Genomic DNA, 101,503 nt, shown 5'->3' on the forward strand with positions numbered 1-101,503 from the left:
AGGAGATGCGTGGGCGACTGGGCGCACATTGCCGTCTTTTCTTCTTTGGCAAGACCTGTTTATAAAAAAATACCCGCCGCAACCCGCAACTGATAAAAATGAGTTATAAATCTATGTGTTGCGGCTAAAATCATTCTGTTACTTTTTCTGGTGGTTTGCAACTAGTTTTTAAGGCGTATTGTAAAATGTGTTACAAGGTTGGCTTAATGGGAGTAAACAACGTTTAATTTATTTTTTAACGCAAAATGTGAGGCTGGTACAAATTGTTCATTTGGTGAACATCAACGCGTAAACATCATCCATAAGCCGTTTTCCGCAATAACTTTAAACAGCATTCATCAAGAATATGTGTTAATCCCAAAACAAAAATCTTGCTCGTTTTCGTAATGTTTGTAAATGCAACAAACATTGCAAAAGACGCGAAGAGAAAAAGTTAAAAGCTATAATCTTCTCAAATCAGCCATGACTTCGCACTTTGAGATTGTTATCGACTTAGTGGTTGCCTGGGGCAGTTTCGGCCACATTCTGTCTCACAGCACGACATTTCCGAACCCACAGACAAGGTCATTTGACTTCAACAAGGCAATTGTGGAGTTTTGGGTAAACCACGGGGCAATTATTTGCATTTGCAGCAAGGGAGGAAACATGTTGCTAAAGGTCACATACTGTAGAGCTTTGCATTAAGGACCTATGTAACATAAAATATGAAAATTAAATTGATATTGTTTAATATTATAATATTGCACTTATTTCACAGCATTACCACAAAAGACTGAACAAAAATTTGAATGGTATCGCTTCATGAACCTATTAGACCTGGTAGTTTACCTATTTGTGAATAATAATAAAAAATTATACCTTATTTGTTTTAACCACTCTGCGGTTTATGCAAGACAAACAGCGGCTTAAAACCGACAAGATGTCGCATTGCCATGATTAACTCCCTAGTGTTAATTAATTTGTAGTTGTCTGCAACACAGCCAATGCCGAACCATACCGTGAGCAGAAGCAAACTGCGCCCACGGCACCTTTATCCCACCATATCTATACTTATACCTAGGTGCCGGGCCTGCGGGCGCTTGTTGGTTATAAAAACCTGTTTGCTCGTCGCAGAGTAGCAGTGATCAGCATTTGCTCCCACGCATTAAAAAACGACGGAGTTTTTGGATTGCTGCTTTCAAAAGTTCAAGAAAAAAGTTGATGTATATATCTGTGGGCGAAAAAAAGTTTGATCAGAGTTGATTGGAGCGGTGTATGATTGACTAGCACTTGACTGAAAAATTACAAATAGTTTGCTGATATATTTGTTCAAATTTTTCCAGGGTCCATAAAGATGTTAGAAAACTACTGGAAATGTGGGTTTGTTGCGGTGCTGATTTTTATCGCCCGAGTCGAAGCCCAAAGTGATGATGGTAAACTGTTGTCCTAAATTAGCCATAGTAGTAACAAAAACTCTTACCGTAAATTAATATTGTGCGGCATTGTCTTTGAAAAATATTTCTGGAGGCGTAAAAAAATGTTACAAACAAAAGCTTTAAACGTTAATACTAATTGTTTACTAACAGATAGGTTTAGCAAACTAAAGTATTTTATTGGTTATTTTGTACTGATGAACTAAAAATGCGCCCTAAACGTTTGGGTAAAATCGAATATTTGGCCAATTCTGACCTGCCCTAAAGCAACATACCCTACAAATGCTTTACAAGACATGTTTGACACATTTGTATGTCTCCAACAAAGTGTGCTGTGACGTTTAGAAACACCTTTGAAAATATGAGATGCATGAAAGGTAAAGCATTTTGCAGCCAATTTTAGGGCATTTGTGGGAACCCAAAATAGTTACAGGGTTACTTATTAGTAATTGTAACAGAAAAAAACAAATGTTTTTTTTTTGTTTTTGTTTTGTTTAAACTTGACTGAAACCCTTCACGTAAAATCAAGTAAATCCCATTGCTCAATGCATCACTAAAATATTGCATTGTTTGCGATCGAATAAATTCCAGGTTATATGCCATATGAATTAAAACAATATTTGGCGGTAGAAACTGGCACAATATTTTTTGTGTTGAAAACATATCTTGGCTTCAATAACAATTAAAATCTGCTGGTGAAAATCTAACGGTAAAAGTTTTTCGTAACTTACATTGCAACTTGCAAACAAATTATCGCTTTTAGAATTTAAAATGTTGAATATGTTAAACTCGTTTTTCACCTTCTCAAGTGACTTTTCTGGTGCCTGAATGTATTTTTCACCAACAAAATTTCCATATCGTGCACATTTCCACTGCAATTTGAAGTTAAAAACTTGAAATCGCTATTTTGTGGCGAAGTATGATAATATAATCTGTCGTCGTGCGCCTGGGGGAACCTGTTACCTTTCACGATGTATTTACATACGTACCTCACCATGAAATAAAAAAACATGTCAAATTTCTCAAGTTTAACGATTGTTTTATCGCTTGTATTTTATTGCATACAGACTCGTTTGACATTGATGACGCTATGGCTTCGATTGTTACAAGTGCGGATGAGATTTCAGCTCAGATTGCAAACTTTCACAACTATTCATACGATGATCCAATGAACATGATGATATACGATAGTGGCTCGGGAATGTACGTAAAAGGAAACGAGGTAAATCCTTCTCTTGTACCATTATCTTCGCTTCGTTTTAATAACCAAAGCAATCGGACGTACAAGCTATCACTTAGGTATTGAGATATACTTGTTTACTAATAAATTGAACACACTTCTTGCGTGAAGAATTTGATGTTGCAAAACGGTATCAAAGAGTTCGCCGAAATAATTAAACCATTTTGTCATGTTAAAAAATGTTTATGTACAAAAATATTTCAGATTAAACTATTGGTGAACGGCAGCACAACGGAGAAAGTCATGTATGGACAAACTTACAGGTAGATGCCATGGTACGATGTTGTGAGACAGCTTGTAAGTTTAGACAAAAATAAATATATTTTAGGGACAAAAATTCCGTTTTCTCATCGGTCGCTATACACCCCTTTGTCGCCCTCTGGAGGATAGAAAAAAGTTACAACAGCAAATATATTATCCAGGTAAGTTGGTAATATTGTTTCCCCGTCCTTTATGTGTAATACGATTAATAGTTCTGCACATGGTATTGAATGTTTTCGTTGTCTAAGATGTAGCTTTATGGTATTGAGACAAGGCAAAGCTTTGAATATTCGCCTTGTCTAAAGTAATTGCTGGTAACAGGACGTAATTTGACTACATTTATAAAAAGATAAACTATCTTGTGCCGGAGGAAACTTGGGTAACCTGTTTGGCGCAAAAACTCTCCATTAATTGAAAATATTTTTATATTGTACGCAACGCAGAATTAATAAAATGTAAAAAATAATCAGATGTTACTCATTGGGAAATCGAATACACGAAGTTACTTGACTTGACATGCAAATTGAACGTAACTCGGGCGAGTCGTGCTAAACATTTTGCTCGAATGAAGAAAGCAGTTTCGTCGTGTAATGTTGCGCTTTATCTTCAGGTCGTTTCAGAATTCGGTTCAGACGACTCTACGAAAAACGACAGATTTTACGACACTTTGGAGATTGGTGATTCACTTGTTGATCTTGTTGGATTTCAATTATTACACGCAAACTACGCACCATCAGTTTGTGAAGTGTTTTTTCTAGTGAGAAATCTTACGACAGAAGTAAGAGTGACGTTTTACATAAAATCTAATCGAGTAAAGCTTACTTCAAACACCCATTTAAACACAACAGTTGCCTGCTGGTAGTGGTCCAAGTCTAACCTCATCAGAATACTCAGAAGAGTTTTCACCAAAGTCTGTCGTCCATCAAGGGATTGTGTATGGAGAAGTTTTGGAGCGAATTTTGTTGGGTTACACGCTGTTGTCAAAGTCAGTAAAATCTGTTTTACAGAAACGTAAGCTCTTGAGGTAAATTTTTGACAACGTTATTTTTTTACAGAAAAGACGGAGTTGAAGTTACAAAGTTGGAAATAAGAAACACGATCAACAAACTACTAGGAAGTTTTTTGACCAAACAACAGAAACGTAAGTGCTTTCTAGGGTAGGCTACTATTAAATCCATACTTTACTATATAGTGTACAACATTAAATTATGTAAACACTGACTTTATAAGTTGTGACGTATTTGCCGAAGACCAGCAACCTGCAACAAAACTCTCTTTTACAGCAACATCTGAGATCACACCGACGAAAGAAATAACTGAAACTACTTCCGATCCACCAACTTCAGCTACAAAAACGACGGAAGCATCAACTGAAACTACTTCCGATCCACCAACCTCAGCTACAACAACGACGGAAGCAACAACTGAAACTACTTCCGATCCACCAACTTCAGCTACAACAACGACGGAAGCAACAACTGAAACTACTTCCGATCCATCCACTTCACCTACGACAACGACGGAAGCAACAACTGAAACTACATCCGATCCACCAACTTCGGCTACAACAACGACAGAAGCAACAATTGAAACTACATCTAATCCACCAACTTCAGCTACAACAACGACGGAAGCAACAACTGAAACTACATCCAACCCACCAACTTCAGCAACAACAACGACGGAAGCTACAACTGAAACTACATCCGATCGACCAACTTCAGCTGCAACCACGACAGAAGCAACAACTGAAACTACTTCCGATCCACCAACTTCAGCTACAACAACGACAGAAGCAACAACTGAAACTACTTCCGATCCACCAACTTCAGCTACAACAACGACGGAAGCTACAACTGAAACTACTTCCGATCCACCAACTTCAGCTACAACAACGACGGAAGCTACAACTGAAACTACTTCCGATCCACCAACTTCAGCTACAACAACGACGGAAGCTACAACTGAAACTACTTCCGATCCACCAACTTCGGCTACAACAACGACGGAAGCAACAATTGAAACTACATCCAACCCACCAACTTCAGCTACAACGACGACGGAAGCAACAACTGAAACTACATCCGATCGACCAACTTCAGCTGCAACCACGACAGAAGCAACAACTGAAACTACTTCCGATCCACCAACTTCAGCTACAACAACGACAGAAGCAACAACTGAAACTACTTCCGATCCACCAACTTCAGCTACAACAACGACAGAAGCAACAACTGAAACTACTTCCGATCCACCAACTTCAGCTACAACAACGACAGAAGCAACAACTGAAACTACTTCCGATCCACCAACTTCAGCTACAACAACGACGGAAGCAACAACTGAAACTACTTCCGATCCATCCACTTCACCTACAACAACGACGGAAGCAACAACTGAAACTACATCCGATCCACCAACTTCGGCTACAACAACGACGGAAGCAACAATTGAAACTACATCTAATCCACCAACTTCAGCTACAACAACGACGGAAGCAACAACTGAAACTACATCCAATCCACCAACTTCAGCTACAACAACGACGGAAGCAACAACTGAAACTACATCCAACCCACCAACTTCAGCAACAACAACGACGGAAGCTACAACTCAATCTACGTCCAACCAACCAACTTCAGCTACAACAGCGACGGAAGCAACAACTGAAACTACATCCGATCGACCAACTTCAGCTACAACAACGACGGAAGCTACAACTCAATCTACGTCCAACCAACCAACTTCAGCTACAACAGCGACGGAAGCTACAACTGAAACATTAACATCAGGCACAACAAGGACAGGCGTGGCATCTACCACTACATCAAATCCACCTGTAACAACCACGACAAGGATGGAAGCAACAACTGATACTTTGTCAAAAACACCAGGTACAACACCGAGCAGTAAAAACTACATACACAATCAAAATATGAAAAAAAAATATTTTTTTTTGCTTTGAATCAATTTCTTAAATTGTTACACATTTCCTTAATTTTAAAAAAAAAATTTAACCAAATTTTCAATCAACTTTTAGCTGCGATAAGAATGGATGAAATCCGGCAATTGTTGCAGTCAACTAGTTTTACCAACATCGTGGATGGATTTTTTCCTTATTCTTACGACAATTCTGACTCAAACATGATTCAAGATGGTGGAAATGACATGTACGATGATGGAAACAAGGTTTGTAGGATTGCATAGGTTAGAAATCAAATGAATTAATTTTTATCTGAATTTGGCAGGTTTATTTCACCGTAAATGGAAACCAAACCAGGGCGAAGTATGACCAAACTTACAAGTAAGTAACTATTATGTCACGTTTTGATTTTGCAACAAACAGTTTGCCTGCAAAGTATTTTGAGTCATCAACTTTCATTTGATACTTTCCTGTCCTTTTTTACACAGTTGGCCAAAATCTTCTTTTTCGACAATCGCAAGTCACCCATTTTTTGCAATCTTTACCATTGACAATAATATGGAAGGCGCTGAACCGAGAAACTTCTCCATACAAGTGGGTATACTGTCCAGATGTCATTGATAAGATCGACGCCAGTTTCATCTATAGGATCCGTGAATGCTTTTCCAAAATATAGAAGTGCTTTGACTTTTGCAGGTTGTGTCCAACCTCGGAGCGGATGGAAATGGAGAGTATTCTAACGAAACTGGTTTAATTACTAGCAACAATTTCACATTGTCTTACCACGTAGCTCAGGTGTACGGAACCCAAGATCCCAGTGTCTGCGAAGTGTATTTTCACGTTTACAAGGTAAAATTTGACAAAAACACTTATACTTGTTTGATGTGTAAAAATATTGCCTGAAGAGCGAAGATTAACAATTACAATGTTGAAATGTTTGTTTTTTACTTTCCACTAAACCACAAATATTTAGATTCCAAGCGGAGAGTTGTCCTTTACGTCACCCCAACAAGATAGTGAGGGAATGGCCAACTTTGTAAACCTCACGGATATCACTGATAGTGCATATCTGGGATATACGTTGTTATCCAAGTAAGTCTCATCTAAAAATTGCTGGGCATAATTTGTAGCAGCGTGATTGTTTATAACTTACTAACTATTCAAATATTTTAAATTTTCAGACCGCTTGGAGTCAAATTGTCTTCAACCGAAATACTAGAAACTATGGAACTATTGTTGGAAACAGTCACGATCAGAAAAATTAATACAGAAGGTCAGATTGATTTATTACTCTCTCTTATTACTCTCAAGTCGGTTTAATATGGATTAACCAGCAATCATGAGAGACAAACGACTTTTGTTTGTACAGTTTTTCTACAAACTGAAGCCATGCTGGATAGACTTGGGGCAGTTAATTTGACAAGCCATTTGCCAGACTTTCACAAATATTTTTATGATGATACCACTGACCCTGTTAACTCGATTGTGGATGGAGACAGTGATATGTATGATGAAGGCAATAAGGTACACTCGGTCACTGATGTGTAAAGTGAATCATTTTTTTCTTTTTCTTGAAATCAATTTGAAACATTGAAAAACTAGCTTACCTGTTTAATTAACTTTTTTAATTTTAGGTTATTTATAGTTTATTGCTTTAAATTAGCTTTGTATTTTAGGTTTATTTTGGTTTAAATGGAAAGAAGTTGTTTGCCGAATACAACAAAACTTACAAGTATGTTTTCTTTGTAAAACGCAAGGCCATAGGTAACGTTCAAAATGTTTATTCAGGCGAGCGGACTTCTCCTTTTCCACACTTGCTACTCACCCCTTCATAGCATTTTTCAACATAGATGCCGCAGAACAAACCAACAGAAACTATTCTATAGAGGTATAAATATCATTTAGGACAGCGGTTCTCAAACTTTTTGTCATAATGGCCCCTTCGCATTTTTTTCGAGAACCCACAGTGTAAGCTAAGTATATTCATAAAATTTAAAATACCTTGGCAAAGTAAAACTGTCGAGTTACCAACCTAAAATTTTATTCCTTCCGTCCGAAAGCATTCCCAAAACAAAATACAGAATGAATTTAGTTTAGTTTCGTTAGAACACTTTGCGTGGGAATGTTTTAACGGCAATTTATTGCGTCACAATCAAGACCAAAACAATATAAACATAGTGCGCGAACAATCGCCTCTGATCGCTACTTTAAAATGAAGTAAAGAACCACTTCTTGTCATTCGTTTGACACTTGACACTCGTTTGTCTATCTCATTTTTGCTCACACACTCGCAAGATCTCATTTTACATAAGATTGTAGAAATACTTTAGGCTCCTCGCGGTCCTTCTGAAATCGCGTGGAGGACTCTGAATGGACCGCGGACCCCAGTTTGAGAACCGCTGAATTGTTATGGTGTGATTGGGAAATGTTTTGTATCTCAACGCGAATTAGACTGAGTTTACTGTAACCTAACTGGATTTTTTTTATAAAAGCATGAATTGTTCAGGTAACTTCAAATCTTGGAGCTGATGGATTCGGATTTATTCAGAATTTTTCTGGATCTGTGTTCAACGGCGGATACAGTCTTTTTTTCGAAGGTATCCAGGTTTACGAAGCCCTTGATGCAAGCGTGTGTGAAGTGTTTTTCTATATCTCTCAGGTAAGTTTTCGCCAGTTTGGTCTTACAGCTTAAAGTAACAAATAACTGAAAAAAATGTTTTTTCAATGAATAACTGCATACATGTTTGATCTTACAATTGCAAAACTGTGTAGTATTTTTTTAGTTTACACACAATAAACTTGCAGAATCAAACTGGAAAAGAGTTTACCTTTTCTTCTCCGTTGCGCGGACGGCGCAGTCTCCGCAGTGAAGCTTTCTTAAGTGGAAGAATCGACAGTGCTGTGTTTGGTTACATGCTGCTTTCGACGTAAGATTGGCAAATTGTAAATTTTTGCAAATAACAAGTAATCCCCTGCTGATGAACTTGAACAAAATAGTTTTTTTCATGAATTTATGAGCGAAATTTATTTGTACAGCAATGCTCCTGGTCGTCAAATAACGCAAGCGGAACTTGAAACAACAATGTTGAAAACACTTGCTGTGATAACAGACACTGGTAAGGGTAAAGCGTTTTCCAGTCTTAAAAACCTTAAACCTTGTACAAACAACAAAATGTCTTTAGATTTACCCATTGATCAAAACGTCAATTCAGCAACCACCACCAAAACTGATGACACAACAACAGCTACCCCAAGTTTGACGTCACCTACTAGTCAATCAAGTATGTCATCGTTTCGTTTACCACACATAATTACGTCAGAAATTTTTTAATTGTTTTACATTTTTGTTGTTAGTCGGTATAACCGTCACAACTACTTTAAGCACTGCCGATCAAACCAGCACCACAGGTAAAAACTTATATTGTTTAGTGGGTATTGCCTTTGCAAGTCTTTGACACATTCAAACAAAGATAGCATTTTCAATTCCATTTTTGAGTTACTGATAAGTAAAAAGGGCCTCATATATATAATCCAAGTATTAAACTAGTGTCAGAAAAAACTACGCCGTTACAGGTACAACCAATGTGACATTGATGACTGGAACTTCTTAAGCGTTGTTTATTGGTATATTTTTTCGACTTGTTTGCAACTCGATTATGGATAATCTAAAATGTTAAATAGATTTGGTTTCTTTGTAGCTGTCGAAACAGTAGCCCAATCTTCTATTTAATCTTCCTTCAACATAAAATTATGTAAACGCTGACTTTATAAGTTATGACGTATTTGCATTTATAGAAGCAACCTGCAACAAACATATCTTTTACAGCAACATCCGAGATCACGCCGACGGAAGCAATAACTGCGGTTACATCCGGTCCAACGACTTTAGCTACAACAACGACGGAAGCAACAAGTGAAACTACATCCGATCCACCAACTTCAGCTACAACAACGACGGAAGCTATAACTGAAACTACATCCAACCCACCAACTTCAGCTACAACAACGACGGAAGCAACAACTGAAACTACATCCAACCCACCAACTTCAGCTACAACAACGACAGAAGCAACAACTGAAACTACATCCAACCCACCAACTTCAGACACAACAACGAAGGAAGCAACAACTGAAACTACATCCAACCCACCAGCTTCAGCTACAACAACGACGGAAGCAACAACTGAAACTATATCTGATCCACCAACTTCAGCTACAACAACGACGGAAGCAACAACTGAAACCACATCCAGTCCACCAATTTCAGCTACAACGACGACGGAAGCAACAAGTGAAACTACATCCAACCCACCAACTTCATCTACAACAACGACGGAAGCAACAACTGAAACTACTTCCGACCCACCAACCTCAGCTACAACAACGACGGAAGCAACAACTGAAACTACATATGATCCACCAACTTTAGCTACAACAACTGAAACAACACCGAGTACATCAACTCCAGATACAACAACGACGGAAGCTACAACTGAGGCAACATCAAATCAATTAACACCAGGTACAACAAGGGCCGGAGTGGCGTCTAGCAATATATCAAATCCACCTATAACAACCACAACTGATACTTAAAAACAGTTGTCAAAAACACCAACTATAAGTACAACATCGAGCAAAGTCCATGTCCACATACAGATTCAATATAGTAAAAAATAAATTTGTGTTTATGGACCAAGTTTTGTATAATATCAATTTCACTATCTATACAAAAACCTTTAGCTGCTATAAGAATGGACGAAATCCGGCAATTGTTGCAGTCAACTAGTTTTACCAACATCGTGGATGGATTTTTTCCTTATTCTTACGACGATTCTGACTCAAACATGATTCGAGATGGTGGAAATGACATGTACGATGATGGAAACAAGGTTTGTAGGATTGCATAGGTTAGAAATCAAATGAATTAATTTTTATCTGAATTTGGCAGGTTTATTTCACCGTAAACGGAAACCAAACCAGGGCGAAGTATGACCAAACTTACAAGTAAGTAACTATTGTGCCACATTAACTTTGCAACATACAGATTTGATATGAAAATATTTTATGTCATCAACTTTTATTTAATACGTTCCTGCCCTGTTTTATGCAGTGGGCCAAAATCTTCTTTTTCGACAATTGCTGGTCACCCATTTTTTGCAATCTTTACCATTGACAATAATATGGAAGGCGCTGAACCGAGAAACTTCTCCATACAAGTGGGTATACTGTCCAGATGTCATTGATAAGATCGACGCCAGTTTCATCTATGGATCCGTGAATGCTTTTCCAAAATATAGAAGTGCTTTGACTTTTGCAGGTTGTGTCCAACCTCGGAGCTGACGGAAATGGGGAGTATTCTAACGAAACTGGTTCAATTACTAGCAACAACTCGACATTGTCTTACCACGTAGCTCAAGTGTATGGAACCCTAGATCCCAGTGTCTGCGAAGTGTATTTTCACGTTTCCAAGGTAAAATTTGATGAAAAGATTTTTACTTGTTTGGGTGTAAAAATATAGCTTTAAGAGCGACGATTAACAATTATACAACGTTAATATGTTTTGTTTTTTACTTTCCATTATACCACAAACATTTAGATTCCAAACGGAAAATTGTCCTTTACGTCACCCCAACAAGATAGTGAGGGAATGGCCAACTTTGTAAACCTTACAGAAAGCACTGATAGTGCATACCTGGGATATACATTGTTGTCCAAGTAAGTCTCATCTAAAAATTGCTGGGCATAATTTGTAGCAGCGTGATTGTTTATAACTTAATAACTATTCAAATATTTTAAATGTTTAGACCACTTGGAGTCAAATTGTCTTCAACCGAAATAAGAGAAACTATGGAACTATTGTTGGAAACAGTCACAATCAGGAAAATTAATACAGAAGGTCAGATTGATTTATTACTCTCTCTTATTACTCTCAAGTCGGTTTAATATGGATTAACCAGCAATCGTGAAAGACAAACGACTTTTGTTTGTACAGTTTTTCTACAAACTGAAGCCATGCTGGATAGACTTGGGGCAGTTAATCTGACAAGCCATTTGCCAGACTTTCACAAATATTTTTATGATGATACCACTGACCCTGTTAACTCGATTGTGGATGGAGACAGTGATATGTATGATGAAGGCAATAAGGTACACTCGGTCACTGATGTGTAAAGTGAATAATTTTTTTCTTTTTGTTGAAATCAATTTGAAACATTGAAAAACTAGCTTACCTGTTTAATTAACTTTTTTAATTTTAAGTTATTTATAATTTATTGCTTTAAATTAGCTTTGTATTTTAGGTTTATTTTGGTTTAAATGGAAAGAAGTTGTTTGCCGAATACAACAAAACTTACAAGTATGTTTTCTTTGTAAAACGCAAGGCCATAGGTAACGTTCAAAATGTTTATTCAGGCGAGCGGACTTCTCCTTTTCCACACTTGCTACTCACCCCTTTATAGCATTTTTCAACATAGATGCCGCAGAACAAACCAACAGAAACTATTCTATAGAGGTATAAATATCATTTAGGACAGCGGTTCTCAAACTTTTTTAACTTTTTGTCATAATGGCCCCTTCGCATTTTTTTCGAGAACCCGCAGTGTAAGCTAAGTATATTCATAAAATTTAAAATACCTTGGCAAAGTAAAACTGTCGAGTTACCAACCTAAAATTTTATTCCTTCCGTCCGAAAGCATTCCCAAAACAAAATACAGAATGAATTTAGTTTAGTTTCGTTAGATCACTTTGCGTGGGAATGTTTTAACTGCAATTTATTGCGTCACAATCAAGACCAAAACAATATAAACATAGTGCGCGAACAATCGCCTCTGATCGCTACTTTAAAATGAAGTAAAGAACCACTTCTTGTCATTCGTTTGACACTTGACACTCGTTTGTCTATCTCATTTTTGCTCACACACTCGCAAGATCTCATTTTACATAAGATTGTAGAAATACTTTAGGCTCCCCGCGGTCCTTCTGAAATCGCGTGGAGGACTCTGAATGGACCGCGGACCCCAGTTTGAGAACCGCTGAATTGTTATGGTTTGATTGGGAAATGTTTTGTATCTCAACGCGAATTAGACTGAGTTTACTGTAACCTAACTGGATTTTTTTTATAAAAGCATGAATTGTTCAGGTAACCTCAAATCTTGGAGCTGATGGATTCGGATTTATTCAGAATTTTTCTGGATCTGTGTTCAACGGCGGATACAGTCTTTTTTTCGAAGGTATCCAGGTTTACGAAGCCCTTGATGCAAGCGTGTGTGAAGTGTTTTTCTATATCTCTCAGGTAAGTTTTCGCCAGTTTGGTCTTACAGCTTAAAGTAAAAAATAACTGAAAAAAATGTTTTTTCAATGAATAACTGCATACATGTTTGATCTTACAATTGCAAAACTGTGTAGTATTTTTTTAGTTTACACACAATAAACTTTGCAGAATCAAACTGGAAAAGAGTTTACCTTTTCTTCTCCGTTGCGCGGACGGCGCAGTCTCCGCAGTGAAGCTTTCTTAAGTGGAAGAATCGACAGTGCTGTGTTTGGTTACATGCTGCTTTCGACGTAAGATTGGCAAATTGTATTTTTTTGCAAATAACAAGTAATCCCCTGCTGATGAACTTGAACAAAATAGTTTTTTTCATGAATTTATGAGCGAAATTTATTTGTACAGCAATGCTCCTGGTCGTCAAATAACGCAAGCGGAACTTGAAACAACAATGTTGAAAACACTTGCTGTGATAACAGACACTGGTAAGGGTAAAGCGTTTTCCAGTCTTAAAAACCTTAAACCTTGTACAAACAACAACATGTCTTTAGATTTACCCATTGATCAAAACGTCAATTCAGCAACCACCACCAAAACTGATGACACAACAACAGCTACCCCAAGTATGACGTCACCTACTGGTCAATCAAGTACATTATTATTTCGTTTACCATCCATAATTACGTCAGAAAAATTCTAATTGATTCACATTTTTGTTGTTCGTAGGTACAACCGTCACAACTACTTTAAGCACTACCGTTCAAACCAGCACCACAGGTAAAAACTTATATTGTTTAGTGGATGTTGCCTTTGCAAACCTTTGACACATTCGAACAAAGATGGCATTTTCAATTCCACTTTTGAGTTACTGATAAGTAGCCTAAAAAGGGTCTTGGATTTACAAATAAAGTTTTTGACCAGTACCAGAAAAAAACTACGCCGTTACAGGTACAACCAATGTACCATTGATGACTGTAAAAGCGTTGTTTTTTTAGTATTTTTTTTCGATTAGTTTGCAACTCGATTATGGGTAATCTAAAATGTTAAATAGATTTATTTTCTTTGTAGCTGCCGAAACAGTAGCCCAATCTTCCATCCAATCAACCTTCTTCGACATTCCAAGTAAGCTTTGCCTAAACTGTGTTTGCAAATTAAACTAATTTGCTGTTTTTAACAACACAAAGATTTAAAGTTCATGAGTGCAATTGTTTAGCATAAAATAATTACGTTTCTGTATGACAACGTTAAATATGGTTCATCATTATCTGAAATTGGTTTTACTTGGTAGTACCACGTACCAAGTTGGTACCATTACAATATGTATATTTGGTTTAACTGACAGTTGTATGGAGGGGCGACTACCTGTTGGAATGGTTTCGAACAGGCAACCTCACTGACCATATTTTCCGATACCGTGACTATCTATACGACAGTTCGGACTTGTTAAAGATAACAGATGGAGGAAATGACATGTTTGATGATGGTAACATGGTACGTATCAAATAAAGAAAATCTAACGCCAGGAATTCGCGCTGGCGTCACACTATGAGTCCAATGGCTGGAAACGCGTGAATTTTATACATTCACGTCAATCATGTGGCTTACGTTAACACGGTTTTCTGCGAAGAAAACATACACTCAAAATGGGAAACAGAAAATAATTTTATGCCGGCAAAAGAAAAGCTTACTAGAGTTTTGGGGTTATCACAGATATACTTAGTTTGATATCATCAGAAAGCATTCTACAAATATAAAAACGTATATTTCAAATGTAAGGCAAATTGAACAGCTATACTGCAAAATCAAGCTCACCTTGTAAAAGCAACATTATTTCTTTCGTCACAGTTATAAATTTAGCATTACGATCTATTAATGACAAACAAATATTATTTAGCCTAGGTACCTTCGATTGCCTTATCTAAAGTTCGCAAATTCAAGTCATCAAGTAACGAACTATACACCTGGTCTAAACCAATGCTCTTCAACCTCTTTTGGTTTGGTGAACCCTTAAAGTTGTTGTGACAAACTCATGCACCCTGCATTTTTGATAAAAAACGTTTGACGTAGTTAACGTCAATCCGCACTCTGCGCAAAACGTCTTTTGACGTAGATATACGTCAACCGGACGGAAAGTCTTAGACATCAGCGTTTAAAAAAAATACAGAGGTTCATTCATACATCAGTTGAAACCTACATCTTTTTTATAATATCCCGAAAGTCAAATATTGATAGTCCATTATTTAAAAGTTTCTGATGCACCCATATGTACCTTTTCGTACCGGTGCACCGTGCACACCGGTTGAAGAGGACTGCAATCTAAACTAAACTCATATTAAATGGCCAAATGCACATCAGAGAAAAAGAAACTACAAGGGTATTGTTACGTCATAGGGGATTCTAGCATTGTGGTGCAACCACGCCATAAGAGATGTGACGTATATATACGGTTGAGTGATTTACGATGTTGCAATATATATATGTATGAGCTGATCGTTTGAAAGTTCTTGGTTAAATTTTTCTTGTTTTTAGGTGTACTTTACCGTGAACGACAACCGAACGTTAGCAAAGTACAACACCGAATATGTGTAAGTTGGTTTATAATCTAGAAGTAGATTTTTCCACTGTCCTTGTAAGCGTTTTGTTCATAAAAAAATTAATTGCCAAACAAGATAGTTATGTTTTTGTGCTTTTCGCTGGTTTGCAGGCATCTTTAACCAGTGGTGGGACTAAATTTTTTGTCAGCCGGTTCTACAAATAACCTTTTATATCAAAGTATTATATTCAACAACAATAAAAGTAATAGTATCATTTAAAAAAACACTTTTTTTCTACAGCGGTTCGAGTTACACGTTTACATCGACTGCAGTTCAACCCTTTATTGCAGTTTTTAACTTGGACAAAATCGACGAAAACTCAGAACCGATGAACTACTCGATTCAGGTGTTAAAATAAATAAGTTTAAACACTCTAATTTCCATGTTTAGTAATGCAATTCTACCAAAATGGAAGATTATCTTGCTGTCTTTGACTCTAGACGTAAAAACTATTACAGTCACATGTTTGATTTTTGTGTTTCGTTGATAAAAATGTTGAGCAATATGTGGAAACCTGATGACATGTTAGACAATAATTACCAACTCTCAACAATGTTGTGTCTACACAGCGAAACAGCAAAATCCGCAGACAAGTTTATGATATCTTATGTTAACAGGTGTTGTCTGCACTTGGATCAGATGGCAGAGGAAACTTTGCTAGCGACTCGGGAACGATAACTAATGGCAACAAAACATTGTCGTACTACTCCGCTCAAGTGTATGGAGCCGGTGACCCGAGCATATGCGAAGTATACTTCCACATATACCAGGTAGAAAATGGGCTAAAATTTTAGTATTACTAAAATTTTAGGTTCTCGACTTGTTTCAGCCCATGGACCACCAGCCTAATGAAATATATATCGGGGACCAGTCATGGGCGCCGCCACGTAGGGGCAAGAGGGGGCACTTGCCCCCCTTGGAATTTCAGTGTACCTCAATTTAACATATTTAGCAGCAAACCTAATTAAAGTAGCAGCGCGGGGAGTCGTGACATGGTTTAATGCTTTAACTTTTAGGCAACTCAATTGTGAAGTACACGATTTATGGCTTCATATGTAACAAATTCTTGATGCGGTAAAGGATCAGCCAAAATTTGCCCCCTCTTGCAAAATTTTCTGCCGGCGCCCATGGGACCAGTCCATTGTTAAATAAGGATAAAAAAAGCATTCACAACAAGCATGGAGGCTTGATATATATTCTTTCAATACAGAATTTAATGTTAGGGGAGATAACAGATAACAACAAATTATCAATAACTTGGGTAGGGTTTTTTCGTAATATGCAATAATAGCCTATTTCCAACTAAATACAAAATATAATTAATGTCCTGTGGACCATCCAAAAAGTAATCATGGACCACTAGTGGTTCATGGACTACCAATTGAGAACCACTGACTTATACCGCCTTAATTTGCTACTGAACTGATATCTAAATAATGTTTTTACTTGGTGTATTAAACGTCGTTTTTTCGCTAATAATTATGGGTCCCCTTCCCTGAAGGGGACACATATTGGTTTTACTCGAATTGTTTTGTTTTTTTTGTTTTTTTTTCTTGTTTTTTCTTCCTTTTTTTTCTTCCCAAAGTTTGTCAGATTCGTTCTTCCATCAAATGTTTGATGGATTTGGCTGAAATTTACACAGATGGTAGATATAGTTATGTAGATGTGCATCCCACTTTGTTTTTGTTGATAACCCCAGTATTTACCCCGCTAGCCCCCTAAAATGGGTATTTTCCCCCCGAAGTTTGTCCGACTCGTTTTTCCATCAAATGTTTGATGGATTTGGCTGAAATTTACACAGATGGTAGATATAGTTATGTAGATGTGCATCCCACTTTGTTTCTGTTGATAGCCCCAGTATTTACCCCGCTAGACCCCTAAAATGGGTGAGTTTTTAAACAGTGTCAGAATTGGCTGAAATTTAGATTTCTTGTATGCCATTTATAGGTGTCGATTGTTGTGTTGAACCCTGTAGTCCTAACATTTACCCCACAAGCCCCTAAAGTGTAAAACGTATTTGTATGTTACTGGGCACCACAAACGAAAGATTTCTTTCGGGCAATAGTGTTACAAGGGCAACCAGTTGTATGTTGCTCGTTGGTGGGTTGCTTGGTGGTCGTTTTTGCGCCATGGCAGTTAGGGGCTTGTTCACAGCCCTATGAAGTCAGAAACATTAACGGTTGTTGCTTAAAACACCTCTAGTGGTTGAAATTTTAAACATTGGCGGATTGGGCTAAAATTTTGCAATACTATTGATTGAGTCATTGTGGTTTTTATATATTTTTTAATTTGTGTGTCGAACCCAATTAGTTGCCCTACTAGCCCCCTAAAATGGGCCAGTTTTTTAAAAGGTTAAATAGGACATACTTCAAACAATATCTGGGGTGAATCTAATTTTATAGTTTGTATTCTACATAGTATTATTATTTAAGCCCAGTGCCGATCACTGTGTTTTACCTTACAACACCCGACTTTCTGATGGTTATCTCTTGAATTGCATTATTTTCAACTTTGCATGTGTGGGGACCAATGAGTTTTTGCCTGCAGAAACGACTAAAGTTATAAAAGACGATGGCTAATATAGGACCCAATACAAAATAAGCATAGAAAGTATATTTATGTTTTAAAATAGGTTATAGTGTATATGCAAGGGCAATATGTGCTAGTCCACCCTTCTAGTTTTAGAAAGATTTTTTTGATTTATTCGGTTTGTTGTTGTTTTAATTGTTTTGCTTACCCAATATATAAATATATATAATTTTGTCGCCAGGAACCGAGTGGTGAGTTTAGTTTTGCAACTCCGAAGCAAGATCAACACAACATGCATAACTACGTAAATCTAACTGGAAGTAGAGAAACCGCCATTTTAGGATACTTGCTCCTGTCAAAGTAGGCTTCACTTAATCAACGTTTATGATGTGTGGTGAAAAGAAGTTTGTAGAGCCTTTCTTCCAAATGTAATAGCTTATATATGTGGTGAAATGGTTTACGATAATTTGTGTGCATTTTAAAGTAATGCTTTTGAAACGACAGTTTTATGACAGCTATTGTTTTATTCTGCGCCCTGTACTGTTTGCTTTGAATGTAATTAAAAACGAAAGCCGCGTTAAATCAAAGCCTTTGATTTGACAAAAATTAAAACTGGTATAACATAGACTCGTTGCTCTTAAAGTTTACCGATAAACTGTTAGATGGTATAACTATAAATTACCTGTACAAATTGTATTGTTTCTTTAGAGAAGCTGGCCTCCAAGTATCCTCAATCGAAATTCGAAAAACCATGGAAGAGTTGTTGAGGAATGAATTGGTTCCTATTAACCTCGCAGGTTAGTTTCTCGGCTTATGAAACTTTTGCCTCTTCGACTTAAATGCGTATTTTGTATGTTTGCTTTTTGACTTTAAGTTTGCGTGACAGGCATAATTATATTATAAAAGTTTTTTAGTGGCCTAGATTTTTATTTGGCCTTTTCGTTTACAAAATCTTATTTGTGTTGCTTAATTAGCGTTTAAAGCAACCGATATCATACAAAACCGTATTCGCCGGGCGAATTTGACAAAACACTTGACGGATTTTCATCCATATGCTTATGACGATAGAACTTTTCCGGTAAACTCGATACAGGATGGTGGAAATGACATGTATGATTATGGAAACCGGGTGAGTTTTTAAATAAATCCTAATTTGTTTTACTGTTTTATGTGTTTAATCTGTTTTGCATGCCTAAAAATTGTTAACTATTCGGTTTTATTCTCTTTAGATATATTTTGCGGCGGATGGTATCGATACTTTTGCTGAATATAACCACACCTACAGGTTTGTACAGGAGTACAATGTCACCTAATATCAATTACAATAGTGATAAACTTTTCCTAATTGTTTTAAAGACGAGCTGACCATTCGTTTTCCGTGCTAGCAAGTCATCCATTTGTCGCCTTCTTTTTTATTAACTCCACTCAGAAAACCAATAGAACATTTTCGATACAAGTAAGAGGAAAGAAATCTAATCTTCGACAAGAAACCTTTGTAAACAATTGTACATCCTCTGTGTCAACTAACAGGTTGTTTCGAACCTTGGCGCCGATGGAACTGGATCGTTCGCAAACTTCTCTGGATCTGTATCTCTTGGGGATTACGAATTAACATTTAAAGGAGTTCAGGTTTATGAAGCACGAAGTGACGCGAGCGTTTGTGAAGTGTTTTTCTACTTGTCAAAGGTAAAGTGTACAATTTTACTGTTCGCCTCGTATTTAGGTTGCATTGTACATCAATATCGCCGAGCAAACCGTTAAAACGTAAACTTTTGACATCCCTATTGTGAAAATTGAAAATAATTGTGAGAATTACTGTAGGTTAAGATTCTATAGACGTTAAAATGTCGGACATATTAGCAGTGCTTTTAAAGATTTTTCGGACACAGATTTTATGCCGAAATTCCAAACATGTCCCAGCCCTGTCATCCTGCCCATTTAAAGACGCGTATTCCTCTTTTTTATTTTAACAGATTCGGCTCTACTAGTTCTTTTCTTTTCGTCATGCATAAAATACCTTCCGCGTAAACTTTTGTTTTTTTTGTGATCCTCATTCGGAAATGAAAATTTAGCTCATACTTTTTTATCAAAACAACCCACAGAATCAAACCGGGGAGACATTTTCATTGTCCTCACCGGACCAGAGTCGAGGTAATATAGCAAGTAAAGCCGAATTAAAAGGAGAAGTCGACAATGCTATCTTCGGCTACATGCTGTTATCAACGTAAGTCGAGTTTACATCTAAAGATATAGCTTATTAGACTATATATCGAGTAAATACATTTAAGCTATTCTTCAGTTCATTTTGCCATCATAAAATACAAACTCGCAAAAGTAGTTTTACTTGCTTTGAGAAGAAAGGCATACCAATAATACAAAACGATTGATTATTTTCATTGTCTTTGGCGTTCATTCGATTTAGTTGTAATTTATTAAGATACGCATGTTCATACAAAAAAAACGTGCGTTTATTTTTGCGGAATGGCACAACTTCTGAGGCTTAATAGTTTTTTAAATTGTACCCACAATTGTATCCATTTTATTACAACTATTTTTCCAAATAAAGTATCTATTTGCTTAGAAAATCTCCTGGTCGACAAATTTTGCAAGATGAGTTAGAAGCCACAATGCTAACTACGCTGAGTGTGATGACAAACCAGGGTAAGAAAAGCTTCATCTTATACGTTTTGTGTAATGCGTGAAAAAGTCTTAATCCTGAAACAAACCATGTTTATGATGGCTTTACATTTTTACACAAATACATCCACTATTTAGTAGAAATTCAGAAAAAAAACGTAAGTTGTTTAATTTATTCACTAAGAACAAAATTGCCAGCGTTGTAAAATAAAACGTAGACATTTTATTGGTCAAACGTTTAAAACTACCTTTCGAATCTGGGTCTTTGTGTACTTATGTTTAGTTTATGTTTTGACAGAAGTACCACAGGTTTCCACATCGGAACCGACTGTAACTACGCTAGAAGATACAACCACGACTTTAACTACACCAGGTATTTTGAAATTCACTTACCTTGAAAAACACAAATACTGAAGATGACCTTGAACCTTTATTTTTGTAGTAGTGACGACTACAGTTATAACTACCACAACTTTGGTTCCCGACGGTAAGAAACATTACGTTCGGTAAAAAATGTTGATTGTATGATATTACGGTAAATGATGCTAACAATAAAAAACTCTTTTGATTGATTTCGTTTTTACAGAAATTTTTTAAACAGCACGTTTAAACTAAAAAAAGTCAAAAAAGTCAAAAACATTTATTTACATTGTCACTTTATCCAATTATCATTGATAAACAGTTTCGTAAAAAAGCAAGGACACCGAAAAAACTATTGGTTTGGTTAAAACTTAAAATTTTCTTTTACGATAGCGGCGGCGGAGGCTATGAAAGTATTGAAAACGTTGCAATCTGCCCCTTTAATACAACATATAAGGGGGTTTTATTATTATAAATACGATGATTCAAATCTCAAGATGATTGATGACGGCGGAAAAGACATGTATGACGAAGGAAATAAGGTTTGTCGACTTGTAAAATTTGTAATATTTTTCTGCACTAATATGAATGTCAATGACTTAATTTGACCAGTGTGGTTTGAACAGGTTAATTGACCCGTTTGTTGCTTCGGCAGGTTTTTTTCACTGTAAACGGAAATGAAACGCAAGCAAAGTATAACCGGTCATACAGGTAAGGGATATTAATGTTACAGAAAAAAACACATTAAGTTTGTTGTTCCGGACTATTTGTTTTTTACTAATTTACTCTACTTTACTCAGTGGTCCCACATATGCTTTTACCTTAAATCTTGGTCACCCGTTTATTGCGTTCTTTTCTATTGGAAAAATCCAGGACGATGCAGAACCAATGAACTATTCCATTCAAGTTAGTTGCGTTTTTAGATCTAAGAATTAAATATTTTTATTGTTTTGTGTGATTAGGCAACTATTGTCAGAACGCATTTCACAAAAGTTGCTCACACAAGGGTATGTATCACAATTCGGGAACAATTTTATTGGAAAAAAAATTAAGAAAAAACTGTACATTATAAAACCGCAGCGATTATTCTATTCCTCAAATGTTGTGAAAACGCATGCTCAGTAGAGCTTCAACAACTGGCATGTGGTATTTAATGCTGGGCCCAACAATGGTAGTTCTATTAATAGCGTAAACACGTCAATGAATTTTGCAAATTTAAGGTGAAGTCAAATCTTGGAACTGATGGAATTGGGATTTATCGTAATGAATCTGGTACAATAACAAGAGGCAACTTCACACTAAAATACTACGCCGCACAAGTGTATGGTACCAATGACCCGAGCATATGTGAAGTGTATTTCCACATATTCCAGGTAAAACTCAGAAACCGCACAAAGATTTTTACACTTTGTTTTTCGGTATACCTAAGTTATATTTTGTTGGCGAAACCTTTACGGCACCTTTTATAACATGTTTGCGAAATCCGCCATTCAAAATACGTTGACTTGTCTAGTCGTGGCCTCTTATAATCCAGTCGCTTAACTTAAAAGTAATGATTTTTCTCACCCATTGCAGGAGCCCAGTGGAAAGTTAAGTTTCTTCTCACCAAATCAGGATTTCCAAACCATGGAAAACTTTGTAAACTTAACGGCAAATAGAGGATTCGCTGGCCTGGGATACTTATTACTTTCAAGGTAACTGAGCGAAAATTAATAAATTTAGGTAAACTATCAAGTGGATATGATTTTAAAACACGAGTCTATAAAATGGTTATTTGAGTATAAGGGTCGTTTGTTTATTTCGCTACCACTGCAAATCTATCTTTGATAATAGTTCGCTACCAACACGATGTATTGTTTTGTTCTAGGGATGTTGGAATGCAAGTTTCATCATATGACATACGTTTTACATTGGAACAAGTGTTGGGGACGCACTTTCCAGGTATCGTCGCTCTTGATGGTAAGTAAACTTGGTTTGGATGTACGCACAAAACTGATCAAGATTGTGAAATAGAGGTGCTCCGAAAAAATTGTTTACTGTAACATTATCTTATTTGGAATATTTTTGGCAGAAACAAACATGTTGATACAACGACTTCAATCAACAAACTTGACACAACACGTGATCAATTCTAATCGGTACACGTATGACGATACGTCTTATCCTATTAATTTTATTAATGATGGAGAAGGTGATATGTACGACGGTGGAAATCGGGTAAATTTGTCTTTATTTTTTCCTGAAAGTTTGTGATTTTGACTTTTTCGTGCATTTTATCGTTTTCATATGCTTCCACATACAAAAACTGTTTTAATTTAGGTGTTTTTCATCGTTGACGGACTCGAGCAACAAGCTCAATACAACGAGACATACCGGTACATAAATTAGGTAATTACTGGAAAATGATTAGTTACTTTAAGTCGATATGATTATTTAGACGCGACAACTTTACTTTTGTCACTCTTGCTACCCAACCTTTCATTGCATTTTTCAACATCGACGACCCACAACAAGTTGAGGGCAACTATTCAATAAAGGTATGGGCTGATTTAACCTGAACACCGTGCATTTGGATTTTAGAAGAAAAACAACGTAAATAATTTCTTACTTGAAATAAATTTGTTCCCGCAACAACATAGGTGACTTCGGATATCGGAGCGGATGGAAATGGAATATTCGAGAACTTCTCAGGTTCAGTGTCTCAGGATGATTACGACTTGTTCTTTGAAGGAAGTCAGGTTTTTGGCGCTAATGATCCAAGTGTATGTGAGGTGTATTTCTACATTGCACAGGTAAAAAAATTTTTGGTAAATTACATTGTGGTTAGTAATGTCATATTTAATTCAGTGAACATTGTGACTAAGGATATATAAACCATTGTGACCAAGGACTAGGGATTTATCCAAATAACTTAAAATGTAGTTTTATGTGCATTATTATTAAAAAACTTGTTTTGTAGAATTCAAGTAACCTCAAATTCACATTTTCTTCGCCAATTCGCGACCGAAGTAACTTGCGAAATCAAGCCAGCTTACAGGGAAAATTTGGCAAAGCCATTTTGGGTTTTATCCTGCTATCAACGTAAGTTTAGATTGTTAACGTTTTGACAGGCACTATATGTGGGTGTGAATCAAGTATTTATATTTCCGCAGTAAAACTCCCGGACGTAGAATCAGTCAAGAGGAACTGGAGGCGACAATGCTTACAACACTTGGTGTTTTTATCGACCAAGGTAAACACTGGAAAATAACGAAATATCGTAAAAATAAAATTTTCTGAGAACGCTACTTGCAACATTAAAACGATCGCTGTTTGTCCGCAACAGCTTGTGATCACTACATACAAACTCTTTAACAGTAACGATTGGAATAAACTACTAACTTATATAAGCAGGGTTCAGTGTTCTTTTACAACTAAGTTGTGGTGATTAATATAAGGCTGATAAAGTTTACGACTCGCCTATTTATTGTGACAAATAAAGCTAACCATAACGATTTGTACGTAATTGAACCTAAATATTTTGTTTTCAGTGTTGCTTTGAAATAAACTCTTATAAAAAAAAACTTATCAAAGTTGTAAATTAAACGCAAACTTCGCAAAAAAATTAACTACACATCGAAACACATTGTATAAAATTTTAAAACTAACTTATCAATTAAATACCCAATTTTTCATCAATCAACAGAAATTCCAAACAATTCTACCGTGCCACCAATAACAACGTCAACAAGTAAAGCAACGACAGCAATATCTACAACTTTTGCAACAGGTATGCTACAAACGACACAGTTTATGGAGTGTGGTTGGTTGTTTTCAAAATTTTATGGTTGAAAAACATTCTTGTTTAAAAAAAATTTAAAAAGTTCAGTAAGTCAAATTTTGTTTGCTGTAATTTACAATAATTAGTGTTTATCCAAACCTTTTTATAGTTCCATCAAACACAATATTATCACAAACAACACGCAAACTTTTACATAATATGTGATAAAGTGGACTTATTCATGCAATTTCGTTGAAGACATTAAAAATGTTTTTTTCTTACATTAGTAAACACAACAGTTGCCACGACCTCCCAACTTGAAACTGTAACCGCTACTGCAGGTTGGTATTTGCAAATATTTGTGTTCTGCGTTCTCCGCTCTTCGCAAGTTGGCAATTACTAGTAACCTTTAAATTCCATCTGAACAACTCTCATTGTCAACTTAGTGCCTGACGTGGAGTTGTCTGAAGTGCTACGGTCCGCTTCTTTGAGAGGTCACATAAACAAATTTTATTTTTATCGATACGATAATCCAAATCTTATTACCATCCGCGACGGAGGAAGGGACATGTATGATGGAGGAAATTCGGTTGGTGGAGTTGTATTTCGGAAGTTTTACTCGCAAACTGATTAACCTTTGACTTTTGCAGGTATTTTTTACGGTGAACGGATATGAAACTCGAGCGGTTTATAACGAAACCTACAAGTAAGTTTCGGTTGAAAACTGTTCCGAAAACTTTATAGTTGCTTTGTCACGGCCAGTATTTATTTTTTATCTTGCATAGTGATGAAACCTACTCCTTCTCTTCAATTATTGGTCATCCCTTTATCGCGTTTTTTACAATCAAAAAAGTCCTGGGCGATGCACAGCCAATGAACTACTCCATCCAGGTGTGTAGAATGTTTTGCACGTGAGGCGCACTTTTAATTTGACTGACTTTCATGTGATTTGGAAATCAAACTAAATTTATAAAATAAAAATCAGTCAAATGAAAAGTCAAGTCACTTAGCTCTCAACTTTTAAACCTTCTATATTTTAGGTGAAGTCAAACCTCGGAGCTGACGGATCTGGAAGTTATCGTAACGAATCTGGAACGATATCTCGGGGCAATTATACATTGAATTACTACGCCGCACAAGTGTATGATGCCCCAGACCCGAGCGTTTGTGAAGTGTATTTTCACATATTTCAGGTAAAATTATGAAATACTGTTAGGCCATACTTGTCCCTCCCGAATTGATTTGCTTGTCTAATCAATTGTAGATAATCAATTGTTTCATTAAAGCCCAATTGACGTTCTATTAAGAGTCTTTGCCTTTACCAAGAGTCGAACTCCTACTGACTTGACTTGACTTGACTTGAGGCTCGACTAATAGGACTCGTTACCCAACCCTGCCAAGAACTGTTGCATTTGTATTACTTCTATTGCAGAAACCCAGCGGAGTATTAAATTTCACCTCGCCAAAGCAAAATCGCGAAAGCATGGAAAACTTTGTAAACTTGACAAATAGTAGGGAGTCTGCTACCCTGGGTTACCTGTTACTATCACAGTAAGTTTTTTTCCGATAAATTAGTTACCGCAAATATATGTGCTATTTAAAACGAAAAGCAAGGTTACCAAAAAACGTCCACTTAAGTCAAATAGTAATATTTTAGATCACTGCTTATTCGGTTTGTTTTTAGTTTTAAAATTACTTAAAAAAATAGATAACCATAGTAAGTGTAAGTTTTTTTACAGGTTTCCTAATAATCGAGTGTCATCAGATGACATTCGAGTTTCAATGGAAAGACTTTTGGAAGCTAAGATTTCAAACACCATAACACCTGATGGCAAGTTTACATACAATAAACCTCTAATTTTTGTAAGATACATAATCGGATATTTGGTTTGCTTTGGCAGAAACGACCGTATTGTTGGATCGACTTCGATCGGCAAACTTGACAAAATATGTGATTAATTCTTATCAGTACGTCTATGACGATCGTTCCGATCCAATTGACTCAATTCAAGATGGAGGTAACGATATGTACGATACAGGAAACCAGGTTTTTGAATTCATTGCATTTTTATTTTCATTCACCGTTTGAGTTGCAATTGTAACGTTACCTCACATTTCTTAAGGTTGACTTCAGGGTAGATGGCTTTAAAAGACGTGCTCAATATAACCAGACCTATAAGTAAGCATAGTTGTTTGTCAATTAAGGCACAATATAACAAATTGAGACTGTTTGATTTATACTTATTCAGATTCGACGATTTTACTTTTGCCACACTTGCTGTTCATCCTTTCATCGCTCTTTTCAATATAAACGCTTCTGCGCCAATAAACAGAAGCTATTCAATAGAGGTATGGAGTAAATCATCTTAGATCTTGACATTCAGTAAATTTCACAATTTCATTTAACCTACTTTTCGGTCGTAATATTAACACAGGTGTTGTCAAATCTTGGAGCCGACGGAAGAGGAAACTTTCAAAACTTCTCTGGATCTGTGTCTCTGGATGATTTTTATTTGTTCTTCGAAGGAAATCAAGTTTATGAAGCCAATGACCCGAGCGTGTGCGAAGTGTATTTCTACATTGCAAAGGTAAAATCACGTTATATTTCTATTTGTATTTTAATCAACAAGTTGAGTGAATTAATGATATTTTTTTACATTACTCTCAGATCTAATTAATTAGTTGAAACTTTAAAATGTTTTATTTTTATCATTGCATAAGTTTCCATCGATTGTTGAATTGTTGTAATAAAACTGTGCTATATAGAATGAAACTGACATCAATTTCTCGTTTTCTGCTGCAACTCGTGATCGAACGGGCTTACAAAATCTAGCTACTATACAAGGAAATTTCACAAAAGCGGTGTTCGGTTTTATCCTTCTATCGACGTAAGTGTAGTTAAATAATGCTGTTTTAAAACACTGTGTTTTCTGCTATAATTACCACGTACATGTTGTGAAAAGTACAATAACAAGACAACATGCATGTGTGTAAACCAACTGTTTCTATTTTTGTAGCAAAACTCCCGGACGTAGAATCAGTCAAGCGGAACTGGATGCCACGATGCTTGCCACACTTGGTGTGATTACAGATAAAGGTAAAAATCGATATTATACCTAGTTCCAAACACTAAAGAAAAAAGTTGATTGAAAAACGAATTCCAGATCTTCTATGGCTTGCAACAAATGCGTGTTATGACATAAAGCTGTTTCTCAAAACTACAAATTAAAACAATGTGTATCCATATTTGCAAATGACGCGACTGGTATAATATTTGAATTTACATCAATCAACAGAAATTCCGGAAATATCTACAGTTATACCAATGACAACATTACCAGTTAATACAACAACCACAACCGTCACAAAAGGTAACATGAAGAATTTAATTTGTAATTTTCAAAACTAAATTGCATGGAGTCAATTGTTTGCATAAAAGGGCATACTAATTAAATACCATTAAAATCTCATTTTCAAAACTAGAAACACCTGGAGTATCTCCAACAGTGCAAAACACAACATCACCAACTACAGCAACAACGATAACGTCGACAATAGGTATGATAACTGCAGGCTTTTTTTATCCAATTTTATGTACGAGGTTAAAAAATTGTCTTCATACACGCCAGTACATCTTACAGAAGCGCAGATCGGCAATCTGAACTGTAACTTCGATTACTGGCAATCATACTTTGCTGTGAACATTTGCTTTGATGCAGCGGAATAAGATCGGATTATTTTCTTGTTTTAGTGCCTGAAACGAAATCGGGTTTGTTAGATGCCACGCAGGCCAATCTTCTAATAAGTCACATAAACGGGTTTTATTCATATCGATATGATAACCCAAATCGTCTCGCTATTCGCGATGGTGGAAGTGACATGTATGATGGAGGAAATCAGGTCTGTAAACGTTTTTATGATGTGGCCACTTTTCCTTTTTATAGATTCACAAATACTGTTTTGCTTTGCAGGTTTATTTTACTGTAAACGGAAATAGAAGCCAAGCGAGATATAATCAAACTTACAGGTAAGTTTTTGCGCAAACTTTAGTAGCCTGTCGTTTCAATGCCTTGTCCAAGGATGGCAAACTCTAAACAAGCTGCCTCACTACAACCAGCTTATTCGAAATGAAAGGTGCAGCGACAATGTATAATTTTCAACAGCATGTTTCTTAAAATCATTGCTGCGAAAGAGACAACAACACTAGCTCGCTGTTTCAACTAACTTGAGAATCAATTACAAATCTCTGTTCTTGACATGTGGGCATTTTAATAATAGGCCTGCCCTACAGTGCGTGTAACCCTCCTTTTGCATAGGGGTCAGCCCGCAAGCACTAAATATTTAGCAGTGACGTCACAAACTTTTTTGAGCACTATTTTGGTACAGGGACATTGTGATGAAATCATATAATAAATAACTTAAATTCCAGTTTTAGAAAATTTTGATATTATCTGCAAATGGTAACGATGCAAAAATGACCGTTTAATAAACATTTATTATGCGTACCAGTACGGTGATACGGTACGCTTTTGGTACGGTGGTACGCTCTATAGTGAAGAACCGTACCCGTACCTCAGCTTTCTTTGCGTACCGAACCTACGTACCGTACTTTTTGATGAAATTAGCTGCCTTGTGAAGGTTTCGTTATTATTTTTTTCTGCTTCTATGCAGTGATGCAACCTACTCTTTCACTACCATTGCTGTTCATCCATTCATCGCATTTTTCACTATTGAAAAAATCCTGGACGATGCAGAACCAATGAATTATTCTATAGAGGTGCTTTGACATAACTGCATTTTGCATGTTAATAAATGACAAACATTAATGAAGACATTGTATCAACAACAAAAATTGAAAAAAAACAGTCATTTGCTAACAATAGTATACGGTTGTTAGGTGTCTTTTGTTTGAAACGTTACTTGTAATTTAGGTGAAGTCGAACCTCGGAGCTGACGGATCTGGAAGTTATCGTGATGAATCTGGAACGATATCTCGGGGCATTTATACATTGAATTACTATGCCGCACAAGTGTACGATGCCTCAGACCCGAGCGTGTGTGAAGTGTATTTTCACATATTCCAGGTTAAAAGCAATCCTTTTTCAAACTTTAACAAGAAGATAAATTGAGATGTTGTCGAAACCATATATTGACATTATTTAATAAACAGCTGAGTAAATTTGACCCTGTAAAAATTTGCTACGTTTTTGTACAAACTACTAATGCGCTATACTACTACTCGCAGGAACCTAGCGGAGAGTTAGTTTTCTCTTCGCCAAAGCAAAACCGCCAGTCAATGGAAAATAATGTAAACTTAACGGGAAGTAGAGATGCCGCTTTTCTGGGATACCTCTTGCTTTCAAGGTAAGTTCACCCAATTGTTTTTCAATGGCAATTTGTAAATCGCGTTATTTTGCCAGATCTTCCGGTGACCGAGTGTCATCTGATGATATACGTATTTCAATGAAAAGGCTGTTAGAGACTAAATTTCCCGACATTATCAAGCCTGATGGTAAGTTTGAGTTGTTGAGAATTGAATTATAAGCTGAATGTAAACGAAAGCTCGTATAGCTACATTTCATAACCTACGTATTTATTATGAATATGTGACATTACAGGAACAAGTATATTGTTGGATCGACTGCTAGCGGCAAATTTGACAAAACATTTAGTTGATTCACATCAATATTGGTATGACGATTTTTCTGATCCAATTGATTCAATTAAGGATGGTGGTCGCGATATGTATGACACCGGAAACCAGGTGTGGCTAGGCAAGATGGTCGTTGTTTGATTGCCGTTTCCGTTTTCATCATTACGGTTTATGTTTACATTTTGTCAGGTTAATTTCGCCGTGAATGGTCAGGGAAGGCGTGTTGAATACAACAAGACGTACAGGTAAACCGAGTTTTCTTTTTATTCTCTTTACTTGGGCTTCAGTCATTAAAATCGATTCATACTTTTTTAGATTCGACGATTTCACGTTTACCACACTTGCTGTTCAACCTTTCATCGCTCTTTTTAATATAAACGCATCGGGATCAACGAATAGAAACTTTTCAATAAAGGTATGAAGTAAACCACACCTATAACTTTCGCATGAATCGATGTCATTGTTTTGACCGTAACACAGGTGACGTCAAACCTCGGAGCAGATTCAAGTGGGAGTTTCCAGAACTTTTCCGGTTCCGTGTCTCTGGGTGATCATGATTTGATCTTTGAAGGAGCTCAAGTTTATGGGGCCAACGATCCAAGCGTGTGCGAAGTGTATTTCTACATTACGAAGGTAAATCTCTGTCTTATTTGATTAAGTTGACTGCTAAACTGATGCTTTTTTGCCGTCTATTTGTGGAAAATTTTGCGTGTTTTTACGTCTTAAATACGTACAAAATAAAACTCACATATATTTGTTCCCACGTGTGACTGCTGTGGTAGTTTTATCGATTTAACTGTTTTGTACAGAATAAAATTGATGTAGAGTTCTCCTTTTCTGCGCCGCTTCGCGACCGATCGGGCTTACAGAATACAGCCTCTCTGAGTGGAAATGTCAGCAAGGCTGTTTTTGGTTTTGTTCTTCTATCGACGTAAGTGTGGGTTATTGTTGAAAATGTTAACAAAAGTACTGTTTGTGACATTTTTTGAAAAAAACAAACAAACAATAAATGCGATTTTAACTATTTTTTATTTACTACTATTTAGAAAAAGCCCTGGACGTAGAATCAGCCAAACAGAACTGGAGGCGACAATGCTTACCACACTTGGTGTGATTGTGGGCAAAGGTGAATACGTTTTTTTCTCACAAATACCACCTTTGGAGCTTTAAGACAAACTTACGTTGTCCCCTGAACTATTTTGGATTTGTTTGTTTGGAGTTAAGAGAGACTTTCAGCATATTAGAGCCATGCATTTGGCTGGTATTTGACACATTTAGGCTATACTATCTTACCCAAATATTTAAAAATTCCAGAAGTGATTCCAACATCACCAAACGCAACATCACCAAAAACAACAACACCTACTGTCACAATAGGTATGTTAAATACTTGTATGTGGTTTCGTTTAGTCCAGTGGTTCCCAACTGGTAAGAAATTCCTTCAAAGGGAGGAATTTTAAAACTTTAGGGAAGAAAGTTACTTTTTAAAATTTGGCTCATAAATATAGTTTTGGTTTATAAACAGATACTTAAGCTCTGGGCCTTTTTGAAATCGTTTGTAGCAAAACAATTTATTTCTCCTGAAGCTTCATTGCCGTGGCAGTTGCGCATTTTCTCGTTCCATTTTGTAGTGTTTTATGAGAAACAACAGAATTTACAAAATTTTACTTCGATATATTTCCTTGTGTGAATATTTTGATGTTTTTTTTTTATTTTAGCAAGCACGACAGTTGCAACAACAACCACCCCGGATCAAACTTCGCTTGCAGGTAACAGTAAGCACAATTTGCCTGTCACTTTAATAATTCTTTTCTTACATTTGTTTATTTGCACCAGAAATTCGGGACAGCGTCCGGTCGTCAAATTTAACTCAACACATGCAGGACTACCATCCATACCAATATTATGATGATAGTAATAAGGTAAATACATTTTTACTTGTTGTTGTATGTTTAATATAATTTAATATCACCTGTCAACTCGTTTGCAACAAAGGTCTACTTTACTGCCTATGGAGATCGGAGTTTTGCTCCATACAACAAAACTTATTAGTAAGTTACAAAGAATTTTTTGAGTAAACTGTTTTCCTCTTTCTCAGTTCTCTTAAAAAATAATGCTATTTTTTGTTTTTTTGACACAGCGGAGCAAGTTATTCCTTTTCGACACTTGCTGTTCAACCATATACAGCACTATTTTTGATTAATGCGAAGCGATTTATATTACGACCGTTTACCATCGAGGTATATGGATTTCAATTTAACACAAGTTTGGTAAAACGCTTTTTAATACTCCCTAAATCATTCATTTTTGTCCAGGCCACTTCAAATGTAAATGCTTCAAATGGAACGTACATTGATTTTGCCGGTTCTGTGAAGTCAGGTAATTACGTTATCAATTACAGCGGAGTTCAAATGTTCGGATCGGGAAGCGCATCAATGTGCAAAGTTTTTTTCTACCTCAAGCAACAGGTGGGTTTCAACATAAAAAAACAACTTTGTAGATGTTTGTGAAGTGTCCAGTTTAATTCTATTCTACGCTTAATTTTACCAGCGTACGAAGTAGGCTACTTGCTGTATTATTTCTGTTAGTCGTTAAGTGCATGCTAGAAATAATAATAGCCTATATTTTGACAAGAACTGTCAGTCACACGCTATCAAGCAAAAAGAAAGTCAACAAACTTTTTTTAACCATTGCTCTTTTTGTTACTTATAGATTTTTGTATGGTGCTTTGCTTTTCAGAATATGACTGGTGGTATGTTTTTCTCTCACATTACACCAATAAGAAATGCCACACATTTTAGAAGCATTGCAAGAATGAATGGAAATATGAGAAATGCAGTACTGGGTTATACTTTGCTATCTACGTAAGTTAATGCAAATGCTCTTCACTAAATGATACATAAACGATAAATAGTTCTCAACTTGAGATTTTAATACAATTTTAGTTTCAAACGTTTTATTTTGGTATGACACACATGTTCTTAGCTAAAAGTTGCACACTAAAGTTAATAATAAGTTGCTGGTCCTCCCTCTCCTGTTTTAAACACTTTCCACTTCCGCTTTAAATACGTGTTTTTAGAAAAGCCAATTGCAACAAAATATATAGTTTTTGTAATAAATTTGAAATGGCATTTGAGTTAAACGGGGTTTGGTAAATCAGGTTCGATACAGTGAAGAATTTAAGTTTAAAATGATTATATTTTCACCAGTGGTTCTTAAACTCGGTTTTCGGGGCCGCATGCGGCTCCCAACTACTTATTTTGCGGCTCGCACCAGACCTCAGAAAACCACCAAATATTGCTATTTTAGATTTTAAAGTCATAATCTTTAGTGATTTTCTCAAGGTTTCGTTTTTTTGCGGCTCCCAACACACTTAAAAAAATACCATTTGGCCCCGACAATAAAAAAGTTTGAGAACCACTGATTTTAACTCTCAATGGAAAACAAATGTGTTTCAGCGTTGCTCCGGGTCGTCAAATAACAAAGGATGAGATTGACGCAACTATGTTGAATATGCTATGGGCAATAACATCTGCATGGCAGAAAAATCAGGGTAAGACAAATTTAAAGAAGTTTACTTTTGTTTGCTTTTTGCACTGCACATTTACATGTATCAGCCCTATTGTTATTTTTTTTAAGTTGACACAACACAACTACCAATACCGATCCCATCTACAACATTCACACCAATTTCGACTACAGGTATTACAATCAACCGGACAGTTTGGTATTACTTAGTAACTGTTTAAAGATTATATTTCTACATTAAAAAGTATATTGAACAGGTTATTGCAGTTCTGTTTCTGGTGTTATTTTAAGATAATTTTAAGTTTCAACAAGCATTTTCTAAAAAGTACCAAATATTTTCAGTAGCGGAAAATATTTCGACTACAATCGACTGCAGGTATTGCAATCAATCGGCCAATTTGTTCGACGTATTATTAAATGACTGTTTTTAAAGATCATTTTTAATTTAATAAAATTATAATAACCAGGTTATTGGAGTTTGTTTAGTTATTTTGTAGTATTTCACAAGCATTTTTTTAATTTAAATTTTACGCCATGTCAGTAGCAAAAAGCACAGTTCTGCAAATAGCGTTCAAATATTTGCGCTAAAAAAAGTCGATCTGTTCGGGTTTATTGATTTTCTCCAAGCGAAATGAAAAGGTTGATTATTTTGCTTCTCATCTCAAAAGTGTAAACGCGCAGTTTTTTGAGTCAATAATCAGTTAACAACTTAAGTATGCTTAGATCTTCCCTTCCTACCTTCATGCTCTGCAAAAACGGCGGTCCAATCCATTTTTAGATGTGAAGCGGTTTTCCGCAAACCAGCGAAAAGATACACCGGGGCTGAAGTTTGCAGGCAAGTGTTGCAGTTATGAAGGGTTGTGGCATCAAACCTGAAACAAACCTTTCATTTCTGTTTAGGTCGGTTATGGACCGCCTGTTTAGCTGTGTATCATTCCAAATGTACCAGTGCCTTCAGGGAACAGGAGAGAATCGTTTTGACAGCTTAGTGCCCTTAGGCTACAAATCAAAGGTTACTTTACGGCTTGTTATATAAGTATCTCGTTTGACTATTTTTTACGTAAAAATCCTATTGTAACTTAAAGTAGCGGTTTACAAACTGGGGCCCGCGGCCCTTTAGGGGTCAGTGAGGCAAATTTGGGGGGACCGCGAAAAGGTTAAAGTAATTCTATAATCTTATTTGGCATCAGCAGTTTGTGGCATTGAATAAAGTAGAATTGAGAATCGACTATCTTCATTGCTAGCCTTTATTGCATGGCAACTAACAAAAATATAATTGTTCGGCCACAATCGTAATGTTTTTTTGTCTTGTCTGTGATGTCAGATGCTGTCTTTGGATCACAGTTATGTGCAATTTTGCATAACTAGCTAAAATCCTACAATCAACTTTCGTTTTTTTGACATACACATTCTGGCTTAAGGACCGCGAGCCCTCAAATAATGGCGAAGGGACCGTTGTGAAAAAATAATGAAAACGTTTGAGAGCCACTGACTTAAATAAACTTTCGTGTATTTATTTTAAACTACTGGTCGACATTGTTTAACTTATTTTTTTGACATATAGGCGATCATAAACTACTTGAGAAACCTTCGGAACGTGCGACGTCACGACAGAAACAACTTCGTCGACACGTTATGTTACCACAGCGCAAATAAAATGAAATACCCGTTCGAGCTACCCAGTTTGCGTGGCGTATGTGATGAGAAGGTGCTCCACCAACTTGTGTCGGAAGTTCAACAGTTTCTGTACAAATATTTGTGGTCCAGGGACTCGACCGACGTTTGCCCGTAAGTTTATTAATCCTGGTTTGTTAACAAAATATTATATGAACACTACCCAACTTTTCGTATTTTAAATACATAGGCTTTTACTTGCATCATATGTTAGCAAAGCGAGTTTTGGATCCAATAGGTACACTTTAAAAAAATCCTGAAAGAATTTCAGAACTCTTTATAAGTTGATTCTGGGAATCATTTCCTATTCTGTTACCATTGTTGTAACGATTTCTAACTTTCATGCTTTCAGTTGAGGGCTGGTCGTGTTTGAGATAGTTTAATACTTTAAGATGTATTGTCTATTTTTAATCCCTTTTATGTTGCATTGTCAGACACTGAAGATTCTTGCATAAGAAAAAAAATTATATGTGTTCTTTATACTTAAGCTAACTGATTTCAGCCTTGAAACAAATATTTTCAAACTTATGATACTTTTTTTCAGAACCTTTGAAAGATTACGTTCTTGGTTTGTAAACACAACCAGAAGCCGCTGTAGCTTTGATTTGTCACGTCTCGTTCGTAACAAAGCAACAAGCGATTATCTTGAGCAGCTTGCCAACGTGGTCATCTCAAGCTTAGATGAAATACGTACCTCCATCTGTACATGTACGTTCGAAATGTGTACCAAATTGATAATGGATTTCGTATGTTTTACATTGGTTAACATTTTGCAGATTACGACGACCCTCGACGACTGGTCATACCAGAGTTTGAAGAAGCATTGATGGGTGGAAGTAATAAGTATGTGCTTTAATTTTTCGGGATGATTTTCAATGTTTTTTCTTTACTTTGTTGTTCAATTTAAACTCGCTTGTTTGTGTTAAAGTATCTGTGTTACACCTTTCCTACTTCTGGCCACGTATTGTTGATTATTTTGATGTAAACCCCTTCCACTGTTTGTTTAGAAAGAAGGAGTGTGATTCACCGAAGAAACAGCTGGGCATGAATTCTACAGATGTTTCCAGTTGGTGAACAAAAGCATAAAATGCGCAGCGCATATCAGCAGTTTATCATTGCATATTTTTTGACATGCTTTCGTGGATAAATGTACGAATTAAAATTATACATGTGTAACCTACATGTAAACAAATTAATTACCATTTCCTGTAAATATCCTAACAAACATGCTGCAAGATTTTTTGTACATAAATGAAAATATACTACAAAGTTGCCAGGATATTATTTGTGATGCGATTCGAAAATTATGGTTTTGTCAATTTGATCAACGATATTAAATTTTACGAAGCAACATTGTGTGAGCATTGAAACTAAACCCAATACTGTTAAAAGATTTAACGGAAGTATTATTCTGAGACAAGACACAATGTTAATAACAAGCTTCTTTTTAAACGGACACATTCAGTTCTAAAAGATTTCAAAACGTTATGATTTTAGACCGAAGCTGTCCAGTTATGAAGCAGAAACGGCAAGCAATATTACCTTTCAAGGTTTTAAATTCTACTGTTTTCAACTGGATCTAGCCGGTTTAGGCCTCCTACCAAACTTACAAACAGTTTCAAACACGATTTGGATGTAAAAAATATAACTCGATTTGAAAAAAGGCGTTGGTCTTTCCCTTGTTTGGATTTTGCGGGTAAAACAACCAAAAAATGTCCGGCTTCGCGTAGGTTTTCGTCTGAATATTCCTGTGTCAAACTGGTTCTAGCCGGTTTGGCCCTTCCACCGAATCTCCAAACCAGTTTAAACCAAAATTGAGAACTTGTTTTAACCCAATATGCGAAACAACACAAGGCCAATAGCCTTTCCGTTTTTACGTTCTCGGGAATCCAAAAAGTAAATAAAAAAACAGATTTTAGTAGGTTTTTGGCAGGATATTCTAGTTTCAAACTGGTTTGGACCGGTTTCTGCCTCCTACCGAACTTCCGAACCGGTTTAAACCGGAATCGGAGAGACAAAATTTTGACTCGATTTTTGAAAAAACCTTAAAGCCTTTCCGTTTTTCGGGGGTCAAAAATTAAAAAAAATCCGGTTTTGGGTGGGTTTTTGCCGGAATATTCCAGTTTCAAACTGGTTTAGACCGGTTTCTGCCTCCTACCAACACTCCATACCGGTTTAAACCGAAATCGGAGAGACCAAAAATGGGCCCGATTTTTGAAAACCCTTACGGCTACGGCCTTTCCGTTTTTTCGATTTTCGGGGGTCAAAAATTCAAGAAAATCCGGTTTATTGTGGGTTTTTACCGAAATCATCCAGTTTCAAATTGGTTTAGACCGGTTTCTGCCTCCTACCGAACCTCAACCCTAGTTTAAAGCGGAATCGGAGGGACAAAATTCTGACCTCCAAACCGGTTTAAACCGTATCGCAGAGACCAGAAACGGGCCCGTTTTTTGAAAACCCTTACGGCAAATTTTGACTCGATTTTTGAAAAAACCCTAAGGCTATAGTCTTTCCATTTTTCGATTTTCGGGGGTCAAAAATTCAAGAAAAATCCGGTTTGGAATCGGAGAGACAAAATGTCGACTCGATTTTTGAAAAAAAAACGCTAAAACTATAGCCTTTCCGTTTTTCGATTTTCGGGCGTCAAAAAATTCAAGAAAAATCCGGTTTTGACCGGGTTTTCGCCGGAATATTCCAGTTTCAAACTGGTTAAGACCGCTTTCTGCCTCCTACCGAAACTCCAAACCGGATTTACCCGAATCGGAGAGACAAAAATTTGACTCGGATTTTTGATAAAACCCCAAGGCTATAGCCTTTCCGTTTTTTCGATTTTCAGAGGTCAAAAAATTCAAAAAAAATCCGGTTTTGGGTGGGTTTTCGCCGGAATATTCCAGTTTCAAACTGTTTTAGCCCGGTTTCTGCCTCCTACCGAACCACCAGACCGGTTTAAACCGGAATCGGAGAGACAAATTTGTGACTCGAGTTTTGAAAAAAACGTTTTTTTTATACGATTCTCTGCTGGGGTCAAAAAATTCAAGAAAAATCCGGTTTTGGGTGGGTTTTCGCCGGATTCCAGTTTCAAACTGGTTTAGACCGGTTTCGGCCTCCGACCGAACCTCCAAATCGGTTCAAACCGGAATCGGAGAGACAAAATTTTGACTCGAAAACCCTAACAAATTCAAGAAAAATCCGGTTTTAGGTGGGTTTTTGACCCCCGAAAATCGAAAGAGCTAAACCCTATCCCTAAAACGCTGAAAACCCTTTTTCAAAAATTGTGTCAATTTTTTTGTCTCTCCGATTCCGGTTTGAACCGGTTTGGAGGTTCGAGAGGTGGCTGAAACCGGTCTAAACCAGTTTTAGTGGATGTGCATTTAAATATTCTGGTTACAAACTGACTCTTGCCTGATTTTGCGTGTTACCGAAGATCACAATCAGTATCAAGTGAAAGTTAACGTTATTTTTTATGTTTTCCATCTTCGGAACTTTCAAACCATTATAGGCAAACTGTTTTTGATCTACGGTTTATTCTCTGCGTACGCCTGTTATAATTTTTGTTTTCAATAAAGGTTACAAAGCTCGCTCTATTTAAACTCGTTTTAAAACATACGGACAAATTACTATCTTTCTATTCATACTGTTTGATTTATGTACGCTAGCATAATGCGTGATATAACACATCATAGAAAATGGTTTAACTAACGCAGAGTTAACGTTTGATAATAATTCAAAGCTTCATCAAGTAGAGGTTTCATCCAAGATCATAACGGTAAAGCGTTTTTTTCTGGGTAGCATATTTTGACCTGTTAAAACAAGCAAAGAATTCATTAGAGGGAATAATGCACAAAATTTTTTATGGAAGAAAGTATAGTTGTTACAATCCGAATGTCCTAAACCAGTCACTTTTATCCTTTTTTATTTTAGTCACCACTCTGCCCGAAAGTTAATCAGTACAAATACAGTTATATCAGAACAAGAAGATGATAAATGAAGCTATATTACTTTGATCAACTGATTGCACTTTAATACTTATAACTACACGGTTTGTAGGATGAACCCAATCTTTTTGAAAACAAATTCTTCACTTGCTAATACAAAATCCCCCCTAGTAGGACCACCCTCTCGTAAATTCTCTTGTCTTAAACTAACTTATATTTTTCTCTGCAACAGGGTAAAATATCTCATTGATTTCAAGTAGCATGTTTAAAAAATGGTCTTCACCTTGTATTGCTGGATCAGTTTTTACGTTGGCTTTTACGTCTTTTTGATGAAGAGCCATCCTGCTTTTTCGGTTGACTGAAAAATATAAAAGCTCAGATTAGTTTTGTAATGTCTCAAATGCTAGGAACTTTTCAACACATAAACAGTACCTTGGTTTTCCACCGAACATGAGATCCTCGAAGTCCTTGATAACCAATCTCTTCGGTTGAGTGTTAACTGTCAAAATATAGGCAAAAACAAGTTTCATTTATGTTTTTATGTGCATTTCTTTGTACATGACTCGACATATAGTTATATATTTTTTATCAACGAATATGTACCACGGTCAAAAGTTTTTTTTTTTGGCGGTATTGTTTACTCACTTGTGCAGATGGAAGATTGCATTTCATCTACAGCAGCAATAACAAGTTGGACAAGCCGGTTGAGGTATTGTCTTGTTTGTCTTGCCTGAAAACGTCCAGAGAAATCAAACGAACAGCGGTTTCTTGTGGTGTTAACAAACCAAGACCGCAAGGTTTGGAAAGCTCTGCAACAACAAATTTAATTGATCTGATATTTATGTTTTTACCTTGTCTTAGATTTATGTTTTAAATCGGTTTTAAGGTTCAGTAGGACACGAAAAAAGTTTCAAACGAAATATTCAGATGATAACTCACTTAAAACTGGAGTGTTTTGAATATTTTTTTCCCGAACAAAAAAACAAAAAAGGGTTATGAAGTCGTTGAAATGTTTAAAAAATCGGGTAAAAATTATTGCAGAATTTAACTGTAAGTTCAAAAAATAATATCGTGTACTTACGGACAAACGTCAGTGGCATTTCTGGACCACAAGTAAATATACATGAACTTTCCAGCTTCCTCCACCAAATCATCGACCACACCAGGATAACATAAATCTGCCAGGTATGGAAGTTCGAATGGAAAGTCCAATTTATTTGCAGCGTGGTGACAAAATGTGTCGACCAAGTTGTTTTTGTCGTCCTTTCTCGCATTTGGAAGATTGCGGAGATACGAAATGATCACCTAAATTTGAACTTTTTCAGTTTTCATTGTTTCAGCTAAAAATACGGTTTTTGAGTATGTTTAGACCTGCGTTTCAAACAACAATTTCAATACCTCAGAGTTGAAATTCGAAGGCACCAGGGTATCAAAATAATTTTCTTTCCATCCCTGGTAACACTGATAAGTTTGAAACGAAACGCAACGGAAGAGTTGGTCCAAGACAGATCTGATATTAAACAACAATGTGTTAAAATACATCAAATAATCTACTTCTAGTTTAACAATCAAGTTTGAAACACTTACAAAAAATAAATTTTAGGTTTGTTTGGGCAAGACAATATAACATAGCCATACCTGCAACTATCTGGGCCCTTGAATCTTTTAGCCTGTTTGCTGAAAATTGCATCACATCTAAAGATGGAGTTGACTGCCACTTTTGCAGTACACGAGGAAAGAAATAGTTCGTCTAAATTGAACAACAAAAATTCGGTTCTGTTTAAATGAAGTTAGGTGATCGCAATAAAGCTAATTAAAAACTATTATTAATTGTACCTGCAGCGGACTGTGTGGTTGGTTGCACAAGAAGAGGTTCTGTAAACAGCACATTGTTTATTAATTGGTAACTGCCATTTGAAACGTGATAACATTTAAGTGATCGGTGGAATAGAGATGTTTTTTTTTTAAGCTAAAACTTTACCAAATTTAAAGTATGTTTACAAAAATCTAAAAATTTACTTTTTTCATACCTACAGCTCCAACAATCACTAACATCATCTCATTGAGAGCTTCGGCAACTTGAGTTTGGGAAACTTTCCATGTTTCACTAAGAAATAATATGTTATTAACAAATCAGCAACAGTGGCTAAGTTCAAACAAGCAGGTCTTCCAGACACTTTAATTTCACGCAGGTTTGGTAATGAACCTGTCAAAAGAACACGTTGCTACTTGCACATGTTGTACTAGCAGCTTCTAGTGTTTTTATTATTAGGATATATCATCTAATTTTCAGGGGCAAAAGTCTCTAACAATATACATAATTTGTTTGTTTTTTCGGCGATGATATCACGTCGCAAATAGACAAACTGCAATTTGAAACATCGCAAACCAAAGAAAGGAAAATAACATACTCTGAAAACAGTGTGTAACCAAAGAACATGTTTCGAACAGTTCCGGAAATTCGAACGGAAGTTTGCAACCTGTCCCTGCTAGAATCGATACTGGGATAATCAAACTCATAGTGCCCTGTTGGACCCCACCTCTGCAAATTAATAACAATGTAGTTTCAAAGTTTCGCAAAGCGAATAAGAACATAATCAAGTGATATGCAATGTAAAAAATGTTGAAATGATCAAAGATACACGAGGAAAGTTATACATTACCCATGTAAATAGTGTAAAAACATATTTGGGAATAACCTACGATTAAAGTGTTGCTTCTGCTGTAGGCAGAGGAAACTGAATTCACAGCCAGTACGTACCTGGTCAGTTATTACAAAGTACACTTCGCAGATCGATGGATCCGAGGCACCGTGCAGTTGTGCCACATGGTACCGGATCTCGGTGCTTCCGTCGTAAATTGAATTGTTAAACTGTTCCCATCCACCCGACCCGTCAGCTCCGGCGTGACCTGAAACCTTCGTAGACACATAGGTTGATTTTTTTTTTTTTTTGATGTTTGCGAATAATACAAGTTTTAGGTGGCCCTGAACTCGATAAACCTGGCCAATACCTAATTTTGTTATAACCGAAGCCCAGGTGTTGATAAAATTACAGTAGGCCGAATGTATATTCAGGCCCAAATTAAAGTCCATTTACTTAAAATTATACCCAAACCCGATTCGAAAAGCCAGATCCGACTTAACTCTGTAAAACACATCAAAAAGAACAACTGATTAAGCAGTGGTTAGCTTAAAGTCATGGTGTTAAGATTTGCATAAATTTCCGTATATTTGATAAACTGTACATACGTCGAATCTAAAATCCCCTGGTTTCGATCCAGACCCAACATCTTTGATCCAAGCCAACGTTGTAAAAGGGTGACCGGCGAAAATTCCAATTTCGTGCGTGTCAGTTCTTTAAAAAAATAAACCAGGCTAGAATATTACAGGTTTACTCAAAAACTCAATTTCACTTACACGTTGGTGGTGTTGTAATTGATTGGTCTTGTAAAGCTGGTCCCGTCACTGCTGAACTTAACCTGTGCACACAAAATACCTTCGTCAGATCTTTAAGGGATACGCTGGACACTTTTGAGTAAATACAATACTAACTGTTGTTAATTCTGCTGATAATGAAATGCTTTGCAGTTTAAGTTACCAGTTTATGTATACTTGGTCGTACAGAATTCAGAAGTAAGCATATTTGTTTAAACTTGCACCTAAAGGTAGGTAATTACCTAAAATGACATATTTTTGCGTTAGTTTTATTCAAACGGTAGGTAGGTAGGTAGGTAGGTAGGTAGGTAGGTAGGTAGGTAGGTAGGTAGGTAGGTAGGTAGGTAGGTAGGTAGGTAGGTAGGTAGGTAGGTAGGTAGGTAGGTAGGTAGGTAGGTAGGTAGGTAGGTAGGTAGGTAGGTAGGTAGGTAGGTAGGTAGGTAGGTAGGTAGGTAGGTAGGTAGGTAGGTAGGTAGGTAGGTAGGTAGGTAGGTAGGTAGGTAGGTAGGTAGGTAGGTAGGTAGGTAGGTAGGTAGGTAGGTAGGTAGGTAGGTAGGTAGGTAGGTAGGTAGGTAGGTAGGTAGGTAGGTAGGTAGGTAGGTAGGTAGGTAGGTAGGTAGGTAGGTAGGTAGGTAGGTAGGTAGGTAGGTAGGTAGGTAGGTAGGTAGGTAGGTAGGTAGGTAGGTAGGTAGGTAGGTAGGTAGGTAGGTAGGTAGGTAGGTAGGTAGGTAGGTAGGTAGGTAGGTAGGTAGGTAGGTAGGTAGGTAGGTAGGTAGGTAGGTAGGTAGGTAGGTAGGTAGGTAGGTAGGTAGGTAGGTAGGTAGGTAGGTAGGTAGGTAGTTTGTATTTTGCACGTAAATGAGGAAAAAGTTACAACGAAAATATCCATGAAAAACGCAAAGTGCAGGGCAGCGAAGGACCGTACGGTCAACGTGTCAGCCACCCCCCTAAACATTAAATATGTGCTAAAAATAAATTTCAGCTTCGCCTACTAATTCCAAATAATATGCCAGGCGTGTACATTGACATTTTCCAAACAGCACTACGTTTTGTCTTGCAGATGCTATATATTTGTCTGTGGTTTCCTTAGGTCATGCAGTATAGTCGTTAAACATTTGGACAGACAAATTACCTAAAATGACATATTTTTGCGTTAGTTTTATTCAAACGTAAAAATCCTTACGATGTTCCCGGTGTCATACATGTCTTGTCCTCCATCACGAATGTTGTACGATGTCCCATCATATTTGTAAGGGTAAAAACCGGGAATGTGGGACAAGATTGATTCACTGTTGCTGCTTATCGCACGAAGAGCAGTGTCTGTAGAAATAAAATGGATGAAAAGTTTGTTTGTTTTACTTTCATGATCGGTGAGTGGGCAGTGCCACAATGCCTTATGCTAACAATGTGTCAGCCGTCGGGTGGCCCGTTTTATGGAAAGTTTGTTAAATGATTTTTTTATTTCATTATTGCCGCTGATACTATCTGCTCTATCTAGAAAAACATTATTTACCGACGCATGGTTAGAACCCTGAAACTGGTTTCTTTGAAAATGTACCAAAGCAAGCAGCAAGCAGCAAGCGCCAACCACAACTGCAATATAAGTTTATAAAAATGCTGTTTCCATTTAAAAGGAACAATCACAAAATGAATATAAATGACTAACCCACAATGCCGCTTGACGGTGATGGTTTTGTAAGCTTTGGGTCTGCGCGAAAAATAAAGTTAAACACTGAAATTTCAAACTTGCTGAACCACTGGAATTTTACAAATATTTTGATGTCGTCAGCAGTTTTTATGTAAATCATTAAAAGCGGTTATAAAAAATCACAAAATATATCAGATAGAAAGAAATTTTTTTCAACCCTTGTAGTTTGTCATGTGCATAAATTGTAATATAGCAAAATATCAAAAAAAGCCGGATTTTATTTTAAAATATGTTTTGACTTTAATCTGTATTAAGTTATGAGTTAAAGCAATTTATTCAGCCGGCAACCAAACATGCAAGATTTTTCTAAAATATCGTTACCAGTAGTTTCTGTTGTGGTAGTTGTGTTTGTTGAAACTTCAGGAGACGGCATTGGCGAATATGTACCTGACAATACATATAAAATGAATGGGTGGTCTTTTTTTCACTAAACATCACATTCACCAAACAATCACCAACCTAAAACATCCATTGAAACAAGTTGTAACACATTGAGCATTGTGGCATTCAGTTCGCCTTTTGTTATTTTACGATCCGGTTCGCTGAAATAACGAAAAACTTTGTTAGCAGTGATATTTTTTCCATATAACGAGTTCAAATTTGCTAACCAAGTTTGAAACTCACAGTGAGAGGATATATTTGAACCACACAACTTACGTTGATAACAAAATGTAACCAAGCATTCCGGAGTTGGTATGGTTACGGACCGAAGCTATACTTCGAATGTATTCTCTGTCTGTTCTAGGTGACTCAAACTCGAATGTTCCTTCGTTTGGACCCTGTAAATTGCGATGTTCATCGATACGTCTGTTTTTAACCCCGTTCAGGTCATTTAACGTTAATATTCTGAAAGCATCGGGTAAAATGTGGTCTCTCATTGTCTTAATGGTAAATTTAAGGCGTGTAGAACAACTCAATATCAATGCAAAGCTTTGCTTTATGTTTTTTACGGAACACATTTTATTACAGTATTTTGGTTTTACTTCAGCGAAATCGACTACAAACCAAGTTCTTAACACAGGTTGTTTTTTCCTTTTGGGCACGTGTTTTGCAAACGTTTGTGTTTGATACGTCATTCCGTTATTTGCGACAGAAATAAATAGACGCGATTACCAAATTGCGGTAACTCCTTGGGGAATAAACGCTACAACATTCGTAAGTTTAAAATTTAAATGCTTGATTGTTTGCGGTACATGTTTCATCTTCTTACCTGCTGGACGATGTAAAAATACACTTCGCAAACAGAAGCATCCCCTGCTCCGTAAACTTGAACGCCTTTAAACTTTAGAATGAATCCGTTATGCGAAAGCGAGCCGAAAAAGTTATGGAAAGTTCCACTTCCATCAGCTCCGAGATTTGATCTTACCTAATTATTATGAAAAACAACATATACATCTTTATTTGCTTTAGTCATAGTCTCGGTGAGAAGTTATTTAAACCGACTTTATCGTCAAACCAAATGTTTGTGCTACGATAGTGCTAAAACAAAACAACTTTTATGCGAAAGAATATTCCTTAAACAAAGACACTTTTCACCAAATTTAAAATGTGTTTATACCAAACAGTGTAAATCAAAAGTTCTTACAGATTTCTGTCATACAAACACAGTTGTGCAATCGTGTGTTTGGGTAAAAAAATACCTCGATTGTGTACACTTTGTCGTCATCGAAATTGGCAAGGGTAAAAAAAGCAATAAAAGGATGATTCGGAAGCGTTGAAAAGGTATAACCGGGCCCTCTGTAATAAAAAATATTTTTTTATAACAGATTAAATCAAACATTTGGAATTTATAACGCAACAAATAAATGCAACAACATGGATACTTACTCGTAAATTTGGCTGTAGTTGACCAAAGTTGTGACGTTGTCCACAATGAAATAAACCTAAAATGCAAAATTAACATAAAGCTGCAACCCATGTGAAAAAAATCTGTGTTTATAAAACATGTAATAGACACAAATATGTGTATTTTCTTTTGTATTACCATATTTCCATCATCATACATATCATTTCCACCATCCGAAATCATTGTCTGTGGATTTCTATCGTCATATCGGTATGAATGAAAATTCTGTATGTGTCGCTCAAGGTTAGCTGATCGAAGACGTTCTTGAAAAACCCTTGTCGCGTTGGCAACTAAAACAAAATAGGAATAAAAAATGAATGTTATTAAACAGGATGGAAAATGGCTTGCTGAAAAGGATTCATGACATATATGATTTTTGTTGCGATCTTGTTTACATTTATCGTGATGAACAATTATAAATTCAAAACGTATCGAACCATTTTCAAGGCAATTATACACACATGGGCATTGATATGATGAAAAGCACAAAAAATTGTCCGTTTTTACGTGTTAGAAAATAAAAACTTTGGTTATATAACCGCGATGTAAAAGATCAGCAATAAAGTAACTATGCCAAATACAATTAAAACAAAACTTCATAAACTTTAATTACTCACGGATTCGCACAGGAATATATGTTGTGTTGAATGCCGAGATGGTTGTATTTGTAATCGTCACATTTGAAGGCATTTCTGAAAATGAGATGGGTTATTTTGACTATCAGGTTGTTAAAACTGGTGGAAGGATAAACCTATAAAAGGCTCAAAAGTACTTATACATGGAAAACTGAATCAAAAGTGTGTTGGTATTACATCGCGGTTATTAGAATCACATTAGGTCTGGGCAACTTGTGTTATTACAAAACTATCAGAAAAATCACTTGCCAATTGTTTCCACCGAAACAAGCTGTAACACGTTGAGCATTGTTGCATTTAATTCTTCTTGGGTTATTTCTCGATCTGGTTCACTGAAACAATGCAAAAACAACTGTAATATGGTGACACGCATATATTGATATGGTATAAAACACCTCTTTTAGAGCAGTTAAAAATGTCATTGTAATACTGTTGCAATATATTGTTTTGATTACAAGATCATTGTTTGAGCTTGCTAGCGAAATAAAACCCCAGTTATTTCCACGACGTTACTTACGTTGACAGTAAAACGTAACCTAGCATCCCTGAGCCCAAGTGGTTACGGACTTTTGCGGTGCTGCGAATAAATTGTCTGTCCTGCCTTGGTGATTCAAACTCAAATATACCCCCGCTTCTCCTCTGCAAACAACAAAAAATGCATCAACATGTTATTAGATAGTAAACCACATGGGTTTTACACCTGAGGCACTGGTTCAGTACATGTATATTAAATCATTCGATTTTTTTAGCCCAATATTTTTTTTCACTTCAAATTTTAATACAACCCAACTACAAACGTTCAACCTAAAAAAATTACTGACTGAAAACAAGGACAAAAAAGCCTCATCAGATTGTTCAAGTTGCAAGGGCTCTCCATAATCTGTAACAAACATTTTTCACAACCAAAATATTGGTGAGAAAAATATTTTTCTGTGAAATGTGAAATGGTATGAGTAAAATGTTTTTTATTTTTGTTTTAAAAAACAAGTTTTAGAGTTAATTATGATTTTTTTACCTCGGTGTGGATGTAGAAATACACTTCGCAAACCGAAGGATCGTCTGCTCCAAAAACCTGAATGCCTTGAAACTCAAGAAAAAGTCCATTAAGCGAAAGTGAGCCGGAAAAGTTCTGGAAAGTTCCTTCTCCATCAGCTCCGAGATTGGATGTCACCTTAGTTATTACAGCAAGCATTATAAACATTTAACCAATTTTTTTGAAGCTGTTGGCACATTAGACCCATAGCTGTAAACGAATTGAACTTTTTATGTTGCCAAAAAACGGTTACTTTTGGCAAATGTACAATATCTTTCCTTCATAACAGAAAATGATAATGCTTGTCTAAGTCGCTTTACCGTTTTCGTCTTCAAACCAGGTATCTCATACGATTTCATTTACCAAAGAGTTTAAATATATAATTATGTCCAAACATCTACACATATGCACCGTACAAATAATTATGGAGTTGTGAATTTACCTCGATAATATATACGCTGTCATCACGTGAATTAGTGGCAATCGTAAAGAAAGCTATAAAGGGATGAACAGGTAGTGTTAAAAAAGTCCATCCGGATCCACTGCAAAAAATAAGTAGAACATTTTCTCAAAACGTATATTGAAAAGATAACGCAGGCACAAACAAAAATCATTTTACAATTTGAACAAATACACAGCCATGATAGGCAAATGAATGCAAATAGCTACTTGTAATTTTGGTTGTAATTCGCTTCTCTTCTAAATCCATTCGCAGTAAAATAAACCTATAATACAAACGCATTAATACAAAAACAAGTCTCTAAACTGATACGATGTATAGAGTTGAATAGTGTTATATCTTACCTCATTTCCATCGTCATACATATCACTTCCTCCATCATTAATCTTCGTCTGTGGTGTATTACTATCGTCATATTGGTATGAATAAAAATTCTGTATGTGCCGATCAAGGTTAGCGGAACGAAGACGTTCTTGAAAAACTCTTGTCACGTCGGAAACTACCGAATATAATGGAGTGTTGCTTGCTACAAAACAGTTCGTGGACATATTCACTTTAATTGGTAATTAAAAACCCCGAACTCATATTTTGAACTTGATTTGTATAAAGGCTGTACTGTACAGGTCGAAGTCTTAAATATCAATAAAACATGGGAGTATATATCGGTATTTTAAGAACTATTTGGAAAAACAAGCATTGAAAAATGTACAACAAAATGTAAACAAACAAAAAAGCATCTTTCACTAACGTGTATCAACGGCCGTTTTATCCTGGTCGGTTGTGGAGATGTTTGTATTTGTGACCGTCTCGTTCATAGTCGTTTCTAGAAAAATGCATTATTATTCACCGAATTAATTGTAATTTCTCGCATGCGAAAACTAAAAAGAGGTGGTAGACTATAGAATATTATAATACTAAAAAGTTTGCGTTTTTATATACATTATGTATCCTGTTTACCGATTTACTATTCACATTATTTGATCCACACATATGATTGATTTTGCAAGCAAAAACGAATGGGTCCACACACACGTGATTATGTGAATTGATTACGCTATAAAAAAGCTCCAGTTTATTTTTGGATTGTTTAGGACATGTTAGTAGAAAGCATCAAACCAAACTTTAAAGGTTTTGTCCATATTCTTTATAAATCATTATATTGTAATATATTTGCAAATTTAATAACAAAGAACGGTAGAAAATGCCGATTCTTTGCGAATTTAATTCCTAATAGGTTTGACCTCACTCTTGCTGTCCAAGCCCAGGTTCAAAACAATTGAAACTTTTCCTAGAAAACCCTAACAGCATCAGAAACACTAATAATAATGAAACAATTTGCTACAAAGGTACAAACATGACAAACAAACAATTGTTTAATATTTCAGCACATTAGGCCTTGTATTTCGGACCTTTAGGACCGGTAAACCTGAAAACGAACATTTCTGGGGTGAAATGTTTGAGTCTAACTATAAGGTACAAAATGCTTTAAAATTTTTGGCAATGCACCAACCAACAAAATAAGAAACTGCTTGATTATATATTATAGTACGTAGAGTAGTTTTAAAAATTTCACGTTTTGTAAGACTACGGTGGATCAATCACAGTAAACCGGTGGGTCAATCACAGTCAAACTTCAGGAGGATCAAATGTGGATGAATCCGTAACATGTGTGTAAAACTGAAAACGTTTGAACAACTCTTTTTTAACCAAACGCGTGAAACAAACCAGCGTTAGACAGAAAAAAACAAGTATGCAAAAAAGCACAAAAGGTTTACCCGTCAACCTTAAAATCAGAAAATGCTTACCAGCAGGACCCGTCGAAATCAGCTGTAACACATTAAGCATGGTTGCATTTAATTCACCCTGTGTTGTTTCTCGACCTGGCTCTCTAAAAGAGAAAAAAAATACTTGTCAAATTGGACCAATTATAAGGATTTTTCGGTCATTAATTATTGTTTACTTTACATTCCTTTTTGAAAGGCTAAAATCGTTAACTAGTTAATTCCTCTGGTAACAATGAACAGAATTCTACAGATCTCACTTACTTGGACAGCAAAATGTAGCCCAAAACACCTGAACCGATGCTATGTCTGACACTGGCTGTGCTGTGGATATCTTGTCTGTTTTGTATCGGTGATTCAAAATTAAATGAACCGAAGCTTCGACCCTTAAAAAACATTTAAATAAATGCCCGTTAAAGGGGAAATGTTGTTGGTTGATCAGTAAACAAAATACGCTTACCTCCTCTCCAACGTAGAAATAAACCTCGCAAACCGAGGGATCATTTGCTCCGTAAACTTGGACGCCTTGGAATTTAAGGAAGAATCCTTTGAGCGAAAGCGAGCCGGTAAAGTTCTTGAAAGTTCCACTTCCGTCAGCTCCGAGATTTGATCTTACCTTAAATATTACGAAAAGGTTTACACTTTCAGCCTCGAGGGCAACGGTAGCCAATTGTTTTTTATTGTGTTATTTGGGGTTTATGGCAGTGCTCTTCAACTAAAATACTTTTACGAAACTATTAACGTATTATAGCTAGTTTTGCGAAATCTCAATAGTAGCCTTTAAAGAGTGATGCAACACAAAGATACTGAGAGAAAAAAAAACACGACCTTGCATTTTACGTTAATTGCAACGCAGAGAAGATAGTCAATAAACTTTAGTGGGGAGCATTACTGTTTGTAATAATATGTATAAATCATTCTTGTTTCAAATTATTACAAACCCCTAAGGTAGTAGTTCTCAAACTGTGCGTCGCGACGCCCTGGTGCGTCGTTTCAATTTTCCAAGGGCGTCGCGGAATAGTTCCGTTTCGTGGTTTTTTGTTGTTGTATCAATAGACACAACTTTAATAATAAGTTTCCTTATTAACGTTTATTTGCTGGTGCGTCGCAAGTCCACAAACTTTTCCAGAGGCGTCGCGAACAACAAAAAGTTTGAGAACCACTGCCCTAAGGCAATGGTTCTTAAACTTTTTCCTTGCTGCACCCCTTTCAAATCACCAACCAATCTTCGCACCCCCTTCTGTAATTGCTTAAATAAATAGACCTAACCAACCTTAAAGATTCAGCATCCCCGCACCCCCTAGGAACAGTTCTCGCACCCCTGGTTAATAACCCCTGCCCTAAGGCATATGAAACCCCAGCGAGGGATGTGTAGATGCGGAGCCCTCGTATGTTCTTTATGGAAAGTAAAATCCCACAAAATACGAGGGGTACATCGTAACAATGAAAGGACGGGACGAATGTGCATTTGGAAAATGTACCTGGATACCAAATGTTTTTTCGATGCTTGTGGAGAAGGTAAAGAATGCAATGAAGGGATGAATACGAAGCGTTGAAAAAGTATAACCCGGTCCCCTGCAAAAAGAAGTTAAATGTTTAATTTACCTCTTTTAGGAAAACAGCCATACAATTTTGCATTTAAAATGATGTATGTTGTAATATGTTTTATAATATGTGTACAACATTCAACAAGAATAAATATAAAATGCTGTACAGGCGTTTTCGTCCACCAGGTTGCATGTTTAACAAAAATGTCGTTCAACTGGTGTTAATGTTAAACAAAAATACTAGTTGTTTTTATCCATAACTTGTATTTTCGCTGACGTTTCGTCCACCAGCACGGTAGGACTTCTTCAGAGCAATGAATGACGAATGCAGGCAACAAGCGAAAGGCGCAAGAACAGCGTGATACCATGAAAAATAATTATATTATAACAAAGGCCATCCGAAAAGAGTAGCGTCCGTTGCAAAACGACGAAGCGGCACTAATGTCCGAAATTTGATGGATTGGTCGGGCGTCTTGGGTGGATTCCTTTTCAAACCGTTGGTACATCGAGCTGTCCCCTAGGAGCGATTGAGCCTAAGTTCGTAATGTAGTCTATCCAAATCTGATGTGGCGGTCAGAAGGTATGTCAAGGCAGTCGATATCGGTACCATCACAAAAGAATATGGCCACATCAGATTTGGATAGACTACATTACGAACTTAGGCTCAATCGCTCCTAGGGGACAGCTCGATGTACCAACGGTTTGAAAAGGAATCCACCCAAGACGCCCGACCAATCCATCAAATTTCGGACATTAGTGCCGCTTCGTCGTTTTGCAACGGACGCTACTCTTTTCGGATGGCCTTTGTTATAATATAATTATTTTTCATGGTATCACACTGTTCTTGCGCCTTTCGCTTGTTGCCTGCATTCGTCATTCATTGCTCTGAAGAAGTCCTACCGTGCTGGTGGACGAAACGTCAGCGAAAATACAAGTTATGGATAAAAATAACTAGTATTTTTGTTTAACATTAACACCAGTTGAACGACATTTTTGTTAAAGAATAAATATATTAAAATTCAACATAATATCAGTGTCGGATAAAAATGATTGTTTGCAATTCTATTGCAGTATTTTTAAAATCGTAAACTTTAAAATGTTTTTTTTTTCGGAAAGTTTAGGCCTTTGTTGATCCTCAACAAGCGTGCAACCACATCGAAATACTAATATGGAATTAGACAAAACGAAAAAAAGACAAAACACAGTGAGTAATTACGTGTAATTTTGGTTGTAATTGGCTGAAGTTTCGTCATCGTCCACCGCAAAATACACCTTAAATGCACAGATTATTAAAACAGTATAAAGTGTTAAACGATACATAATCCTGTATATTATTATGTATTACCTGGTTTCCACCATCATACATATCATCTCCACCATCAGAAATCAAAGTGTTTGGTGAACTTGTATCGTCATATCGGTATGAATGAAAGTTCTGTATATGCCGAACAAGGTTTGCTGAACGAAAACGGCTCTGGAACATTCCAGTAATGAAGGAAACTGAAAAAACATGGTTACTCATCAAACTTCAATAGAAGTTGTCACGATGATGCAAGTTGTTTTATTGGTAACAATTCGGCAGTATTGTAAAATGAATGTCTGACAGTAACAAAAGATCTAAATCTGGGTGTCAATGAAAAAGAAGAACTCTTACGTTAAAGATTTACTTTTATGACAAATAATACAAATACACTTTGATCCTAAAATCCGCAAACTAGATTAGAAAAATACATTGATCAAACGGAAATTACCATCGCCCACTTACGCTGTGTCCTAATCTCATCAGTCAGAACAGTTGAAGTGGTAGCATCAGTGGTCGTGATGTTTTGAGGTGGTTCTGGTAAAATTAAATGCAAGTCAAACTAACAATCCAAGTAAATAAAAAGGAAAACATTATCCACCTTGGTCAAGAATAACATAAAGCGTGTTAAGCAATGTAGCATCGATCTCAGCATCCCTAAGTTTTCGTCCTGGACTTTGTCTGCAAATTGGCAAAAACAAATCTGGTCTTGGTACTGTGTCTTCACAAAAACCAAGCAAATCATGACACAAAAACACTACCTAAGTTCCTTTAAAATATGGATAAGCATTACCAACACGCATAAACGCAGTTTAAGCACATAGTGATTTTTTAAGGCTTACGTTGAAAGTAGGATGTAACCCAGCAAGGCCTTGTCGAAACGTCCACTTAAAGTTGCTTCATAGTTTAAGTTGTTTGTGTCGCGAACAGGGTTTGTGTAGTGAAACGTCTCTCCCAACATATGCTGAATAAACAAAGAGGATGTTGACGACAATTTTAAATCAAAGAAAACAAGTTTTGAAAACAATTCATTGCGATAACATGGTGATTCAGTAAAACAAACTTAATCTTTTTCGACAGTGTCTAATCTGTTAATACCAACAAAATACGTACTAGGTTTTCAACATAGAAAAACACTTTGCAAACGCTTGCGTCTAATCCGGCCCCATAAACCTGGGCGCCGCGATAAACCAAGTTGTAGTCACCCACTCTCACAGCACCACGGATGGTTCTTAGTTGGCCACTTCCGTCAGCCCCGAGATTAGAAACAAGCTGTTGGCAAAATAATTTGGCTCGAGTACATTCGATCTATACTTTATCATCAGTTTAGTAAGTATATTTTTGTACGCCTACCCGAATTGAGAAGTTTCCCACTTTTGGTTCGGTACGATTGATGTAGAAAAATGCAACAAAGGGGTGAATGGCAAGAGTCGAGAACGAATAACCTGGTCCGCTAAAAAAATTTAAAATAACAGTTAAAGATCAGGTAAAGTTGTGAACTTTGGCTGTATCACAACAACGTACTAGTAAGTTTTGTTGTAGTTGACCAATTTCTCATTTCCGTTGACGGAGAGATATACCTAAAAAAGGTTTTCATGAAAAAAATGGCATTAAAGGGCCCCGGCAGCGGCGATGTGACTTTTTCTACATTTTAGCCATTTAGAATTGCCATAATTCAGGGAATCCGAATCACTATTTTTTTTTGTCCTATGATTTGTCGTTTTCGAGATATTCAATCAAACAATGAGCTCTCGAGCGACACCTTGGTTTAAAATGCAGCAGCGATTGTTACGTCACCTCGTACCAACTTCTAACAATGGCGTTGGTCAGCTGTTGTTTTTGTTGCTTGTTTTACCTTTGATGCGTACATTTTTTTTACTGTTTGCAACTGATAAAATTAACGTAGACACTTAGTTGACAGTTAAGGAATATATAACAACTGTTTGCTTAAAAAGGTAGGTGTTTTGTTGTTAACAAAAGGTATTTTTCACGTAACAGTATTATTGTAGGTGTTTATGTACTAACTGTGTGGTAATGGAGGAGAGAACATCATGCGTTTGTTGCCATGAAATTAGTAAGTGCAACAGCAGTTAGCCAAGTTCAACGAATATTCTGAGTCGAATCTGCTTTGTTTTAATGCACATCCTGGATTTGAATATATGTCTCAACGTGTATGCATTAGAAGCAGCATATTATCGATTTAAACGTCAAATCGGAAATCATGATGAGGGTAACACCCGTCACGAGTAAGTTTTACTTTACTGACTACTAACATGCAATATGCCACCAGCAACCTCTATGTATTCAGGCTTTACAGATATACTGCCTACAGAAAATTTGTTGAATGGTGCTGGGGAAGACTTCAGAGTTACGTTGACTGACAGCCACTTGTCAACTATAAGTTGTGAATTCCCTTGTGACGTTGCTGCACAACAATACATGTGGTTGCATAAGCTTTTCACCCAAGGTCCCAACTCTTTGCAATAGGCTTTGTTAGAAAGTGCTGTCAGTTTCTTTTGGATTTCTATATTCAAAACCATAAGCACAAATATACTGGTGTATGCACATCTTTTATTTTCATCATACTTGTACATGCCAAACATAATGTTTTGTTTCTGACGATTCTTCACTAATGTATTTAATGATTTGTGGATGCCTGTCAGTCACAAAGGCTTTAATAAACAATCCTTTGCTTGTGATGCTTTCAATGCATCCCAAGAATCCTTCTTTTCCCATAGCATTGCTGTTTGCCACTTCACTGCCCTAGAAAATATTATGAAATTACCAACTGAGTACCTGAACAAGGTTAATAGCAACAACTTTATTGTTGCAAAGATCCATCATTGTGTATGTACCAAATTTAACTGAGTGTCCAGGGAAATCTGCAGTTAATTTACTTCTGGTACACCATTTACGAATTCCTGACTTTTCCACTTATTTGCAACAGAGAGCAGTACATTTTTGAGCCACAGTCACAAGTGAAACAATTTTTTTTTCTGGTGGGTACTGTGGCACCTTGACATTTCGGGCAAATTTTTAAGAGGTGAAGAAGTTTTCTTTTACACACAATGTATTTTGGTTCATAGCTTAGATTGGGTGGTTCCCTACATGAAAATGTATTGATATTATCACAGCTTTTTTTCATAACCACACTTTTTTGTTATTACCAAGTAAATGGCATGACAATAAACTAAATTAGTATAACATAATGGTAATATTGAAGACTATAATGTTAAATGAGATTATGTCACAAAAAAATTAACTAAAGCATACCATACGCTGTGTGACTACTTTTCTTGCAGCTACTCTGATTGCCATTTCTTGCTGAAGAAGAATGTTCTCATAAATACATGGAATGGCATTTGGCTTTAACACCACAACTTTGCCATACCCCTGTCATACTGCAATTTTCTTGTGAAACATTCATCTGTGAAATGTAGGCTACAAAGAACACTGCATTTTGTTGGTCGCTTCCACTTTCTCTTCACGTTAACAAATTTAATCCAAGCTGACCGCAATCGCTTTATACTTGGAAAGCGAAAAAGTGCGATATTGCTGGCCTTTTGATTTCTTCTCGAATAGCAACCATACACAGAACACACTGCAGGCATTTTTGCACACTTTTGAGTATAAAAATGAAAGCAATTAAACACCAAAATACCTAAACTGACTAACGTAATTGGCGCCGCAAAATATTATACAACCACCGACAACAAACAAGCTCCAAACCAAGTTGGTACGAGGTGACGTCACACGACGTTTGAGCTAAGTGACAAAATATCCGCAAGGTGTCAGTGTTTTTAGATTTAAAACGTAAATATTTGACCAGTAACTTCGATTTTTGTGGTTTTAAACCTGGAATCGTGTTCATAAAAATACGACAAACAACATATTAAAAAATAATTTTCCGATGCCGGGGCTCTTTAAGTCTGACCTATAATTGTGTGCTCACATATAGATGATTGTTTTTTGATTGAATGTTGTTTTAATAAGTGACATAAATGACAGTAAAATATTTTTTAAACTATCAGGTTATTGAAATTGATATATGCTTATGGTACCGTGTTTCCTGTATCAAACATGTCATTTCCACCATCAGGAATCGAATTCAGGCCACTATAAGTATAGCGATGAAAGTCGGGAATAAATTTTGTCAAGTTTGCTGATTGCAATCGGTGCAGCAACGAATTGGTCGCTTCAGTAACTGCAAACCACAAGTTATAATGTAATAAACGATTGTTACCGTTTAGTTATAGTACATAATATATTATGAAATTCTATTTTCGTCCATAGAATATTGTTGGAAACACTATCACAGAAACATATAAGTTACCAAAAAGATCGAACTATATCAGAATGGAAATCGTTTGCTTACTTGCTTGACGTTGAGGACTTTCAGCAGGCGGTTCTGTTGGAGCTACAAACTGCCCTAGTATAACACCCAGCGTCATATGCATTGTTGTTTTCAGCTGATCTTGCGTGATTTTTAGTCCTGGACTTTTGCTGCAACAAAATAGGTGATTAGAAACTGGACAAATTAGTTCCGAACAATATTCCCAACGAACGTGTAAAAAGATCCAACTTAAATAAAATAGAGACTTACGAAAAAAATAGAAGAGAGGAACATTTTATCAAGCCAATGCACTTACGTGGACAACAACATGTAACCGAGTAAAGCCTCGTCAGTGATGCTTGTTAGTTGAGCTGTACTTCTAAAATAGGTGCGTGTTTGCGATGGTGAAGAAAACAAAAATTTTCCCCCGCTTTGGGTCTACAAAAATTAAAATCATGACACATTTGTAATATTGATTACTATTAGGATTCTACTCAGCGTCGTTTTAATGGCTCAACTCTATTGGAACAAAAGTTACTTCAACGTTTTTCTTGAAAAGTTCACCTTTAAGACGTAGAAAAAAACTTCACAAACGCTTGCATCTCCAGCACCATAAACCTGAACTCCACTAAAAACTAATTGGTAGCCACCGAGCGACACAGAACCAGAAAAGTTGTGAAAAGTTCCGGATCCATCTGCTCCGAGATTTGAACTTAACTAAATAGAAACGCACATCAGTATACTTTGTTGATTTATATCGGCATTAGCACAAATTATTGCAACAATAGTTGTATGCTTTTATTTAAGAAAAAAACGTTTGTACCCGTATTGAAAATGTCTTGTTTGACGGTTCAGTGAGATTGATGTAGAACATGGCGATAAAAGGATGATTTGCAATGGTGGAAAATGTGTAGTCAGGTCCGCTAAAACAAATGAGAAAATCTATGGATGCTATAGCAGAAGTTATTTAAAACTTGAAAGATAACTTTCTTGTGTATATTCTCATCGCTTCTGTCTAAATCGAGTGTCCAGTAATGGCACAATGGCGCTTTGATACATATTTAGGACTGTATGGATACTGGGTCGACCAGGCAAGAATTGTGAACAACAAGGCACGACCTAGGTGTGTTGTATTTCAGACCAAAGGACTGATAAGTCTAAGCAAGGACAATTGAAGGTTAAAGGGTGAAAATGGGTAAATCTTACTTAAGTTACAAAATGCTTCATAATAACTTACTTTACAACGCACAAACCAAAACAATGTTTGAAAAACATTGGAAAAAATAGCGAAGTCGCTGCTACAACCACAACTTTCTTTTCGCTGGCATTAAGTGTTATACTTGTTGCTTGGTTTAAGCAGGTAAGCGAATGCAGCACATGTCAAAACCAAGTATTGGCTTTTAAGCGCTTATATTACTGTACAAATACTCTAGTCAAGCGCAGGCAGGAAAAGAAGAATTTCGGGGTTTCAAAAACTTCGTTTCGAAAAACTAAAAGGTTTGGCGTACGTACCACGTTGTTTAAAGAGTGCCAATTAACGTTTTTCATTGAAGTTAACCCTATAGGGTATACTCAAAGAAGAGGCGCCGTTGATGGATTAACAGTTAACAGCTATTTAAACATGTAACCTTTCCTTCCAGAAACGTTTTGGGACTTGCCTTGACTCGAACTGCCAATGATCTGACTTGACTTGACACTCAAACCTCATGTGACTTGACTAGAGACTCGAACCCCTTTTGACTAGATTTGACTTGGGATTTGACAAATATGACTCGTTTCCCACCCCTTTGCTAAAGGGACCAAAAATGTCAATTGAAAGCACTCACGTGTATGTCTCATTGTATGTGGCAAGCGTCTCATTTCCATCCACAGTAAAATATACCTAGTAATTACATGTTGGTGGTAAACAGCAACAAATTAAAGAAATGAAACATGTTAGTGGTAAACAGCAACAAATTAAAGAAATGAAACATGTTGGTGGTAAACAGCAACAAATTGAAGAAATGAAACTAATCGCATCATCTATAACAGCTTTTTGGGTCTACCTTGTTGCCAGTATCAAACATATCATTTCCGCCATCAGACATTTTATTAATCGGAGGGGAGATGTCGTCATAAACATATGTATGGAAATCGGGGATATTTTGCGTTACGTTGGCATACCGTAACCGTGTCAGCAATACGTAGGTTACATCAGCAACTGTTAATCACCAAAAAAACATGTTGGAAACATTTGTAATCACTATAAGTTGGCAAATATATAAGATGATCATGATAACTTACTTAGTTGTTTGTGCGATTTTTTAGTAATCCCGGCTCCAGGGACCACGGTTGTGTTTTGTGGAGCTAGTGGTAAAATAAGTTTCAATGGTGTTATAATATAACATCAAAATTTGGCCGAAAATAGGAAATAATAATCTATTTATACCTTTTGTGGTTGGTCCAACTTGTGAGAGAATGCTTTCGATAATCGCTTTAACAGTTGTTCTGATTTCCAGTTTGGTAACGACTCCCCCTCCGTTCCTGTTAATGTAGTATTGGTTAAATGCGGGTTTGCAGTTGCATTTTGATTTTACTTACTTTGACAAGAGAGTGTAGCCGAACAACACTTGGTTAAACATATCCCCGGTAAGAATGCCCATATGTACTGAATCGCTACCTGGATTGGGTGGAGAATTGTGGAAAACAAGGCGAGCGGACGAGTTGTTCATCTATCAAAACAAACACTTGTTTGGTAACATATTTTTCTTGCCTCGCAAAAGTTTTTACTCAGACCTGTGAATTGAAATTTTTGACAACGAAGAACACTTCGCAAATAGATAAGTTGCTTCCCGCTTTGTAAAGTTGAAACCCAACAACATCCACAATTGTGTGACCGCTTACGAAACTGTCTTGAAACGTGTCACTTGATCCAGCACTGTCAGAACCGAAGTTAGAAGTAACCTAAACAAGGAATTTGAAAAGGTGTGCTTGTCACAAAAACACCCAATTTGAAAAAACAAGTTACATTAATCAGACGCCTATACAGAGAGCAGATAATATCGAAGGGAAAAAACTATATTACGTAGGAGTTTTAAACCTAATCAAATACAACACAAGAATTTGAGGTATATTTTTTTTTAAACTCACTTCCATAACGTATTTCGTGCTATGACTTTTTTCTATCCACCATAGGGCGACAAAGGGGTGTGTTGCGACAGAAGAGAAAACTGAAGTTTTGTCCCTGACAAAAAATAAATGAAATTAAAAAAAACACCTTAGTATTAAACAGGGCTTTAATGGTTACAGCATACCTGTAAGTCTGCCCATACTGAATCTTGGTTGCTGAAGCATTCACAACAATTCGTATCTGAAAAAAAAACATTCGCGTTGTCCACAAATGTTTTGAAAGAAAATGTTGCCAATCTGTCAACATTATACCTTGTTTCCGGTATTGTACATGTTCAACCCGCCGTCGACTATACTCATTTGATTAGGGTCATCGTATGAATAATTGTGAAAATAAGATGGACGCATCAGACTCGCGCTACTGGCAACTGCAGCAACAGCGTTGTCAATGTCGAACGATCCTATAAATCAAAATCGTATGTGTTAACACAACTTAAAAAGTTGGTGTCTGCCGTAAACAAACCGATTTAGTTTGTATAACAAATCTATTAAGGGTTACGAGACATAAATTTTCGGTGCCACTTGCGTCTGACGGATAATTATCAACAGGGGCGGCTCGTGCTAGGGTGCTGCGGAGCTGCAGCACCCCCTAGATATTTTTACTTAATATTCCTACCACAACATTATAGATAACTTTCATGATACTTATTTTTTTATTCTTAAGTATATTTTTTATAAGTATAATTTCCGCCCTGATCGGCATTTTTTTCATTTAAAAAAAAATAATGGCATTAATATGTTATCTATGGTGGAACTGCAGCTCCAGTTTCATGACGAATCGTGACGTTTTGCATTTGTGCGCATGCGCACTTGGAAGAGCTACATGCCGGGCGAAATAGGCGACAGGGTGCTGCGGCTCGCGCAGCTCCACCAATCACGCAGCGTGTGAACCGGCCTGTAGTTCAGTGTTGTCTGTTCCGGGTTTACTGTGCTGCAAAACCAAACCCGTTTGCTATCTTCTTAAGTTAGACAGTGAGTACAGTTAAATAATTATTTTGCCATCTTTTAATTTATTTGTTTGAAGGTTAATCGTGTTTTTTTAAGATGACTGTAAGTGGGCTTCAGTTTTTGTAGTGATCATTGAATTAAAAAGTGTAACTATACCGCCTTGAAAAAGAAAAAAAGTCATCTACCCTTTGAAAAGTCACGATTAACCTTTATAATAAAAACCTGAATAAAAAGTTAAGAAAATTGGGATAAAACATCTGCTATTCCAAATATGTCATGCAGGAATAAGCAACCACAAGAAGTTTTAGGTTTGAATGCTAACAAAGAAAAAATAGCTTTGTGACTGTGAAGTTAAATGCCTTACTGAAGTTCAGGCAATATTAAATGCAGAACAAACAATTGCACAAGCAACAGGAATGTTAATGTTACATCGCCATCGAACATATTATTACGTTTTCTATGTTTCCCGCCAGTAACCTTAACTCTCTTGTATGGCGCAATGTTGTGCAACCTGGTGACATTATCTATCACACAATCGGTGCTTATGATGTCACAACCTTGGCATTGTTTTACTGAAGTCACGAGTTGTAAGTGTGACTGCCTCGTGTTTATTAGCGACTGGATGTTATAGAGGCAGCATGCTTTATATGTTTCTTTGGTAACGAATAGGAAATTTGTGCTAACTGAACTGTTGCCGGTCGTCCAATGTGTAATTGTGCATTTCTGGCCCACGGATCCCACACCGTCGTCAGCCAACTTGCTGTTGCTGTAAATAACTGTATTATTCCGGTAAGCTGTGTTGCCTAAAGTCTCGCAGTTCGTTACTAATGTGTTTTGGTAATGTTTATTGAATTTGATGCTGTGTTTGCAGAACCTAAAATCTCCTGATCGCTTTGAATGTTACTGTGACTCTGGTCCTATAATAGTTCGGTAAGAGTCAACTGTACTGATAATTTCTCGTCTGTTTCCTTAACTAAATTAGTGCATATTTGCAGAAATCGCATTTGCCTTTGTGCTCGTCTTGCTGCTGAACCCTCGAGCGCCATCTCTCGTCTCTGTCCTCAATTGCCTTAATAAAGATTTCGTTATTTTGGCTCTTGGTGCCTTGGAGTTGTTGAGCGCGAGGAAAGGCGCGTTGAGAACCGTTCTAGGAATTTAAGCGATCACCTCTGCTGTGCTGTCTGGGCGCATAGAGTCACGCCCTCTACTAATTAAAAGGCGGCGCAACAGTTAAAATACCTTTGTGATGACAATTTCAAGTTTTGTTTTTTTAACACACCATGTGGACAGTATTTGCAACCAAGTGCAATCTTGTGTTGATATAATGGACATGTACTGTTTCTCTAAACAGTAGCTGCTAAATTGCTTCACAGGAAATGTTTCTTAAGAATGAACATTGTACAGGGGAGATAGTAGTGACCACCAAGCATATCCTGTTGTTAGAAAAGTTACTGAAACTTTTAAAACGAAAGGCCAGTTAGCCAGCAATTTCCATGAGTCTCTCAGAGGCAAAACGGTTCTTGTCAACACTGAAAAGGATGCAAACTTTTCTAAGGAACACCTATATTTTCAAAAAGACTTGCACTTGCAGTGATAGAACTAAATAGAAAAAAAACAGTTTCTTAGTTGTCATTTGGAAATCAAGGAAGAAGATATCGATTATTTTGCTCAAACTATAACTTTATGATTCATTTTGGTTGTAAAATAGAAGCACAAGGTTTAGTAATATGTTTTAAATTTATGTGAGTGTTGTAATTTTCAAAGCTTGGAGAGTTTTGCACTACAAAAAAAGGAATTATAAGCTATTGCCACCAAGTAAAGCAGCAAGTACAGCATTTAAAAAACTTAAAAACAATTAGGAAACTAGTTGTACACAAAAATTAAGAAAATATGTTGAATAAAATAAGCAATTTCGGACACAAATATAATGTGGTTGTTAAATTTGTCAGTTATGATACAAATAAAAAGCTTTATGGCTAGTTTTTGTGGCAATTATAATTTGTGAAGTGTCATAGAATATGTTGAAAATGCTGACTGTGGCTATAAGTTACCTAAATGATACATGACCATATTAATGACTGAATAACAAGTGTCTTAGTTAGTAGTCATTGTTATAACCAGTTTTACTTTAATGTTGTCCAACTGAAACACTTCGACCTCTTTCGACTCATTTATTAATAATTTTTGTCTACATACTGTTGTTGTGTTTTACCGTATTTACAACCGCTTCGTTTCGAGTCTGTGTCACGTGTGTTTTTGTGCCACATTATTACTGCATGTTATTGAGTTTGGTCCGTCGCTGTGCAAGTAAACAAAATTCCCCAATGATACCGTCTGCTGTTTACACTCGTGTACATTATTGCGTAACAAAAATTACGTCACAATGGAGTTGCCAATTAAGATTTGTGTTTTTCTGCACAAAACAATGATTAGAAAACTAGAAATGTAGCTTTTCTATATATTGCCAATTTATATTTGTTCAATAAAGGCTAAAATTTGGAGCAGCACCCCCAGAAATTTTAGGCACGAGCCGCCACTGATTATCAAGAAGGTAGTAAGTTAGAAGTAAGACTTACCTTGGCTTTCTCCGTGTTTCACGAAGATCAACACAACCAGCAAACAACACATAAACATGTTGTCTAACCCCATCCTTCCCTAGTACGGATACAGACAAAATATCGTTTTATTAGACCATACATATACCACGAGGTAAAATGCTCCGCCAAAAGCTGATCCCTACGGGCGGCTCGCCCCCTGCCAATTTAATCCCGATCTCAAATTCCTAAAGTTAATATTTTGTTTTTAACTTTCCTACTTTGTGCAGCGCAAATCTACTTAAAGTTGTCGTTAAAATTAGCTCAATACCTGCTGCGCAAAAACAACTATTCGTATCTAAATGAACTCAGCTGCATTGCTTGCAGTCGATCACGACATCCCCTTATATTCATGCCTACGCTCAAGGCGGAAGCTACCTCCTGCCGTGATTGAACTAGTTGCAAACTTCGAATGCATTTAAACCTAGTAAGCCTAACGTGCTTGGTCGGAAAAAATGCACGTTCCACTTACTGACAACCGAGTGCGAATTGCTTTACCTAGCTAATAAATCCGTCTCAGTTTTGTGAACGCTGGAGGTAAACTTACGTAACTTGTTTGAACTACAAAATATACTGCTATACAGACATAGTCAAACAATATAGGCAATAGAGCAGGGGTGGCCAACCGGTCAAAGCCTAAGAGCCAATTTTTTTACTGTGTTACCACAAAGAGCCGCATCATAGACATGGACACATATCTTCATTTCCTCGTCCCTAATTCCTTACACTCAGAGACTTGTGCTTAGCCAGACTTTGTGGTATTTTCAACTAATGCGCCCCAAACTTACGAATTTATTGCCACGTCACTAGTGCATTCAACACCAACAATCGCTCAATTCAATTCAAGATCCAGAGCCCATAAACCATAACGTTCGTCATAACCCGAAAAACAATGGACTGAAACGTTATTCATTTTGGAACAAGTTGTTGTAAATATTGCTGTTGCTTTGTGTCTCATTCGCATTGTACGAAACAATCCGCAATTATTCATTGTTTAACAATTGAATATTTGTCGTCATAATCAAGCCATTTGCCACATAAGGTTGCAGTTTCAAGGTAAGGTTTGTGACCATACCGATAGTAAGTTTGTTCAAGAGCAAAATTGTTATAGCTTTACTTCAAATTTAACGATTTTTGTACCAGATCGCCACAAACTAATCAAAATATCCACAGTGTCCCTAAACTTCCACAACAACGTAAGAGCCGCATAAAACCTGGCAAAGAGCCGCATGTGGCTCGCGAGCCGCGGGTTGGCCACCCCTGCAATAGAGCGAAGACCCGGCATACTGTTCCCAACTTTCAATGCATTTACTTTTGTTTCTCTGTTGCAATGTTTACAACATGCAGTCATGCACACTCTGTAAACTAGCTATACTTGCAGCTTTTCTATAGGTGAAGATATTTGTCTGCAAAATCATACAATACCGAAACATCCCGAGTTTAAAACGTTTGCGCCTACAAATTCGACATTCCCTAGTCTTGGTAGAGAACATAAATCATTTTAAAAATGTCCCACGAACGCCCACGCGTGCATCATACCGACTAATCCTAATCTTCAGTTAGGGTATAATCAATGCTGTTCGACACCAAACTTGCCGCCTACTGTTTGCTGCAGGCACGTGGATTTTATCACGTGAGACCCAGCTCTTTATGCTATTACACATTTTCATGCCCCCCAAAAGACTAGTACATTTATTGCGAGTTTCCTAACTTCAATCGTGTCCTATTTAAAGGTGTAACGTAAACAATAGTCTCCGTGCTTTCAACTCGGCCTCCTTGATAAATGTGTCAAGTACTGATTATGTTTTGTTTCGTAGTAGTTTCTTTTCTTGCGCAAGGAATCCAAAGATCAAGGCGATTCCAAGCATGCTTGAAACTTTCCGAGCGACGTAAGTCCCTGTCGCCCTTCTTACATGCTGATCTGAGCTAATGTATGCAACCAGAATCTTGGTCCACATTCCAAACGCATCTATCGGTACATAAAGTTCTTTAGCGAAGAACAAACGCATACTTGACAACAGGTTACTCCTGTTTGACATGATGATAGAAGCGATTCGCATTGTTACGTCACATGATTTCTAGATTTTAATGTTATGGGTGAGTTCACATATTTTGTGGCACTGGCATGCAACTTCGTTTATTTCAAGAGCCAATTGGCCACTTGTTTGACAACTATTTGACATTAGAAAGAATACTTATTACAAAAGTATGTTTAATTTTAAAACCGCAGATGGATGATAGTTGAAGCAGGTTAAACAGTAGGCTATTGTGCAAGTGTCAACAAAATTTTCAGCTCTTCCGGCAGTTTTTTATTTTAATATGCCAACGTTTCGATGTCCCATACGAAACACCTTCATCAGGGTAATGACATACATTGCAAACACAAGTTATTATAAAGCGAAAAGGGCGGCGATGTATGTTTCCACGACACCATAAACTTCTCTGCTGCCCAGGTGTTAGCGAGAGAAACCGATTTTCACAAGCGAGGTTTCCTGGAGTCGTGGAACATACATTCTCACACCAACACGATGAACGTGAAAACGGACGTTCTAATGCCGATAACTTATCGGTCGCTTTTGCACCATTGAGCCAGGTGTTATCACACGACCATTGGTGCGCACTGCGTTTTTTCTACCGCCTTTTTTGTGTGTGTTTCGCCGCCCTTTTCGCTTTATAATAACTTGCGTTTGCAATGTATGTCATTACCCTGATGAAGGTGTTTCGTATGGGACATCGAAACGTTGGCATATTAAAATAAAAAACTGCCGGAAGAGCTGAAAATTTTGCTGATACGTTATGTCTGGCAGCAACAGTGTATTTATTGTGCAAGTGGTTTGTTATTAGTTCACGCCAGGGTTTTGGCCTATTGAAAAACATTTTTGAACATTTTGCTCTCCTCGGAGACGTGTGGGTTTTAAATGAAGTGTAACCTGCTAAAATACTTTCATGCAGTGCAAGCGATTCCAACACTTGGTTTCTGAGCAGATCAACGAGTCCGGTGCTACTTTCGAATTTAATGACAGCTGCTGTTAACCTCAATACAAACGTGTTTAATGCCCAGCACAGTACATTTAACTTTTGTTACATCAATGTGCAGCTCTCGATTTAGTCATGTTAATTTGTATTTGTCCCATCGGTGACAAAGGCTGCTCACCTCCGGTTTACGAGATTGGAATTAGTAAATATGAATGTAAAAGTTGGTGGCAACGTCAGTGCGTCTTGGACGCTTATTTGCGTTGCGTAGATGTATTTATGGAACAGAATTGCAATGCATACATTTTGAATATTCGGAAACGGGTGCAGCATTGCAGTATCTTTTTGCCAAAGGGCGGGGAATTATTTTGATTGAAAATTGCTTTACCTGCAACTGTTAATAACTTCCTGTAAATACGCAAGTATTGAAATAAAAACTTCCTTACTACTAAAGTACTAACAGTTTTTGTTTCAATGGCGCTGGTACTTTCCAGCCACGTTTGAGTGGCAATTTGCTTCATCCTCAAAGGTCAGTATAGGCGGTAGAAACAGTTTAAACCGGAAACAGAGACATACAATTTTGACCCGATTTTTTTGTTTAAAAAACGTAAGGTACCTCTCCTGCTTTTCGGATTTGGGTGCTTAAAAATGAATATTTTAGTTTCAATTCGGTTTCTGCCTCATACTATTCCTACAAACCGATTTTCAAAAAATGAAAGGCTGCAGCATTCATTATTTTCACCTTGTGTGCCTTTGTGAATGTATTTCAATACTGTACATAAATCTGACTAACTGTGTGCACGATGTTTAAACATATGAACAAATCTGTTTTGAGTTTCTGTTTATTGCAAGTACGCCAACATTGTGCGTGGTTAAACACTTCAGAGAAAATGGTTTAATTCCGGTTTAACGTTCCAAACTTCAAAGCTCCACCAATTAGAGGTTTCATCGAATATCACAACGTTAAAGCGTTTTTTTTTCTGGGTAGTATATTTTGATCTGTAAAGCACACAAAGAAATATATTAGAAATGTATCTAGCACTATACCGATGAAACAAATCTTCTCTTCTTCTCATGCAAACATGCAATTCCCCCAATAAGTAACGACCCTGGTTGAGAACCCCAGCCCTAAACTAACTTAGAATTAAAGAAAATATTTATCAGTTACACTAAAAGACAATTTAAAAAAAACAATGTCTTAGCGGGTGCTAGTTATTTCTAGTAGTTCAAAAAATGGTCTTCACCTTGTATTGCTGGATCAGTTATTACGTTGGCTACGACGTCTCTTTGATGAAGAGCCATCCTGCTTTTTCGGTTGACTGAAAAAAGAGCTCAGATCTAGTTTTGTAACATCACAAATATCAAAGACTTTTAACACTCATTCAGTACCTTGGTTTTCCACCGAGCATGAGATCCTCGAATTCCTTAATAACTAATCTCTCCGGTTGAGTGTTAACTGTAAAAAATAAACAAAAACAACCTTTTATTGACGTTTTCAGATGCGTTTCTTAGCACAGATCTAAATGACTTGACATAAAGTTTCAGAAATATTATTCAGAAATATATTATCAATAAACAAGAACCATAGCCAACAGTTTTTGGGGCCGGTATAATGTACTCACTTGTGCAGATAGAAGATTGCATTTCATCTACAGCAGCAATAACAAGTTGGACAAGCCGGTTGAGGTATTGCCTTGTTTGCCTTGCCTGAAAACGTCCAGAGAAATCAAATGAGCAGCGGTTTCTTGTGGTGTTAACGAACCAAGACCGCAATGTTTGGAAAGCTCTGCAACAACAAATTAAATGCGTCGCCGTTTAGTTTACATGTGATAATGTGTACTTAGCTATATGTCGTTTATTTCACATTGCAGTATGTGCTTATTGCTTGCAGTGAATGTACTGGTATCTATTTAAAAAAAATGTTTTATAATTTCGGTTTAAATCGGTGTCGAGGTTCAGTTAAAGATAAAGACTACTAAAACCAGTTAACAACTGAAATATTCTGTTAAACCCCTCTTTCAAACTTTTGTGCCCGAAATACAAAAAAGTTAAAGGTTATGAAGTCGTTACAATTTTTAAAAGGTTGGATAATTTTTTTGCAGAATTGAGGTGCAACTAAAAAAATGCTACTGTGTACTTACGGACAAACGTCAGTGGCATTTCGGGACCACAAGTAAGTATACATGAACTTTCCAGTTTCCTCAACCAAATCATCGACCACACCAGGATAACATAAATCTGCCAGGTATGGATATTCGAATGGAAAGTCCAACTTATTTGCAGCGTGGTGACAAAACGTGTCGACGAAGTTGTTTTTGTCGTTTTTCCTCGAGTTTGGAAGATTGTGCGAATACGAGATGAACACCTAAATTTGAAATTGTTTTAATGGTGAAAATAACGGCCCAAATAGACGTAAAAAGCGACATGCTTTATTGTTCAAACGTTTCGGCAAATGCTCATGCCATCATCAGTGATATCTTCTTCTTCATTGCAATACCGTAATGGTTGCCTATGTACTTTGGAACACTATATACGGGTCTGTTCATAAGCATGTCGCTTTTTACGTCTATTTGGGCCGTTATTTTCACCATTAAACTTATGAACAGATCCGTATATAGTGTTTGAAATTGTTTTGTTGCAGAAAAAGACGATTTTAGAGTATGTGTTTGAAACTGCGCATAAAACAGCAATTTCAATACCTCGGAGTTGAAATTCGAAGGCACCAGAGTATCAAAATAATTCTCTTTCCATCCCTGGTAACACTGATAAATTTGAAACGAAATGCAACGGAAGAGTTGGTCCAGGACAGATCTGTGTTTAACACTAATGTGTTAATATACATCAAATAATCTATAGCTAAACAAGCATTGGTCTTTCAGCATTTTTATTACAATAACCGACGTTTCGACGTTCCATACGGGACGCCTTCTGGACAGTGGTATATCTTGAAAGATAAGTTTCTGTTTTTGTCTTTTAAAATATGCCATTATCCTTTTATTAAGGCGTCTCGCAGTGGACGTCGATTATTCATAATAAAACTGCTGGAAGTGCAGTAATCATTTATACATTATGGCAGGCAGCAATTAGTTTATTTAACCAAAGCTAGTCTAACAAAGAAAAACTTTTAAGTTACAGTTTGTAAAAAATAATGCTGTTCAGTTTGTTTGGGCGAAATAATATTACATAGTAATACCTGCAAGTGTCTTGACCCTTGAATCTTCTAGCCGGTTTGCTGAAAATCGCATCACATCTAAAGATGGAGTTCATTGCCACTTTTGCAGTACACGAAGGGAGAAAGAGTTCGTCTAAATTTCGGTTTTGTTTAAATGAATACAGTAAAGTAAATTTAAATGAAATTGAACTGCAGAAAGGTAATTATGCTGAACGTCAAAAAAACAATTATTAATCGTTAAACCAGGAGAGGTTCTGCGGACAGCACATTATTTTTAGATGGTGAATGCCGTTTTAAACGTGTTATGACGGTGATAGAGCTGTTCAAAACAATCTTGCAAATTTTTTTTAACGTCATTACCAGTAGTTTCTGTTGCAGTTGTTTTTGTTGTGTTTGGTTTAACTTCAGGAGACGGAATCTTTAAAATGATACCTGATAACACAAAAAATAAAACGTTAAGTGGCCATTTTTCTATCACATTCGCCAAAAAAGCACCAACCTGAAATATCCATTGAAACAAGCTGTAACACATTGAGCATTGTGGCATCCAATTCGCCTTGTGTTATTTTACGATCCGGCTCGCTGAAATAACGCAAGAAAAAACTTTATTAAAAATGTTATTTTTTGCAACTGATGGTCCATGTAACCATTTCAATGTACTAACCAGGTTTAACAGTCACAGTGGGAGGGTTAATCTGAACGACACTACTTACGTTGAAAGTAAAATGTAACCCAGCATTCCCGAGCCGATATGGTTACGGACCGAAGCTGTACTTTGAATGTATTGCCTGTCTGTTTCAGGTGACTCAAACTCGAATGTCCCATGGTTTACTTCCTGTAAAGTATGGTTTTAATTTTTAGCCTTGTTCAGTTCATGCTATGTTAAATTTCAGAAAATTTTGGTTAAACATTTGGCCTGTAATTGTCTATGTACATGTTGGTAAGTAAATCTACCAAACATGAAGGCTCCATGAAGTTTGTGTCACATTGCATTTTAAGTGCTTTAAAACCAGGGACGGAGTTCCGATAGAGTTGTTTGACAAATTTCAGAACAAAAAAAATAATTTAATATTAAAACGTTTTTCAAGAAACCCCTTGTATGACTTCAGAACCCATTTTATGACAATTTTTGTGCTTTTCAGAAAAAAAACGACTTTTTTATTTTTATTTACGGGGGTTCGAACCCAAGGCGCTTCCGGGGACGAATTCCGAACAGGTTTTTTATGTTTGCATGTGGGTCAGAAACCCAAACTGCGATACCACCCCAGAATGGCGACTCGTGTGGCTCAAGTGTTTCTAAAAAACGTGGCGTTTGCCATTTTCCTTTTGCGCTGACGCGTCATTCCATTATTTGCCATTAAAGTAATTGGACGCTTCGTCATTATTTTTTAATGTTGTTTGTTTAACATTGTTATAAAGCAGCGATTCTCAAACTGTAGTAGGTTAAGTCTTTCGGAAATGAACGCCATAACATTAGTAAGTTTCAAATTTAAATGCTTGACTGTTTTCGGGCCGTGTTTTATCTTCTTACCTGCTGGACGACGTAAAAATACACTTCGCAAACAGAAGCATCATCTGCACCATAAACTTGAACGCCTTGAAACTTTAGAATGAATCCATTATGCGAAAGCGAGCCGGAAAAGTTATGAAAAGTTCCACTTCCGTCAGCTCCAAGATTAGATCTCACCTGATTATGATTATAATAATAAACTAGTTTACTTTAACATCGATATCAATCCGGGTTAAAGTTTTATTTGCATCAGTCTTAGGTCTGATAATAAAGCCGAACCAAATGTGTGTGCTAATAATGTGCGAAAATAAATACTTTTACACAAAAGAATTTTCTAAATGCGTTTTTACCAAACTGTGTACATAAAAAAACATTTGAATGTGTAAAGATTATTACAGATTCAGTTATACAATCAACCTCGATTGTGTACGCTTTGTCGTTATGTGAATTGGTGACAAGCGTGAAGAAAGCCATGAAAGGATGAACAGGAAGTGTTGAAAAGGTGTAACCGGATCCTCTGCATTAACAAAAGTGTTTCATGACAGATAGCATACAACATTTGGAATTTATACCGCTTAAAATATATAAAACAAAATAGATACTTACTCGTAAATTTGGCTGTAGTTGACCAAAGTTTTGACGTCATCCACAATGAAATAAACCTAAAATCCAAAATTATCATAAAGTTCTAACACGAAAATTTAATAAAAAACATGAGATAGACACAAAAAATGTGTATCTTCTTTTATATTACCATATTCCCATCATCATACATATCATTTCCACCATCATAAATCATTGTCTGTGGTGTATTACTATCGTCATATTGGTATGAATGAAAATTCCGTATGTGCCGATCAAGGTTAGCTGATCGGAAACGGTCGTGAAAAACCCTTGTCACGTCGGCAACTAAAAAGAGAATAGAAACCTGAATGTTATTGAACAGGATGGAAAATGGCTTGCTTAAAAGCATTACTAAAATTTGATATTGCAATATAAAATAACCATGGTTACAATCTTGTTTACATTTATCCTAATGTGCAACTAAATGTTCAAAAATATCGAAGCGTAATTACAAAGCTATTGTACCAGGGCATTGGTGTGATAAAAAGTGCATAAACTTGGCCCCCTTTAAGTGTTAGGAAATAGATAATTTTTTTGTTTCATAATCGCGATCTAAAAGATCAGTAAAAAGTAACCATGTCAAAAATAATTAAAACAAAATCTCATCAACTTTATTTACTCACCGCTTCGCACAGGAGCGTCTGTCGCGTTGACTGTGGAGATGCTTGTATTTGTAATCGTAACATTTGGAGGCATTTCTAAAATTTTCAAAGATGGTTTATTTTGACTGTCAGGTTGTTAGAACTGGTGGAAGGATCAACAAACGAATATGGTTAAAAGTATTTAATCTTTGGATAACTAAATAAAAAGTTAGTTGGTGTTGGATGGTGGTTTCAGTATCACATTAAGTATAGGCAGGGTTGCCAACGACATGAATCCTAAAATAAGAACAACCAAAACATTAAATTTTCATACGTAACGAAGCAAAGGTTTTCGAATAAACCTTTGTATTTCTACGGGTCAAGACATATATATTCTGCCAAACCAATCTGTTCCAGCAACTCATTGTTCGCATAGAGTACTTCGTGCATCTCACGACAGCTCAGGTCTAGGTTGGGTGGATTTGACTGCCATTTCACTACCTTAATTGTTCTTGCAATTGTTCAAAACAAGGTCATAAATAAGGTCACAAACAATGACGTTTCTTAGAAATAAGGACAATAAATTTTACTAACACATTGCCGTTCAAAATACGGACAAATATTAGAATAAGGGTACCCTATCGGTTATAGGCCATATATGGCAACCCTGAGTATAGGCAACCACCTACGTTACAACAAAAATATCAAACAAAAAATAACTTGCCTATTGTTTGCACCGAAACAAGCTGTAACACATTGAGCATTATGGCATCTAATTCGTCTTGTGTTATTTCCCGGTCCGGTTCACTAAAATGATGTAAATAACCTCCAATCAACCCTTATTTATGTGGTTTGATTATTAACAAACGTTAACATAATTGAAGTTAAAAATCGTATTGTAATACTGCTGCATTATATTGTTTTGAATACAAGGTCAATATTTCAAGTTTGCTAGCGAAATAAAACCATCCCGGTTACAGAATTTATTTCAACGACGTTACTTACGTTGACAGTAAAACGTAGCCCAGCATTCCTGAGCCGAAGTGGTTACGGACTTTAGCGGTGCTGCGAATATATTGTCTGTCTTGTCTTGGCGATTCAAACTCAAATATACCACCGTTTCTCCTCTGTACAGATAAAAAAAGGCAACAACATGTTATTAGATACACATGGATTTTACAACTGAGGCACTGGTTCAGTCGATGTAGAATATATAGAAACTATTCAATGGTTCAGTTTAAATTTTCAGCCGAGAAAAAAAGACTGATAAAAATATACTTTCTTTGAAACGATTTTCAAAGAAAAAATCATTAGCCTTTAGGAATCGATTATTTTAATAAACTTGGTAGCAAACATTTTTTACTCCAAAACTTTGATACTAACCTACTGAAAACATTCAACCTAAAAAAACTACTGACCGAAAACTAGGATAATACAAAAAAGCCCAATAACATTGATCAAGTTACAAGGGCTCTTCATAATCTGTAACATGCATTTTTCACAACCAAAATATTGGTGAGAAAATAATTTGTGTAAAATGTTAAGTAGGGTGATAGGTAAAATAATATTTTTATGTTAAAGACAGATGGTTTCAGAGTCATTTCGTGTTTCTCACCTCGGTGTTGATGTAGAAATACACTTCGCAAACCGAAGGATCATCTGCTCCGAAAACTTGAATGCCTTGAAACTCAAGAAAGAATCCATTAAGCGAAAGTGAGCCGGAAAAGTTCTGGAAAGTTCCACTCCCGTCAGCTCCGAGATTTGATTCCACCTTAGTTATTACAGTAAGCATTACAGACATTTACCCAAATTTAGGGCAGTTGGCAACTTAGATCCATAGACAGGTGGTGAATTAATTGTACGTATTGTGACTTCAAATCCTGTTACATTTGGTAATTGTACAATGTCTTTCTTTTATAATCGAAAGTGATAATGTTTGTCACACTCGCTTTATCACCTTTATCCCTAAAGCAGGTATCTCATATGATGTCATTTACCAAAGAGTGTAAATATATGATTATGTCCAAACATCTGCAAACATGCATCGTACAAATGATTGTGGAATTGTGAATTTACCTCGATAATATATACGCTGTCGTCACGTGAATCTGTGGCAAGCGTGAAGAAAGCCATAAAGGGATGAACAGGTAGTGTCGAAAAAGTCCAACCGGAATCACTGCACAAAAGAAGTAAACATTTTATTACAACATATATTAAAAAGATAATGCACGAACGAAAGTGATTTTAAAATTTAAACACATCAACCATGATAGGTAAACCAATGCAAATAGCTACTTGTAATTTTGGTTGTAATTCGCTTTTCTTCTGACTTCATTCGCTGTAAAATACACCTAAAATGCAAATGGAATAAAACAAAACATTTTTTTGTTTGAAACGAAGCGTAGAGTTGAATAGCGTTATATCTTACCTCATTCCCATCGTCATACATATCACTTCCTCCATCATTAATCTTCGTCTGTGGTGTATTACTATCGTCATATTGGTATGAATGAAAATTCTGTATGTGTCGCTCAAGGTTAGCGGAACGAAGACGTTCTTGAAAAATTCTTGCCACGTCGGAAACTAAAAAATATTCTAAATTTGAAAAATACCGAATATAATGCAGTGTTGCTTGCTACAAAGCATCTGTTAAGATGTCTTTTTTGTTTGTGGACATATTCACTTCTTAACTGGTAATTAATATATAGCCACAAGCAGATATTTTATACTGTTAATATTGTTGTACGAAGACTGTATTGTTATGTTGAGAATCAGTTTTAGGAGCAAATCACTGCAAATTGTAATTTTTTTCCTTTAACTGCGATTTAACGACATCTTTATGCAAAAAACAAAAAGTTACAACAAAGTTGTTGAATTTGTATCATTCGCTCACGTGTTGGAACAGTGGAATCAACCGTTTCGACTGTGGAGGTGTTTGTATATGTGTCTGTCTCGTTCATAGACGTTTCTAGATAAAACAAAACACTAGTTATCATTTATCCCAAGTAGAAAGTAAAAAATGGTAATAGACTTATGGAAATATAAAACCAAGTAAGCAAGAAAGAAGTTTATGCAACTGGTTTAAAATTATTTTAGCGTTGGGCCCCACTTGGTATCACAATTAGACGTTTTGGTGAATTTTAGGCACCCTAAATATAACACTTACCAGCAGGTTCCGTCGAAACGAGCTCTAACACATCAAGCATGGTGGCATCTAATTCGCCCTGTGTTATTTCTCTGTCTGGTTCTCTAAAAGATAAAATGTTTGTCAAATGGGACAAATTGAAGAGTGCTCCTAATATTTTTTATCTTTACTTTAATGTTGTTTCTGCTACATCGTAAATATAAATTTGTCCAGAGAAACTCTTTTGAAGGGGTATGATTGCGAATTAGTTAAAACTCGTGGTCAAAGTTACCATTATGATGATCTCACTTACGTGGACAGTAAAATGTAGCCCAATATTCCTGAACCCATATCGCCACTGACTGTGGCTGTGCTGCGTATATCTTTTCTGTTTTGTATCGGTGATTCAAAATCAAAATAACCACGTTCTTGACCCTGTGTGAATAAAACATGTCCTGTAAAGTGTTGTTTAAAATAAGCTGTACAGCATAAGACGGCACGCGAGGTGTTTTTGCATGACACAGCAACCGATAAGCTATGTCATGTTTACCTACTATTTGAAATACATTAAACTAATAAATTGGTGTTTTCCAGTTTGTTATGTAGGTTGTAAGAACCTTGGTACACATACGACTCCGCCCTTTTTTATCTAATATTCACCATATATTTAAGAGAAATACTCTAAACAGAAAATATTGTTGGTTTAGTAGTAAACATATTATGCTTACCTCCATCCCGGCGTAGAAATAAACCTCGCAAACTGAAGCATCATCTGCTCCGTAAACTTGAACGCCTTCAAACTTAAGAAAAAATTCATTCAGCGAAAGCGAGCCGGAAAAGTTCTGGAAAGTTCCACTTCCGTCAGCTCCGAGATTTGATCTCACCTGAAATATTTTGAAACTTTAAACAGTGGAAATAGCAATATTATGTACTTAGAACGGCGGGACTAGCAGTAAACTGTTTAATTCTTGTACTAATTTAGGTTCTATGCAGTTTTGTTGTAAGTTTCCTATTCCTAGATACTTTGTGTGTCCTTTAATGAAATGTAAAACCCCATAAAATACATGAGGTACAGCGTTACATGTGCATTAGGAAAAAAGTACCTCGATACCAAATGTTTTGTCGCTATTTGTGTAGAACGTAAAGAAAGCAACGAAGGGATGAATTGAAAGAGTTGAAAAAGTATAACCCGGTCCTCTGCAAAAATAAATTGTTCGTTTAATAACAGATCATTTTACAATACCCAAATTTTCTCTTTTGATGATCTATGTTGTTCTATGTTTCTTAAAAAGATAATTCCATTGCCGACTAAAGAGTTTGCATTCCGACTGTACGATTTTAAATTATTGCAACTTTAAAAATGCTTCCAATACGGACAGTTTTGATCTTTATATTGCTATTAGAAAAAAGAAACAAAAATAGATAAAATAAATAATTACGTGTAATTTTGATTGTAATTGGCTGAAGTTCTATCATCGTCCACGGTAAAATACACCTAAAATTCAAAATAAATGACACAACTTAAAGTCTTAAACGATACATAATGTTGTGTCTTCTATCGTTATACCTGGTTTCCACCATCATACATATCATTTCCACCATCAGAAATCAAAGTGTTTGGTGAACTTGTATCGTCATATCTGTATGAATGAAAGTTCTGTATATGCCGAACAAGGTTTGCTGAACGAAAACGGCTCTGGAACATTCCAGTCGTCAAGGCAACTGAAAAAGGTGGTCATTCATAAACTTCAATAAAAAGTTGTGTTATTGGTAACAATTCGTGAGCACATTGTAAAATGAATTTCTTACACTTACAGTATACCTAAATCTTGGTGTAAATAACAAAAGAGGTAAGAACTCTTATGTTACACTTTCATGACAAAATATTACTGAATACACTTTAATGCTAAATTCAGCAAACTAGATTACACAATACATCGATCAAATGGAAATTAGCATCGCCCACTTACGCTGTGTCCTAATCTCATCAGTCAGAACAGTTGAAGTGGTAGCATCAGTGGTCGTGATGTTTTGAGGTGGTTCTGGTAAAATTAAATGCAAGTCAAACTAACAATCCAAGTAAATAAAAAGAAGGAAACCATTATTCACCTTGGTCAAGAATAACATAAAGCATATTAAGCATTGTTGCATCGATTTCGGCATCCGTAAGTTTTCGTCCTGGGCTTTGTCTGCGAATTATCAAAAACAAACTTTGTCTTCGTATTGTGCTTTCATAAAAACCAAGAAAATCATATAAAAAAAAACACTATTCAAAATCCTATATGTTTTCACAACACACAAGACATAAAGGCAGTGCATAGTGTGCTTGTTTTGGCTTACGTTGAGAGTAGGATGTATCCAAGCAAGGCATTGTCGAAACGACCGCTTAAACTTGCTTCATAATTCAGGTTTAGTGTTTCACGAAATGGATTTGTGAAGTGAAAGGTTTCTCCAATGTTATACTGAATACAAAAAGAAATTACCTCAATTTCAAAAATAAAAAAGTTTTAAAACCAACTTATAGCTTTGATATGGTGCTTAGGTAAGACAAACTGGATACTACTCAACAGTTTCTAAAACGGCCACACAAACAAAATACGTACCAATTTTATAACGTAGAAAAACACTTTGCAGACGCTTGCGTCATTTCCAGCTCCATAAACCTGGGCCCCGCGATAAACCAAGTTGTAGTCACCCACTCTCACAGCACCACGGATGGTTTTTAGTTGGCCACCACCGTCAGCCCCGAGATCAGACACAAGCTGTTGGCAAAATAGTTGGTTTGAGAACATTCGATCTACGTTATGCTTTGCTCAGTAAGTTCATGTGTACGCCTACCCGGATTGAGAAGTTTCCCCCTTTTGCTTCGGTACGGTTGATGTAGAAAAATGCAACAAAGGGGTGAATGGCAAGAGTCGAGAACGAATAATCTGGTCCGCTAAACCAAACAAAAAAAGCAGTTAAAGATCGGGTAAAGTTGTGAACATTGGTTGCATCACAGCAACTTACTAGTATGTTTTGTTGTAGTTGACCAATGTCTCATTTCCGTTGACGGAGAGGTAAACCTAAAAAAATGTTTTGCAGAAAAAGTGAGCACTAAGTCTGACCTATAAATATGTGGCAACATATACAACGATTCTGTTCTTATCGATTATAAGATGTATTATGTGTCTGTTTAATAATAAAGATAAATGACTCCAAAATAGTTGATTTAAGCATATAGTACCATGTTTCCGGTATCAAACATGTCATTTCCACCATCAGGAATCGAATTCATGCCACTATAGGTATATCGATGAAAGTCGGGAATAGATTTTGTCAAGTTTGATGATTGCAGTCGGTGCAGCAATGAATTGGTCGCTTCAGTAACTACAAACCATCAGTTATAAAGTAATGAACGATACGCGTGTTTAGGTTGAATAATATATGATGAAATTTAATCTTGTCGATACAATACTGTTGGAAAAAATATCACAGAAATATATGCCAAAAATATTAACTTTATCGAAATAGAAATCGTTTGCTTACTTGCTTGGCGGTGTGGACTTTCAGCAGGCGGTTCTGATGGAGCTACATATTGCCCTAGTATAACACCGAGTGTCATATGCATTGTTGTTTCCAGCTGATCTTGCGTGATTTTCAGCCCTGGACTTTTGCTGCAAAAAAATAGTGATTAGAAACTACAACGGCTTTATTAAGACAAATTAGTTCCGATCAGTATTTCTAACGCACATGTAATGTCAGTATGTTTGTCGAAAGATCCAACTTAAATAAAATTAAGAATTATGAAAAAAAAATAGAATAGAGGAACATTTTATCATGCAAATGCACTTACGTGGACAACAACATGTAACCGAGTATAGCCTCGTCAGTAATTCCATACAGTTGAGCTGTACTTTCTAAATTACTGCGTGCTTGCGATGGTGAAGAGAACAAAAAATTTCCTCCGCTCTGGTTCTACAAACAGTTGAAATAATGACACATTTTGTACTATTGATTACTATCAAAAATCTTCTCAACATCGTTTGAACATATGCACTGTATTGTCACACAAAAATTTCATAAACGCTTTCTTGAAAGGTTCACCTTCAAGACGTAGAAAAAAACTTCACAAACACTTGCATCTCCAGCACCATAAACCTGAACTCCACTAAAAACTAATTGGTAGCCACCGAGCGACACAGAACCAGAAAAGTTGTGAAAAGTTCCGGATCCATCTGCTCCGAGGTTTGAACTTAACTAAATAGAAACGCAAATTAGTAAACATGCTTTGTCAAATTATATCATCATATGTTGGCTTCCTAATTGGCTATCTGCATCTTTGGGCACATTTAATTAAAGCAATAGTTTCAAGCTATACTTGGAGCAATAGTTTTAAACTTCTTGTATGAGAAAACCGTAGTAAAGTTGCTCAACATTTGTACCCGTATTGAAAATGTCTTGTTTGATGGTTCAGTGAGATTGATGTAGAACATGGAGATAAAGGGATGATTTGCAATGGTGGAAAATGTGTAGTCAGGTCCGCTAAAACATATAAGAGACATCTAGCACAAGTTATTTAAAACATTTAAAAACGATAATTTTCTCATATATTCCTGTCGCTTCTGTTTGATTGAGTGTCTAGCAATGACAAATGTTTGTAAAGGTAGCCATGGGCCGACCAGGCTACAATTTTAAAAAACAAGGAGAAAGGATTGGGACATAATTGGGACCAATCAGGCTAGAATTGTGATCAACAAAGCACACCCTAGGTGTTGTATTTCTAACCAAAGGACTAATAAATCTAAACACGAGCACTTAGAGGTAAAAGGGTGAAAATGGGTTAATCCAACTTGAGTTGCAAATGCCTTATAATACTTTACTTTACAACGCATAAACCAAACATGTTTGAAAAACCAGTTCGAAAATTTAACGTATTGGGGCTCTGAGTTAACCTTTGGCTCATGCGTGTTAAAACTTATGAAGAATCACTTCAGACAACTTGATTAAACGGGTGGAACATGCCAGCGTTAGACAAAAAAGGCGGACGAAAACCAATTGTGCCACCTTCAGAAAGAGGAACCAAAGTATTGTCATTTAAAAGCACTTACGTGTATGTCTCATTGTATGTGGCAAGCGTCTCCATTCCATCCACAGTAAAATAAACCTGATAACAACACACTAGTGGAACTACGCAGCAACTTCTAAACGAAAGACTATGCAAGTAACCAGTTTGCTATGCAAGTAACCAGAGTTTGCTGTTAAAAGAATCTGCAGCAAACAGTAACCAAGTAAAGCAATGTTTACGCTAATTAGGGAAATCAAACATATCGCATGATATATATAAGAAACCGCTGTTTCAGGTCTACCTCGTTGCCAGTATCATACATATCATTTCCACCATCGAGCATTTTATTAACCGGAGCATAGACATCGTCATAACCATATGTATGGAATTCGGGGATATTTTGCGTAACGTTGGCATACCGTAACCGTGTCAGCAATACTTTGGTTACATCGGCAACTGTTAATAAAAAACACATTGAAATCATTTGTAATTGGCAAACATTTAAATTGTCGATGATAACTTACTTTGTTCTTGGTGCGGATTTTTTGCTTCAGGGACTACGGTTGTGTTTTGTGGAGCTTCTAGTAAAATAAGTTTAAATAATGTAAAGATTTCCTTAGCCAAAAATGGGATTTTTCTTACAAACCTTGGTCAAATATTACACTTAAGGTGTTGAGCATGGTTGCTTCAAGCTCGTCTTGCGTGATTTGACGTCCAGGGTCCTCTCTAAATATTCATAAATACACCTTTACCATTTTTGTGAATATGGTAATAAATCACTACATTTACAAAGAAGTGTTAATTTTCAATTTGCATACATCCTCTTAGTTATCTCGGGAAATACCCATGCAAACCAGAGTTGTAAGCTGGACTGATTTGGGGGTCAAATCCAACCCGAATCTAAACCCGCAAGCCTCAAATCCGATCTGAACCTGATGTTTTTAAAAAAATAAGGCTGCAACCAGGCCCAAAACTTAATGAAAAGACGGCAAAAATAATGCCGAGTGTAAAATCAGGTCCGAATCAATCGCGTTTTACTTAAACTAATAAGACCATAAAGCCTAGTCTGACGACTTTTGTGCAAGTACAAGACAAAAAACATTTGGCTCACGTTGATAGCATCATATAACCTAACACAGCTTCGCTGATGTTACCACTCAAAACAGCTTTACTATGGATTTCTCGTCGGTCGCGCTGAGGCGAGGTAAAAGTAAATGCCTCTCCACTTCCGGGCTACAAAAAGCAAATAATCAAAACACATTACTGATTAAAATAAGAATAAAAAAATATTTTTGTGAAGACATTAATGACTTTCATTGATATACTCGGACTTTATTGTGCAAATTGCTTTCGTGGGCAGAAATGTAGCCTAGCACAGGTGTAAGTGTGAGTAACAAAGTAAAACATGTTTCAGAGTTAACATTGCAACTACAGACATCAGGAACAAAAGACTAAAACTACTGAGACAAACAGTGCATAGGTCGCATTAGGAAAGATTACAATCTTGAAAAAATATTTTGCAAACTTTAAAGTGGGCAAAAACTATCAATAAAAGTTGTTATGCCCATAAAGAAATTATTTTTATCAAGGCAAAAACAAAACTGATTTCAACATAAAATTACCAGTGAGACGTGGAAGAACACTTCACATACGCTTGCGTCGCCAGCTCTAAAAACTTGAACTCCATGAAATGACAACTGGTGAACAGCGAGAGACACAGAACCAGAAAAGTTTTGAAAAGTTCCACTTCCATCAGCTCCAAGGTCAGAGTTAACCTGTATATTCAAATCTCTAAAGTAATTAAATTGCAATTATTTATCTTTCTGGTTGCTTGTATTAATTTATTTTACAAGTTTAATGTCAATTCATTTTGCTAACTACATGATGCCCAATTTTTATTTATAACAGATTAGAAACTGTTGAACTCTATTTGTACCCGTATTGAAAAGTTTCCGCTTTCCTCGCCAGTAGAGTTGATGTAGAAAAATGCAACAAAAGGGTGAATGGCAAGTGTCGAGAACGAATAATCTAGTCCGCTATAAACAATTAAAAAAATAAAAGTTAAAGATCAACTAAAGTTGTGAACATTGGTTGCATCACAACAACGTACTAGTATGTTTTGTTGTAGTTGACCAATGTCTCATTTCCGTTGACTGAGATGTATACCTAAAAAAATATTTTCATGAAAAAATGGTATTAAGTCTGACCTATAATTGTGTGCTCACATATAGATGATTTTGTTTTGATCAAATGTTGTTTCAATAATATGCATCAATGACTCCAAATTATTGTTTATGTTAGTTTAATGAAATTGATATGGGTTTATAGTACCATGTTTCCGGTATCAAACATGTCATCTCCACCATCAGGAATCGAACTCGTGTAACGAGTGTCATACGTATATCGATGAAAATCAGGAATAAATTTTGTCAAGTTTGATGATTGCAATCGGTTCAGCAATGAATTGGTCGCTTCAGTAACTGCAAACCACAAGTTATAAAGTAATAATCGATAAGAGTGTTTAGGTTGAATAATATATTATGGAATTTAATCTTGTCGATACAATGCTGTTGGAAATACTATCACAGAAATATTAAACTCTATCAGAATGGAAATCGTTTGCTCACTTGCTTGACGTTGTGGACTTTCAGCAGGCGGTTCTGTTGGAGCTACAAACTGTCCTAGTATAACACCGAGTGTCATACGCATTGTTGTTTCCAGCTGATCTTGCGTGATTTTCAGCCCTGGACTTTTGCTGCAAAAAAATGGTGATTAGAAACTACTTCGACTCTATTGAGACAAATTAGTTCCGCTCAATATTGCCAACGCACATGCAATGTCAGTATGCTTGTCAAAAGATCCAACTTAATGAAATTAGGAATTATGAAAAATTTGAGAAGAGAGGAACACTTTATCATACAAATGCAAATATATTTACGTGGACAACAGCATGTAACCGAGTATGGCCTCGTCAGTAATTCCATACAGTTGACCTGTACTTGCCAAGTTCTCGCGTGTTTGCGCTGGTGAAGAAAACAAAAATTCCCCCCCGCTCTCCGTCTACAAACAGTTTAAATGATGACTCGTTTCCAATATTCATTACTATCAGGATTCTACTCAACGTCGTTTAAACATATACACTGTATTGTCGCACAAAAGTTGCAAAAACGTTTTCTTGAAAGGTTCACCTTTAACACATGGAAAAAAACTTCACAAACGCTTGCATCTCCAGCACCATAAACCTGAACTCCACTAAAAAACAATTGGTAGCCACCGAGCGACACAGAACCAGAAAAGTTGTGAAAAGTTCCGTATCCATCTGCTCCGAGGTTTGAACTTAACTAAATAGAAACGAAAATTTGTAAACATGCTTTGTCGATTTATATCATTATATGTTGGCTTCTTTAATCGACTATCTGCATCTTTTGGCACATTTATTTGGGGCAATATTTTCAACCTTTAATTGGAGCAATAGTTTCAAACTTCTTGTATGAGGAAACCGTAGTAAAGTTGCTCAACGTATATGTACCCGTATCGAAAAGGTCTTGTTTGATGGTTCAGTGAGATTGATGTAGAACATGGCGATAAAGGGATGATTTGCAATGGTAGAAAATGTGTAGTCAGGTCCGCTAAAACAATAAGAAACATCTAGCACAAGTTATTTGTAATATTTAAAAACGATGGTTGTCTGATATACTCCCATCGGTTCTGGCGGATTGAGTGTCTAGCAATGGCAGAATGTCCCTTTGACATATATTTGATACTGTATTGTGGACCGTTCAGACCAGAATTGTAAAACAACAAGGCATACCCTAGGTGTTGTATTTCTAACCAAAGTACTAATAAATCTAAACACGAGCACTTGGTGGCAAAAGGGTGAAAATGGCTTAATCCTACTTAAGTTACAAAATGCTTTGTAACAACTTTCTTTACAACGCATAAACCAAACAAAGTTTGAAACATTAAGTGTTAAAGTATAGCTGCTTGAAAGTTTCACATATTTGGGCTCTGCGTAAACCCTTGGGTCATTCTTATAATGCAACACTTTAGACAAATTGATCAGAAGGGTGGAACAAACCAGCTTTGGACAAAAAATGGCGGACGAAACAATAAGTGCCACTTTCAGAAAGAGGAACCAAAATATTGTCATTTAAAAGCACTTACGTGTAAGTCTCATTGTATGTGGCAAGTGTTTCCTTTCCATCCACAGTAAAATAAACCTGACAATAACACGTTTGTGGTAAGTAAGCAGCAACTTCTAATACAAGTAAACAGCGTTTGCTTTTGCAAGTATCTGCAGCAAACAGTAACAAAGCCCAAGTAAAACAATATTTACGCTAATTAGGAAAATTAGGGAGAAACTTATTGCATTATCTACAAGAAACTGCTGTTTCTACCTTGTTGCCAGTATCAAACATATCATTTCCACCATCAGACATTTTGTTAACCGGAGCATAGATATCGTCATAAACATATGTATGGAACTCGGGGATATTTTGCGTTACGTTGGCATATCGTAACCGTGTCAGCAATACATAGGTTACATCGGCAACTGTTAATAAAATAAAAAAATAAAAAACATATTGAAGTTATTTGTAATCACTACAAGTTGGCAAAAATATAAGCTATGAATGATAACTTACTTTGTTCTTGGTGCGATTTTTTTGCTATACCGGCTTCAGGGGTTACGGTTGTGTTTTGTAAAGCTTCTAGCAAAACAAGTCCAAATAATGTTACATTTCGGCGAAAGTAGGAATTTTAATACAAACCTTGGTCAAAAATTACACTTAAGGTGTCAAGCATAGTTGCTTCAAGTTCATCTTGCGTGATTTGACGTCCAGGGTCCTCTCTAAATATTCATAAATACAACTTTTGTGAATATGGTAATGAATCATTACATTGCAAGCAAGCGTTTGCAATTTGAGTACATCCTCTTAGTTATCTAGGAAAATACCCATACAAACAAGAGTTGTAAGCTGGGCTGATTTGGGGGGCAAACCCGACCCGAATCCAAACCTGCAAGCCTAAAATCCAATCTGAACCTGATGTTTTTGCAAAATAAGACTGGAATCAAACCCCTAAACTTGATAAAAAAATGCAGCAAAAATAATGCCGAGTGTAAAATCAGGTCCGAATCAATTCGCGTTTTACGCAGACCCGAAAAGTCGGTCCGACAACTTGATGCAAGTACAAGACAAAAAACTTTGGCTTACGTTGATAGCATCATATAACCTAACACAGCTTCACCGATGTTTCCCCTCAAAACAGCTTTACTACGGATTTCTCGTCGGTCGCGCTGAGGCGAGGAAAAAGTAAATGCCTCTCCACTTCCGGACTGCAAAAGGCAAATGATCATGAACAAAATACATAACTAATTAAACCAAGGATGAACATTTTTATTTGTGATAGCACATGCTTCTGATGTTAACATTGCAACTACAGAGAGCAAAAAACTACTGGGCAGGGCACTCTTGAGAAAGGTTCCCATATTTAAAAAAAATATTAAAACCAATTAGAAACAAATCAGATTTTTTGAAATATTACCAGCGTAACGTGGAAGAACACCTCACACACGCTTGCATCGCCAGCTCCGAAAACTTGGACTCCATGAAATGACAACTGGTGAACAGCGAGAGACACCGAACCAGAAAAGTTTTGAAAAGTTCCACTTCCATCAGCTCCAAGGTTAGAGTTCACCTGTATATTTAAATCTCTAAAGTAATTAAACTAAAGTTATCTATCTTGCAGGTTGCTTGTGAAAATTGGTTTTTACAAGTTTGATGCAAATAGATTTTGCTCACTACATAATGCCCAATTTTTAAGATTTTGAAACTGTTGAACTCTATTTGTACCCGTATTGAAAAATTTTCGTTCTCTCCGTCAGTTGAGTTAATGTAGAAAAATGCAATAAACGGGTGATGTGGCAAAATAGAAAATATGTAGTCCTGTGATCTGAAGAACAAAACAAGTTTAACATTGGAGTCAAGCCGACTATTGAGTTCAACAAAAATGCACCCACCTATAAGTCCTGTGATAGTCGGCCAGAGTTTCCACATGGTTAGCCTCAAAGTAAACCTGAATGAAATGTTCGTTGGTATTGTTTGTTATTGCGTGAATATAATATACTTTTATACACGCGTCGTTTTCAAAAATTTCGCATAACAATGACTTCATCTATCTACGCAGTTTCGCGTAAGATTAGACTTGTGCCAAAAGATACACCAGTGGTTTCCAACTTCTAAGGGGCATTTGGCGTTTTTTTGGAATTTCTGTGGTAATCAAGAATCTAGAATATAAATACCGACAGTTTTCTCTAATTTTGTCCAACTGAAAGCAACAACATTTTTTTGGGAGTACAGCAAGTTATAAACGCTGGGTGGCGCGATTGTTTTTTTGTCCTGTCTAATGTGCAGTGCAGTCCAAGGCACAGTAAGGCCGTGAAAACACACCAGGGCGCCTGATCCATATGTAGACAAAAAAACTGATCGGGATTTTTCCTCTGGTGCTTCCTGGTTTCGAAGCTCGTAAAAAAATGTTTTTTAACCAAAATAACTTGGAAACGCTGATTTAATAGTTTTTCTTAGGGTTGGGCATTTGACCGGTCAAATAAAATCTGGTCAATTGACCGGTCAAATACTTGTCAAATAGGTCAAATATCGGTCAAATACTATTCCCATTATTAAATTGCAATTTTAGTTAAAAGTTGGAAGTTTAATCTTCTTCTAAACCATAAGTAATGGAAATGAAGGTTTCAACTCATGTAAATTTGTTTGTGAAATAGGAAATGTTCAGTTTATATTATATTACAGACTTTTCCGACTGCATTGCATGCTTCATTTCATCAATGGCCCCACCTGTGTGTCTGTAATTTTCATTCAGTAATCACATTTGTGAACTGGATTCTCATAATATTCTATATACATCAGATTAAAGTCTAATTTTGACTGAGATTTAACTGCAAAACTCGCTTATCCTGCTTAAAATCGTAATTTATGCTGTTAAGCTGTTGTCCATTCATGACAAAAAAGGAATATACAAAAGCTTGATATGTACGTACTTTATCCCAATAAGTACTGAACAGTAACTTATCTACAAAAATCTATTCTGGGCAATTATAAGCTAAATATATAGCTACAAACAATTTTTGAATCAACTATAGAAAAAAGGACTGTGGGCCTACAAGTTTACACAGATGGTTTAAATTACTTAGATTTTTTATCTGTCAGTAAAAATGTGCAACATTTGCAAAATGCCTAAGTAAATACCAATGAACTAACTTCCCCTCATGGACCTATCACACTCAAATTTATTAAGATAAAACGGTGCTAGAAGTGATCCATGTTTTTTAATTGCATTGGAAACCTTGCAAAGTTTGCCATAACGTAAATCAGATCTTAATTTCAAATGAAAAGTATATCCTAATTGTTATGGGATTTTTTTCAAATGAACAAAACACATCTACATTAGCTTAAAAATCACTTATTAATACAAGAGTATGCCCTAAACTGTTCTATCTGAGGGTTATTAGAAATGAATTACCCTTTTCAACGACCAAAAAGCAAGTCCAAGAAAATTTACCACATTTTATTTTTGAAATTAAAAATAGTATTTGACCGGTTAAATAAAGTGCTGTCAATTGACCGGTCAATTGACCGTATTTGACCGGTCAATTGACCGGCTTGCCAACCCTAGTTTTTCTGCTCGAGTCCATAGTGCCGATCTATATACAACTTGTCAGAGTAAAAACAAAAACTATTTGGACAGCAAATCACGGTTGAAATATTTTCTATTGAAACTGTATAGCTACCTGGTTTCCACCGTCATACATATCATCCCCCCCATCTGAAATCTGATTAATTAAAGGAGTACGATCGTCATATGTGTAGCGATGAAAGTCTGTCACACGCCTTGTTAAGTTGGTAGCTCTGAATCGCTGCACCAACGAATTTACGGCCTCAGTCAGGGCAGCTGCAGAAGAAAAACAAAATCGGCTTTTTCTCTTAAAAAAATCGTTTAAAAAATTTAAACAAAGAAAAGTGTGTCAAAAGTTTGACAGAATTCTTCGAATTTGTAAAAAAAATCAAAAAGGTAATTACGTTGTTTAAACTGTTTGGCGTATCCGTCATTAAGCTGAACTGTCAGCCACAAAAGTTATAATTTAGTTGTCTAGTTCACACGTAAAGAAAAATAAAACTTACTTTCGGTGACTTCGAAACTTGAAGTAACTGTCCTCAATAGGTTTGTCATGGTTGTACGTACTTCTGATGATGATACTCTGGCACCATTTGGTCTGGCAAAATATTTTCGTTAAGATACTGTTGGAGGTAGGCCTATTTATCCAGCAGCATATCCAGGCCAAAAATTATGAGAGGAAAATAATTTCTCATTAAGTTGGTCTAAACACAAGCTCGGAATATTTAACTGGTTTAAAACACTGCATACCCAAAAAATGCAATTTCCCAATACTTATAGTCCTATTAAAATTCTCCCAGTCTCAGTCTCACCTCCCTCTTGGCAACGCTACTGCCCAACATGTGAATTTTTTAGACATAGCCTTCTGCCAGAAGAAGGCTTCTGGTAGCAACACGAATTGGTATGTTTGCAGTGAAATGTTGTAAAATAAAGACTTACTTTGCAAGTAAAACATATCCGAGAATGGCGGCTTCCCGACTTTCAGTTAGGTTTAAGAAGTTTTTCATGTTTTGTCTGTCTCTGATCGGGGTAGTAAAATTCAGCGTTCCGCTAGCTTCCTGCAAGTAATAACAATTAAGGATAGTTTTACCTTTAATTGTCAACGCATACAGCAACCTCAACTGTAAGGCGTGAAAACACATGTTTAGGTACGTAAGTTGCGACCGCCTTACAGTTTGCCCGTTAGACAAAGCTGGTTGTCAAAATAAAAACTTTCAAAGGCAACACGTGAACAGGCTTTTTAAAGTGGATTAAATTATCATGTTAATTTTTAGATATTTATTTCGTGATATATAACCTACTTGGTATATATGGAAATATACTTCGCACACGGTGGCATCAGACGATTCAGCCACTTCTGCTGCTTTATACCTCACGGTGTATTCGCCAATAGAGATCCGATCACCAAATCTTAAAAATATTCCGTGTCCATCAGCACCAAGGTTTGATATTACCTGAAATATAAAATATTAGATATCAAGTCAACGCAAACATTTCAATTTGAACAGGAATGATTCGAGACCCTGGAAAACATAAAATGATCCAGATTCTAGAATATGGGATTTCTTTTTGGATATTAAGTCAACGCAAACATTTTAGTTTGTAGGGTGGTTCGAGGCCCTTTATTTGAAGATGAATGTTTGTGTGACAAAATTATAAAATATGGTTTTGTGCTACAAAAAAACAGAAAAGAATACGTACTTGAATGGAATAGTTCATCGCTTGTGCACTGTCCGGGATTTTGTCAATTGTGAAAAATGCAACGAACGGATAACCAGTAATCGAAGTAAAAGAGTAAGTTGAGCCACTGCAAAACAAAAAAAACATGATAAAAAGTAGATGTAGTATCTTCCTAATCTTCCAATTTTGCCACAAATGATAATTAAAAAAAAACAATGTAACAGGCTTAAAACATGCCGTACGTGTACAATCAACGTATACGAAAACTGTGGATTCGCACAATAAATGCGAAAATTAGCAACTATCACACAAATACAAAATATATTTATCTTTGTTTTATAATTAAGTTAAAATACAAAACATGTTTGTCTTTATTTTATAATTACGTTACTGTTACTAATTGGCCGAGTCTTGCACGAATTAATAACTAAAACTGCTTGTCACCAAAATGAGGAAAGCGACCAAAACCGGCACAATACTTAGTTTAGTGGTCTAGACCAGTGGTTCCCAACCGGGGTGCCGCGGCACCCTGGGGTGCCAATTGCAATGCTCAGGGGTGCCGCGAGATATTGATATTGCAATACTACAACCCATCCTTTATTTTAACTTTAGTGCGGATTTTATATATTTCTAACCGGGTTTCAGAGTGAATTAAGTTTCGCGTCTCGCAGTTATTCCCGGCTCCATTCTGGAGAATCCCTTCGTGGGGAAGTCGCAGGCGGTAAAGAGATACTCCGCGGTGTGCCATTGGATTCTCGCCCAGGAAAAAAACAAGTGAAAGAGTTTTCGACTCGTTGCGTTTCTTTCCATAAAAAAGTTTGAATAGCATAACGATGGAAATTTTAAGCATATGCACAAGCATATGTCTCTCGACGCGTTCTGGATAAAAATTTAAAATGAATATCCTTGCGTTGGAAAGAAAGCTACTGTGCTTTTGCTGTTTTTCACGTCATACCTATGTGAGAGTGGATTTTTTTCAAGAGCGAGAACGACTACTTATAGTCGAGGAAGAAATGCGGATGACTTTATCGAATGTGCCTTCACATATTAATGGACTTTGTGCAAGAAGCCAAGCCCAAATTTTACACTGACTTCTAAATAAATACAATTATTTACGCGCTATACTGTACAACTCATTCTGTGTTGTTTTATACAGTTATTTAAAATACAGAAACCTCATAAAATTGATCCAGTTTTGCCAGGGTGCCGCAAACTATTTATTTCTTTGATAGGGTGCCGCAAGGTCAAAAAGGTTGGGAACCACTGGTCTAGACCCACATCAATATACATGTTGACTTACTTGTATGTACGAGCATAAGTAGCTCGGGTTTGAACTCCATTAACGGTGAAATAAACCTGTCGAAAACGCAATACTAATTATGTGAATATCTTTGGGGCGACAGATACATCAAGTTTTTACCAACCTTATTGCCATAATCATACATATCGTTTCCCCCATCATAAATCTCGTTCTCGTTTGTTCGGTATATGTAACGGTGGAAATCAGTAATGTGACCAATGAGATTAGTACTTCGGATTCGATCGACAACATCGTCGACTTTCCACGACTTTTCTATTGGGTAAAATTATACAAGTAAACAGGTGTGTGTCGCTGCTGCATATATACTTTTACCAAACCATCTGCTTTTAAAAACATGCAAACATACAATTTTAATGGTAAAAGAAGTTTCATTTATCGGCCTAGCTGCCCTAGCACAATTGCAAAAAAAGTAATACCGGTGGCAATGGCATCGGTGGCATTACTTTCAACGGAACTCGTAGTGACGTTGAAACTCAGCGGACTTGTGGTGACGTTGGGTATCTCTGTAAGTCGGTTTAACGATTTGGTACAGTTTGAAACAACAAAACCAATTTCAAATTACCTGCTGCTCCTGTACTCGCATTTGAGCCCGTCGTAGGTAAGTCTGAAATTCACACCCTCATAATAAAACGAAGATTGAATAAATTTACTATTGGCAAAAAGACTTACCAACAATCAGTTCCAACACACCGCGCATGGTGGCTTCTATTTCACTCAGGGTTAATTGTCTTCCGGGATCCTCTCTTAAAGACATCCAAGTAATTTAAGCATTATTTGTGGAAAATTAACGAAATAAACTAAACAAAAATAATACTTAAGCGCCACATAATTGCAATCACAAATCGTTCAAAGTAATAACAATAAAATTTCGAACATTCACAAAGCTGCTTTTATTACTGAAAATTAGTATGACACAAGGTTCGGGAAAACTGTTTACAACTATATAAGTCTCGAAAACTTACGTAGATAGCAGGATGTAACCGAAAACCGACTCGTCGATGTTTCCATCAAGTCGTGCAACACTGTTTATCTCGTTTGTGGAAGTCAAAGGCGATGAAAGTGTAAACACGCCACGATTTTTTCCCTGCTGAATAAAATAAAAGTTATAATAAACAACGCATCAGGTTTTTGTTTCATTACAGTTCGATTTCATGATAATGAAGTTACTATTGTGCATCGTGGCTGCGGAATTGTAGTAATCGGACATCCGAACACAGCGCATTCAGTGGTGGGATTTAATTTTTTTGTCAGCCAGTTCTGTCACAAAATGTCCATTGACAATAACCAGTAATGTCAACCGGTTTGCTGATCTCATAAAATTTCGTGAGACGGTTCTATAGAACCGGTGCGAACCGGCTGAATCCCACCACTTGCTCCAAAATGTTCCATTGCGATCCAAAATCTTACCTGTCGCGAAGTGTAAAAATATACTTCGCACACCGAGGCATCATTTGCGCCATATACTTGAACTCCTCTAAACTCGAGGAAAAATTTGCCGAGGATCACATAACCCGAAAAGTCACGCATATTGCCATTTCCGTCTGCTCCAAGGTTTGATGAAACCTTTAATAATATGTAATTACTATAGTTTTTTTTTCGTGCTCAGCATACGTTGTAGACATTCAACACATCTCAAACAGTTTGGTTACGTTACCTCGATGGTGTAGGGTGCGCTCTCTCGGCCATTTGAGTTGATATAGAAGAATGCAATAAATGGATGAATAGCCAGCGTTGAGAACGAATAGCCCAAACTGTGTTTGACAGAAAAGAAAAACAAAACTTTTATTACACCTGATTCACGTGCCTTAAAAAAGCACCTGTTACACAGGCTCAATTCATCTATTTATACTAAAAAAACAGGAAATATTGCCAAGCACATAATTTTCTTACTTGTATGTTTGATTGTATTCAGCAAATGTACGAAGGCCATTTGAAGTGAAATAAATCTGTTGGTCGAAATACCCGAACGTTATGATACAAGAAAATAATTCATTTACAAAACAAAGTTTAAAATAATACTTCGTTTCCATTGTCGTACATGTCGCTACCTCCATCGTTTATCTTGTTGACCGGGTCTGTTATATCGTCGTATTTGTAACGGTAAAAGTCATGAATATATCTCGTCAAGTCAAATGATCGGAACCGATTCAGCAAATTCGCTGATATTTCAGCAGCTGAAAATGAGAGCGGTGTACAAAAATTTATATCCTTTAATATGAAAATACATATATGTTTTACGATACAGGTCATGAGCAATTTTGTTACTTTCCCCTTTCAAACATAAACTATTAGTTTTATTGTTTAATTTTGCAATAAATACCATTTTGCTGGATTGGTATGGTTGGCGTCGCAGGCGTAGATTGGCTAAACGACTCTGTAAAAAATAAGGATAGTAGTCATCAATTATTTTCCGATAGATGTATGCAGGTTAAAAAACGTTTTTTTTTGTAAATTTTATGATAGCAAATAAAAACCAACAAAACAAGGAGTAATAAATATTTAGATTTTTTTAAGTGAAGCAGTCACAATTTTTTTATTTTACCTTGTGTTGTCGCTAGAGCTGTAGTTTCCATTATTTCTACAAAACAAATTAGCATTGTAAAGCGTATTGAAATACTAAAACTCAAGAAAAAAATATTATACTATACAACCTTTCAAAACTCGGCCCACATACAGTATGCAGTTTTAACGATAAATCTCCTAGGACATTGTCAGACAATTATATTATTATAATATATCGTGCAAAAAACCCACACGTATACACCCGCTTCACTGGCAACGATTCAAGTGTAGTTAAAATCGCCGTTTTGAAATTAAAATGTGGCAATGCCACAGAGACATTCGTCAATTAAAACATTCTTGCTACGAGGATTCCTTAGTCAGAAACGACACACAGATACGCATAACATTCTCTAGTTATCGAAAGTCTTGTGAAATTCTTTATTCAACGACTCAAGCAAATCTAATAGCGATCCACATTTGGGTGGATGAGTAGAATCGCTGTCCTTTACTGAAAACATGCAAACTACACTATTTTACCTTGCCCTATTATTGCACTGAGAGTAGAAAGCATCGTCGCCTCAAGTTCGTCTTGTGTAATTTGTCGTCCTGGCGTGAAGCTGAGAGGTAAAAAATATGTGATAACAGATACCCAAAAAGTGTAGGGGCAAACGGAAATTAAATTAAATCAGTAATGCTTTACCGGTTATATAAACTAGTTCTAATTTAAATTAAAACGTGTACCCTAGCGACACATAGTGTTAAAATAACTTACGTTGATAACAGCGTGTAACCCAAAACAGCTTCGTCAATATTTCCGCTTAAACGGGCGGTGTTACGCATCATTCCTCGGTCGCGGATAGGAGATTCAAAAGCAAAGTTTTTCCCACCTGGGTTCTGAAAAATCAAAATAAAATAAGCAACGACAAGATTTTTCACAAACGTTAAAAAATAACTTTGCAGTTGACAAAATCACTGGTTGTGTTACGCAGATTTTGAGCTTCATTTAAGATTTTTCTTTAATATCTTGTTTACATATTTTACCCGGTCGTCAAGGAAAATGGGGCAAATTAGAAAACTGAGCCGTTGTTTCCGTTGGCTTAATGATAATTAAAGTAACTCAAATGTCAAATGTAGCTTAAAAATGCACACTCTTGAGTTTTCTTGCAGTTTTCTTGAAGCTATAGGTCTGATTTGAAATATTGTTACTTAATAGATGGGTTGGTTTACCTGCGAAATGAAAAAGTAGACTTCACAGACGCTTGCATCACCGGACCCGTAAACTTGGGCTCCATGAAAAGACAGGACGTAGCCACCTCCAGACACAGAACCAGAAAAATTCTGATAACTTCCAGTTCCGTCAGCCCCGAGGTTCGATGCAACCTGCAATAAACAGCGCTCTATTTCAATCAGAAACTAATTTTAAATAAAGTTTTCCTTAATGAACATATATTATTTTCTTAATAGAATATTTTTCGAATTATCTATTTCAAATACTGAAGTGGATTAATGACTATTTATTACCAGAACTGAATATTTTAAGATTTTGCACCTGTAGCGTGTAGTTTCTATCTATTTCGCCGGTTGTGTTGATGTAGAAGAATGCAATGAAAGGGTGAATAGCGAGGACGGAAAAGGAAAAGCCTGGCTGCCTAGAAAACGTTATCAATACGTAAAAAACGCTGTCAGACGGTTACTATTTTTTGGCAACTCAGTTCCAGTTTTATCTTACCTTCTGTATGTCTGGTTGTATTCAGCCAACACCAAATTTCCATCGTCAATGCCAAAAGACACCTATGGTTTTAAAATCCTTTGTTAACAAAATTAATTTGGTGTTGTAAATTAAGCAAATTAAAAACTTGCGTGAATCACAACTGAAGAACATCATGGTAATTATTAAAACAACTCAAAATTATTTGTCACACAAAACTAACTTTTGAATTCATGCATTTGCTGTAGTTATAGCCTACCTTATTTCCGGTATCGTACATGTCACTAGAACTATCAGAAATGGAGTTTATCGGATAAGAACGGTCGTCGTATTCATAAGGAAAGAAATCAGGCAAATGTTTTGTCAAGTCCGACGACAGCAGACGTTGCTTCATGTTTTCCGCCGTTCGGTAAACTGTGCAACATAAACTATTATCAATAAGTTGCCCGAGAGTCCAGAAAAGAAAAGAAAATACTCACGGGCGGAATTAAGGATTGTGGCTCGTTGCGATAAATCAGTTAACAGATCTGTTAATATTCCGCGAACTTCACTTGTAAACACTTTAGTTGAATACCTGTAAGCGTTTTAAATGAATTTGAACAAAACGAATGAAAGGTGTTATTTCCATCGAAAGTTTAATTACAAATACCAAAGCTCCCTGTGGCGTAAAAACAAGCTTGTTTACACCAATTAGAAACAAACCTACTTTGACAATAACATGTATCCCAGAATTCCAGGTTCTTTGCTTCCAGTTCGATTCACATAGTTTTTCATATCTTGTCTTGCGCGGGTTGGTATCGTAAAATTCAGCTTCAAGTTGGCATCCTCAGGAGTTTGATTCTGTTACAATATATTGGTAATAGATTTCCGGATGGCAAGTCAACATAAGTATTTATGCACAAGATATAGTGCAGAGTTGTAAGTCGGGCCAGGTTCGGGCTTATAGGTTTCCTAAAAAACGCACTTGATTCAGGCCTGACTTTATACTCTGTGTCATTATTATTTTTTGAATAAATTTAAGTAGCAGCAAGCAGCTAGTTGCTGGTGCCTACCTAATGACAAACAGCCCTAAACCGCCTTGTTCAAGATTATTTGTCTATTCATGAGGCTTCAATGTGTAGGTCTGTCAATCAAACTTTCGGGACTAAACGGGCTTCTCAAAAACGATTTGGGTTCGGGTTCCAATTTCAGGCCCGTTTACAACTCTGCATCAGTAAGTTGAAACAGCCGGTACAGTATTCTTACATGCCGAATGTGGAAATACACTTCACAAATGCTTGGATCTCCTGCATCGTAAACTTGTGCTGTGTAGTACGACAGTGTGTAGTTGCCAGCCGTAACTGTTCCGTTCTCCGAGTGAAAATAGCCACCTCCATCAGCTCCGAGGTTAGAAATAACCTAACGCAGTAATCAAAAGCACTTTAAACTTAAATATCACCTTCCACAAAACTTGTGCTTCAGCAAAAATTATTTTGTGTAGACACTGCGAAAATAACCAAGTTCTTGTAAGCTTGCCAGGAGCAAATTGAAATATTTTCTTGCTACCTTTTACCGAAGTTATGTCAAACTGACGAGAGTTTCCCGTTTTTGAACCTTCGTTGTAACGGATCTAAATGTTTTGTTTTGGCAATGAATTCTGATAATATTCTACTATGCTTACCTGGATGGAGTAATTTTTGGGCTCGGCGTCAGTATGATCTTTGTCAATGACAAAAAAGGCGACGAAGGGATAAACAGAAACGGAAGAAAATGTATAACCAAGGCCGCTATAACAAAGCACAGTAATTTAGTACTTTATATTAGTGATGTACAGAATCGGCTAATTTGGGTTCGGGCCAAAATCGAATAGTTGGTACATCATCAGTTTAGATACGCCATAATCTAAATTATATAGTCAGAAAAAAAAGAGGTAACTTACTCGTAGGTTCGGTCATATTCAGCCCGTGTTCGAATTCCGTTTACAGTGAAATAAACCTATAAATAATGCATTTTTACAGGATCGATCATTCAATGTTAAAACTTCCTATAATTTTCAGAGCACGTACCATGTTTCCCGTATCGTACATGTCATTTCCTCCGTCACTAATTCTGTTGGCGCTCGAATCGTCGTAGCTATAACGATGAAATTCGGCGATTCCTCTCGACAGATCATCTGATCGCAATACTTGCTTCAAGTCCTTAGTCATTTCCGTAACTGTGCGCGAAAAAATATTTTTAGTAGGTTTCAAATCACGAATGGCGAAACATTTGTTGGTATTTGTTTTCAATTAAAAACCATTTAAACTACAAACATCACAGTAAAGAAGGATGGAATTTAAATTGCAGTTTGCGTTTACATTTCAATGGTTTATATCTATGTTGTTTCTTCCTAAAACACGGGTTGTATTAATTGGTGGTTGAACGTTCTTTGTCAAACAAAACTTTTGTGATCAATTCGACTTTATACATACTAAGTTGGCCAAATAAATAACAACGTACAATGAATTCTATTAAAAATTTAGGTCCGTGCCAGCATCTATTCTTTACCATAATCGTATTTTTGCACACTCAATATGTATAAAGGTGTGCATAATCGTAATTTACCTGAAAATATTGGAGTCGGTGAAGTTACGGTACCACTTTGGGCAACTGTGGCGTCAACAGCTTGAGTTGTTCCGTCACCTGATGATGATCCGATATCAGAAGACGACGTTGTCATAACTGAGGTGACTTCTTGTGGTGATAAACGCATTACCAAAACAGTAAGTAAAATAAAAAATGATAATTATACCTGTCGTGGTTGGTCCAACTTGTGAAGAAATGCTTTCGACAATCGCTTTAACGGTTGTTCTGATTTCCAGTTTGGTAACGACTCCCCCTCCTCTCCTGTTAATGTAGTATTGGTTAGATGCGGGTTTGCAGTTGCATTTTAAATTTAAATTTACTTACTTTGACAAGAGAGTGTAGCCGAACAATACTTGGTTAAACATATCCCCGGTAAGAATACCCATATGTACTGAATCACTACCTGGATTGGTTGGAGAATTGTGGAACAAAAGACGTGCTGATGAGCTGTTCATCTGTTAAAAAGAAACACTTGTTTCCTGAAAATATTTTTTCGTGTCTCGCAAAAGTTAGTACTCAGACCTGTGAATTGAGGTTTTTGACAAAGAAGAAAACTTCGCAAATAGATAAGTTGCTTTCCGCTTTGTAAAGCTGAAACCCAACAACATCCACCATTGTGTGACCGCTTACGAAACTGTCTTGAAACGTGTCACTTGATCCAGCACTGTCAGAACCGAAGTTGGAAGTAACCTAAATAAGAAATTTGAAAAGTTGTGTTTATTCAAACAAATTCGACTCTCACATAAAAACGCAAACGTTGATAAAACAAATTACAGAAATCACACGCCAGGAGAACGCAAAACACAGATCGGAAGAAAACATTACTACATAAATCTATGGTTTTATTCTCGCTTATGCATGAGTTTGAAACCTAATCAAATGCAATAGAAGTATTTACGGTCAAATTACAAAACTTACTTCCATAACGTATTTCGTGCTCTGACTTTTTTCTATCCACCAGAGGGCGACAAATGGATGTGTTGCGACAGAAGAGAAAACTGAAGTTTTGTCCCTGACAACATAAATGTCATTTTATAAAACAGCGGTTGGTTAAACTGGGTTTTAATGGTTATAGCATACCTGTAAGTCTGCCCATACTGAATCTTGGTTGCTGAAGCATTCACAAAAATTCGTATCTGAAAAAAATTGCAAGTCATTCGCGTTGACTAAAAATGAACGAACGCACTGCTTTTTGTCAACATTATACCTTGTTTCCGGTATCGTACATGTTCAACCCGCCGTCGACAATACTCATTTGATTAGTGTCATCGTATGAATAATTGTGAAAATAAGATGGACGCATCAGACTCGCGCTACTGGCAACTGCAGCAACAGCGTCGTCAATGTCGAACGATCCTATAAATCAAAATCGAATGTGTAAACATACGTTAAAAAGTTAGTTTATAGTTGATGTTTTACGTGACATGGAATCGATGCCACTTACATCTGACGGTTATTTATCATAAAGAAATTCAGTTAGAATTGCAAAAATATTTACGGTTAAAGTAAGACTTACCTTGCGATTCTCCGTGTTTCACGAAGATCAACACAACCAACAAGCAACACATAAACATGTTGTCTAAACCCATCCTTCCCTAGTAGGAACACATATAAAATAACGTATTTATTAGTACATACCATACCACCAGGCAGTTCAAGACCTCTATTGCGCAAAATTCAAATATTAGCATCGAAATGAACTCAGAAACATTGCTTGCAGTCGGTCACGACATCTCCTTATATTCATGCCTACGCTCAAGGCGGAAGCTATCTCCTGCCATGATTGACCTAGTTGGAAACTTCGAATGCATTTAAACCTGGCGTAAGCGCAAACGTGCGTGGTCGAAAAAAACACATGTTCCACTTACTGACAACCGGGCGCGAATGGCTTTACCTAGCTAATAAATCTGTCCAGGAAACTTAGTTGAACTACATAATATACTGCTATACAGACCAGGTCAGGCAAATTAAGCAATAAACCGAATGCATTTTCTCTAATGCATTTACGTCGGTTTCTCTGTTGCAATGCTTACAACATGCACACTCTGTAAACTGCCTATATTTCCCGCTCAAAAGTGAAGGTCTATGTCTACAAAATTATTCAACGCCGAAACAGCCCGAGGTTAAACGTTTGCGCCTAAGAATTTGACACTGTCCTGTCTTGGTAAAAAAACATAAAATCACTTCAAAAATGTCTCACAAACGCCCACGCATGCATCATACCGACTGATCCTAATCTTCCGTCAGGGTATAATCAATGCTATTCGACACCAAACTTGCCGCCTACTGTTTGCTGCAGGCACGTGGATTCTATCACGTGACACCCGGCACTTTATCTGCGTGTGATCGTCACAAAGGAAACTTCGCAGGCGCAAATACAGGTCCGCAAATACAGGTAATGCTTGT

General features: G+C 36.5%; 3 protein-coding genes and 3 long non-coding RNA genes across 16 annotated transcripts; 3 read left to right on the forward strand and 3 right to left on the reverse strand.

Annotated features, from left to right (window-relative positions):
• Positions 1-1,289: 1,289 nt before the first annotated feature.
• LOC145222446 (uncharacterized) lies at positions 1,290-37,186 on the forward strand. Of its 4 annotated transcripts, none has more exons than XM_080088572.1 (107): positions 1,290-1,412; positions 2,480-2,634; positions 2,857-2,915; positions 2,981-3,074; positions 3,524-3,691; positions 3,762-3,898; positions 3,969-4,054; positions 4,197-5,807; positions 5,954-6,102; positions 6,162-6,217; positions 6,325-6,430; positions 6,533-6,685; positions 6,810-6,928; positions 7,018-7,109; positions 7,206-7,360; positions 7,513-7,568; positions 7,625-7,724; positions 8,343-8,495; positions 8,642-8,763; positions 8,873-8,952; positions 9,019-9,117; positions 9,191-9,244; positions 9,663-10,358; positions 10,577-10,725; positions 10,785-10,840; positions 10,947-11,052; positions 11,154-11,306; positions 11,433-11,551; positions 11,641-11,732; positions 11,829-11,983; positions 12,136-12,191; positions 12,248-12,347; positions 12,975-13,127; positions 13,275-13,396; positions 13,506-13,585; positions 13,652-13,750; positions 13,827-13,877; positions 14,169-14,222; positions 14,443-14,591; positions 15,630-15,685; positions 15,935-16,040; positions 16,312-16,464; positions 18,465-18,583; positions 18,932-19,020; positions 19,198-19,352; positions 19,453-19,508; positions 19,580-19,679; positions 19,754-19,909; positions 20,326-20,447; positions 20,805-20,884; positions 21,159-21,233; positions 21,303-21,347; positions 21,614-21,762; positions 21,876-21,931; positions 22,021-22,126; positions 22,441-22,593; positions 22,796-22,914; positions 23,088-23,179; positions 23,292-23,437; positions 23,540-23,595; positions 23,658-23,757; positions 23,860-24,012; positions 24,180-24,301; positions 24,373-24,452; positions 24,906-24,989; positions 25,268-25,321; positions 25,427-25,569; positions 25,631-25,686; positions 25,766-25,871; positions 26,021-26,173; positions 26,413-26,531; positions 26,720-26,811; positions 26,882-27,027; positions 27,104-27,159; positions 27,230-27,329; positions 27,416-27,568; positions 27,747-27,868; positions 27,998-28,077; positions 28,277-28,351; positions 28,464-28,538; positions 28,732-28,880; positions 28,952-29,007; positions 29,652-29,757; positions 29,912-30,064; positions 30,226-30,344; positions 30,401-30,492; positions 30,599-30,744; positions 30,823-30,878; positions 30,949-31,048; positions 31,114-31,266; positions 31,443-31,564; positions 31,680-31,759; positions 31,948-32,010; positions 32,352-32,402; positions 32,470-32,555; positions 32,629-32,684; positions 32,774-32,873; positions 32,949-33,101; positions 33,373-33,497; positions 34,092-34,186; positions 34,273-34,335; positions 34,885-34,996; positions 35,062-35,173; positions 35,726-35,949; positions 36,380-36,543; positions 36,612-36,678; positions 36,843-37,186. In XM_080088572.1, the coding sequence occupies exons 1-107, from the start codon at positions 1,334-1,336 to the stop codon at positions 36,907-36,909; spliced, it is 13,401 nt and encodes a 4,466-aa protein (XP_079944698.1). In that variant the 5' UTR covers positions 1,290-1,333; the 3' UTR covers positions 36,910-37,186. The 4 variants fall into 4 exon arrangements, with proteins under 4 accessions (XP_079944698.1, XP_079944699.1, XP_079944700.1 ...); XM_080088573.1 differs by having other exon boundaries at positions 13,652-13,723; XM_080088574.1 differs by lacking the exon at positions 9,191-9,244.
• A 2,086-nt stretch (positions 37,187-39,272) lies between these two features.
• LOC145222448 (uncharacterized) lies at positions 39,273-66,173 on the reverse strand. 3 transcript variants are annotated; one of them, XM_080088582.1, is made up of 57 exons: positions 64,542-66,173; positions 61,270-61,418; positions 61,143-61,198; positions 60,979-61,072; positions 60,625-60,792; positions 60,430-60,560; positions 60,278-60,372; positions 60,133-60,195; positions 59,895-60,049; positions 59,676-59,731; positions 58,673-58,772; positions 58,414-58,566; positions 58,166-58,287; positions 57,892-58,019; positions 57,578-57,720; positions 55,041-55,096; positions 54,870-54,969; positions 54,630-54,788; positions 54,359-54,480; positions 54,118-54,197; positions 53,982-54,053; positions 53,562-53,716; positions 53,433-53,488; positions 52,151-52,244; positions 51,130-51,285; positions 50,934-51,055; positions 50,694-50,776; positions 49,637-49,711; positions 49,233-49,414; positions 49,098-49,153; positions 48,871-48,970; positions 48,411-48,566; positions 47,913-48,034; positions 47,645-47,727; positions 47,378-47,452; positions 46,899-47,050; positions 46,742-46,797; positions 46,555-46,651; positions 46,125-46,280; positions 45,572-45,693; positions 45,374-45,456; positions 45,236-45,301; positions 44,873-44,914; positions 44,390-44,526; positions 43,189-43,250; positions 43,021-43,126; positions 42,532-42,687; positions 42,182-42,312; positions 41,801-41,877; positions 41,607-41,645; positions 41,409-41,520; positions 41,169-41,280; positions 40,852-41,075; positions 40,416-40,579; positions 40,203-40,269; positions 40,054-40,128; positions 39,273-39,635 (listed from the first exon to the last, which is right to left on the reverse strand). In XM_080088582.1, exons 1-56 carry the CDS (start codon positions 64,612-64,614, stop codon positions 40,068-40,070), a joined length of 6,012 nt encoding a protein of 2,003 aa, XP_079944708.1. In that variant the 5' UTR covers positions 64,615-66,173; the 3' UTR covers positions 39,273-39,635; positions 40,054-40,067. The 3 variants fall into 3 exon arrangements, with proteins under 3 accessions (XP_079944708.1, XP_079944709.1, XP_079944710.1); XM_080088583.1 differs by having other exon boundaries at positions 49,233-49,387; positions 64,542-66,172; XM_080088584.1 differs by lacking the exon at positions 54,630-54,788.
• LOC145222450 (uncharacterized) lies at positions 55,129-55,892 on the forward strand. Its single transcript, XR_013859339.1, has 3 exons — positions 55,129-55,471; positions 55,526-55,762; positions 55,825-55,892. It is a non-coding gene; the product is annotated as an uncharacterized LOC145222450 (long non-coding RNA).
• On the reverse strand, positions 56,068-57,531 carry LOC145222449 (uncharacterized). 2 transcript variants are annotated; one of them, XR_013859337.1, is made up of 2 exons: positions 56,790-57,531; positions 56,068-56,279 (listed from the first exon to the last, which is right to left on the reverse strand). It is a non-coding gene; the product is annotated as an uncharacterized LOC145222449 (long non-coding RNA). The 2 variants fall into 2 exon arrangements; XR_013859338.1 differs by lacking the exon at positions 56,790-57,531 and adding an exon at positions 56,372-56,783 and having other exon boundaries at positions 56,256-56,279.
• LOC145222451 (uncharacterized) lies at positions 62,620-62,925 on the forward strand. The gene is made up of 2 exons (XR_013859340.1): positions 62,620-62,754; positions 62,837-62,925. It is a non-coding gene; the product is annotated as an uncharacterized LOC145222451 (long non-coding RNA).
• Positions 66,174-68,358: 2,185 nt separating the features above from the next.
• On the reverse strand, positions 68,359-100,712 carry LOC145222447 (uncharacterized). 5 transcript variants are annotated; one of them, XM_080088579.1, is made up of 97 exons: positions 100,614-100,711; positions 100,305-100,453; positions 100,178-100,233; positions 100,016-100,109; positions 99,620-99,787; positions 99,422-99,552; positions 99,264-99,358; positions 99,077-99,202; positions 98,539-98,687; positions 98,412-98,467; positions 98,154-98,259; positions 97,739-97,891; positions 97,200-97,333; positions 96,973-97,067; positions 96,753-96,907; positions 96,515-96,576; positions 96,335-96,434; positions 96,013-96,165; positions 95,558-95,679; positions 95,323-95,402; positions 94,826-94,861; positions 94,604-94,657; positions 94,303-94,457; positions 94,174-94,229; positions 93,938-94,034; positions 93,691-93,846; positions 93,246-93,370; positions 92,953-93,026; positions 92,846-92,887; positions 92,700-92,786; positions 92,387-92,535; positions 92,263-92,318; positions 90,984-91,089; positions 90,584-90,736; positions 90,222-90,340; positions 89,789-89,880; positions 89,398-89,558; positions 87,610-87,665; positions 87,443-87,542; positions 87,135-87,287; positions 86,804-86,925; positions 86,360-86,439; positions 86,234-86,299; positions 85,988-86,142; positions 85,755-85,810; positions 85,120-85,219; positions 84,779-84,931; positions 84,529-84,650; positions 84,218-84,345; positions 83,922-84,070; positions 83,701-83,756; positions 83,527-83,626; positions 83,213-83,365; positions 82,702-82,823; positions 82,237-82,316; positions 82,115-82,171; positions 81,892-82,046; positions 81,634-81,689; positions 80,968-81,067; positions 80,630-80,782; positions 80,379-80,500; positions 80,072-80,199; positions 79,770-79,912; positions 79,553-79,608; positions 79,382-79,481; positions 79,147-79,305; positions 78,884-79,005; positions 78,653-78,732; positions 78,514-78,585; positions 78,111-78,265; positions 77,983-78,038; positions 77,647-77,740; positions 77,272-77,427; positions 76,857-76,978; positions 76,586-76,668; positions 76,313-76,387; positions 75,848-76,002; positions 75,715-75,770; positions 75,496-75,595; positions 75,035-75,190; positions 74,425-74,546; positions 74,144-74,226; positions 73,462-73,536; positions 72,969-73,123; positions 72,821-72,876; positions 72,632-72,731; positions 72,236-72,391; positions 71,418-71,539; positions 71,204-71,286; positions 71,065-71,136; positions 70,726-70,837; positions 70,232-70,343; positions 69,674-69,897; positions 69,155-69,318; positions 68,922-68,988; positions 68,777-68,851; positions 68,359-68,531 (listed from the first exon to the last, which is right to left on the reverse strand). In XM_080088579.1, exons 1-96 carry the CDS (start codon positions 100,684-100,686, stop codon positions 68,791-68,793), a joined length of 10,401 nt encoding a protein of 3,466 aa, XP_079944705.1. In that variant the 5' UTR covers positions 100,687-100,711; the 3' UTR covers positions 68,359-68,531; positions 68,777-68,790. The 5 variants fall into 5 exon arrangements, with proteins under 5 accessions (XP_079944705.1, XP_079944703.1, XP_079944702.1 ...); XM_080088577.1 differs by having other exon boundaries at positions 93,246-93,367; positions 99,077-99,205; XM_080088576.1 differs by having other exon boundaries at positions 99,077-99,205.
• Positions 100,713-101,503: the final 791 nt, after the last annotated feature.

Source organism: Phallusia mammillata, chromosome 4 (assembly GCF_965637545.1).
Source record: "Phallusia mammillata chromosome 4, kaPhaMamm4.hap1.1, whole genome shotgun sequence".
NCBI lineage: Eukaryota > Metazoa > Chordata > Ascidiacea > Phlebobranchia > Ascidiidae > Phallusia > Phallusia mammillata.

Excerpts from the sequence above, each read along its gene's own strand:
- LOC145222448 (XM_080088582.1), bottom strand. The coding sequence starts at position 64,614 with ATGGGGTTAGACAACATGTTTATGTGTTGTTTGCTGGTTGTGTTGATC. Across the intron at positions 60,373-60,429 it reads GGCTACACTCTCTTGTCAAA|GAACGGAGGGGGAGTCGTTA; the intron begins GTAAGTAAAATC and ends CTACATTAACAG. Across the intron at positions 44,915-45,235 it reads TACCACAACAGAAACTACTG|ACCCAAAGCTTACAAAACCA; the intron begins GTAACGATATTT and ends TTTTTCGCGCAG.
- LOC145222447 (XM_080088576.1), bottom strand. The coding sequence starts at position 100,686 with ATGGGTTTAGACAACATGTTTATGTGTTGCTTGTTGGTTGTGTTGATC. Across the intron at positions 95,680-96,012 it reads TCTACTTTTTCATTTCGCAG|AACCCAGGTGGGAAAAACTT; the intron begins GTAAACCAACCC and ends TTGATTTTTCAG. Across the intron at positions 87,666-89,397 it reads TGTATGACGGTGGAAACCAG|GTTTACTTTGAGGCTAACCA; the intron begins GTAGCTATACAG and ends CATTTCATTCAG.
- LOC145222446 (XM_080088572.1), top strand. The coding sequence starts at position 1,334 with ATGTTAGAAAACTACTGGAAATGTGGGTTTGTTGCGGTGCTGATTTTT. Across the intron at positions 35,174-35,725 it reads CCTTAGGCTACAAATCAAAG|GCGATCATAAACTACTTGAG; the intron begins GTTACTTTACGG and ends TTTGACATATAG. Across the intron at positions 36,544-36,611 it reads ACGTACCTCCATCTGTACAT|ATTACGACGACCCTCGACGA; the intron begins GTACGTTCGAAA and ends AACATTTTGCAG.